At 37.3% G+C, this 144179-nt stretch overlaps 1 protein-coding gene and 2 long non-coding RNA genes across 3 annotated transcripts; 1 reads left to right on the plus strand and 2 right to left on the minus strand.

Annotated features, from left to right (window-relative positions):
• The first annotated feature begins 3887 nt into the window (after positions 1-3887).
• Positions 3888-7656, plus strand: LOC131044760 (uncharacterized). Its single transcript, XR_009372048.1, has 2 exons — positions 3888-4108; positions 4380-7656. It is a non-coding gene; the product is annotated as an uncharacterized LOC131044760 (long non-coding RNA).
• Positions 7657-13189: 5533 nt separating this feature from the next.
• LOC131067458 (uncharacterized) lies at positions 13190-13831 on the minus strand. The gene is made up of 2 exons (XR_009111813.2): positions 13747-13831; positions 13190-13501 (listed from the first exon to the last, which is right to left on the minus strand). It is a non-coding gene; the product is annotated as an uncharacterized LOC131067458 (long non-coding RNA).
• A 21684-nt stretch (positions 13832-35515) lies between these two features.
• Positions 35516-103339, minus strand: LOC131067466 (E3 ubiquitin-protein ligase UPL3). The gene is made up of 17 exons (XM_058002491.2): positions 102117-103339; positions 101364-101474; positions 100567-100683; positions 100281-100451; positions 100035-100196; positions 79976-80224; positions 79764-79885; positions 78242-79631; positions 43319-43411; positions 41579-43153; positions 41203-41433; positions 40959-41063; positions 40322-40402; positions 40171-40239; positions 36737-36865; positions 36539-36655; positions 35516-36449 (listed from the first exon to the last, which is right to left on the minus strand). The coding sequence occupies exons 1-17, from the start codon at positions 102981-102983 to the stop codon at positions 36384-36386; spliced, it is 5655 nt and encodes a 1884-aa protein (XP_057858474.2). The 5' UTR covers positions 102984-103339; the 3' UTR covers positions 35516-36383.
• Positions 103340-144179: the final 40840 nt, after the last annotated feature.

Consider the following 144179-nt stretch of genomic DNA (forward strand, 5'->3'; position numbering starts at 1 on the left):
TGAATTGCAAATCATTTCCCTTATCAACCATCTATCCAACACTAAAATGAGTATTCTTTATACCTTGAACATACAAGACATCATCAGTGTTATGCTTACCATCAAGAGAAATAGAACCTCTACCATGGATTATACCAGCTTTGTCATCTCCAAATCTTACTACACCACCATAATACTTTTCCATACTCACAAACTTACTCTTATCACCTATCATATGATGAGAGAAACCACTATCAATAACCCATTCGTCTTTCTCTTCAACTTTAGCAACCAAAGCTTTCTCCTCACTAATGCACCTAGTAGAATCAACAGTCACCGGATCATCTTCCTTGATACCAATGAACACCCATTCATCTCATTAATTTCCCTTATCAAATTCATCATCTGTCACACCTTCATCAATAGCAAAATAACACTTCTTCTGATATTTAGGCTTATAACACTTTAATGGCTTCTTAGAAACTCTTTTCGAACACCTTGAGACAAAATGTCCTATCTTATTGCATGAAAAATATTTAAGAGACAACTTTCCTTCATACTTACTAGCTCCCTTAGGCAATCTCCTGGCAATCAGGGCTTCAATCTCTTCAAGATCTCTTTCTTCTTCTTCAATCTCTCTCATCTCCTTCTCATTTTTGGATAACCCTGTAGAACTTTCTCCCGGATCATATTTTTGCTTCCCAAAAATAGTAGCTTTGATTGCAGATTCAATCTTAGGAAGAGATTCGCCAAATTCACTCAACTCGAAAGTAGCAAACTTTCCAATCAGCATATCTCTAGTCACATATGTCACAGTATGGATCTCCTATATAGAAACAACCTTGTTCTTGTAAGTAGGAGGCAAGGATCTCGACACTTTAGCAACAATCTCTGATTCTTCCAATACTCTACCGACACATCTAATGTTCAATACAAGCTCATTCACTTTCTGCATAAAAGAGGTAATGTTCTCATCTTCACCCATCTTTAGCATCTCATACTTTCCCTTCAAGCTCTGCAACTTAGAAACTTTCACATGGTTGTCACCTTCATACAAAATTTGTATCTTCTTTCAGATCTCATGAGCAGTCTACAAATCCATCACATTAGTCATCTCAAAATCAGACAAGGCACTCAACAATGCTTCCTTAGCTCTAATATCAAATTCAAGTTCCTTTATCTCATCCGGAGTTGTAGGACCATTCGGAGGAACATTATACACATTCTTAGTAATCCTTCAATAATCTTCACCGATGCATCTCAAGTCACATTCCATTCGGTTCTTCCAAATATTGTAATTCGTTCCATCAAATCTCGGACTATTCTTCTTCAAAGAAAAGGTTGCCATTCTGGATCACCTCAAGTCGTCAAACTTCTTCTGGAGGATCTAGCTCTGATACCAATTATTGGCAACAATGCAGCAAACTGAGAGGGGAGAGGTGAGTCAGTTTGCTCACAAACTCTACACAACTCAAACTTAAATTTAGATCTAATAATTAACAATGAAAGCATAAATCAACGCAACATCAATAACACACATAACACCAAGATTTTTTATGTGGAAAACCCGGTTAAGGGAAAAACCATGGTGGGAACCTACCCATAATAAGATAATACCATGTTATGAGTAGATGAAATATTACAATGGGGAATGCACATGCATTCAGGCACACTACCTAGAGCTCACTTCTCAAAACACATAACAAGAAGGGCTACAACCCTTGAGAAGGCTCACTGCCTTACAAAAAATTGGGATTACTTCCGGAGTATCATGAAATGATAAAATAGCATCTCCTCATGCCTAGTTACATTTCTGGTTAAGCACACAACACAAACTCTTCTCTTTCACACTTCTTTGCACTTCTTATTTGCTACCAAAAGATCCAACATTATTCACACATGCAGACACATCTCTCACATGATTATTACATTTATTTATACAGATCATCAACCTATATTTCAAGGTCGTCTCAACAATCATCACACATTACAAAGAATATAACCATACATGCTACAATAATACATGTGGAACAAAATAATTTTGGCTAAGACATAGTCTAGACCCAAATCAATACCTCGAACAAGAAACACCTCCAAGAATTACGCCATGCAAATCTGCTACACACTACAATCATCTAGTCGGTTAAAAACACTTCATAACATGAACATACCGAAGAAATAATCAATAACACACACAACGATCAATGTGGACCATCAACATGGATAGGACACTATCTAGAAACATCCATAGGCATCATGAATTACACCAACAACAACCACAACTTCACCACTTACTATAATCTTCATCATCATTATATCGAACCTCAAGAACACCAACTATACTAACTGTCAAACTGAAAGATTCACTTGTGGACGTCCAAATCATGAACCATCTAAATTAAGGACACGTATGAACATACCAAACACTCTGCCAAATCCATAAACCAAGATATTACAATTCTGGAGCAATATGGAGCAAGATCCAGAACACTGATCAACACAAACTACTGAAAAATAAACCATAATATTGAATCTCATAACTCGATCTAAACACCATGCGGACCACTGAAACTTTCGCTAAATCAACTAGAGATACTTAGCTCAAAACCCTTTAATCCACAACAACTCAACTACAACACACTAGCCAAACCAACTCATCCAATCTAACTACAACATAGGAACACAAGAATATGTTGACATCACTGACAACACATCATTCCAACAAACTTCTCAGCAATATCCAACAATTTTAAATACCCAACTGTGGCCGCCCCTGCATCATTTTTACCCACAAGTTTGGCACTTTAGAGCAATCTTATATCTGCTAAAATCATATATCTGATCCTCAAGCAAATTTTCATCAAATCTAGGCATCATGTATGAATTTTTTTTATTTCCTTGTCTTTTTATCATTTTTGTATTTTTTGATTTGTTTTTTGATTTTTTAGTTATAAATTAGGTTTTTTATTTCAAATACAATGTGAGCTAAACATAGTGAGCTAAGCATAGCATGAAGAACATCTCCTTCAAAAACATAGTTAGTTATTGTAATAGAGTTATTTTATTCAGTTTGCAATACAGAGTTAGTTTCCTTATCAGTATTTTCTTGCTTTTTCATTGTCGGGTGAGCGATATGATAGTTATTGTGATTCTTGCAATCCTTTGCTTCGTCTCATTTTTGAAACTAACTATATTACAATAATTGTGAGCTAAAAAGAAGGATAATAGAAGAATATATAGATATCAAGCTCCTAAACATAGTGAGCTAAACATAACATGAAGAACATCTCCTTCAAAAACCCTAAAAAAATCTGCATGAGAAAAGCCTTGGGAAAATTTGCGCAAAATAGCATAAAAATTTCATGCGTAACACTGCCAAAAATAGCCTCTGCTACTGAAAATAGGTCTCCAACTCAAACTCCATGAAAAGACACCCTCCCGTCAAATATAGAACTATCCAACTGCCAAATATAGTCTTAGAAAAAGTACCACCTCTGTCTAAAAAATATGCATGTTCTGATGTCCATAAATAGTACTGAGAAAAAGAAAACCCCTTCTTGCATACACTATATGACCAAATATATCCCTTTCTGAACTTTGCATGAAGGAATATACTTTTGCTTTTAGTCCTTAAACTAATTTTAATTTAACACTTAATTTAAACAATTCGTTTTAATTAAATATTAAATTAATATATTAATTTTCTTTTGCTATTGCCTTTTTAATAATTTAATCCTTTTTTAATATTTTTTAATTAAGATTTATAAATTATAAATCTTTAATTAAAATATATTAAAATATGTTTAATTTAAAGCAAAGAAATAAAAGAAACCTTAAAAAGCTTTCTCCACTTTATTTTAGGGGTCATTACAAAAGTTCAAATGACTTTTAGTCATTGATTACGGGGCCTTATAATACATGCAAATAAAAGAAATCCCAATATAAGAAACTAGGGCATATAATAAAACATCTCGAACCCTAAATATTTTCCATTATTTTCATTTTGCAACTCTGTGAAGAATTTTATGTGGCGGCTTATGAACACCTCCATGTACTCTCTACGTGTTTGAACTGGAGCAAAAGGACTTGGGTTTTATATATAGGTTCTCTTCTACATGATAATGACACGGTATGCAGCTCTTTCTCTTAAATTTTATCATGCCTTTGATATAAAAAGAAACATTGAATCTTTGTTTTAAACCATGCATCTTTTATATTTAGGGTCGTTTGAAACCCTAGCTTTATGAAATTAAGCCGTAATCTTTTGTGATCTTAGTGCACGGTTGTATGAAGAGAACATAAATCCCTAATACTATGCATCTTTGTGCTTCGAGGGTTTATAATTGTGTTGTGCATTCTTTAATATGGTTGTTCTCTATGTCTTTGAATCTCTTTAGCAGCAATTGATGACTATCTTACTTGGCGAGTCTTTTATGATAAATGATTATCACCATGATAAAGGTTACTGCATTTTAATTATACAGATGCTAAATCTGCATTTTGATGACATTAAAAAGTGGTTGTGCAAAAATCTAAAAATATGATCATTGAATTCTCACTGTCATATAATTGATATACTTATGATTCTTGGGGAATAATCCTTATCACTTTTGTCCTAGACCTGTGCTTCTAAAAATAAATGTCTTTGTCTTTTGAAATTATATTCACTGTTTATTTGATGATCTGAGACAACCCTGAGTAACCTTTGAAATCTGATTTGTTGTGACTTTGACCTATCAAGACATCTCGAACTGCATTCTAAGTTTACAATACATGCTGCTCTTGGGTGGCTATTATTACAAAATATACCTTAATGCTTCAAATGATTTCAACTTTTCTTGTCACGGATGCATACTAAGATAGTATATTCAAATATTGTGCTTTGTAAATCTTTTAGTAATGTGACAATATATAGAATGGCAACTTGTTTTATTCTAACAATCCCCTACTCCTGAAAACATTGTGATGTGATCCTTGAACACTATCAAATGAGCTTTGAATGTATTTATTGATGAGTGATGTCTTCTTATGTGATTCATCTTTAAGTATTATTTCATTGTTTGTAGCTGTGAGTTTTCTGTGATCTGTATTTGATGATCACATAGTTACTCTTCATAAAGGCTTCCAGTTGTTAAAAGGTTGTTACATACAAGGTTTGTTGTCTTATTGCAATAATTGTTATACTACTGTTGGTATACTATCACCATGCTTCATGACTTCTCTCACTGCTAGCATCTTGACAAATTGTGGCTCTCTAACTATATTTTGAATCATTGTTGTAGGTCTGCTATAATATTGTACTTTCTATAGGTGGCAGTGTTATCTTTGAAGCTTTGACTGTTTAAGATTGTGTATGGAATTTATTGTGCAATGTATTTGTATCTTTATTGAAGATTTTTTTATTTATTACTCACTATCTTTTGTGGCTCTTTACTATTATGCTCATTTCTCCTTTCATGTACAGTCACAAGGTCTTATAACTTTGTTTGATATTCCTTGCCTTGACATTCTGCTCTTTGATAGTAAAGAATGCTTTGTCTTTTCTTGAATGTAATATTAATATGAAGAGCTTCTATGATTGGTTGGATCCTATGTATGTTGATCTCATTAGGCATCCCTTATAACTGTCACAAACCTATAATTGACTGCTAAAACCCTTTTGTATTGGTTGTGACAATGATCTTCCATCAAATAGTTGTTGCTATGTGATCTTTATCTCTTGTCTTTGGTCTATATTGTGACTGCAATGATGCTTGAAACTTGGTACTATCTTTATGGTTTGAGACCAATATGTTGCTCACTGTTATTTCTTAGCTTATAAACAGTGACTTCATATCCTTACTGTGCCCTTCATTCATTGTTATGGACTATCAATGATCTGACTGGTCATCCTTTTCTATTTCTCACTGCCTTGACTGCATGCTCCATGAAATGATGATGGATAGGACTTTATATCTCTTAATTACCCTCTAAACCACTGTTACTATTGTGTATGACTGTTTTTTGGCTTTATGGATTGTATCCTGAAGGTTTTCACTGTATGACTGAGATTTTGGTAATTCCAAGATGCTTTAGTTGGACCATGGTGGTAACCTACCATGCTTCTATAGTCTTCTATGTGGTTGCATTTATGTTGTTGATATATTGATCTTCATGAAAGATGGCTTGAAATTATTCTCTAACATGAAGCACTTTCTCTCTTTAATACCACATGATTGATCAGTTCTTGTGCCATGGAATGACTCTGTCTTTGATACTGTATGGTTGTACTTATACTCAATTTGTGGATGTATATGAATATCATAAGACTTATCTTTTGAATAACAGTGATCTTCTATAACTGCATTTCAACTCTATCACTGTAGCTCTTGATAATCTTTATGTCTTGATATATTCATATTTGCATTATCTATCATTGTTTGAGGAATCTGATGATCATATCTGATAACCTTATAGTTTATGACTTACTCTACCATTGAACAATTGTATCTTTGTGTGTATCATTGTATCACTATCCTTTAATGAATAGTTTTGTCTTCTTGGCAGTGAATATATAAATGTATCATTAATATGTTCCTTATCTATCAATGATGATTGTCCTTGTTAACTCTTGGCATGACTGTGTATACACTCTGAGATAAATGTTTCACTATTTCTAATCTGTCATTAAGGGTTGCAACTGTCATTTACATGCTTTGAACAAATTGATCTGAGTTTATGCCTTCTCATATCTATGTCAATATGGAGTATGAACTAGAGCATGATGAAGCTATGTTTTGCAATAAAACCATTTGTGCCTTATGTGACTCTCATAGGCTTTGAATTGGTACTTGGATGCTTTATGAGACTGCAATCAACTTTATTATGACTCTGATATCTCTATTATTTGTCTTATGAAGTTGTACATGTTATATTTTTTCTCATTTTGATCACTCTTTCTTTCACAGTCACTTATGTGATGTCTCTAGTCATATGTTGACTATTGAGTGCAGTTTTATTCATTGTTGCATGTGTTGTCATTGGATGGCAGTTTATACTATCATTGAGTGACAATATACGGGACTCTGGATACTGTTGTATTCTTTGTTTAACAAGATAATTATTGTCACCTCGTGAGTGATGACTAGTATGTTGAGCTCAACCCTTGTGGGAGACCATTTTAACCCACATACTTGATAGATATGAAATGGAAACATGTATTATACCTGCACAGTGAACAAAAAAGCTAGATAAAACATGATACTTGTTTCTATCTCATGGCACCATCTCTGCATTGATTCCTTTTCTTCTGAATCCGATATCCTGATAGTCGTAGACATATATTTATGTATTCTTATGCAGATAAACTATGTATTGTGATTGATAAACAATGTGAAAGTGTGGCTATCCTCATTGCTCTAACATATTTTTCAAATCTCTTGCAAGTACTGATGGGATGGAAGCGAAAGAAATCAAAGATGGACAAGTAGATGAAGATCCAACCACTCCTTCAATCTCAGGCTCGTCATTCCAGGAAATGACGAGCCACCCTACTGTCATTCTCATTCTTTCATTTGTTTATATAATTTAGTTGTGTAACCGTATGAGAATGTATGTCTATAGCTTAGTCAGCTATTCCAACGGCTTGTGTGGGACACCTTACACATTTCTTGTAATACAAAAGCTATTTCTATGCAATCTTTTGGTGTTATTTGCTTCAAATACTTGCATATGTGAAATAAACTTCAACTTTTAAAACATGATGTGCACAATGAAGAAACTTTAGAAAACAAATTGTGTACCTTTCTTCAAATGCAATGTGTAAGGCATGTAACAGACCACCAAATTTAGCTGTAGCGAAATTTGGTAGCAATAACAATGAGAATCCACAACCACTAAACCCTCCATTATCAAACCCCCACTCAATTGATGAGTTAATTAGGAAAATTTTGAACCAATTCAGGGCTATTGTTGATGTCTATAGCACAACCCCTTGTCTGTCTCCCATGTTAGCTACACTAAAGGCAATAATCTCCAATATAGACACTGTCATCACTTAGAAAATGAGATTCTTTTGTTGCGAGAGGCCATGATGGAAAAATATGTGAATGGCTTGTCCTATGACAAGGTGAAGAATCTCGAGATATCTACAGTCGAAATTGTTGCCCTATTTGTTAAATCCCTGCATCAGACAACTCGTAAATGTGATAAAACTAAAACTTTCCATAAAATGATGTCAAAATGATGCTATGTGAAATAACTTTTGGGATCATTGGTGGGTGGTTTTTGATATACCACCCAACAACAATCTCAATGTTCCATTTTACTTAATCAAGAAATTATATATCAAATTTGTTTTAGGAAAGCATGTCAACGACTTTGACATCAAGCATTTTCAAGGTATGGGGGGAGGCATTCCATAGGATAGACTTGGGGCAGTTGAGTAGTACAAGGCCCATATGTTCCCCCTCCCCGCATTGCTCACCCACCTCCAGTATAACCTCCAGATATTATTGTTGAGGTAGCATCATGGACTATATCGGCTATCTCTTTGAGTAGCCTTTTGGTTTCTTAGGTCGCTACACTAGCTCAACCACATTAGGGTGATGCTAGTGGTGGATCGAGTGGTGCTGACACATCCTCCTCGCGTCCACATATTTGTGTGTCGCATACTTGCACTATGTTTCATCATGTTTGTTTAGGTCCTTTTGGACAGCCTATTGATCATCTCATTAACATATCTGATTACGAGGTGCATGATATGATCGGTGCACCAAATGAGTTGACAAGGAATAGAGAACACCCTAGGGAGCCCTTGCATGCTAGAGATGAGGAGGTACCTTGGTCGTATACTGACAATGTAAGACTTAACTTGTAATCTCACGATGCATTTTAATTTAAATGAATATTTATAAGATAGGCTTAAGTACTAATGTTTATATACATGGTCTATTTAACAGTTGATGTTTGAGGAGTTATCACAGGTCCATGACGCCACCCTCTCAGCCATTTCATTTGGTCTTGACAGCTATCTGGTATATATTTTTGCATCTAGTAGTGTTGGAATTATTGTCATTGATGTCAAAAGGATGTCAAGGGAGGTTGTAGTGATGTAGGTAGCAGTCGCGCATAACATGCAGGTTATGTTGTGCTATTGCGCATAACACGTTGTGTTATGCAGTAGGGGTTCCGACTAGATTCATCGTCTCCACAATTAGGCAACAATAACTATGTCCCAAGTTGGGGTTGAGAGTCATGATTTCCGTGTGGCCGAAATTGTTTGGTTCACGTGTGTCGCTAGGTCCCGCGGTGTGTTTGAATAAGGAAAGAGGTCATGTGGGATAAAAATATCATAAAAAATTGAAGACCCCCCGCTATCCCACGACATGTTTGTTGAGCCTTGGTTGGCAATGCGGGACAAGAAAATTCAAAGGGAAATGTGTTCCCCCGCTATCCTGCGACATGATGGACGTGTGAAAGGTGACAATGTAGGGTTAAGAGATAAAAGGCGGGAATTGGGCTTCCTGCTATCTCGCATCATATTAGCCGATAGTGAAAAGTCACGCGGGATAAGAAACCGAATGGAAGATTACTTGAAGTCACTTATCTCGCATGAGACAAGGATGATGTCGATGGGCCTGCGGGATAAGAAAATAAAAAGAAATGCTTGTCTACTTATCCCGCATGACCAAACTGGGATATGAAGATGCCCATGGAATAAGGAAAAGTGAAGAGAAGAGAGTGAGAGAACTTATCCCGCATGGATTAAGAGGCACACAAAATTTTGTGCGGTCTAACATAGAAGAAGATGCTTGTCAAGGTAAGACAAAGCTTATCACGTGTGTTCTCATGGGGATAAGGAGAAGGTCGCAGGATAAGAAAGTAATAAGGCAAAAGACAAAGACTTATCCCGCGTAGGTTAAGAAGCTACAATATGTGACGTGGGCTAACACAGAAAAGGGGAGGCTTCTTGAGATCAAACAAAAGCTTATCCCACATGGGTAGAACAGGAAGGCATACATGCGATGCGCATAACACGAAGGTTAGTCACAGTATGAAGTTCAAATTATCTGTGTTTTTTATGGTCCACGTGGCGGTTGACTATGGTTGACCAAGTGACTTGCAAGTCGATTATGAAGACTTTTGATGACACCTATGCATGTTGATTGGCACAAGGGGTTTACATGGAGGCCAATCGACCTTGACTGAATAATCTGGATGAAGAATATGAAGACTTGTGGTTTCTTGGTGGACAAAGAATGAATCAGATATATGCAGAAGTCGGTGACGGTGGATTTCAGTATGGTAGTTGTCGATCTTGTCTGGGTAGGTCGACAAAGGATGGAGAATGCATTAATGGCAACTGAGTTGCAAATGGTTGATGGGCTCGAGGAAATCGACAAAGGGAAAATCAAAATCTGTTAGGCAGATTGGGGTTGCTAAAAATAGAAACTCAATACAAAGAACTTTTAGAAAAACAAAGAAGAGTCATTTAATGTAGATGGTCGATCCAAGAAAGAAATCCAATCTGCTGCAGACCATATCCCAAAAAGGAAAATGAATTAATTGCAATATTAAAGGGAAAAACATTCCTCGATGCAGAGCTGATGGTGCAAGACTGTAAATGAGATTTGTCATTGGTTGGTGTGGTTGTCGAGATAGAGATTGGAGTGAAATTATAGATATCTCAACAAGTCGACTGAAAGTTGTTGTTGAGAGTGAGATAGAGCGTTGTTGCCTAGAGAAAATAGAGCAAAATATAGAAGTAGAGAGAGTTAGCACAAAGCAAGAACAAAGCATTCTAGAGAGTAATATTGTAGTAGAGAGAAGAAGATAACCAAAAAGAGGAAGGAGAAGAAACAAAAGAAAAACTTCAGCAGGCAGAGAAAGTCAGTGTCAAGATATGAGAAATTTGTAAGTGTTACAAAACCCATTTGTAACAAGGCTTTGTCAATGCATTGTAAACTTGAACAATCACTATAAATCTTTGAGTGGGTGCTCAGAGCAGAGGTAGGTACTCCTTTGAGTAGGTGCTGATAAAATCAGGGGTTGGTGCTCCTTGGGTTGGTGCCCTAAACATTGTAAATTGTTATTTACAGTGAGGCTGGATTGGAGCAGTAGACTCCAACAGCTATTCTCACAGAGGTTTTTTCTCACATTGGGTTTTCCTCATATATTCTGTGTTGTAGTTTGATTTGTGTTTGTGTGTGTGTGTTCTTAATTAATTTGTAGTTTCAGTACTTGCACACATTTTGGGATACATACATGTTTATTTGGAATGTATATATTATATATGAACATGCACTTACATATATGGACATACATTTTGTTTGAGTTGGCATTTATGTCAGTTTTGTCTATGAACATACACTTGTAATTATTCGACAATTTGATAGATAGAAGTTGAGATTCGATATAATTTGTTCCTCGTATGCATGGCTTCATTCTTTGAAACTTTAATCTTGAATGTAACAATGAACAATGGTTAAATAATGAATAATAGCATGTTATTTGTATAATCTTGAGATTCAATATAATTTGTTCCAATTAAATCTTCAGTGTTAAATTTGGTTGCCTTGGGCAACTTCACCAAATTTAATGACCATATTGGTATTTCTATTAATCATAACACGGATTCTTAGTAATGACAAATAACAAGTAAACAAAATTGAATTGAATAGACTTTCTCAAATATTCAAGATTAAGCAGTTTTCGTAGGGCAACGATTTTTTAGTTGACGCAAAAATCATTTGAGGGATTCAACGAAAAGTTGCAATGAAGCCTAGTTCTCGTTTTGTTCGTTGTGAGCATAAATATTCAGTCCCAACACATCCAATTAGGCAGTTTTACCATAGGGCATGCTCATTGTTTTGCCTCCCAGCTCGGTTGAATGCTTAGTGCCATACAATAGCAGCATCGTCTCTTAAGCGTCCTAAGTGCAAAAAATTGTCAAACTTTGACAAGTTGTTTCTCAAAATTTGTGCCACTTTCAAATGATCCATCTGAACCTACAAGATCATGTAAGGCCCCTCGACAATAGCATGTCTTGTATTTTCAAGATTCGAAACAATATCCATAGGGCAATGATTTTTCAATTGACACAAAAATAATCAAAGGCATTCAATGAAAAGTTGCAACAGAGCCTAATTCTTGTTATGTTCATCATGGGTGCAAACTGTTAGTTCCAACACGTCTAGTTAGGTGGTTTTACCATAAGCATGCTCCTACTTTTCCTCCCAACTCAATCGAAAGCTCGGTGCCATAGCATAGCAGCATTGTCCCTTGAGCGCCCTTAGTGCAAAAAATTATCAAACTTTGACAGGCTATTTCTCAGAATATGTGGCACTTTTGAATGATCTATCTGAACCTACAGGGTCACGTGCGGCCCCTCTACAATAGCCTATCTCTAATTTTCAAGATTCAAAGTGATTTTCGTAGGGTAGCGATTTTTTAGTTGAAGCAAAAATCGTCAAAGGCATTCAATGAAATGCTCCTATTTCGCCTCCCAACTCGATCGAACACTCAGTACCATACCGTAGTAGCATTGTCTATTGAGCGCCCTAAGCATGAATATTTATCAAACTTTGTCAAGTTTTTTCTCCGAATCTGTGGCACTTTTGAATTATATGTATGAACCTACAAGGTTATGTGAGGCCTCTCTGCAATAGCCTATCTCTGATTTTAAAGATTCGGGGCAGTTTTCATAGGGAAGCAATTTTTTAGTTGACGCAAAAAATCATCAATCATTCAATGACAAGTTGCAACAGAGCCTAATTATCATTATGTTCGTCGTGGGCATGAACCATTGGTTCCAACATGTTCACTTAGGTGGTTTTACGCTAGGCATGCTCCTAATATGCCCCCCAACTCAGTCAAACGCTCAGTGCCATATCGTAGCAACGCCATCCCTTAAGCGCCCTAAGTGCGAAAATTTGTCAAATGAGGATCAAAGGATAAATATACACTAACAAGCATATATTAAGTTGTAATGAACCTAGGAGAACCCTAATGAATTTAGGGAAGCCATAATGATCATGATAATTATTTTTCATTTGTTAGTTTATGCGTCTTTTTCATCATAATCATCATTATTTGCATATATTCTAGACACATAATTACCATTACACTTACATGTGACATCCATAAGCATACATAAGTGGGTCATACACATAAGATTTGTTAGTCTATGCATCTTTTTCATCATAATTTACATCTACATTTTGAAACATAATCACTATTACAACTACATGTCCTTTTGATTACCCATGTACTCATGTACAAATACATTGTATATCATCAATACAACTACATCGACGTACTCATGTACAAAGAAATTGTATATCGTCAATACAACTACAATAATGTACTCATGTACAACTATATTGTAAATCGTCAATGCAATTACATCAATGTACTCATGTACAAATATATCGTATATCATCAATACAAAGTTGCATCAATGTACTCATATACAAATACAACATCATACTCCATGTGCCTATGATATCCTCGCGTCCTACTCCAAGCATGTATAGACCAATGCCTGCATATAAATGAAGACCAACATAAGCAACATGAACAACATAGTATTATGATCATTCTTTGAAATGAAAACAGGGTACAACCATCATAACCTCATGTCCTACTCCAAGCTTGTACTCACAATATTGAACAAAATGTTGACGCAATAGTATTGTCAATCAAAAAGACCTACATTTCTTAAGAATTATTAACAAACATAAACAATGCATGTAGGATTATAATAAATAAAGAGGTGGGATTATATACCATGAAGATACCTCCTTGTGAATTACATTGAATGTACCCACAAAGTTGAAGCAAAATAATGATGCAATAGTATTGTCCATCAAAAAGTCCTACACTTTTTAAGAATTGTTAAGAAACATAAACAAAGTGAACAACAAAATTTTATGATCATTCTTTGAAATGAAATATGTGAAAATAAATGAAGAGATTGGATTATAAACCATGAAAATACCTCCTTATGAATTGCATCGAATGTACCCACAATGTTGAAGCAAAATGGTGATGCAATAGTATTGTGCATCAAAAAGTCCTACATTTTTTAAGAATTGTTAAGAAACATAAACAATGTGAACAAAAAAGTTTTATGATCATTCTTTGAAATGAAATGCATGATAATAAATGAAGAGATAATATTTTAAACCATGAAAATACCTCCTTATGAATTACATCGAATGTAACCGCAATGTTGAAGCAAAATGGTGATGCAATAATATTTATTATCCATCAAAAAGACTTACATTTTTTAAGAATTGTTAAGAAACATAAACAACGTGAACAAAAAAGTTTTACGATCATTCTTTGAAATTAAATCCATGATAATAAATGAAGAGATAAGTTTGTATACTTTCCCCATTTGGTATGAGCCAGTATTGCTTCATGATCAACACTACTAGCTATCCATAGTTTTTTTGTCTTAGGTCTTGCATGGTACTTCAACAACTTAACATTTGTAGCTATAACAAGGTGCGAATACATGAGAATAGTTTTGTGTCTCTCGTAGTCTTCAAATGCAGGTATGCCACTATTTCTAATTATGTTTGTTTGCATCCAAGTTCTTGCAACAACAATTGAACTTGTAGGATACTGTGAGGCCTCACCTCGACTCAGTTTGACATTCAGTGGATTTTATATTTTAGACTACTATGGATACTTTGTTTTGATGCATTTTGAGACTTAGAAATTATATGATTTCAGGATATTGGATAACATTGCTATGAATTGATGTTTTACTTACATGCTTTATGTGATAGAACACTACATGATTATTAGATAGAATGATATTGCAATGATAGATGTCGTTAATGAATTTGCAGGACTTTACTTTGAATATAGAACTATGATGTATGTTTAGTTTATGTGAATTGGGATGAAAATTGCTTATGTGAATTTGCTTGACAAAAGATGTATTCAATCTGTGCAGATGGAAATTGTATGCAAGTAATGATGTGCATTGTTATATTATTGAATTATATTTTATATGAATATTTGGGAGTACTAATGTGTAAATTGAGATGCGCAGGAAATTTACCATGTGACCATGGAAAATTACGGAGAATCAAACCTAGACTTATGTATGTTCGTAAAGCCAGGGTTTGTCTATTTGGAGAGACAACACCCCGTTTGTGTTGTATTTTATTCGTATCAGTATATGCTGCATGTGTGTTATGTGTTATTTAAATTTATTGTGTAAAAACCTCAAGAGACAATTTCATGTTTATTTTTGTAAAAGTATTTTATTAGTGTCACTTGACACATGTGAGGATTTAAATTTTAATATTTTATCTTGTCTCTTGATGGGAAAGTGTTAATTATTATTAATTTTAAATAAAATAATGTGTTGTCAAAAGATATTTTGAGAATATAATATTTGGTGTGGTCAACTTATGTTTGACCCGAAAATAAACTTCAGAGGGGTTTAAGATGGGTTAAATGAACACCTAGGGGTAGTTTATTAGGGTTTCCTGAAGCCCATAAGGTATACCTAGGGGTTAGGGGTAATTTTAGGCAAGTTTCTACTTTATTATGATCTTTTTAACGCTTTAAAAATTGGCTTTTTTGAGTTGAGCGAAAATTGAAAATTGAAGGAAAATCAAATCCAGATTTTCCCTCTTGGAAGGAAAGTCTTTTTTTTTGCATTTTTGCTTTCTTCCTTCTTTTTGTTGATTTTTCTTAGAATCCTGTGAGAACTCAGTGAGTGAGCTTCTTAAGGAGGATTTTTGGGAATAGCTGGTTAATCACCCACTCTCCATTTTTGGAGACAGAAGAAAAAATTTGGAAGAAAAATAATGGGATAAAGAAATTGATCTAAGGAAAATAAAGGATTGTGGATTGGGCAGCTCTTCTTCAGATATCTTTATAACCTTTGGGCAGATTAAGGTTGGTTTCATTTTTACTTTTAATGACTTGTTTTTGTTTATTTCTGAAAGTTGTTGAATAAGAAAATCTGTATTCTTGAAAACGAATGTTTGAAAATCTTTTGGTTTTGAATGAATGTGTTTTGGGAGTTTTCTCAAGATCTCTCTTTCTCTTGGGAGAGAAGAGGATCTTGAGGGTGGTAGCAGTGACAGCCCTTGAGTGAGAGACTCTCTTTAGAGAGCGATCACAAGGGATCTTTGTGTGACCCTTGCTGCATGGCCTGTTTGTGCAATGGGGGTCATAAGGAGGGTTATAAGGCTAGAATGCCTTTGGGGGGCATAAGGAATTTATGGGGTTGAGATTTTGATATGTTATTTGTGCCATGAGGTGGCTTCTTGTTATTACATACTTGCAGATTCTCCTCAGGGTATTTGGTCCACTACCACCCTTTGAAAATGTTCACCACCAGAGTGTGGTGCTGTGAAAGCCAGGTTGGGAATGTGTCTGGAATATTTGTATGTTTTGGGTTTCTTTGTGTTTGCCTGTTTGTTACCCGTCTAGGAATTGGTTCTCCGAGCTCGGGGGTGGCTACCAGTTAGCCTAGGCTGGGAGGTGAGCACTCCGTGGTCAATTTTGTGTTTTCTATTATGCAGGAAATTCAGAAGAAAGAGGATAGGATTCATGAAAGATATTCAGAAGATTGTATTTGAAGATATTTGAATTCAGTTGCAGATGTATGTTTAAAGTTGTTGTAAATAAATGCCTCAATTCAAAAGAAAGGAGAAGCAAGTTGAAATTTGTAATAGTAGACTTGAAATCTTAATGTTGTGACTGTTCAGAGAAATCATTCTGTAAATTTGGTAGAATATTTTAGAGATGTATAAAAAGAAGAAAAGCTTGTTATTTCTACTTCTGGTTTATAAAAAAAAAGGGGTTTAAATTGTGTTGCATGCAAAAAGCTTCTTGTATTATGGAAAGAAATAAAAGATTTGTTTTTTCATTTTGACTTTAATTATATTTCACTTGTGGCAAATAAAAGATTATTGTTGTTGAAAGATTTCTATGTATTTTTTTTATAAAAAAAAAGTTGTTTTAAGTGAATATTCTATTTTAAAAAAAAGAATATATAAATGGATTTCTTTATTTCCAGAAAAAGTATAATGTAGCTTTATAAAATACCTTGAATTGTATTTTTGTTAACATTGATTTAAAAGCTAGCTTTATAAATGAATATATATATATATATATATATATATATATATATATATATATATATATATATATATATATATATAATTCTATTTTTTTATTAAACTTAATGTTATCTTTCTTCTTTATTATATTAGTTTAGAATTTTGTATGTAAAATTCTCTTCGAAAAAAAAAAAAAAACCTTATATAAATTTATATTGAAATAAATTTCATCTTTTTATTTTTACTATGCTTATTTAAGTTATTTATAAATATATATATATATATATATATATATATATATATATATATATATATATATATATATATATATATATATAGTATGTATTTTATTTTAAAAAAAAATTTAATTTTTAAAAAAAAAATCTAAAACGAAGTTTAGGGGTCCCCGCGGGCTCCTCTGTGCGTACGCACAGTGGACGTCCGCGCGGCGCCCACTGTGTGCACGCACAGTGGAGCCGCTTGCGGCTTCCACTGTGTGGGCACACAGTGGACGGCCGCGGCCGCCACTGTGTGGCCACACAGTGGTGCCGCCAGCGGCGCCCACTGTGTGGGCACACAGTGGAGCCGCGGCACCCACTGTGCGCTCACACAGTGGCGCGCACGCGGCCGGATCTTTTTTTTCTCCCCCGTGACCTGCATTAAAATATTAATGGAATTCATGGTCGCCAAGGGCTTCGGCCCGGCCATGAAGTTTAACAGTTTTAAAAAAATATATATATAATAATATAAAGGGTTTAAAACCCTAACCGAGTAGAGGTTAGGGCAGGTTAATGTTAATTAGAATAATAATTAAATTATTTACCAGTTTAGTTAAATATACATATATATATGTTTCCATAAATACATATGGAAATTATATATATATATGTACATAAATGTATGAATTTGAGCTTTTTTTGTATAAGTAATAAAATTTTAAATATATAAATATATGCATAATCAATTAGGTATATATGTATATATTTATTTAATCCTGATTTTAACTTTGGTTAAATTATAAAGAGAAATTTAAAAGAATTAAAAAGACTATAAAGTCATATTGGAGGATAAATTAAAATATCTCTCCTAATACTTTTAGTGTGAATAATTTAATAAAACTATTAATTAAATATCTTTTGGAGATAAAATTTAAACCAGTAGGTTATTCCGCGATTAGAATATAACCGATTGTCGATGCTTCGTTCGTTTCAGAATGAGCTCGAATTTATTAATGGAATTTCCGTTAACGCTTGTCACAAGAGTGTGCTTGTTAATTAAATCAGTATCTTTTAAAAAAAAATTTGTTCCGTTTTTGCCCTAAATTTTGGGCATGACATTTTGGTATCAGAGCAGGGTTTCCACACTAGGAGCCTTACTCACTTACGTTTCGCCTTAGAATATTTTAAATTGTTTTGTTAATGGAAATTTGAATTTAAATAAATTTAATTCTAAAAGAAATAAATTAATTGTTTTGTATTATTTTCCTCTTAGGATGCCTCCGTTGACGCGACAAGCTCGCAAGCGCGGACGGGGTCCTAGACGTGAGCGCCTAGCTCGCGATGAGGAAGAGAGGGAGGCATCGGTTCCAGAGGAGAACCCAGGAGCACCTCCCGAACAGCCAAATGAACCTAACCGTGACCTTCTAGCAGCCATTCAGAATCTTATTGGCATAGTTCAGGAAAGGATTCCTGCAGAGAACCCTCCGGTTAGGAGTCATGACTCTAGGAGTCATAGATCTGTTGATAGAGAACGGAGCAGGAGCCCAGCTCCGATTCCTGTAGAGAGCCAGGGTGGTAATGAGTCAGAGTCAGTGCATATGCCAGGACCACCTCCTGCAGTGGAACCAGTTTATTTTGAGAGAGGTCGTCGAGATCCAGGAGATCTCATCAGAGAGGTCATGCGCCTCCAACCACCATCCTTCGGAGGTTCTACAGATGGAGTAGAGGCCGAGGCATGGCTTCTGAGTCTTGAGAGGTGCTTTGCGTTGCGTTCTTATGAGAGCAACCTGAAAGCACGTGTTGCAGTTCATCTTCTGAGAGGGACAGCCTCCACCTGGTGGAGACAGGAAGAGTACAAATGCGGATTAGTACCTGATACACTCACTTGGGAGATATTCACCGAGAGGTTCCGTGAGAGGTACCTATCAGAGCACTTCAGGCAGCGTCGTATAGACGAATTTCATGATCTCCAACAAAAAGGCTTGTCAGTAACCCAGTATGAGAGTAAATTCTTTGAGTTGTTGCCATATGTAGATTATCTAAAGGATGAGAAACTTCTTGTAAACCGCTTCATCAGGGGATTGAATGCCGGTATAGCCGGGCCTGTTAGGATGTCCGCTCCAGAGAGCCTTCGGGTTGCTGTAGAGAAGGCACTGATTGCCGAGGAAATTCAGGTTAGACCACAGGACAATAGGGATCGGTATCAGAACCGAAATCCCGCACCTCAGACTTATGGATTCCAGAAACCACATTGGAAGGGGAACAACCGAAATTCTCAGGGGTTCTCCAAACCCCCTCCTCCACAACAGACACCACAGAACCAGAGGCAGAAGCCTCCACAGTATCCGCAGGGCTCCAAGCCCAAGCAATGGCAGACTCAGGGACAGAAACGTGATCAGAGAGCACAGGGGCAGTACACACAGCCGGCGGGGACTCAGCAGTCCTCCAGGGGTGGGTACAGCGGATCCAATAGGACAGGAGGTCAGGGATTTTCTAGGCCTCAGGGTGCCCAGTTCCAGGCACGGGGTGCTTGCTTTACTTGTGGAGCCATGGGGCACTTGGCGAGGGATTGCCCTCAGGGACAGGTAGTAGGGAGTCAGCGGATGGCCGCTTCAGAGCCGACAGTTGGTGATATGGGCAGGTCCCATAGAGTATTTGCAGCGGTTGACAACCGCCAGGCCGATCATCAAGCCACGGTTATCGAATCTTCAGGTATAATCAGAGGTAACAATGTATCTATTTTGTTTGATTCAGGAGCTACTGACTCCTTTATATCTCCATTGGTTGTGGAGCGTTGCGGGCTAGTGGCAACTAGGCAGGGTGTCAGTTGGGAAGTGGAATTAGCTTCAGGGGCTAGAGTGTCAGTGGAATCAGAAGTTAGGGCATGTCAGTTGCAGATTGGCAAGACCACCACTGTAGTAGACCTTAGAGTGACTCCACTTGGATCTTATGGAATCGTACTTGGCATGGATTGGCTTTATGCCCACAGAGCCAAGATGGATTGCCGCCTGAAAAAGATCGAGTGTGAGGATGATCATGGTTCGCCCATAGTTATCACCGGGATTCAGAGGCCCGTGTCTCTTCGGATGATCTCCGCAATGCAGCTCAAGCGGAGCATGCGGAAGGGATGTCAGCTTTTTGCTATCACTATCAGTGACAGAGGAGAAGAGGAGGAAAAGGAAACATCGCTCGATGACCATCCTATCCTTCAGGGATATTCAGATGTATTTCCTTCAGAGTTACCGGGAATGCCTCCCCACAGAGAGATTGATTTTCATATAGACCTAGTACCAGGAGCCGAGCCAGTTTCCAGAGCACCTTATAGAATGACCACAAATGAGCTTAATGAACTTAAAATTCAGCTTGAGGAACTTCTTGAGAAGGGTCATATCCGTCCTAGCGTATCCCCGTGGGGTGCACCAGTTATCTTCGTTAAGAAGAAGGATGGATCTCTCCGATTGTGTATGGATTATCGGCAGCTAAATAAAGTAACCATCAAGAACCGATATCCTTTGCCTAGAATTGATGATTTATTTGACCAGCTTCAGGGTGCCAAAGTCTTTTCCAAAATAGATCTGAAGTCAGGATACCACCAGTTGAGAATAGTGGAAAGTGATATCCACAAGACCGCTTTTCGCACTAGATATGGTCACTATGAGTTTACCGTAGTCCCCTTTGGACTTACGAATGCCCCAGCAGTTTTTATGAGTCTCATGAATGGGGTGTTCCGTACCTTTCTGGACCGTTTTGTTATTGTGTTCCTCGATGATATATTGATATATTCTCGGAATGAGAAGGAGCATGAGGAGCACCTGAAACAGGTATTGTTGTGTTTGCGAGATAACCAGTTGTTTGGCAGCCTATCGAAGTGTGCTTTCTTTCGATCTGAGGTCAAGTACCTTGGACATGTTATTTCCGGTGATGGGATCTCAGTGGACCCATCAAAGATTAGGGCTATTATGGATTGGCCAGCGCCTACCAGTGTGACAGAGGTCAGGAGTTTCATGGGTTTAGCAGGATATTACCGACGTTTTGTCGAAGGTTTCTCCAGAGTCGCACACCCTATTACCTCTCTTCAGCGTAAAGGGAAGAAATTTGAGTGGACAGAGAAGTGCGAGAAGGCCTTTCAGGAACTCAAGAAGGCACTTACTAGCGCTCCTATCCTTGTTGTACCAGATCCTTCAGCTGATTTCATGGTTTGTACCGATGCTTCCTTAGAGGGTTTAGGGGCAGTTCTTATGCAAGGTGGTAGGGCCATAGCTTTCGAGTCTAGGAAACTTAAGACTCATGAACTTAATTATCCCACTCACGACCTTGAGCTCGCGGCAGTAGTGCATGCACTTGTGAGGTGGAGACACTTCCTTTTAGGACATCACTTTGAGTTGCATTCAGATCACCAGAGTCTTCAGTATATCTTCACTCAGCCGAACCTTAATGCACGTCAGAGGAGATGGATGGAGTTTTTGTGCGAATATGACTTTGACGTTCACTACATCAAGGGAAAGGAAAATGTAGTTGCAGATGCCTTGAGTAGGAGACGTCATGAGATTTGCACCATATCCATGGGCACAGACTTGAGGGACCGTATACTTCGGCACTTATCTGAGGATGGATGTTATGCAGAGGTTTGTCAGGTATTACGTTCTCAGGTCACTCTAGAAGGGAAATATGTGGATTATTCTTTGGAGTCCGATGGACTATTACGCCATAGAGGGCGCATTTATGTACCTTCCTCCGGAGGGTTGCGAGAGTTTATTGTCTCGGAAGCTCATAGAGCTCCTTATGCTGCACATCCCGGGGTTAAGAAGTTGCATGCAGACTTGAGGCAGTTGTATCATTGGCCGGGAATGCGGCAGCTCATTGCTGAGATAGTAGCTCGGTGTCTCGAGTGTCAGAGGGTAAAGGCGGAGCACCGCCATCCAGGTGGGTTGCTTCAGTCTCATGCTATACCAGAGTGGAAGTGGGATACTATATCCATGGATTTCATCATTGGTCTCCCTATGTCTTCTCGTCGCCATGATGCTATCTTGGTGACAGTTGACAAGTTGACCAAAGTAGCTCACTTTTCACCAGTTCGTACTACATTCTCAGCACCTGCTGTAGCACAGGTGTTCTTGCGAGATATTGTTAGACTACATGGCGTACCCCGCAAGATTATTTCTGACAGGGATTCTCTTTTCACTTCTACCTTTTGGAAGTCATTACAGGCAGCTATGGGCACAAAGCTCAATTTCAGTACAGCTTATCACCCGGAGACAGATGGTCAGACAGAGAGAGTCAATCAGGTGTTAGAGGATATGCTTCGTATGTACGTCATGGATCATCAGACCCGGTGGGAGGAGTATCTTCCCTTAGTGGAGTTTGCCTATAACAATGGGCATCACACTTCTTTGGGAATGCCACCCTACCAGGCATTATACGGCAGGCCTTGCAGGACACCCTTGAGTTGGGATCGCATAGAGGATAGAGTTGCTATTGGTCCGGAGTTAGTTCGAGATATGGAACAGCAGGTGGATTTGATTAGGCAGTGTCTCAGAGAGGCTCAGGATAGACAGAAGAAGTATGCCGATGCAAAGAGGATTGACCGTAGTTACTTGGTTGGAGACAGAGTTTTCTTGAGAGTGCGACCGCATAAGAGTCCGATCCGCTACGGAAAGGGTTCTAAGCTCGCACCTCGCTTTGTAGGACCTTTTGAGATTCTGGAGAGGATAGGCCCAGTTGCCTACCGTTTAGCTTTGCCACCTAGCCTGTCACGCATCCACGATGTGTTTCATGTTTCAGTTTTGAGAAAATATATCTATGATGAGTCTCACCTTTTAGATTGGGATGCCTTGCAGGTGGAGTCGGACGGGCAGCTAGCTTTGGAGCCCATTCGCATTTTGGCACGCCGGACATTGGCCCTTCGAGGTCGAGAGCTGGACCAGGTTAGGGTCCAGTGGGATTGTTATGATGAGGTTACGGCTTCATGGGAGGACGCAGCACGTATGAGATCAGAGTACCCTCACCTCTTTGATGAACTCCAGGAGGAAGTTCATGCCTAGAGGGGGAGGATGTGAGGCCTCACCTCGACTCAGTTTGACATTCAGTGGATTTTATATTTTAGACTACTATGGATACTTTGTTTTGATGCATTTTGAGACTTAGAAATTATATGATTTCAGGATATTGGATAACATTGCTATGAATTGATGTTTTACTTACATGCTTTATGTGATAGAACACTACATGATTATTAGATAGAATGATATTGCAATGATAGATGTCGTTAATGAATTTGCAGGACTTTACTTTGAATATAGAACTATGATGTATGTTTAGTTTATGTGAATTGGGATGAAAATTGCTTATGTGAATTTGCTTGACAAAAGATGTATTCAATCTGTGCAGATGGAAATTGTATGCAAGTAATGATGTGCATTGTTATATTATTGAATTATATTTTATATGAATATTTGGGAGTACTAATGTGTAAATTGAGATGCGCAGGAAATTTACCATGTGACCATGGAAAATTACGGAGAATCAAACCTAGACTTATGTATGTTCGTAAAGCCAGGGTTTGTCTATTTGGAGAGACAACACCCCGTTTGTGTTGTATTTTATTCGTATCAGTATATGCTGCATGTGTGTTATGTGTTATTTAAATTTATTGTGTAAAAACCTCAAGAGACAATTTCATGTTTATTTTTGTAAAAGTATTTTATTAGTGTCACTTGACACATGTGAGGATTTAAATTTTAATATTTTATCTTGTCTCTTGATGGGAAAGTGTTAATTATTATTAATTTTAAATAAAATAATGTGTTGTCAAAAGATATTTTGAGAATATAATATTTGGTGTGGTCAACTTATGTTTGACCCGAAAATAAACTTCAGAGGGGTTTAAGATGGGTTAAATGAACACCTAGGGGTAGTTTATTAGGGTTTCCTGAAGCCCATAAGGTATACCTAGGGGTTAGGGGTAATTTTAGGCAAGTTTCTACTTTATTATGATCTTTTTAACGCTTTAAAAATTGGCTTTTTTGAGTTGAGCGAAAATTGAAAATTGAAGGAAAATCAAATCCAGATTTTCCCTCTTGGAAGGAAAGTCTTTTTTTTTGCATTTTTGCTTTCTTCCTTCTTTTTGTTGATTTTTCTTAGAATCCTGTGAGAACTCAGTGAGTGAGCTTCTTAAGGAGGATTTTTGGGAATAGCTGGTTAATCACCCACTCTCCATTTTTGGAGACAGAAGAAAAAATTTGGAAGAAAAATAATGGGATAAAGAAATTGATCTAAGGAAAATAAAGGATTGTGGATTGGGCAGCTCTTCTTCAGATATCTTTATAACCTTTGGGCAGATTAAGGTTGGTTTCATTTTTACTTTTAATGACTTGTTTTTGTTTATTTCTGAAAGTTGTTGAATAAGAAAATCTGTATTCTTGAAAACGAATGTTTGAAAATCTTTTGGTTTTGAATGAATGTGTTTTGGGAGTTTTCTCAAGATCTCTCTTTCTCTTGGGAGAGAAGAGGATCTTGAGGGTGGTAGCAGTGACAGCCCTTGAGTGAGAGACTCTCTTTAGAGAGCGATCACAAGGGATCTTTGTGTGACCCTTGCTGCATGGCCTGTTTGTGCAATGGGGGTCATAAGGAGGGTTATAAGGCTAGAATGCCTTTGGGGGGCATAAGGAATTTATGGGGTTGAGATTTTGATATGTTATTTGTGCCATGAGGTGGCTTCTTGTTATTACATACTTGCAGATTCTCCTCAGGGTATTTGGTCCACTACCACCCTTTGAAAATGTTCACCACCAGAGTGTGGTGCTGTGAAAGCCAGGTTGGGAATGTGTCTGGAATATTTGTATGTTTTGGGTTTCTTTGTGTTTGCCTGTTTGTTACCCGTCTAGGAATTGGTTCTCCGAGCTCGGGGGTGGCTACCAGTTAGCCTAGGCTGGGAGGTGAGCACTCCGTGGTCAATTTTGTGTTTTCTATTATGCAGGAAATTCAGAAGAAAGAGGATAGGATTCATGAAAGATATTCAGAAGATTGTATTTGAAGATATTTGAATTCAATTGCAGATGTATGTTTAAAGTTGTTGTAAATAAATGCCTCAATTCAAAAGAAAGGAGAAGCAAGTTGAAATTTGTAATAGTAGACTTGAAATCTTAATGTTGTGACTGTTCAGAGAAATCATTCTGTAAATTTGGTAGAATATTTTAGAGATGTATAAAAAGAAGAAAAGCTTGTTATTTCTACTTCTGGTTTATAAAAAAAAAGGGGTTTAAATTGTGTTGCATGCAAAAAGCTTCTTGTATTATGGAAAGAAATAAAAGATTTGTTTTTTCATTTTGACTTTAATTATATTTCACTTGTGGCAAATAAAAGATTATTGTTGTTGAAAGATTTCTATGTATTTTTTTTATAAAAAAAAAGTTGTTTTAAGTGAATATTCTATTTTAAAAAAAAGAATATATAAATGGATTTCTTTATTTCCAGAAAAAGTATAATGTAGCTTTATAAAATACCTTGAATTGTATTTTTGTTAACATTGATTTAAAAGCTAGCTTTATAAATGAATATATATATATATATATATATATATATATATATATATATATATATATATATATATATATATATATATATATATATATATATATATATATATATATATATTCTATTTTTTTATTAAACTTAATGTTATCTTTCTTCTTTATTATATTAGTTTAGAATTTTGTATGTAAAATTCTCTTCGAAAAAAAAAAAAAACCTTATATAAATTTATATTGAAATAAATTTCATCTTTTTATTTTTACTATGCTTATTTAAGTTATTTATAAATATATATATATATATATATATATATATATATATATATTTATATATATATATATACATATAAATAATAGTATGTATTTTATTTTAAAAAAAAATTTAATTTTTTTAAAAAAAATCTAAAACGAAGTTTAGGGGTCCCCGCGGGCTCCTCTGTGCGTACGCACAGTGGACGTCCGCGCGGCGCCCACTGTGTGCACGCACAGTGGAGCCGCTTGCGGCTTCCACTGTGTGGGCACACAGTGGACGGCCGCGGCCGCCACTGTGTGGCCACACAGTGGTGCCGCCAGCGGCGCCCACTGTGTGGGCACACAGTGGAGCCGCGGCGCCCACTGTGCGCTCACACAGTGGCGCGCACGCGGCCGGATCTTTTTTTTCTCCCCCGTGACCTGCATTAAAATATTAATGGAATTCATGGTCGCCAAGGGCTTCGGCCTGGCCATGAAGTTTAACAGTTTTAAAAAAATATATATATAATAATATAAAGGGTTTAAAACCCTAACCGAGTAGAGGTTAGGGCAGGTTAATGTTAATTAGAATAATAATTAAATTATTTACCAGTTTAGTTAAATATACATATATATATGTTTCCATAAATACATATGGAAATTATATATATATGTACATAAATGTATGAATTTGAGCTTTTTTTGTATAAGTAATAAAATTTTAAATATATAAATATATGCATAATCAATTAGGTATATATGTATATATTTATTTAATCCTGATTTTAACTTTGGTTAAATTATAAAGAGAAATTTAAAAGAATTAAAAAGACTATAAAGTCATATTGGAGGATAAATTAAAATATCTCTCCTAATACTTTTAGTATGAATAATTTAATAAAACTATTAATTAAATATCTTTTGGAGATAAAATTTAAACCAGTAGGTTATTCCGCGATTAGAATATAACCGATTGTCGATGCTTCGTTCGTTTCAGAATGAGCTCGAATTTATTAATGGAATTTCCGTTAACGCTTGTCGCAAGAGTGTGCTTGTTAATTAAATCAGTATCTTTTAAAAAAAATTTGTTCCGTTTTTGCCCTAAATTTTGGGCATGACAGATACATGAACCCATCATCATCTATCATCGGCTATGTTTTCTTTTTCTTTCCCTGTACACATCATGACAACCAGTAGGCCGATCTCTCTTCATTCCCCTATAGTGCAGCAAATGCAAAAACATGTTTAACATGGATATTGTTTGAGATGTGTAGTGTCCTAAATTGCACCCGGTGTATTTATGACACTTACGTATGGCGCCTAGTGCATTTATGACAAATCTAGGATCAAAATTATAATATTTTGACATCTTGGGCTCGAAAGACAAAGTGCCTCGAAATGCTTGGAAACCCCCTTTGGGCTTACTTTTAAAATGAACGTAAGTGTGACGTAGGGACATCCACGCTTCGCACTCACGTCCCGAAAAGTTGACGGAATCTCGAATCTAACAAAGAGCTGGACATTGACCGACATGTGTCCTTTGGCTCGCATTTCATCATAACGGCTCTCCACGTCTCTTCCAAGTTTAAGAACCCTTCCTAGCTCATTTTGAAGGGTTTCCATCTTGGTTTCTTGGCTTTTGGCTCTTATTGCAGTCTTGAGATCATACTTCTCTCTTCATGTTCTTGGACACACACTCTACCAATATCAAGCTACAACCATCTTGTGGCTCTTACAAACACACACTATCACGGGCTTTGTCAAGCTCATATCTTCAACAAGGGGTTTGGATTCACACCTTGTCTTCTCTTTTATCTATTTTATTTACATGCAATGATTCCTTTAAATTGTTGTTTGTATCTATAATCTAGGTGCATTCATTATTTCTCAAATTTTCAATATTTAATGCATGCAATAGGGGTTTGCTTCCATTAAGCATAGCATAGTTTCTATTTGCATCTTTCCAATTTTCCAATTTATTTTTCCATTGGTTGTCTGTGGCAGTAGAAACACCTAAATGGGGGTCTGACTAAGGCAAGCCCCTATACAACCTCAACAATTTTCCTCGTTCTAATGTGCAGGTGACAGACAGATTTTGTGTGCAGGGAACCACACGCAGACCTATTCCTGGGACTTTCTCTGTCTGCGGATCGTACAGACGACAACACGTCGTGCTGGTGTCTGAAACCCGAGGGCTTCCAGACTGGAAAATATTGGTTGAACAAAGAGATGACATTGCTCATTCAATGTCTTATTGCTAAAATATTGGTTGAAAAGTTGTGTAGGCCACTATCGAACGGTTTGTGTTGACCTCGTCTTCAAAATTGTTTATAATATTCTCATCAATTTCAAGTAACCATTTAAGGGTTCTTGAAGGTCTTGAATTTGGAATTTGTCTTTCTTCCATGAAAGGGTCTTCAATTCTCATGTAATTTAGTGTTACATAATGTTCACTTGGTTCAACATTTTCACCTTCAATGTCATTCTCACATTTTCACTTTCAATTCCTACATTTTCATTTTCAAATTCAATATCATGTTGAACATTTTGAATATTACTTTCAACATTTTCATTCCCAATTTGAACATCATGTTCAACATTTCTAATATCAATATCTACATTTTCATTTTCATTTTCAATATCTTGCTCAACATTTGCATATTTAATTTCCTTTTCACTTGAAATAACATTTGTAGAGGCTTCACCAATATTTGACATACCTTGTCTTCTCTTCATATGAATTTTTCTATCTTTTTGTCTATATGCTTATATTCTCTTTTGAAAGCTTTCTTTTACGTTTTTGCTTTCAATGATTGTTACCTCCACAAAGATGATTGAAAATGACAAATTTGCCTAAAAGATTCTAAAAAAAGGTAGAATTTTGTTGTTGCATCTTTGAAATCCTATGATTGTCTTCTGCAAAAAAAATGTAGGGACCGTTGGAATGCTCAAAATGGCTCACTGCCCTATTTTGTGTGGCCTAGGTATCAAATATTTGATATTTAAATATAATTTTCATTTGGGTGCCAACAAAAATGGAAAGATGTCAGATATCGGATATATCCAATACCTTGTCGTATCTCACACTCTCCCCCCCTTGCCCTACCCCTCTTCCTCTCCCCTTCTCTCTCTCGCTCTCCCCATCCATTTCTCTCCCTTGCCCACACCCTTGAGCCCTTTCCCATATTGGACTCCACTCTCCCCCATCACTTACCCAACCCAAGTGTCCCTTCCCCATTCTCCCTCTTTTTTGATACTTTCATCTCCCCATCTCTCTCTCTCTCTCATCTCTCTCTCCTAAACAAGGTATCAGATATCGGATATTATCCAGTATTAGTCTGGCCATATCAGATATCAAATACTATCTGATATGTAGTATATTTTATTATTTTATTATTAATATATTAATAACATATGGTAATATAAAAAAAAATTATTAATAAAGGGCCTAAGCCGAAAGTGGAAGTTTCATGTTCCATTAGTCAGAGAATTTCCTAGATTGCTTCTTCTAAGTCCAAAATGAGTTTCTGCAAGAATAGTTGTTAGCTTCTAAAATTTTCTAATAGATTTCATAATTCAAAAATTAGTAAGAGTTACATGCCTCATTCATCAGCAGGTTACCTGTTACCATTCCTTTAAGTCTGGAAATCTCTCTGAAAGATTGTTAGTAGATTCTAAACATTTTGCTATTAAAATGATCATCCACTTATTCCTTCCAGATTGCATGGCTTTCTAAATTAAACAAGACCTTAAAAAGCAAACATAAAATGAAGTAGAGATTGCATTCCATGAAATAATATACAAGCCAGAATGTTTCCCATAATATTCTTTTGTATTATATTTATCAGTCTTTAAATCCCTTAAAAACTTAGATATCGCTTATACTAAGAAGATTCAAAATCGGTGTTTTAACACCCTTCTAAAATAACACAGCAAAATGAAGCCCTTTCAGGACAACTATGCCCTAACCAGATAATAAAAGTCTATATGAAAAGCTAACTTATAAAACCGATATTGATATGCCCCTGTAATATACTGTGGAAACAATGAAAATTCCACAAGAAGGTGACTAAAACATCTAGATTTATCTGTATATTCAGCTATATCTAACTAAACAGTAGAGGGCCTTAAACATAATCGTCCTTAACTAGGGAAGTACTATTTCATCATACTCTGGTCCAGGTAGACGCAAACACCATGAGGAGGGTTCCTCCTAGCAGCTTCATTAGATGTTTTTGCTCTTTCCATATAAGTCGTTGGCTTTCTTTTTGAGGTTTTCTCAGTATTCTCAAACTTGCCTCTGAGATCACGAGCCCTGATGATCACAAGTGGTAAAAATTGGAACCTTTCCACCTCTATATCCAAAAAATATTGGGGAGGTTCAAAACCTTTCGCCTTCATGTAATCCTTCCACCATTTGGTGCCCATGGCTAGCTTCAGGTTCAACCAATTTTTGAAGGAAATCGATGTTTATGGCAATAGCAGGCTTCCTCTCTTGGAAGGCCAACGAATCCTTTAAAATCAAAATTGGGCGCTTGACAACCTCCTTCTCTAGGGTGCAGCCTTCCTCAAGAGTATTTTTCTCATAATCTTCCAGGAGGGGATCATAAGGTCTCTATCGACACTTTGCAACGCCAATTCTAAACCCTTTAGCAAATCTCCTTTAAAGACTACTTAGCAAACCTGAATTGCGTCCTCTTTTGGGAGCTTCATAACCAAAAGCATAGAAACAAAGGTTGCATCGATATCGCAATTTACCCTAAACCTAAAATCGTAGTTGATTGAATCTTCCCCCATAATCTCTTTTACAGCATGAAGAGCCAGGTCATCTAGTTCATTTAGAATTTTGCTCCATCTTTGATTCTTAACCCTTCCCCTAAAGGCCATCATCCTACTATACTCTTATGGGAGCAGACATATATTCGACTCCATAGCTCTGTTTTAGCAGAACCTACTCACAAACACCCCCGAAATGCGAAAATAACCAAATGGTTAAGTTTCTACATTATTCTTCTATTAATAGCAATCAATGTCTAGGAATGATTGCATATAATCCTGCACCTTGCTACCTCATCATTAAGTACTTCGGCATCTGTAGAGGGGTCTTTCAAAGGGTGATAGGAGTTTGCACTTAACTTATCATATTAACTTCCAACTAGCCCAGATGAAGCTAGTATTCCGCCTTACCTTAGGTGTGTTATCAGAGATGTATGCCAGCTCCTCAACTGCTAAACGCATCCCCTTCTAAGCCTGACGGCCCCTACTCATATGACCAACTGCTCGCCATGCTATAAATAATAATGTTTATAATTGTAAACTCCTATCTTAATATCTTATAACCTAAACAAGTACAATCAAGTTAAGACATGTCTAGTTAGGCCTACATTCCTCTCACATGTAATTGGTAATTTTTCAACCAATTCCCCATTAGCTCCCTGATTTGCCAATCTATCTGCTTTCTCATTACCTTTTCTGTAGATGTGGTTCGTGGAGTATTCTTCAAAACATTTTAATAAAGTTCTCTCTAATTGGCCATTCAGTTTCCAATTTGGGGTAGTTCCCATTCTTAGAGCATTTATTGTTATGGTTGAGTCTCCTTCTATCTTTGATTTCCTAATATTTAACTTCTTAGCTAAAAACAAGCCTTATGTTAGGGCTAGGATCTTGTTGGATTCTACCCCTATGGGCTTGTTTAGGCTAGCTATCTCCTCTCCATTCCAATTGTGAATTATACATCTGATACCTGACACTCCCGAGTTGCCCCTTGAGGCTCCATCAAAGTTTAGCTTATACCATCCATTTCTAGGGGGAATCCATCTAGCTTGATCCCTTTTATCAGGCTTTTTCTCATTGCCATTTTCAATGAAAGGTGGGATTTTTAATCCTTGCCATTTGTTTCTGGTTATTTCGTCCCATTTTGTTAAGACTACTTGCTTCTTTTACAACCTGCTATTTGTGACTTCCATTATGGTTAAACCTACTTTATTAATCAATTGATCCTCATTCAAAAAATTTACTTTGAAGATTCTCCTATTCATTTCCTTCCAAATTTCCCATATCAGGATGGATGGGGCTATAGTCCATATTATATTGTATATTCCTTTGTTATCCAGTATTGGTCGCCTTTGAAACCAGCCTAGTAGATCATTATGGATAGTTGTTGACTATCCTTTGTTACATAACCAATTCCAGCATTTGTTGTTATATTGGCAATTAATCAGCAGATGGTTGACAAATTCTCCCTCATTTTCACATAAAGGGAATCTTGTGGGGCCCTCAAAACCTAGTTTAGTGAACCAATCTGCTATTAGAATCCTCTTTTGGAGAGTTACCCAAGTGAAAATAGCCACTTTGAGCAAGCATTGGTCACTCCAACAGAGTTTAACCGATATATTGGTTTCAGGGTGCTTTAATTTCATATTTAATGAGTAATACCCTTCCTTAACACTATAAGATCTTGTTTTGGACACAGTCTTTCAAAGCCTTCCACTTCCATCCCAGGGTGGGGTCCCCTTTTGGGAATATCACATAATCCTTGACATATTTTCCCCATAGGGTAGTTAACCTTTCCTTAATTAGATTATTGTCTATTAGAGCATCCAAAGCTGGGTAGCCTCCCTAGGAATCTTCCCAAACTAAGGCTTTATCACCTTTTCCTATGTCCCAAGTTAACTTTTCCAAAATAATGTCTCTACATTCTAGAAGGAAATTCCAAACCCTCGATCCTTTAGGAGGGGATACACTCCTAAAAAGGTACCATAGTATCACCCTCACCCCAACCATAACCCAAAACTTATCCTTATCTCTAAGCCCTAAGCCTAACCATAAACTTAACCCTAACCCTAACCCTTTAACCCTAACTCCAACCATGATGTAAATCCTAATCTTATCAATGATTTAAACACTAGCTCTAACCCTAGCCCTAGGGCCCTATATATATATATATATATATAGAGAGAGAGAGAGAGAGAGAGAGACTTCTTGAGACATCTATTTTAATCAATTTTGAGAAGGATATCTCGACGTATTTTATATATATATATATATATATATATATATATATATATAAGCTAGTTACAAAAGTACTTGATAATGTAACAGAGTTGATAATGTAACAGTTTTGAATGTGAGAATATTGAGTGAATTGGTTCAATAATTAAAAATCTAGGAGAGAATCATCTTTCACCATCTCATTAATTAGGTGATAAAATATTAGAATTATTATCAAAACTTGTAAAAAGCATTAGAGCAACTTTACCGATCTATTGGTCGATCTGCAACCTAGGATTCTAGCAAATGGCTATTATAATATATAGTATATTTATAATGTATTCTTGATGGATCACAACTGTTCATTTTAAGGTTGTGACTAATAGAAATGTAACCGCATTTATGAGAAAATAAGACTCGAGATCCTGTCTAACCCTGTTTTATGGATTATTACAACAGTCGGATGCTTTCGTCTCCTCAATAGAACGGGCAATATAACTCACTAGAGCTTTACCTTTTCCTTTCCTCGTAATAAAATAGGGTGCGACTGCTTGGAATCTTCTAACATGACGCAACAACGGATTGTGCTCTATTCACATGTTCAGTGTAATCACTTTGGGTTCGTGGGGCGCTCCATTCTGGAGTATTACAATTGTCGATAGATTGAACGGTTGAGATGTTACATCAAGAGTTAAGCGGGGAAGGAGGATCATGATCCTAATAAGTCTCGTAAATTTCGAAAAAAAAATTCATGTTCTGTATATTCATATTTGTGGGCTATACACCTCCTGTGCTTGTTAAAAGACGGAATCTAACCCTATGAAAATGTAATGTGAAGGTCGTTCTACACAGCACAAACTGTGATGCCACGCTCCGTTTCAACCATTTTCCCGGATTTTTCCTGCATGGCAATTAAAGCATATTGATGCTATCCTCTTTTTGGAACTTGCTATTATAAATTTGTGAGCAAGAACCTTGCCCTTCTCCTTTCACAATGGTGTCGATAAAATGGATGAATGTGGCAGAGGAATGTATAGCTTGCATATGTTGGGCACGCTGCAGAAATAGGCATTTGTTCCAATGTCGACTAGCATTCTTGTTATAGCATCTGTATCTTAAGGTATCTCCAACCAACAGGGGGTTTATAGGGTGCTTCTTTTTCCAGTGCGTTATATGATATGAACATCTCATCGAGCTACCCAACATTACTATATACTCTTGTTCTGTAGAGGGAATACTAGATTGCTGCTACTTCAAAATGAAACTATCTATCTAAAGTAGAATTTCGAAAACCGCTATCCAACCTCTAGAATGCACCAAGACATCATTATCTTTTTATACATTATAAATATAATGCACCAAAGCATCATGATCTTTTATACATTATAATAGATATTTAGTACATAAGAAATATATACCCAAAAAAAGGAAAAAGAATCCTTCTGAATTTGAAAAAAAAAAATTATATATGATCTATCAAAATTTTTTTAAAAAAAATTGATGTATATTTCATTAATTTGAAGATAATAAAAGGAATGTTTCATAGGTAATTGATTGATTTGACGTCGATATGCTATATAAGATATAAACTTAGATACATGTATCATGATCATAGGTTGGACTATGGGTGGATTGAAATGAGGATCATAATTTATAGCTCCAAAAAAATGATACTCAAATAAAGGTACTCAAATTGCAAAGCAGATACCTCAATCGTGTTTTCTCAAGTGAAATAGTGTTCCCACTTGTAGTTTTGTCCTACCTACCTTGCATTAAATATAGTTGATGATTACAAATGACTAAAACCAAAACGTTAATGACTACATGTAGCTCCAAAAGAATTTGAAGGCTAAGGAATTCCCAAACAGGATAAAAAGAAAATACAATAGACGGGAAAAAACAAAAATAAAATTTAATGACATAAAAACCCTTAGTGACCGAACTTCTCTGACTAGAATAATGCAGCTAATAGAGCCTCCAAAAAGAAAAAACGGTTAAGTTTAGCAAATAGAATGTGACTTCTACAGTCTTCCGACTGATCTCAAAATATGAACAATCCTGAGGCATTTTACAAATTGAACACAAGTAATTTAAATGAAGAATCATACTGATCAATCAGAATCCATTTTCAGGCAGTTTTATGATCTATTCATATTGCAGGATGTAAAAAGGTGAGCTTAAACTTCGGTGCTCTTATTATGGTTTGAAGATAGCATGATAGCTTCCTACTATCAATTTATGGAAGACCTTACAATGCAAACATATATTGCTGATCTAGTTAAAACTTTCTGCAGCACTTTGATATACTATTTTTGAGATAACGTAACATGAAAAACAATGCCCATTTAGATTCTATAAATTTTATCATAATGATGCAGCATACACAGACAAGGCATCAACTAAGAGATGCTTTAACCTTAAATGTGTTGGAGACAACTGTTTTTGTCAGACGCCTAAAGGTCCATGTACCATTGCTTAAAAGACATAATTTCCATGAAAGGGTAAACTAGTAGTTTTATATCATGTTGATGCTCTGGAACAAAACTATCACCCATGCAGCATATGTTACTTCAGATGGGTGAATAACTTAAAAGTCCATTTGCTCCAAGTTATTATGTCATTTAGACTATACTTGCCCTTGCAATGCAAAGGTCTTCATGCCTCTAAAAAAATCATGGCTAAGGCTGCACAAATAAATACTTCAACATCATCCCTTGGCCCTGATTGAAATAACTGAAATAACATGAAACAGATTAAAATATCTTAAAGCATACACCAGAAAATGCAGCTTCTAGTACATAAAGAGAGCTGGATAATCTTTAAATTGCACGAGGAAATTCCTCCGCCTCAAACAATCTTGTCAGAAAACTTACAGGAAAAGGAGACAACTTAAGCACCTTCCCTAGTAAGTTACAGCCTAGAGAATTATACACAACGCATAAGCCATAGCAGCAGCAGAATTTTTCCAGTTTCCAGCTGCAACATTGTAGAGACAGGATGTACACATACTTCAAAATTATGCAAATGAGTAGCAGCCTCAAGTGCCCTTCTGGTATGAATTTGTACCTTGATTTATAACGTAGCCTGTGCAAATGAAAACTGGTTTTGTGAAAGGGTGCAAGACCCAGAACCAATCTTCTTCAGGAAAAGCTCACCAACATTGCCCTGTAAATTTCATATTTGTCAGCTTTATTCTGTTTAAGGACAAAAAAATATATCCTCGAAATGCAATTCCCAGGAGGTGTCACCAGCATGTGACATTGGGCTGACTTTATACAGAGTCATTGCATGCGTTGCTGTTTGGTGAAATTAACATGCAACATGTGCGATAAAATAACTTCAGGATGTGCAATAAAATAAACTCAGGATAGGTCAAAAGATCCTTGTCCCTCCTGTATTGCATAAAGTAATCTATCCCGCATCACTTCCTGCAGTGGTAGAGACAATGTTTCATACATATTCTATGATGATCTGAAAAACTATACAACCACATGAATGCACACAAAATAGGACTAACCTTGCTTGAGTAGGGAGGAAGTTTAAGGTAGTTAGCACAAGTCATAACACTCGGCAAGTCTCCATCAGCTGCTTCTACAGATGCATTTCCATTTGCCACTCCATTTGCCATTGAATGCTGTAATCAAATGATCAGAACCCCACTGAAACAAATATTCATCCAAAATAGCATAACCACCCGATATAACCAATAACATACCTTCCTAACTATTGTCAACTTTGGTTTCAGTACAGCTAGGCCTCCAGGAGGAAGTCTCGGAGCCCCAGTCACAAACTGGCAGAATGCTCGTTGCTGTTCAGGAGTAAACTCTCCCATTATTTGAAGAAGCTGCAGGCCCAGCAAGTCAACAATTAATAACCTAAAATGTTAATGCTAAGTTGCCAGATTCTTCTGAGAAATCGCTGGGTCCAGGTTTGATTCGCTGTGAATTCTGGTCCATTGGAAATTCGCCAGAAATTCGCCCAGGGTTTGATTTTTGCCCTGTGGGTTCGCTCAGCAGGACCCAGGCAGAATTTTGATCCATTTTGGGCGAATTTTGATGCCTGTGGCAGAACCCGAGAGAATTTGGGTGGACTCGACACTTAAAAAAAATTGTTTTTTTTTTCCTATTTTGGTCAATTCAACCCTCCAACCCTAAATTAGACCACTAAAAAGGCCAAAAAGAAAAAACCTATCTCATTTGTGCATTTGTGAAAGAAAAAGAAAACTTCTTGGCTCCATTTCTAAACTTTCTCATTTGTGCATTTGTGTTGAAGGGTGATTGTTGCATGCTCTAAGCTGGGTTGTGAGCTATTTCTACGTGGTTGCAAGTGTTGAGAACTCCTCAAAGACATTGAAGAGGAAGATTTCAACAAAAAAGGTAGGTTTTTGTTGATTTTTTTGTTTTTTTAATTTTTCTTTGCATTTGTTTCACAAAATGAAATGATTTATCTAGTTTTACTTTTATTTTATTTTTTCATTTTGGTTTGTGGCTTTGTATGTTGTTTAATGTTTATAGATTCAACATTAATAGAATGGCAAGTGCTTCTAGCACTAACTCCCCCAAGCTCTCCACTATGGAAATATGTGGAAATGGTTCAGCAACTACCTTGTCCAGGCAAGCCAAGAGTTCCAAGGCAGCCTGCACCTAAAACCTTTCTTGCAAAAGTCTACAATACTAAAATATATTAAAGAGCAAAGACAAGCAGATGAACAACAAAGGCCTCTATGGCTTCAACTTCCAATGAACTATCCGTAAAGGGCCATCCATTCTTGCATCTTCCTGAAGAACCGGTGACAAATAAAAGAGCATAGGGGACCTTGGAAATGTCATTTCACAATGAGGCTAGAGACGTTGCTGAGCAAGACATAGGTAAATGCATCTATGCAAATTGATTGGCATTTAATGTTGTTCGCTCACCGTATTGGCAAAAAATGGTGAGATCAATTAATGAGGCTCCAAGGGCCCAGGTTATGACAAGGTGCGCATCACTTTATTGGACAAAGAGGTGAAACATGTAGAGGATTCCTTGAAGCCCATTAGGGATTCATGGATCAAAACAAGTGTGTCCATAGTATCAGATGGATGGAAAGACGCAAGAAATCGCCCTTTGGTCAATGTTCTTGCAGTGTCACTATTTTTGAAAGCAGTGGATTGTGAAGGGCAAGTTAAGGACGGTCCATTCATTGCAAACATTCTTTTCCAAGCCATTGAACTAGTTGGCCCTCAAAATGTTGTTCAGCCTTCAGGTGATAACAAACAATGCAAAGAATTGTAGGGCTGCCGGGTTATTGGTTGAGGAGCGCTATAAACACATTTTTTGGACACCTTGTGCTGTCCACTCACTCAACCTAATGCTGCAAAAAATTGGCAATAAAGTTGAGTGGAACAAACAAATTTATGCCGATGCCCAGGAGATCCAAATGTTCATCATGAACCACCAAATGTCGCAAGCCATTTTTAGACAATTCTCAAGATTGGAGCTCTTGAAGGTAAGTTAAATTATTTAAAATTTAAATATGTTTTAGACTTTATTTTAGTATTTACTATTTAGTAAACTTTCTAAGTTTTTAATTTTGGTTTTGATTTTTAATTTATTATTGTTTTGATTTTGAAATAGGTTGTTGAGACCCGTTTTGCCTCCAACACTATTGTTTTGAGACGTCTTGTGAAGGTTAAAGAGTCATTGTCTAGAATGGTAACCAGTGCTAATTGGAGCATATGGAGGCAATCTTGTGGTACAAGGGCAGCTGCCATTAAGGCAATGATACTAGATGACCCTTGGTGGGATTGTGCGGAGTACCTCTAAGATCTACTAAGCCCATATTGAGCATGATCCAATACACTGACATGGATAGGCCTTGCTTGGGTGAGGTATATGATGGCATTGACTCCATGATTGAGGATATGAAAAAAATCATAAATGAGAAAGAGCAAGATCCCAAAGAAACATTCTTCAAGGAATTACAAAAAATCATGGTGGAGAGATCGAACAAAATGACTACCCATTTGCATCTCCTTGCCTTTGCACTGAGCCCCAAATACTATAGTCAAGAGATCCTTAATAAGAGTAGCACTAGAGTTGCCCCATATAGAGATCGTGTGGGTACAAGGCAGCCCTTTATAGACTCTTTCCAAATTCATTACGGGCTGTGGTGAGGGCTGAAGTCATGAGTTTCGCAAGCACGGATGATTGTGGTATTGAGGCTCTTGAAGACAAGAATGTTGATGCTCATAAATGGTGGTACTTCCATGGAGAAATATACCAGCACCTACAACCCATTGCCATCAAAATTTTGTCACAAGTAAGATCTTAACTCTTAAGATTCTAATTTCTAATTTCTTCATTCTTAAAATTTGTATTCATAACTCTTAACTCTCTAATTTCAAAATTGAAAATATTGATAGGTTGCTAGTTCATCATCATCCGAGAGTAATTGGAGCACATACTCCTTCATCCACTCAATAAAACGCAATAGACTACATTCCAAGTAGGCGGAAGACTTGGTCTATGTGCATTCAAACTTGAGGCTGCTAACACACAAAGACAATACCTACAAACAAGGGGAGGCAAAGCATTGGGATGTTGAACCAGAGCATGCAGAGTTGGATGATTCAATTGCCCGCCTTGATGCACTTGGAGTTGATGATGATGATGATGAGCTACCAAGTGATCATGAGGCTGCTCCCGAGGATGAGATTGCTAGTACCACTGCCAGTGGCACTGTTTGTGCTTCTAATTTGCCACAGGAGGATGATGCTAATATGTTTGATGACTTTTGATGATATTTGATCAGTGATGGCTGATTGTTAATGTTGACATTATTATTTTTGAACTTAAACATTGATATGGTGGTTTATTTTGGCATTTTGCTATGTTATTTGCCATTTGGACTAAAAGTCTACAACATTAATATATATGGTGGTGTATTTTGCTATTTATTTGCTGCTGCATATATGTATATATATATTTTTTTTTTATTTTTTGTACGGACGAACCCAAAGCGAACCCGAACCCACCCCCCCAAAAAATGAAGGAATTTGCAAACCTGAATCTCGAACCAAAATCCAATTCCGAACCAGGACTGGCAACTTAGCATTAATGCCCTCAAAGATACACAGACACAATCAGAACAGTACAAATAAAACTTACATTGATAATGGGAGGGCTCTTAGCTGTATATCCATGATCAAATTTGATGTGATCAACAAGTGTTTCTGCCTGCAAAAATTGCAATACTTGTCAATTTCAAGAAATCATTTGTGCATGAACAAAAAAGAAAATAAAGCAACAAAATGCATACCACCCATAGCTCACGCCGACCACAAAGAAGATAATCTAGCTCACTTGCAGTAAATATCTGCAAAAATGAAAGAGGGAAGACCTGCAAAAAAAAACAAGATGTTATAAAAGCAAAGACTAAGAAAATTACAAAAAACAACTGAAAATTCTCATCAACCTTAGGAAAGCATTTATATGTCATAAAAACACCATATTTGCATGGAAGACACAAAGTTCATCCGAGACTGACCATTAGTCAAAAGAAGGCACATAAGAGAAGAAATGGAGATAAAAAAGCACCCAAACAACCTAAACAAGGATGATGAACGCAACCTTATCCATGCTTGGAGTCCCGAAATCCAAACCTTAAAAATACATTGAAAGAATTTTGTTTCCCAATCATCTTTGTTTTCAATAAAATTCATAGTCTAACTATGGTAATCCAAGACACTCTTAATCATCATGATGAGGGGATAAAAAGTATGACCCAAGACATCAATTAAAAAAGTGATGTGGTTATTCCAGAAAACACTTACTAAACAAACTCTAGAAACAGAACAAAACTTCAATATTCAGCTGCACCCATTGTAATGACACAATATGGATAAAATTTGTGAGTACAGTGCAAAAGTGCAATAAAAGTCCTGAATGGATCTTGCCTGGTTGAATCCAGCACGAAATGCCTCCATTTGTGGCACAATGCCCGTTTTAACAAATGCATCTACCACCAACTCAACATACTCTTTCAAATTATCCATATCTACCTGCAGCAAATGGAACACTGTATCAAAACTATACTTGTAAATATGATCTGCATCGAACAAACACATAAAGGTAAATCCAAATGGCACAAATGTGAGGAATCTAGGCACAAATGTGAAGAATCTAGCGCAGAAAAGGTACCATAGTATCACTCTCCCCTGTTTTAAGACGATATTCAGGATATCCGGGAAGTGTAAAATCAAGGCAGAGGTCTTCAATTTTAGCACCACCAAAACGTAGTTCAGATACTTCTTTGCTATTATCACCTGCCATCGATTCCAAGAACTGCTTCCTGTATACAAGTGCTTGCATTTCTTGCAATGTTCTTCCAAGCTCGGTATCGAAAGACATAATATCATATAAATCAAGTTCCTATATGAGACAAAAAACATAATTATCAACTTTTTTGAGAAATATAAAAATCAATAGGTAACTAGTCACTCCTAGTAATTTCTAGCAAGTAGTAGACCTGTTCAATATCTAGTTTATGGACCTATCATAGTTATATTATACTTACCTGTCCAAGGACTAGTTTATAGAAGGCTGGTGAGAGGGGTAAATCCAGTAGTCGACCATCCTGTAGAGCTTTTGCCATTACCCGTCCAAGTAAACGAAAATAATCTATCACTTTAGAAAACCGGGTTCCACTGGAAGAATCTGCATTAGATGGCCATGGACAAGGAAATAAACCAAGAGGTGCTTGGATAAACTCTCCATTTCCATCGTCACAATCATGGTTGATTTTCTTAACAGATGTAGATGAACCAGTTATTTCAACTGGCTTCTCAATGTCTCTGCTTTTAGTGGACCCAAAAGGAGAATTCCTCCACATGCCAAGTGCACTCCTTTGTAACTCATGGCTCAAAAGAGTGTAGAACTCTAAGGTCGGACCAAGACCTGTACCCACCTCACCAAAATATTCCACTTCAAGAACAGCCTTCTGACTAGAATACATTTCCATTACCTTTGCTGCAGAATCCAATATACGACTTCTTGAGACACGAACTTTTTGGCGCTGCAACCTGCCAACACGCAATTCTCTTTCACCAACTAGATTTGGATTATCAGCAGTCTGCTGCTGTTGTAAGCGCTGCAGAGCACGAGACAATCCAAAAGCAGTTGAATGAAAATACTGCCTTCTAGTCTCAAATGGAAAAAGGAAGGGGCAGGCTTTGGTCAGTTGGTGACACCATGAAGGCAGACTACCACTGCATAATGCCAGTGCATCTTGAATTTGACGTGATAATTTTGAAGTTAACTTGCTGCTTAAAAATTCTTCTTGTGGAACAATGGGGCCTACAACTCTTAATTCATCAAATGTAGATATTTTCCCTTCTGCAAAGGCATCTAATACTGCTCCAACCCTTAAACGAGGTGCCAAACAGTTAAGACCTTCCAAAACTCGTAGTAGCAACAAAATATTATAGGTGGAATTTGATTTTTCTAGATCACATGGAAGCTCTCCTTGCATAATGCTATCCAAGAGTGATGCCTGTTGCCACGAAGTCTCAGAGCTGGAACTGCTAGTAGTAGCATTCTTAGAAGTCTTAAATGAGGAAGAGCCTGTGAAATCTCTCTCAAATTGGAAATCTGCCCTTTTATATGTAATAGTGTAAATCTCATCCCAAAGCCTTCGACCCTCACCAGGGGCATTATCTAATCCAGTATATCTTTCATCATCATCTTCATCTGCTACTGCTTGGCGTTGGATCGCTTGATATATTGTTAAAGACCTCTTAAGTTGCTTCCCACATGACAAGAAGCTCAGTCTGGGAGGATCATTTGTACAGTTAACCATAGATAAAGAGCCATAGTCTCTACTCCCCATTCCACCTCTACCACCGGAAGAAGCAGGTCCAGCCATGGTAGCTGCCGTAAAAGATGATGCTTTTGTGCATAAAGAGTTACCAGTTTTGAGATCAGTAGATTCATTTCTCATTAAATTGGTTGATCTGCTCCCAGATCCAGTACATACATGTGATTGAATTTTTCCTCTTGAAGATGTTTGAGAATCCTCTTCCACGGCATCTCCAAGTTTCACATCATGAACTCTCTCTGGCACACAAACAGGAACTGGCTCTTCTCCATATACCTATGCATGAAGTGTATTAAGCAAAATTTGCAACGCCCAATGCCACAAATAGAGGTAACACATGAATGAGCCTACATGTTTTCCTTCCTATTATTTAACGTTTTCTATCCATATATGCCTATTATGTGCTACACCATAAACATGATGGTTTACAAACGTACACACCTCATGTTGTTCATCTCCATCATCAGAAATGTCATCATCTTCTATAACTAATGCCTCATCGATGTCAATAGGGGAGACATCAAGGTCCTCATCCTGCAGAAAACAAAAATAAAACAGATATCATTTCAAGTACATTATCCTTGAGAACATTCAGCAAATTCTTCAGATTCTTGATTTCCACTGTTACCCCAATCAAAACTAAATAATTATAAATAGGCATTACTTCACTTGGAAGCAAATACCCCCTGAAGTTGATATGTGATGAGTTTTAGTTTTATGCCTTTATTTGCAGTCATTTTACCATGCTTAGGACTCTTATATGCTTACTGATGGGACTTTATATTATGTTTTGACTGACTTTTAGAACCTATTTGATGATCATGTTGTCTATAGTTTGAAACCTTTATTTTGACAAAAAGGTGAACCTTATGAATGCAAATATAAATATTTACTGTCTTCGTATGTTGATGAATGTGCTGCGATGAATGATCATGAAATGTGGATGGGAGTGCTTGTTCTAACCTTGGTGTTGCAGCTGCGTGGAAGACTTTTTGTGATGAAACGGGGCTTTATTGATAGCAGAATGGCAATGTTGACAGGACTGAACAGCAAGGCGTGAAAAGGTCAAAGGTTCTTACAACTCGGGCACTAGCTGTTCGAGCTCATTAAGGAATCTTCAAAAGCAGTCATGATCTATTAATAACTCTGTTAATAGCCATGTTGGATGTTGGAGCATATCTAGGAAAGATTTACAAATGTTCAAAGATGGAGCAGAGTCTTGTTTTCTTAGTTCTCTTAGATTTCATATTCTAAATAAAAGCCTCTTGTGGAAAACTGTTTTAAGGATGAATGTTATAAATCCTTCTCGAGTTTCCTAGTTAGTTAGTTGTTGTTTTTAATATCAAACCAAGTTATGCTTTTGAACTGATTTTAAATAAAAAAAGCATATCTACTTTCTTGAACAAGTTCATGATGTTGTGATCTGACTATGCGAGCTCTATACTTCTGTTGTAACTTATAATCCAGAAGACTCACTCAAGGGGGCCCACTTGGTGAGGATTCTATCTGATTGTTTTTATGCACTTTATCTGTAATGTCCCCTTTTCTTCAATGACCACACGAGAGTTGATTAGCCTATTTCACGTCATCCCGATAGGCTAATTAGGAGATATAAGGGATGATATGCTGGTCACGTCATTAATTTCTATTGGTGGAGAAATAAAAAGTAGAATATTATTTTATGGGATATTATATTATTATTTGGTGAGAAAAGTTACTTTATGTTATAAAATAAAATTATAAAAGTAAAGTGACTTTATAAAAAGTAAATAAAATAAAGTGATTTTTAATCCCACGTTGAGAGTGGAAGCTTACCATTGATTTGGAAAGTCTTTATAAAGGAGCCTCATCCTTCTCCAAGGGATATTATGTGATTGTTTGATACTTGATATTTCTCCTTAGTTGCTCGTGTGACAGTGACAGTCATTTCTGAGGACGAAACCCCTTGGATATTTGTAGGTTGGACGGAAACCCAACTCTACATGTTAAATTTGGACAGATTTATATAAGCAGGTAATTTTTAATTTTATTTATACCTTGATTATAATCTGAAATCAATGAATGATATCAATTAATTTCCTCAAATATGATGTGTGTTCGAATATTACAAATCAGTTGTTGTTGAATTCGATTTGCGTGTGGTATTCTTCCCTTCGAATTCGCTGTGTGTCTCAGTCACCAATCTGCAGTGTTGTATTTCTGAATTCACAGATTGTATTTACCTTCGAATTTGCTGAAGATAATGTTATTTGTATTCACCGATTATTACGACCTGCCAAATGTTATATCTCTGACTTCCTTCGAATTACTAATAATTACAGGCTACTATATTTTCCCACGAATTGTGTGTGATCCTATATGTTCAATCTATGTGAATGTGAATTACAGTGTTTATGTGTCCACGAACTATCTGTTCACGAACTGCTGAATTTATATTGCCACGATCTATATATGTTTGCAGATGTTGTGTTATTCGCTTTACCAAATTTATGTGTCTATGTATTCTCAAAATAACTTTGATCTGCCTATAATATGTTAATAATGTTTGTGTGTAATGCAAGGTAACCCTCCAAAGGAAACATATACTGCTAATATATGATATTCGATGGTTCCCTATAGAGTCATGATTCTCCACGATTAGACCCGATGACCATTCACAACTTAAATCGGTTACAAACCGATTCAAATATAATCGGTATTATATACACACCGATTCAAATACAATCAGTTTATGTAAAACTGATAATAAACAAAAACCTAACTGTTATTAACAAATCATAATTAATTGAACCGATTAAACATAATCAGTTACAATACTTTGTCTAATAATCATTAATAACCCGATGTAGATGAAATACGACAAAGCATAAAAATAATAGAAAATCCGATAGAGTATGATTAATACGGATTAACAGGTTTAGTGAGTTTGATTGACTGATCAAATGTGTAAGGCTGATAGGCCACTTACACATTTGATCTGCAGAGTCGGTATCTAGGATTCCGACTAAAGCTACAGCTTCAACACTCCCTCTTAGCTAGGGAGGAATCCTTCTTAACCTTTACAAGTTATATCACTTCACTGTGATGATTGACCACAATGGCTGCACCCATATGTGGAAAGGAAAGATATCACCTCACTGTGATATCAACCATTATGCCATATCCATAGAATCACCTCACGTGATATCAACCATTATGGCATATCCATTGATATCACCTCACGTGATATCAACCATTATGGTTTTATCCATAGATATCACCTCACGTGATATCAACCATTATGGCATATCCATAGATATCACCTCACGTGATATCCACCAATATGGTTTATCCAACCATTATTGTGAGATCGTCGCCTCACAATGATGGTGAGATGTACAAGTGTTCATCATTGTCAGATCGTCACCTTACAATGATATTCAACATGGCTCATCCAAAGGGTACACACAAAAGTACAAGAAAATCATCACGAACTCTCTCACGTGATGATGTCATGGCATCACACACATGACATCCACCATGAACCATATCAGAGGGTGGAGATAAGGGCTTTCACCTCAGGTTTCTCTCAAGGAGAAATGCATCAACAAGAGTTTACACATTAAACATCTTTTCTCAAATATAAGAATACATTATTATGACATATAAACAAATCAATGATGCTGAGACTCAATCTCAGCTAGGGCTTCATTCTCCACCATACCAAGCTTACCTTGAAAGTATACAAACTTTATTTTGAAGAGAGGCTTGGTGAGAATGTCCGATGTCTGCTCATCAGTACTAATGTATCTTAACTGAATAGCATACCTTTCCACAATGTCTCTAACATAGTGATACTTGATCTCCACATGCTTTGACCTCTAATGTAATACAAGGTTGGAGTGTGCATCACTCTTGGTATAATCCAAGCTCACCAAGTATTCTTCTATCCAAGATTATCATGACCTAGAAGTCAGCATAAAGGCCTTCCAGCCTACATAAATGGGACTCCATCTCATGAATCATAGCCCTTTGACTGATCACTAGAGAAACCATCTTGACATGGTCCACTCCCTCTGAACCAATATAACGAAGATCCTTGGATATCAATAGAAGCACATTATCTTTAGTTGCTCCCTCTGTCACGGAAGCATCCCCTACTCACATGGTCCCAATCATGGAAGATATCTTGCTTTAGGAGACTCTCATCATCTGGTATGATCCTCATACGGTTGGAAGTGCTAGATCCAAAATCACCATGGATCTATTGTCATAAGATCGAGCCCTAGGCAGGAATATGATCATCCTAAGATTCAAAACAAAATCCCCTTTCAGTATGCTCCCTCTCACTAAGAAAGCCCTCTTGTCTCAACTTGGCTTTGAAACCCTAGATGCTATCATCACCAGCACAAGTGCCTCTATGGCTTTCACAAGTGAACTGTTGCACCTCTACAGGTAGATGTTTGTTTTATAAAAAAATGGAAATGCAAAATCTCAGAATCTCCACTAAAGTCCTCTGCATTTTCCTCCTAAATTTCAATCTCTTCATCACAAATAGAACTTCAAAACTCTATAGCCTGAAAAACAACAGACTGTGATTCTAAAGATGTCCTAAATGTAAGGGACAAATTTCTCATAGTAAATTGAAGAAATTTAAAAACAAGAGATATCCAAATGCAGCTTTTCGTAAGCGAACATCTACTGACAAAGTTGTTTCACAAATAACACGCATAATGTAATTGCATGAATTAAAAAAAACTACATATTAAATTCATGAACATTATTCAACCATTAAAAAAAACTTCTCTTTCAAATCAAAATATGAATCCATCTAAATCCTTTTGTGGAATAGTCTCACCAACATCCTGTTGGTGTTTGTTTTATCATCTACCAAACATTAGAATAAGATACCCAAAGGTATTCTATCCTCTCCTGAAAAATCATTGCTGATTCCAAGGTCTATATGTGCGAACAAGCGACTTTAGTGGGATAGCTACTTGGGTAGTAGTATATGCTGAAAATCTCAAGGGGGACTTACGTTTACAAATGTCTTTCAAGCTTCTCGACCTAGATAGATTTATCAATTTCAGGCTTTTTCTCTTTTTTTTTTGGATTTTCCGAGATTTAGACTTTCAAAAAAGGAAAAAGGGGATAGAGTTAAGAAAGCTGATCTAAACCTATGAACTCTGGAGATGGTATTAACTAGGTGTTCTCAAGAAACCTCACTTTGCTTCGCCACACTAAGGACAACTACACAAAGCAGGTGCAATCTTCAATGGGTTGTGCTTATTATCAGAGTGTTGGCATACACAGGGGATAGGCTCAGACTAACTTTGCACAATGAAATGGAAATCATCCATTCACCAAAAGTATGAGCAAAGATACACCGCTAATTAATACTTATCAAATCCTTCATTCAATTCTAACAACTTTGAAAGCAAATCTAAATTAACTTCTAATTAATGTGTTGAGGAAATTGAAACCATGCTAATTTCTCAAACAACGGAGATTACAAAGTCTTAAGAGAAAGCGCACATGCAATATATTATTTGAAAAAAATGACCTTCACGCAACAATATATCAAAAACCTCACTCTCCAAATGAGAGGATGTAACCTTATATAGTTTCTCAGAGAATAATGAACGACCAAGATCAAACAGTGATCAAAGGCCCAGACTGAAAGCTACAAACCCTAATTAGGGTTTTTCCAAAACTAACTACCCCTCAACCAATGAGAAAATTACATTGTGACACTTGTCCTTCTTGCTAAATATGAACCGACAATAACAATAGAAGGTTGTTGCATTGTGAAGTGTGCCCTTCTAGAAGCTTTTGGATAAGTCAGGTTCATTGAACCTGGACACGCTGTCTTGGAACAATCTAATTGGTCAGAAGATGACGAGGCGCCACCTCAGTGTGTTGGATGTCTTCTTTGAATTCTCTAATTTGTGTCAAGAATTTGTCTTATGGAAATTTGTTTGTCATCATCTGATTCTGATTAGGAGCTTAATTCTTCAAGAGATGAAATCCTTCAAGAAGTTGTAAATTCTTTTCAATATTTTCACCAAGTCTGAGAACTTTTCTTTCTTGATGCCTTGAGATGCTCGGATAACCTTGCTCGTGAACCTGTCTTCAACAATGAATTTGGCTCAAAACTCCATTTGTGTTTTCATTGATGGTCCCGCCTTCAGCTGCCAATTTATGTTATGCAGGAGGGTAAAAACAAAACTCTGGATAACCCCTTGCAAATATGAATTCATGTTCTCAAATTGATAACTCTTTCAAGTGCCTTGAATTTGGAGAAGAATTTCTCCATGCCTTGGAATATTTTCCATGATAGATTATGCTGTCATCATCTTCTTGTCTTCCATATTAGCTTAATACCTCATCTTCAAACCTGATCTTACCATGATTTGATCATTTTCAAGGCATACTTTGGAGTTTGTTTGATCTTTCATCAGTGGGGTGGACTTCAACCAATTCATGACACCACACTTGTTCATCTTTTAGGGCAGAGTTTAGAGAGTTTGTGGCACCACACAATCATCTTCATTAATACTTCCAAGGGCGGACCTTATGAAGTTCATGGAACAGCTCCTTCAAACATAGGGCGGAGTTTTTGAAACTCATGGAACAGCTCCTTCAAACATAGGGCGCAGTTTTTTGAAACTCATGGAACAACACTTGGAACCAAACTATTCACCTTGGGCGGAGTTTCTTGAGCACATGGAACAAGTCTTAGCACTTCATCAAGTAGGGCAAAGATTTTCAAACCTTTGGAACCTTTCATCTGCAGCAGGGCAGACTTTGACGAAGTTAAGCACTATAGATCTGCAGGTTAGGCAGACTTTCTTGATGTCATGCACCATATGTTTTACTTCTTGAACAGACTTGATCTGATTCGTGGCACCACTTCATACACTTTGCCATATCCCTTATCCTCAAGGTAAACTTCTCAATACCTCCAAGGCGGACTTTACTAACTGCATGTACCTTACTCATGGCGGACTTTATGATGTTTAGGAACTTTATGCAGGTTAGGCGGACTTTATTAACTCCAAGAACCAACAAGGGCGGACTTTGTAATGTTTCAAAAGCCAAGGTGGGGCGGACTTGGTGAATTTGATGCTCATATCTTAGGCAGATTTCATCATTTCCCTGCACCTTTCACAAGTTGCTTCTTACATTGTTGGGCGGACTTTTTGACTTACTTCAACCTTCATCAAAGATAGGGCGGACTTTTTGAATATTGAGCACCTTTCGCTTGCAACCTAGGCGGACTTTCTCACTTCTTCACACCTTAACTCTCCATTCATGGCGGACTTTGAATGACTTGTGCTCCTTGAGGGCAGACTTTGAATGAATTGTGCACCTTGGGTGGAGTTTTAATAGTCTCCATCATTCATGGGGCCGAGTTTTGGAGAACCATGGATGGACTTTGGAAGTCTTCATAGGGTGGACTCTTTCAAACTTGTTCCAATGCAATCAAGAATAGGGCGGAGTTTTGGAGTCTTGTGCACCTTCACCTTGGGCGGGGTTTTGAGACTTAGGCACCTTTTACTTCATCCATAGGGCGGACTTTCTTGGTCTTCCTGTCATAACATTCATCATCAAACATTGATTAGCCAAACTTAAAGAAAAACTTGAAAAACTTCAAAATTTAATAATTTCATCAATTTTAGTCAGATTGACATGATATTTGAAATCCATACTCAGTAATCCATCTGAAGCGTCACGACCCCTAAAATGTAGGAACTTAGCTTTTTGGTACCAGTGTAAACCCTAGGTCCCCACTCCGAAAAGCAAAAGCAAACATCCCTAAAAAATAGGGAAAACTTTCTAAAAATAGCCATCTCAGGGATCGAGCTAAAAGTGCCAAAAACGAAACTTCCTAAAAAAATAGGAAAAAGCAAAAAAGCAAACTTTCCAAAAATAGAAAGTTGTTTGAATTCGTTAAAATCAATTGCGTTCTTCGTCCTTTGGCCTTTCTAGGCACTTTGACGGTGTCTAGACTCTGTTATCACTTGGTTTGCAAAAACTGACTTTCAATCCTTAAGACTCAAACAGTTCAAAATTGACACACTTGGCAAAACTAAAGAAGGCGGCCACGAGACACTAACAAAAACCCTAGAAAGCAGGAAAGGGGGAGGGTCCCCATTTGCAATGGGGCGATGTGTAAAAAAAAGGTCACAACAAATCCGCAATGGAAGCTTGAGGCATAGTCCTGGTTGGACATTTCATTGCGTAGTGACCATATTTGTCACATCTAAAGCATTGGATTTGTGAAATATGTTAATTTAGCACTCAAATTAAACAATAAACAGCAGAAATCAGAATGCAATGAAGAACAAACACAAAACACATAGATACCCTGGGAAAACCTCCCTCTTGGAGGTGAAAACCCCAGCCACTAATCTCAGATCTTTATTGGGCAACACCAATTTAATTTACAATGAGCTTCACTCTTTAACAGCAACCTAATCACAATTATACTTCTAACCTAGGGCATGCTGAAATGATGAACTTATCTGCAATACAAAAGTTGTTGTCCCAGGGATGAAGTTTGCTGATCCAAGAATGGTGTTCACAGCCTTCAAGAATAGTTCGTTGATCTTCAAATGATGACTGTTGCCACTTGAAACCAATTCGCAATCACTCAATGGTGTTCATTGTCTTCTAGATGATGGTTGTTGCCTTCAAAAAGAATTCGCTGATCTCTTAGAAGGATTCATCGAATACTTAGATGACTTGCAGATTAGAGAAGTAATTCACTTGAGTGTGTTGTGTCATACAATGATTGATAGCCTTGTATATATAGGAGACTTAGCCTTTTAATTCTCCCAAGTCGGCTTGCATGAGAATCATATTTAATTACAATTCAATGCTTTAAAGTTGGCGCCAAAACTGAAATAGCCCTCACGTTACAAGTGATTTTAATATAGGTCAGCTCCAACACATTTTAAAACAAGTTAAATTCAATAGGTCTTGTCCTATCCACAAGTTACATTATGTAGGTCTTGCCCTATCCACAAGTTACACAATATAGGTCTTGCCCAATATTCATAGCAAGCTATAATTACATGTAATCTGAACTTAGCTATAATTTCAACACATTTCATTGCGTAGTCACCATATTTGTCACATCTAAAGCATTGGATTTCTAAAATATCCTTCCTTCTTTTGAATGTAGGAGCACCATTGGATTCCTTATCTTTCTTCCTTTTGAAATGTCCTTTCTTACCTTTCTTCTTTGATGAGTGCGAGGCAAGAACGTGAATATCTTCATGTGTGGAGCTTTGGCCAATACCTCTTGTAGCCAATCTTGCCTCTTCTTGAATGCAATCTGTCTTCAATCGATCAAACTTAGGGAGTTTTGATCTTGCGCTTATCCCTTGAATAAATGACTCCCATGATGAAGAAAGAGCCAACCTGGTTAATTCTTTGCTATTTATGGTGTGTCCAATGGTAGAGAGTTGATCTCTCAATTCGGTAATCCTCATGAAGAAAGACGTGATGGATTCTCCTTTCGTCATCTTGATGTGGTGAAGTTGTTGTTTCAATGCGAGAGCTCAACTCGTGTTGTTGATCTCATAAATCTCCTCTAATGTTTTGAACATGTCACATGCCTTCATCATCTTGGAGATGATTGGCACAATGTGATCTTTCACGGAGTCAACCAACATTTTCATTGCTTTGTTGTTCTTTCTCTTCCATTGAAGCTTCTCATCCTCTTCCTTTGGTTTTGGTACCGCATCCTTCACGAATTCGTCTAATTCGTTTTCCCCCAAAGCAAGCATGATTCTAAACTTCCAAGATACGAAGTTTGATGCTCCCTCAAGTCTGTCTTCAATTCTAATTTCGTTCACCATCTTGACATTGGTAGCCGAAGTCAATCTTGAGGACAATACTGGAGTATAACCCTGCCTCTATGAATCTGATCTGATCTTTCCTTAAACCTGCTCTGATACCATGTTAAATTTGGATCAGATTTATATAAGCAAGTAATTTTAAATTTTATTTATACCTTGATTATAATTTGATATCAATTAATTTCCTCGAATATGATGTGTGTTCGAATATTACAAATCAGTTGTCGAATTCGATTTGCTTGTGGTATTCTTCCCTTCGAATTCGTTGTGTGTCTCAGTCACCAATCTGCAGTGTTGTATTTTTGAATTCACAGATTATATTTACCTTCGAATTTGTTGAAGATAATGTTCTTTGTATTCACCGATTATTACAACCCACCAAATGTCATATCTCCGACTTCCTTCGAATTACTAATAATTACAGGCTACTATATTGTCCCACAAATTGTGTGTGATCCTATATGTGAATGTGAATTACAGTGTTTATGTGTCCATGAACTATCTGTTCACGGACTGCTGAATTTATATTGCCACGATCTATATATGTTTGCAGATGTTGTGTTATTCGCTTTACCAAATTTATGTGTCTATGTATTCTCAGAATAACTTTGATCTGCCTGTAATATATTAATAATGTTTTTGTGTAATGCAACGTAACCCTCCAAAGGAAACGTATATTGCTACTATATGATATTCGATGGTTTCCTATAAAGTCATGATTCTCCACGATAAGACCTGATGACCATTCACAACTTACATCGGTTACAAACCGATTCAAATATAATCGGTATTATATACACACCGATTCAAATACAATCGGTTTATGTAAAACCGATAATAAACAAAAACCTAACCGTTATTAACAAATCATAATTAATTGAACCGATTAAACATAATCGGTTACAATACTTTCTCTAATAATCATTAATAACCCGATGTAGATGAAATATGACAAAGTACAATAATAATAGAAAATCCGATAAGAATATGATTAATACGGATTAACAGGTTTAGTGAGTTTGATTGACTGATCAAATGTGTAAGGCCAATAGGCCACTTACACATTTGATCTGCAGAGTCCGTATCTAGGATTCCGACTGAAGCTACAGCTTCAACACTACTTGTGAGGTGGATTCATTCAAAGTTCATCATTGAGCTTATTTGCAGAATTTTGAGCAGATTTGTGGAAGTTCCAGCTATGGTTTGGACACAATAATGGAGCCGTGTTGTAGGTTGAAGGTTACATGAATTTATATGATAATTCTAGCTTGAGCAACCCCTTGTAGGCCATGTTTGGAAATGGTTGCAAAATTGGGTATGTGTTGGATGTATTGTTTGTAAATTTCTGAGTAATTGCAGCATCAAATGCTATTGTAATAAGTGCCAAAATTCACCATTCCGATAGTAATATACAAAGGTTTACCATTCCATTGTGAAAATTCTGTTATTTATATTTATTGCACATTCTTCTCGTTGCATGCACAAGAATATTCAAGATATGAAATAAACACCAAGCATATATCTAAACAAATTCATAAATTCTATCAAAATTCACACAATAGGATATTTCATTATCTTTCGCAGTTGTTTAATCCTGTTCTATTAGATTGCTCACCGTTTGTTCCTACAACCACTAGACTGTAACTCTGTGTCTGTTCCTGCAGCCACGACAGAACAGACCAATCATTTCTGCATAAGTTAGAAGAACTTACATTTTGTTGGTAGAAGTTAGCATAGTTTCTCTAAGTTATAACTCCGAAGCAAAGTTCCTTCCTTAGGAATATTTATTCAGTATTTCCAACTACTTAGAATAGGATAGATTTGTTCCTTGACACTCTTGATGCATATATTTTGCTGTCCCATATCAAGTTATACGTCCTCGGATTGATAAGATAAATGAGCTAGGATAGTGGGGTTTTGGATAGCTGCTCAATTAGAAACTTGTGTCTCTAAGCTAAGTATTATGTTGTGTTTAAACATCCATTGTTTTACACCAACAATATGTTTAAAATACCTTCCACTTATTAGAATATTAAAATATTGTTAATTTTAGTATTAATGCTCAATAGTGTATATTCTTTTTTAGTAAGATCTTCTACGATCTTATCAACAGTTTCTTATTAGAAACTTGCTATTCTTGTAAATACTCCTGTACTATTTATGAGCATCTTGCTCATTCTGTTATTTAATCAATTCTTTGAAATCCATTGTGTGTCTCGCACTGTTTAATGGTATCAGAGCTATAGGAGAAATTTTTTCGAAAATTTTTTAATTCTAATTTCCAATTAGTGGAAATTTTCGAAATTATTCCAATTACTTTCAAAAATCCATCTAGGGTTTTTCAGTTTCCTAGCTCCTGTGACTACTTCGTGGGTTTGTACAGTCGCATTTTTTTGCGACTCGTGATCATTCCGCAGTGCTATCTGCCAGCAACATGGGGTGCAGGTGACGCGATTTGTTTTCTCGCCTTGTACCTGCAGACTCGTCGCGACCTGCAGATTCGTCGTGACCTGTGTTCGGCGGCGTTCGTGGCTTGGTGTGGGACCTGCAGACTCGTCGCGACCTTTGTTCGGCGGCATCCGTGGCTCTGTGCGCGACCTACAGACTCGTCGCACTGTTTTATGCTCGTTACTGTGGGTTCTAAAACCCGTGTGGACATCTCTACCGGTGGCGCAACTCCCATTTTTCTTCCCTGTGCCAAGTTTCTTCTGTCTGCAAATTTTCTGGGCATATCATGGCTTCCACGACCCTCTAATTTTTTCGATTAAGGTGTTTATCTTCAAGTTTCCATCGAAAATAAATTTTTCTTGCAGATTCTTGGTGGGTTTTTCGAAACCTAATCTGGGTAGTTGCCCGATTTTTTTGGGTGCATCGTTTTTCGTGCCTCGATTTTCGAGCCAACGGATTTGAATTTGGTTTTCAGATTCCTTCTGGGTTTTCCCTCATCTTTCAGGCACCTGTCCATTTTTCTGCATCGATCGGGACTCATCTTGAAATCCGTGCCTATTGTTGTTGTACCTATCTCTTCCTGTCATCTTTCAGTACATTGGGAAACATGCAAATGGCTTTTCTCACCAATCTGATGTTAGAAGGCAGTCAACGCTTTAATGGCAACAATTACAACATCTGGAAACAACGTATGTTGACCATTTTTGAATATAGGCGTCTTGACCAGCTTGTTTTGGGAAAAAAGCTCAGTCCTGGTACACCTAGTACAGATCAAGATAAGTTTGATGAACGCAATCGGGAGGCAGTTATGCTTCTCAAACTCTCCGTGACTGATGATCAGTTACCGCAGATTCCTTCCGGCAAGACAGCTTCCGACATCTGGAAGCATCTGAAGGAATTGCATGAGACATCCGACAAGAGCCGAGCATTCTTTCTAAAGAATCAGTTGTTCTCCATTATGATGGACGAACGTATGTCCTTACAGGAACACCTCACGAGGATTAAGGACATTCGAGATCAGCTCGAAGCTATTGGTCGGACTATGGAGGAAGAAGACATGGTAGTAATCACTCTGAAAAGTCTTCTGAAATCGTATGAACACTTCATTGAGACCCTCAATATTACTTAACTAATGTTGACCTGAAGTTTTCAGAATTGTGCACCAAACTTCTACAGCAGGATCGCTGGAAACAACAGTTTGGTAGTGGTACTACGTCAGCCTCCTCGGAAAATGCCTTCACAGCCCAATCCTTTCACAAGGATAAAGGAAAATTTCAGTCCTCTCAGTCTTTTCAGCAGAAAGGCTCTTCTCAGACACAGGATGGTGCTAAGAAGAAGAATGTGCAGTGTAATTACTGTCACAAGTATGGCCATATGAAGAAAGATTGCCGTCAGAGGCTCGCTTCTAAACAAAAGAAGCAGGGAGGGTCACACCAAAAGGCGCATGTTGCTAAACATTCCGAGCAAAAGGAGTCTGCCTTTTATGCCTTTATGGCTAAGAGGTCTTCAGATCATGCCAGGTCTTCTGCTTGGTACATCGACTCTGGTGCGTCACGTCACTTTTCTCATCGGCGTGACTAGTTTACAGACTTCTCATCTTTCAGTGATTTCGTTGTATTTGGCGGAGGTGAGGAGTATACAGTTGTTGGCAGAGGCACTGTTCAGATATAGTCTGGTGGCAGGAATCTCATCTTCCTGAATGTGTACTATGTTCCTGGTATGGAACTTAATCTGCTCTCTGTCAGTCAAATTATGAGGAATTCTCCTCAGCTAGATGTGGTGTTCAGTGCTCACAAGTGTTCCATCATTGATCGGGAGACTCATCTTACTGTTGCTGTTGGTCTAGAGGATCATGGCCTATACAGGCTTCTTGACACTGGTGATTCTCCTGAAGTGGCTCTGGCAGCTCGTGTTTCTCCTCTCAGCACTTTGTGGCATCAGAGATATGGACATCTCAACATTCAGTATCTCTCTCAGTTATCTCGGGAGGGACTTGTTTCAGGGTTACCTGATATTCAGACTCAGCATCTTGGAGTATGTGGCGCCTGTCAAGCTAGCAAACAGCATCGGACTTCATTCACACATGGAAAGTCTTGGCGCGTATCTAAGGTACTTCAATTACTTCATGCTGATATTTGTGGTCCTATGAATACATCTTTTGTTACTCGTTGCAAATACTTTTTGCTTATTGTAGATGATTTTAGTAGAAAGATGTGGGTGTACTTTCTTAAACACAAATCAGATGTATTTAGTATCTTTCAGAAGTTTAAGTCCTTCGTTGAAAAAGAGTCTGGATGTAGCATCATTACTCTTAGGACAGATAACGGGGGGGAATTTTGTTCTTTTGCATTCTCCAACTTCTGTGATACCCATGGCATCAAACGCCAATTGACTACACCCTACACTCAGCAAAACAGTGTTGTCGAGCGTCGCAATCGTACGGTTGTTGAGATGGCTCGCTCTATGTTACAACACAGGAGTGTTCCGAATAAGTATTGGGCTGAAGCAGTGTTTACTACTGTCTACCTCCTTAACCGTTCCCCTACTCAGGTTGTTAAGGGGAAGACTCCAGAAGAGGTTTGGTCTGGTCGGAAGCCTAAGATCAACCACCTGAAAGTTTTTGGCTATGTTGCCTATGTTTGGATTCCAGATGCTAAGCGCTCCAAGTTGGATTCCAAAAGTCAGAAACTCATGATGACAGGATATAGTGATCACCATAAGGCCTACAGACTGATCGATATAGACACTGAACGTCTTATCTTCAGTCGTGATGTTGTATTTGATGAAGACAGAGGATTCTTTCAGTCCCCTTCTTCTGAGCAGTGTTCTGAGGATCAGCCTCACAGTGTTCTTATTCCATTAGGTTCGCCTGATGGGAGGGATGATGCAGAATCTATTTTCGATGATGCACTACTTGAGTTCCCTCCGGAGAATAATCCTCCTCCTGCTGCTCCTGTTCCTGCTCCTGAGCCTCTTCCAGCTCCTCCAGATGTTAGCACTTCTACTCTCCGGCCTAAATGGTGGGCCAAGACCACTGGTGATCTCAAGGATACTGAGCTCATTGAGGGTAGAACCTCCCGTAATAAGAGCAAACAGCAGCATACAGTCAATTTTGCTCTCATGGCTAACATACACACTGTTTTTGAGCCTCAAACATATTCAGAGGCTAAAGGTATACCTGAGTGGGAACAGGCTATGGAAGCCAAGTTCCAGAGTCTTCAGAAGAATCACACTTGGGCCCTTTCTGATCTTCCTTCAGGGAAGAAGCCCATTAGCTGCAAATGGGTGTACAAAGTAAAATACAAAGCTGATGGAACCCTAGACAAGTATAAGGCTCGTCTTGTAGCTCGTGGGTTCTCACAGAAAGAAGGCATTGACTACGAGGAGACTTTTGCTCCTACAGCCAAAATGAGTACCATACGGCTCGTTCTTGCCTTGGCAGCCCAGTTCAGTTGGAAAGTCCATCAGATGGACATCAAGAGTGCCTTTTTGAATGGTGACTTACAGGAAGAAGTCTACATGACGCAACCCCTAGGATTCAAGGTTGCTGGTCAAGAACAGAAGGTCTGTAGACTAGTCAAAGCACTCTATGGTCTGAAACAAGCTCCTCGGGCTTGGTACATGAAAATTGATAAGTACCTGACAGATCATGGTTTTCAGCGGAGTCCATCTGATGCAAACCTGTATATCAAGCATACTAGTAATGATGTTCTGTTTGTGGTTGTCTATGTGGATGACTTAATCATTACTGGTAGTTCAGCACATTTGATCACTGGGATCAAACAGGATTTGTGCCGCACCTTTGATATGACAGATTAGGGACTTCTACATTACTGCTTAGGAGTTGAAGTTTGGCAGACTGAGAACAGTATCTTTCTCTCTCAGTCCAAGTATGCCAGAAGTCTTGTGGACAGGTTCAGAATGCAGGATTGCAAACCTGCCTCTACTCCTATGGAACCCGGGCTCAAACTTTCAGCTCAGTCATCTTCACCAGTTGTGGATGAATCTTTGTTCAGGCAACTAGTGGGCAGTCTCATCTATCTTACTGCCACTAGACCTGACATCAGTTTTGCAGTGAGCTACATTTCACGCTTCATGACAGCTCCCAAGGCTGATCATTGGATAGCAGAGAAGCGTGTGTTGCGTTATGTGAGTGGCACTCCTGATTATGGACTTCTGTACACTCGGAGTTCTGATCCTACACTCAGTGGCTACACAGATTCTGACTGGGCAGGTTCGGTTGATGACCGTAAATCTACAGCAGGGTATGTGTTTAGTTTGGGATCTGGTGCTGTTACATGGACGAGTAAGAAGCAGCAAGTAGTGGCTCTCTCCTCGACAGAAGCAGAGTATCAGGGAGCAGTTAAGGCATCTTGTGAGGCGGTTTGGCTTCGACGAATGCTTGCGGATATGCATGTCTCCCAAGCAGGTCCAACTCCATTGTTCTGTGATAATCAGGGAGTGCTCAAACTCGCCAAGAATCCAGTCTTCCATGAAAGAACCAAGCATGTGGAAACTCATTGTCACTATATTCGACAGCTGGTTGAAGACGGATCCATCCAGTTGCTGTATGTTCCTACCTCGGAGCAGCCAGCAGACATCTTCACCAATTTACCACTAAATCTCCACAAATTCACATTGGTAGAACATGCATCAATTTTTACTTGCCCAATAGGGATTTGGTTGGAAAGGTGCACCTTCAATATGGATGCACAGATATAAACAAATAAAACTCATATAGTTTGTGACCCCTATTAGATTGGCACACAATCCCTGCACAAAGGATCCCTACAATATTGTACGACTGATCCCTTAAATTAGATGTCTTAGAACACTATTTTATGCCCCAAAACCTTTGGGCATTAACAGACATTGAGAGTTGGGCCCAACCACAGTTACCAGGCCCTTCTTGGCTATTACAAAAATCAATTAATTTATTTAGATCTCTTAAAAAAACAAGAAAATCATAGTTAAACTCATACCACCCTTGGCACCTGTCTCCCATATTGGAATCCCCAACTGAGATACCCAAATGAAGATGTCTCCAGACACTAGGAGACTTCAGGTAAAGTTTCTTTGCCTCTTTATATGTCCCCTGGAGCATTCCTTGAAAAATTGAAATTATCCTAATACAAGCTAATAAAATTGTATTAGGAAAATTAGATTGTCTATATCTTGATGAAAGTTATCAAATATTAATAATTTAACATAATTGATCTTTGCTTCAGTTGAAATCTATTTCAATAGTATAAGATGTTTGATTGTTTTTTATTTTATGCATTTAATATATTACATTCTTTAAAAATGCATATTAATTTTATTATTTCTGTCTCCTAGTGCCAACCTCCAATTTAAAAATAGTGTACTGCTCATCAGAAGAAGGATATATCAAAGCTAATTCTGACGGTGCGTCAAAAGGGAATCCGGGTGATTCTAGTGCAAGGGTGGTGTTTCGGGATTGGAAGGTGTTGTGACCTTTTCAAACATCGCCCCATTGCTAACGGGGACCCCCTCTTTGTCGGCTTTCCGCATTGTTAGGTTAGGGTTTTGGCTGCTTAGTGGGCAATTTTGTGTTTCCCATGCCCGAGTCTCGGAGTTTTGATCATGCCTAGTGTCATCTAGGGTTTTTGAAGTTATAGGATCAAGTTGCAAAAGTTGATATTTTAATGATCCTAAGTTTTGTCTAAGTGTAGACCATTTGAGCATTAACGTGTTTTTAAACACACGCATCAGTGATTTTAAAGTGCCAAGGTATTCCAAGACCTTTTGGAGTTGTTTTCTCACTCCTAAGGTATTATTTAAATTGATTTCGCACTTGATTCCAATATTTTCCTAGCGTTTTGCTCATATTTGGGGAAAATTAGCCTAAGTCCAGTTTAAATTTAATGTTTCTAAGTGATTTTGAATGGTTAAAATGATAAAATCCTAAGGGGAATTCATATTCCAAGGGTTAAAGGGTCAAATTTCATGCTAGAGGTGCTTTCCCCCTCACATTCCAGACTACCCAACCCATTCCCCCACTCAAAATCTACACTACACATGGGTTTCCCCTGGAATCCACATTGGCTACTATTTTCCCCCACTATTTATCCATACCCAAGTCAAATTTCCCCTGGAAGTGCTAAAATTTGGCTTAGTGTCATGATTTATCCAAACTGCCATCGATTTTCCACCAGGAGTGCGGACTGGAGTGCGAACTAAAGTGCGGACAACGTTGAGGATGATTCCATGCCTGGGTCGATTTTCCACCAAGATTTTTGTGACAACTAAGTGCGGATTTTGTCCGGATTTTCATCCAGACAGAGGTCGATTTTCCCCTGAGAGCATTTGTAAGGATTTTTGTCCGGATTTCATCCAAACAAGTATCAATTTTCCACTGGGAATATTTTGAAGAGTTTTGGGTCCGGATTTTCAAAATTCCACCAGGGAGGTTTTTTCCAAGTTAAGTGAGTTTGGAGTGTGGATTTTTAAATCCAAACTGCCATCGAATTTCCCCTGGGGGTGATTTTTTGCGAGTGCATTTGTCTGGATTTTGTCCAAGCTCATATCGATTTTCCCCTGGGAGGTTTTTGTCTGCAATTTTGATGAATTTATGCATGTATTTTTATCCAAGCTAAGGTTGATTTTCTCTTAAGGGGCAAATTTTGACATTTTAATGATTTTTAAAGGGATTTTTCAATCCCAACCCAAGTCGATTTTCCCCTGGAGGCTTATTTTGGATTTAATTTGCAATATTTTAATAAATAAGCCCCATTTAATTGCTTTTAAATAATGATTAACGATTATTTAATATTTTAAAAGCAAAGATTTAAATAACTTGCAATAATCATTTAATATTTTAACCTTCTAGAAGCAAGTTAGGTTTTCACCAAGCAAGTATATATACAAGTGTTTTATCCCACATTACTTGTGTGGTGAAAGTGAGAGGTGAAAGCAAATATAAGCGAGGAGACTTAGCATTATTTTATTATTAAATCTGCCAGGTGTCTCCATGAAAGCAATTTTTCTCCAAGTTGGGCGAATTTTTAGCAAGGCGTTTTGGTGAAGTGTGGGATTGAGGATTTATTTTCCTCCATTTTTTCCAGCTTGCTGATCTATTCCTCTTGGCTGCCATTAAAGACCAGTTTCAGAATTTTGATTTTGCTAAGTTTGGCGATTTTTCCAAATTTGGCATTTTTTGGTGAAAGTTGGCGATTTTATGTTTGGAGGCTTAAGTGATTTTTTCCTCCATCATTTACTTGTTGTTCAAACCTTCATTGTTGCAGATCAAGGCTGCCATTAATAACATTTTTCAGAATTTCACCTTGGCGCCATAGCTGGAAAAATTCGATTTTTGCTAAAGAAGGCGATTTTTTGTGTTTGGGGTATCCAATCCCAACTTGGGCGATTTTCCAGATTGCTGCCATCCTTGGCACTGCAGATCTAAGTTGTCATTGACAACATTTTCAGAATTCCATTTTGGCACCATAGTTGGGAAAATTTCGATTTTGCTTGGAGAGTGATTTGGTGCCACATTTTGGTGGATTTTCATGCATTCTTGGTGGCTGTCATCATCTCCAGTTTGCTGATTCGCTTCAAATCTGAGGTTTGCTTCAGATTTTGACCTCCATTAATGGCTGCCATTAATTTTCAGACTTAAATTTTTTATTGCCCAGCCAATTCCAACTTGGGCATTTTGCATTTGGAGGTGTTTTACGGAGTTTTCTGTGCATTTTTTTAAACCATTTTATCGTTGTTGCAGGTCTGAAAACTTCATTGTTAGGCGGTTGTCCTCAGAAATTTTCATTTCTAGCCACCTAACCATTTTGGTGATTTTGCTTGGAGCTGATTCCTTAGCCATTTTTCATCATTTTCAGGGATTTTTAACTACCTTGCAAGGTGCTAGTAAGTCTGAAGTATTCAATTTTCAGACTTGTCCTCAGAAATTAAATTTTTACCAGCCACACTTACATTCCTGTATACGATTATTTTCATCATTTAAACTGATTTTTATCGAGTTTATGCACATTTTTGAAGATTACATGTTTTAAAAGTCTGATTTTCAGGTTGTCTTCAGAATTCTTGACCTCCATCGTTGACTGCAGAAGGTGTCTTCAGACATTCATTGTGTGAAAACACAACCTTTCACACCTTTCCTTAGTCGTCATCTATCCGGTATACTCCTTTGCATTTTAGCTTGCATATTTTCTAAGCATAAGGAGGTATTAATGAATTTTATGGAAGGCTTCCATGCCTTAGTGTTGTCACACTTTGAACTTAATTGCTAAAATTTACCAAGTGTATGGATTATTTTCCTGACTCCGTGCTCTAAATTAGCTAAATATTTAGAAAGTCGGGAATTTTATTAAAAGAACATTATTTATTTTCCTAAGTCTAACTTCGAGCTTCATACAAGTGCGATGTCAAAGTCGGGATATAAGGAAAGGAAAGAACTATTGAAGATGCTGGAGACTGGATTTTATCCAAAACTTAAGATTTCATCCAGATGGAAGGAGATCACTGATACAAACATGCATTTCCTAGACTTCGACCAGATGCAGAGTCGGATGTTCGGAGTCGGAGATCAGGTTCCTTCCCCAACATATGTGAATATTATGAAGAGTGGCATTTTCCATGCCGCTGGATTTCCACAATCCATACAGTGCAGTGAGCTTATCCTGGAGTGTGCACGATCTTACGATCCACTCACAAGAATGATCAAGACTCCTAAGGGCGTTGTCATCGCCTACCTTGTTGAGGATGCTATTGCGGAGGTGTTCGAAATTCCACGTGGAACAGACATGAAGGATGTGACCAAGGAGGATTATGCAAAAAGATAAACGAAGAAGATGGGTGTATGCAAGAATTTAGTTAACAAAGAGTGGATGATTGAGCCTAGGTCTCATCATTCCAAGACTCCCAAGACACTCATGTGCATAGATTTCAAGGAGTATAGTGATTTGATATTCCTACTCAACAGAGTGATGGGGATGCCGCAGGAAGCAATATTTGATGGATGGATGTTCTACTTCATCCAGGATTGTCTTAGAGGAACACTAGTGAATTGGTCCAAAATTATAAGTGACAACCTGGATTTAGAGGAACACTAGTGAATTGGTCCAAGTCATTCGCCATGACTTCTTACCTGGTGTACCTGCTTGCACGGTTTGTTTCATACAGAGGATTAATATGCAAAGGTGAAGTCGGAATGGGCAAGGAAAATTCAAGAGTCATGAATGCTACCCCCAACTGAGCATGTATAGAATTGAAGACTATAAGAGAGTGAATGATGCATTCACTATGTCCATCACACGGATGCTGCAAGGTGGAATCCACAAAAGATTGTCCAAGGAGGCAACAGAGTTAATAGAAAAATATGGATCGTGGTATATACAGTTTCCCACTTTCACATAACTCAGGATTCATGGGTTTCAATCTGAACCCTACAAACAAGAAGGTCGTAGGATCAGAGGAGAGAAGTTCACTCACAAGATTGACATAGAAGATTATTGGGCTAACCTGATGGACGAGCAGGCAGTGAAGAGAAGAATGTGGTCCAGAACGTCAGTGGATTTCATGAGGAAGTGTGGACTTTTCCTCATTCCCGATCAAGTATTAGATGATAGAGATTATACACATCCACAGTATGAGAGTGAAATGAAGAAGGCAATCCTATTGCGTAATTGGTCAGAGTCAAAAGAGATTGACCTGAATATATTTATGAGAGAGGTCTTGAATTTCTCCCACATATGGGTAGATATACAGATGAATAAGTTAGTTGACATGGATGTTCCCTTCACTTATGAAAGGATGAAACCGGAAGAGTCTACTTCCAAGGATGATCAGAGGACTATCAGTGATGTCAGGATTCATGCAGACGAAGAGAGTCAAGCTCCCAAGAGAAGGAAGAACACGCCAGAAGAAGTCAAGGCCAGAGGGAAGAAGATTGATGAGATGAAGAAGAAACAGAAGACTATCATTCCTCCACTTATCATTCCTTCACCCCCTCCCAGTGTCTCATCAATCGAAGTGATTGAAGTACCAGAACAGAATAAGGAGACCCGACAGTGTTCCAACACAGTGATACTACCAGAGAATATTCAGGAGTTCCATGCCACAGCGACATCTGCACCTCCTGATGAGAATAATGATCAACCGGAATCCCCTACTGTCCTTTTGGAAGTTAGTTTGGGAAATGAGGTATATGATTGGACCAAGAATAATCCTGATGATGATGATGATGTTATCTCGGCATTGAAAAAGCTTGATCAAGAAATATGCCTCGATGATGGTATGGAGATGGCCGCTATTCCTGAATGGCTGATGAGAAGTATAGAGAAAAGTAAACAAATGATAGAGGTGCAGCCTATTGATGATATTGATGACTACCTAGCTAGGAGTGCTAAGGGGAAGGAGCCCAAGAGAGCGGAGATTTTGTCACACATAGCTAGAGATGAGACAGGAATGCAGATTGCGCAGATTGTTGTTCCTATTGCAGGCGTGACAGCAGACATGGCTACTCCTATGGATTTCCAGATCACTTCAGTTGCCCTTGGTCGTACATCCAGAAAGTAGGAATTCCAGGAGATTGGTGAAAACCTCCAAGCAATCGATGCGAGGTTAGGCAGAGCGATTGCGGAGAAAGAAAGGTACAGAGAAGAGAGTATTAGACTCAGAGAGTATATTGCAGGGAGAAGGCGTGAAAATCCCACCCTTATTTCCCCTATTGCAGTTGACCATGGAATACATTCACACTGTGAGGTAGCAAGAGGTACACACTCGGAGGTGGAAAAATGGATTGAGAGCACAAGAAAGCAGGCAGACGATTTCCTTACTCAATTTGTTCATGCATATGATAGGACAACGGGGCTTGTATTCAGAATCCAGTATTTGGAGGGAGTTTGGGAAGAATTCCGGCCTATCCAAGAGATGACTATTCCACGCCTCCAGGCTTTGAAGAAGATTCTTAATTCCACCTTGGTTAGCAAGAACATTGTGCACAGTGGAGACAGATATAATTTCCATGGCTGGTATTGTTCATTAGCCGTCGAGTTGTATGGAGATGGAAGGATTAACTCAAGACATTCAGATGAAGATCCTTGCCTCGATTGAGGAATTATTGGGTGTTGATGTTAGTGATGCTAGTGGTTTACACTTAGCCGAATTAAGAGACAAGATGAAATTTATGTATTTTTGCCAGTTGGACCTTTTTGAAGAAGAGTCAGATAGATGACTTGGTCTCTTTGTTGATTCATGTTCATAGTTCGCAGAAGCTCATGCCAGAATGGAAGAACACTTTGAATGTTTGCTCGGACTCACTAGACGTGATTGATTTACAGCAGGATACCTTGCCTAGCATTTCCATGGAGGAGTTAGATTCAGTATTGGCTAGATTCTTGGAGTATGCTAGGAGAGAGAGAGAGAGATGCAGGGAGGAATCTTCTAGAAGATTACCTATTTGATGACTAGGTATCTTTTCATTGGGCCATATGTTGGTGGCGCCATTTTTTATGTAACCCTAATTAGGGCAATTCTAGGGTTTTGTTGGCATGATCTCGACCGTTGATCTTGGCCATCCATTTTGTAAGAGACTATATATGCCTCCTTGTCTCTCATTTGTAAGAGAGTTTTTGTAGAATTGTTGGTATATGCTACAGCTATTTGAATCCTAATCATTGTTCAATTGTTGGTGATTTTGCTCTTCAAGTGTTGTATTTGCATTCATGGTTCTCAATTCCTCCAAGTTAGATTAGAATTTAGATTAGAATTTATTTTCATGTATGTTAAGATTGAGTGGAAAATTTGTTGAATTCATTTGCGTGGAATCCTTAATCCATACCACTAGCCTCTTGCCGCTGGTAAGTGCGCCTTGTGTGGTCAACTGGAATTTTAAGTAAGCTAAACTTCAACTATTACACGTCCCTTGACAAGCATCAACTTGGATGATGTCAACGTTTGATGGTGATAGCCTGAAAATCTTTAAGTGTACCTTAGATGATTGCACTAAGCTTGTGTCAATACCTGATTGTGAGACCTTGCCTGGTTTGATTCCATTAAATCCATTCATCATTTCCTACATTCCTAGGCTTAGAACAGATTTCCTGAACCCTATTCCTTTTGCCCATTTTTTAGTAAGAAGTAAATCCAAAGCCATATTGATAAATCTTAAGTTGTCGGCACACCTATTCCGCATCATTCATGATAATCCAAACATTTGCGTAAGTGCCCAAGTGAAACACAGCAATTCACATCAACCATTGAGTTACCCACTCGTCAAGACTTGACATGTAGAAACCTTGGAATCATTTTAGTTGATCTCATTCTTAGCATCTGAGGTGATTTTGTTCAAGAGAGGGTAAATTACCTTGGTACTTTATTCTGAAATGTTTTGTGCATAAAAAACACATCAATAGAAGGGCAATATAATTGCATGGGGTGCTAAACATTTGGAGAAGGGTATGAACAATGAGGCTGAAGCGCAAGCAGCGTTCATGGCGATTGATTGGGGATTAAAGTTAGGCTTCAAAAGATTACATCTGGAAGGTGATTCTTTGATCATTGTAAATACAATAATAAAAAGGGAAATACAAGCTTGGCTTTTAAATAAATACGTCCAAAAATTAAAAGTGACTTAAATTGTTTTAGTGACTTCAAAGTCACTCCTATGTGCAGAGCAGCGAACGATGTGGCTGATGTGTTGTCCAAATGGGCCACATCGTTTGGAGAGGTACAAGACTATCAATTGGAAGAAGATCTTCGCAGTTTGCCTATTGGTGACATGGAAGATGATAACATTCCTATGGCAAACCTGAGAATGTTGGTAGGATGAAATAATGGAAAGTACACAAGTTAGTTGGCACGAATTAGAGGTGGAGTTAATGTCAAATCGTGCGGACAGAGTGGAGAATAAAGCTCGGATAGTGTACTCATGGCACTGCATTGATGAAACTGGCTTATGACGGCGGAGTAGGACGTTGATGTTGGGTATGATGTTAGACGAATTGATTGTTTTATTGATATTTGGTGGCTCTGCATGTTATTTCCATTAGCTCGGCTATCTTTGAGAGTGAATTGTAGAGAGTGGAGAATAAGATTGTAGAGGTGACGGCATTGTAGCAATGGGAAGATGGAAGCTAGCTTCACCTTTAAGACAAACAAGAAATTAGTGCCTTTCGTGGGCAAGGTGTCGGATAGGCGATTACAAAGCCTATTTCTATACAATGATGATAGATTAAGAGATGCAGTAAAATTAATGTTAGGGGAGGACATTGCGTACATAAGCCATAGATATAGTACTAATATGGAGATTTACTCTTTAATTGGAGCCTGGGGCTTAGAATTTGATGATGCAGTGGATAAGGTGAAGTAGGTTTTGCATGAGTTAATAGCAGTGAATATTTGGGAGGCATAAAATCAATCTTTGAATAGGCAATTCCGAGAGAGTGAATTGACATTTCAGAAGGGATGGCGGAAACAGTGAATCTCTTTCCCTTTGTTCGCTGGCAAGAGGACGAGTTGAAGGCAAGGTGGAGAGCTCTAGCAAGACGCGGCTGGGAGGCGTTCAAGACATTTGCAGAATTAATGCGAGTTGAGGAGGCTCTTAGAGCGACACATAAGTGGCACGAGTGGAGATGAGCCGAGAGCTGAGACAAAGAGTGCGCACAGAGGAAGCTATGAAAATCCTGGCCAAGTTCATAGATGAACCTGAGAATCTTTAATTGCTTAGTTTAGTATAGTTGGTGTTTGCTTAGTAATTTTAATGACAGCAAAACAATTTTAATATACGCTGTATAGTGATAACTGTTGGGCTGTTTGTATGTGCTTTATACTGTTTCTGCAAACTCTTTCATTTTGGAGTGACTGTAGAGGGTTAAAAGGATTATTTTCAGATTTAGAGATTATGGGTGGTATGTTGTGCAGTTAATACTGCTGGAGGTTTTTTGAAGTATGTACTCCTTTTGATGAATTTTATTAATAAAATAATATATTACTGACCAAAAAAAAAAATAGTGTACTGCTGAACACTCCTGTACCCCCTGCCCCATACCGGTTCTGATCCCTGTTTCCTAGTAACTATGAGAAAAATAGCATGCACCTGTGTTTTCCTAGCAAAATATTTTCTAGGTTAAATAGCAAAATTTACATACATCTACAAAAAATAAGAACCAACAATCAAATTAAAACGCAATTATACTTCAAATAATATTTAGAATACAATATCAGACCAATGAACCTATAGAAGAGGTCATATGTGTGTAATTTGTTTAACTCAGAAGATCACAAGTCTCGTGGGAGGTTTCAGAAACTCCAGCGAGTTCAAGAGTAATAAGCAAATTTATAAAAAAATCGCATATCGATGACAAATTTGAAGATGAGAAGCTTGTGCAAATGTACTCCTGATAATCTATTCAAAAAATCACTGGATTCTCCCACATTATTTCAGGTATATCGATGTGGTTCTAATTTGCTGCTCCTATCAAAATTACACGGCATCAGAAAAAATATCAAACAATGAAAGGATTTTGGAGAGCTATCATCAAGAAGAGTCAATTGAGGAGATCTAAAAAACAAAATGGATGATGCGACAGTTATGTTCTGGACAAACATAAGGTTGGAATTCCTTCAAGAATTTTTACCTTGAGTTGTTACTGTACTATTATGGTAGCGATAGCACAACTAATCCTCTAGTCAGGTTAGTTGACCATCTGAGACAAGAGCGAGATGTTGATGTGACTTAGTTTCAACTGCCTTGATTAGGAGTTGTCAAATGTTAGACCAGGTTGATTTATTAGTCAGAATAAATAACTAATTAGTCAAACTGAGTCACTCCAATGAGTTGTACGTTTAAATTGGAGCTTTACTTGACTCCTCATCTAGTTTCTCTTTCTTAGATTCTTGGTGTACTCAAAAGTATATTCTCTAATTTTAATATTTAGAAATTCTTCTGCATCTAGTCTATTCTCTAAGAATTCATTCCAATTTTGAGCTAGTACGGTTTTATTTTTCAGTTTCAATGAGAAGACAAATGCACATTTGAGAGTTCAATATTGTGTTCAGCTCAAATTTCAGCAGTTTGTGAATTAGCATATTCAAAGATTATTGTTTTGATTAAAGTTTTCAAATGTTAAGCTACCTCCTTTTAGGATTAAATATTTTGCGTGCAGAATCTGCTTACATGGACTAAAAATTTAACATGGTCTTAATTCATGCAATCTGAGATCTTTTAAATCCATGTATAGTACAGACCACTACCTATAAGAGTCTGTATGGTCAGATGATACCATAACTACTCCAGTGATCAAAGTGTCACTCTGCACCTATGATAGGCCACTGATCTGAGTTTTTCTAGCTGTTGTGTGTTTTTAATGTGTTCTATGAACACAAAGATGACTTGTTAAGGAATTTAGATCAGAGATAGAGAATACAATAGTCTGATAATATGTAGTGAGGATAGACTTTAATAAGATCACTGCAGTGAATATGTTTTACCTCCGATTTGTGTGTGTGTATATATATATATATATATATATATATAACTCTAACTATTAATCTTCTATGATAATATCAACAGCTTGCTGGTTCGTGAAACTGCCACAGTTATTCGGTTCGGTTCACAGCAAGTGTCGATGCCTATAAATAAAAGGATGAAGAGTCATGTCCACGTAGGGGCATGACTTCTACCTGGCTTATGCCACATAGAGTCATGACACTACGGCGACATGACCCTTCATTCAATGTCGTTATATATTACCTGCTTCAATCCGAATGAAGCTATATCCTTAACACTCCATCTTATCAAAAGAGGATTGAATTTCATAATTAAGTTTTACGGAACAACATTCTAGATATACACATTCATTTGACATGATCATTCACGTAGTAACACTTACTAGTGAAATACTTCATATCTCAAAGAGATATGGATTATCTGATATCCAGCACTCTGGGACAACAACTACTTGAAGTCTTATCAGATTGCAACCTTGATTCTAGTGACAATTGTAACATTGTCATTATCACAGTTGAAATAATTTTAGTATCATGATATCCGGCACATTCCGGGACAGCAAATTAATGTAGTCAATCATAATGTGATTGTTATGAATATTTCCAACATATTTCAGAACAATCATTTAATGATAACAATTCAATAACTCATCATAGCAAATTTAGTATCAAGATTTCCGGCACATTCCAGGACAGCAACTTAATGTAGTCAATCTTGATAAGAGATCAGGCTATTGTGAAAGTCGTCACCTTACAATAGAGATCTTACACTTACATCACATGAAAGATCGTCACCTTCCATGACATAAGACATACATGCAATATTGCATTCAAGATATTCATGAATATATCAATTACATATGATTAAGATTAATATCAGAAATTTCCATTATAATTTAGTCATACTAAGTTTACCTCTAGAGTACTCCACTTTCAACTTTGCAAGAGGTTTGGTGAATATGTCGGCACTTTGCTCTTCAGTGCTGATGTAGGTCAATTTGATGACATCTTTGTCTACCATATATCTTATGTAATGCTATGGGATTTCTATATGCTTGGATCGATTATGAAAAACTGGATTTACAGAAAGTTTGATGCAGCTTTGATTATCACAGTGAATCACAGTGGGGTTTAGGGGCTTCCCAAATAGTCCAACTAGCAATTTCCTTAACCATACTGCCTCACGTGCTCCCATGGAGGCAGCCATATATTCGGCTTCAGTGGAACTCTGAGCAATTGCTGATTGTTTTCTGCTAAACCAGGATATCATAGCTGATACAAGACTAAAGCAACACCCCATTGTACTTTTACGATCAATGGAACTTCCTGCCCAGTCGGAATCAGAATACCCTTGGAGTTGTATCTCAACATTTTTATACTTCAGGCCAAGTCCAATAGTGCCACGCAAGTATCTCAGAATATGCTTAGCAGCCATTAGGTGAATCTTCTTAGGTTTGCACATGAAATGACTTAACACATTGGTAGCGTAACAAATATCAGGGCACGTGTTTACCAGGTACATAAAAAATCCAATAATGTGTCTATAGTATGTAGGATTTGTAGGCTCCGAATCTACTGCTTCACTTTTGAGCTTATGAAAATTTGTTTCCATTGGAATGGATAGAGGCTTACAATCTATCATACCAAATCTGGTCAGGATATCAGTGGTGTATTCTCCTTGATTTAGGAAAATATAATTCTCTTTTTGCCATACTTCTAGGCCCAGAAAATAGTGCAGTAGACCTAGATCCTTCATATTGAATTCAGCCACAAGATCTTGTTTGCATTTTGCAATGAGGTGATCTTCTCTTGTTATCAACAAGTCATCAACATAGAGAACAAGTATTAAGATGTCACCATCCGATATTTTGAAGTATATGTTAGAGTCTGCTTCATTTTTGGAATATCCTAGTTTGGAGAGAGACCTATCTATCCTTGCGTACCATGCCCTAGGATCTTGCTTAAGGCCGTAGAGAGTTTGTTTTAGTCTACACACATAGAGATTTCTATCATGTGTAGCAAAGCCTTCAGGTCGTTCTATATATATACTTCTTCCCCAATAACACCATTCAAAAATGCGATCTTCACGTCCATTTGGTGTATCTTCCACCCTTTGGAAGCTGCAATGGCAATGATGGTTCTTACAGAAGTATATCGGGCAACTGGAGCAAATGTCTCTTCATAATCAATTCCAACCTTTTGAGAGAACCCCCTGGCAACGAATATGGCTTTGTGTTTTTTAATACTACCATCTGGTGCATATTTGATTTTGAATAACCACTTTGATGAGACAACTGATTTGTCTTTTGGTCTAGGTACAATGTCCCAGACATCATTTTGATTGGTATTCCTCAATCATTGCATCTTTCCAAGCTTGACATGTTAAAGCCTCTTCAACATTTGATGGTTCAGATTTTGTAAGTTCGGTCATGAGGGCAACATAGCATGATTGACTTCTTGTTTTCTTATTCTCTTTGAAGATTTCATCGGGTTCCACATTATTTTATTCAATCATCTTTCTTGCCCATAGTGGTCTTTTCTTCTTGTTAGGATTTTCAACATTCTCAAAATTAGGTGATTGAAGTTCATGATTTTCTATGCTATAAATCCTCAACATTCTCAAAATTAGGTGATTGAAGTTCATGATTTTCTATGCTATTCTCCCTCTGATTTTCAATTGTAGGATTTTCATCTGATTCTGCGGTTAGATCATCTTCTGTACTTAGAGATAGTTTATAAACAGCATCTTCTTCAAATTTGACATCTCTACTGATTTCAATGGATCTTTGTCCTGGAATATAGACTCTGTATCCTTTAGTGGTTTCACTGTAGCCAACCAATATGCCTTTCTTCCCGAAGGGTTCTAGTTTGGTCCTCTTTTCTTTAGGAACATGAATATACACGTGACAACCAAAGATTCTTAGATGGCTTAAATCTGGTTTATTTCTTGTAAAGGCTTCTTCAAGTGTTATATTCTCTAGGATTGAATGAGGGCATCTATTTTGAATGTACACAGTTGTATTTGAGGCTTCAACCCAAAATGAGATATGTAGATTTTGATCATGCATCATGGCTTTAGCAGCTTCGATGATGGTTCTATTTTTTCTTTCTTCAACTCCATTTTGTTGAGGATTATAAGGTACAATACACTCCCTCTTAATCCCAACAGAAATGTAGAATTCTTTAAAATTTTCAGAGATATATTCACCTCCATTATCTGATCTTAGAGTCTTTATTTTCTTCCCAGTTTGATTTTCCACTAGGGCCTTAAATTCTTTAAATTTCATTAACACTTCATTTGATTCTTTGAGTTTTATGAAATAGATCCAAGTTTTCCTAGAGTAATCATCAACAAATATCACGTAATACAAGAATCCCCTTAGTGATGGTAATGACATTGGACCACACAAATCAATGTGGACAAGTTCTAGTACAACTTTTGATTTGTGTTCACTTGAGGGAAAGAACCCTTTTGAGTTCTTCCCTAGAGCACATCCTTTACAAGTTCCAACATGATCAGATTTTAGATTGGGTAATCCTGTGGTAATTTTTCCTATAGAAGGTAGGGCACTAAATGGAAGATGTCCTAATCTTCTATGCCAAATTTCATTAGAGTTTGATACTTCATGATTTAGTGCTTGTTTTTGAGTATAACATAATTTGTATAAACTACCATCTCTAGATCCTATAGGAATAGCATTCTTTATGTTAGAGTATTTAGGCCAGAGTAGAACTTTATCTTCATGGAAGGTGACACGATATCCTTGATCAGCTAGTCATGAAATAGAGACCAAATTCCTTTTGATACCTGGTACAAAGAGAACATCTTTCAATTGTAATGTAACTCTTGTTCTTAATTGAATTGAGCAGGTCCCAATTCCTTTCACTGGATAGGTAGAATTGTCTCCTATTGTAACTTCTTCAGTTGAGTGGCCTTCAAAGGTTTCGAATTGATCTCTAAAACCGGTTATGTGTCGAGATGTTCCACTATCGATCATCCACATATGTTTGTTTGAGTTTAGTTCGCTTGATAAGGCTAAGAAAAATAGAGGACTCTCTACTTCCTTGACTTCAGCTATGGTTGCTTGAGCTTTCTTTCTTTCTGGGCAGAACCTGTGAGTGTGTCCAAATTTATCACACTTGTAGCATTGAATCTTGGAGAAGTCTTTGCTTTTGTGATTATTTCCTCTCTTTTGTTTGAACTTCCTTTTCTTCCCTTGGTTGCTTGTGTTAGCATGTAGTGCTTGAATTTCTCCCCCTTTGTTTGGACCCAACCCTCTTGTGATTAGTCGAGATTCTTCTTGAGTACAATCATTCTTGAGTTGATCGAATTTTGGTAGTGTCAGACGAGCACTAATGCCTTGAATAAAGGATTCCCAACTGGATGGTAATCCCTTAAGTTCTATTAGAGATAGCTCCATATCATCTATATTATTCCCAATAGTTGACAATTGGTCTTTTAATTCTGAAATCCTCATGAAATAGGATGTGATTGTTTCTCCTTTGTTCATGTAGATATGCATTAATTGCTGTTTTAAAGTGAGCAATCTGCTTGCATTATTTATTTCATATGAGTTTTGAATGGTCTTGAACATATCATAAGCTGAAGTTAGTTTTGAGATGGTTGGAAGAATGTGATCTTTAACAGCATCAATTATGATTTTCTTAGGCTTGTTGTTGTGTCTTTTCCAGGTTGTTTTCTCTGGCTCGTCTTTGGGCATCTTAGTATCTTCTTCTATGTATGCATCTAGTTCGAGTTCTTGAAGAATTGCTATTATTCAAATTCTCCATGAGACGAAGTTGGATGCGCCTTCGAGTCTATCCTCCACTCTAACACTGTTCACCATGATTGATTTTCCTTTGATTCTGAGTGCAAGTCTGAATTTTTTTTAGAAAAGAGGTGTCACTATTTTATTATTTCTCGACCAACGTGGCTCTGATACCATGTTAAGGAATTTAGATCAGAGATAGAGAATACAATAGTCTAGTAATATGTAGTGAGGATAGACTTTAATAAGATCACTGCAATGAATATGTTTTACCTCCGATGTGTATATACATATATAACTCTAACTATTAATCTTCTATGATAATATCGACAGCTTGCTGGTTCGTGAAACTGCCATAGTTATTGGTTTCAGTTCACAGCAAGTGTCAATGCCTATAAATAAAAGGATGAAGAGTCATGTCCACGTAGGGGCATGACCTACGCCACTTAGAGTCATGACCCTACAGGGACATGACCGTTCATTCAATGGCGTTATATATTACTTGCTTCAATCCAAATGAAGCTATATCCTTAACATGACTAACCTTGGTCTCAAAGAGTGGCCCTTTAAAGGGCACTTCCAACTTTATAGGTTGGATGTACAGTTCAAAGAGTTTGAACCTCTTGCGGAAAATCAAACCAATAACCTCTTGTGGAAAATCAAACCGATAGGAAGAATAAAGTTTTGAGGTCTAACAATGGTGGCAGGTATACCTCAAAGGACTCTGATGTAGAAGGTTATGTCTGTACTTACAACCTCATCAGAATGGGGTAGTAAAGAGAGAGAACAAGTCCATTACAGTGACAACAAAGGCCATGATCCATCACCTAGATTTGCCCTTGTTTTTGGGCAAAAGCATAAAGTTATGTTGTTTACATTATGAATGGGGTCCTCATAGTCCATACAGTGATGAAGGATTTGTCTACAGAGGAAGTTTTCACATTACAGAAATTTTCATTTCAGGTGTTTGGAAGCCCTGTCTACATTCATCTGCCATCAAAGAAGAGGATGGAGGCTGAACCCTTCATCTAGAACGGTGTGTTTGTGGGGTACAGTGAGTCCTCCCAGACTTACAAGGTCTATGTTCCATCATATCAAAAGATAGCAATGATCTAGGACATGAAGTTTTATGAGGATGCATGGTCCTCTTAAGTATCAGGAGCCTCTCATAGAAGTTTGGAAAATTGAACAATTTCTTATTCAAGTGCTGAGCTACAAAGTACAGCAAAACAAGATGCAGTTCAGCCAGGTTCCAGTCCAGAAGCAGAAACACCATTACCTTCAGTATGGCAAGGAATCCTAGAGATGGCTTCTTGTACATTGCAGGAGACGCAAGAACAAGGAGCATCAAGGACTTCTTTCCTTGGTGACTTGTCTCCCTAAGTAGTTCTCTCTCAAGATTATCTTATCCTTCAAGGAATCTGCTTGCTTATGTTTCGGTTCTTTTGGTAGCCTTTTCCCTTGTGGCTATCAGAACCTTTGCCAGTACCATCTTCTTTTGAGACCAATCATATTAAACATACCTGAATTAGACTCATCTATATATGTTAACAATGAATTGAACATACTTAATGTAGTAGTCTTGCATCATTGGGGTCAACAAAATCAGCTTTTGATGATGAAATAGGCATTAAAAATTAGTCAAATTACGTATATTTTAATTTAACATACTCAGTTAATTTTTTATTGGCACTCTTATCATGCAAGACTCATCAATGAATTAATTTCTTTAAGCATATGTCGTGCATGTGCCAAGATCAAGGTGGCTCGACTTCAGTAATTTGTGAGAAATCTGTCATCACCATCATATCAACATATTTGTCCCTCCAGCTCCCTGATTCACCCTTTGACCCTCTTTTTCCTTCTAATGTTTTAGGGGCTTGTTTCTAATTTTATATTAGTTGCAATACACTAGATCAATACTCAAAGAATTTTGCAGATATGGATAGCATTATAGAACAGAACCACCCCATGCAGTTTATGAGGACTATCATAAAGCCAGATACAGTCATTGAGAGGAGATTCAATCTGCAGACATCAATCCATTTCCTTTATGATGCTGCTTATCCGGTCCTCACACACCACAGATCATGGCTACCAGAAAAACTCATTCAAATTTAGCATCTCCTTACATCACCATTGACCTACTTGTACATATATACGAGTCTCCAAGATCAAATTTGTAAGGCATGAACAAACAAATCTGCCTCAACTAAAACACAAAATTTAATCTGAGGACAAGATATCTTAAAAAATTTAGTCATAGAGTTAGCTTGGGACCATATTTTTTTCTTTGACAGTTTCAAATAAATGGCATCTATAACACTGTTGTGATAACTCATATCTTTGTATTTTCATTTGGTTGAAGTCTTCCTATATTCAACAGATAAAGTTGGCCGGTTGATGTGGTAATTTAGAGAGTACATAAATAAAACAAAGCATCAAACAAGATAATATATACAATTCTACAACTATATGGAACAACAATATTTTTTAATATAGGTAGAGAAATGGATAGCAGAGATACCATATTCAGCATATACTCTAAATGATTATAAATATATCTTATTTGACAAAAAAAACCTTCATAAGCATTTATATACAGCAAATTCAAAAAGCTGTCTTGATGTCAAGCTAACTATGTGGAACTCTCTCATTAAACATAACTTAAATCCTAGATTTATGGCATACAAAGATTGTGTTACAAATATAGATTCAACGAAAGTAGCAAACAAGTAAATTCAGATAACTCATGGGTAAGCATCTAAGGATCCTAAATTCAATCCTCATACAAACACTCTTTATTAACATACCTCAGATCCTGAATTACCCAGTGTTTGCTTCATTTGTGGCTCCCTATCAGAAGCTACTTTTCTATGCGTAGTAATTCTTGTCTGTGAACACCTTGACTCACTCGGTACACATTTCAATACAGCTTTTCCCTTTCCTTTTGATAAGCTAGCATGGGCATCATCCAATTCTTTGCCAGCAGCAGTACCAACTCCCACCAAAGACCTAGACCTTGTTGTTGGACGGCGATCAGATGCAGCTGAAGCTAATTTAGATGGGCACGATGTTCCTTCTGTGCCAGGCATACCTGCAACACTATCAAAAGTGCCAATTGCTGATGAAGATTTCTGCAAAGACTCACTTCGCTGAATTCTAGGCCAAAGAAATTCTTCAACAGCAGCCAAATTAGCTAAAGGATCAATGAGAATAACATTGGATGAATAATCACGAAGACACTTTTCGCCTTGTGCTCTACAAAGCCGCAGTTTGAAAGGCTGAGATAATGCACTAAGTCCTGCTGCAACACTAGCATTTCCACTAGCTGATCTTGGAGCATGGCTTAAGATAACAGGAAAACGTTCTAAGGAAGCTAATGCATCTTGTAGTTTGTTTACTAAGAATTTCATAGGAGCTTCTTTTCCTTCATTATTTAAAGGAAGAGCCACTTCAACAAACAATGTGAATCTTCTTAATGCCTGCTGATGAAGCTTCATAAAATCTGCCTCTAGCATGCCTTCTCTAGATAATGTAGTACATGAAAAATAGTTCAGTAACGACTCTACAACCCCACTACCGATAAATTCAAAAGTTGATACACCGTCACCTTTGCTAAGTTGCTCAAGTATGTCAACTATAACATTCAAACATTGCTCATCATTAGAAGCTGAAATATGCCCAACAGCTTTACCCTTGCCTTTTGACTTCCTCTTTGAATCCAGCAAATTGCCATTTAACTTCATGCATAGGGTTTTTAAAATACACAGTCTCTCTGTAACTCCTGCATCAGCAGGACCTGAAACAGCAGGGAAATATTTATCTTTGAAACGTTTAGCATGAGCACTAACAGCTGCACGGAGACCGGTATTAAAGGTTGGAATTGATGCATCCCCAGCAGTTGCTGAAACTTTCGGCTCTTCAATTCCATTCATCTCACTGTTTGATCCACCACTTGGCCGCTTGTTACGTCTATGCTTTGCCATTGCCCCTGTTAAACGATCTTGATCCTTCCCTGTATGCATTGAAATTGTACTGGGTTGATTTGATAGTATTAGTGTATCTACAGCATGAACAACACCTTCTCTAACAAACATTTTGGAAAATGTATCAGGCAGTTTTTGCATGAGAACCTCTGCCATCTGCAAAGCAGGTACCAAGACCTGTGGATCTTTCCAAGCAAGAATTCCAGCTAGAAAGCTGCATTTAAAATCAATAATATCATGTCACAGAATTTATATTTAAATCAATAATCTCTTGTGATGAAATTTAAAGCATAAGATTGTATATAATCTTGGAAACTAACATTTATAAACAAAATGTGCTTAATACCTTGAAATATTTGTCACTCGAAGCAAAGACTGCAGCATGTCAGAAGTACTAAAATACATCAATTTACTGATAACAGAGAGACACATGTGCCGAACAGGGGCATTCACACTCGAGCCATAGACCTGCTTTTAAAAGAAGGTCATGTGTTGCCAAACTAGTAAGATTGAAAAAGTTGAAGTTAACAGTTCTACAGATGTGCTCATTGGGCTCACCTGTACTAGAACAGGAAATAGATCCATTCCAAACTGTTGCAGAAGCTCTGGTTGATCATGGAATAGTTTTTCCCGAGAAGATATCTCCGGAATGTTTCCATTTATATCTTCTTGTTTTGTAGAATTGCTTCCAAAAGTCTGCTTTCCCAATGAAACTTTTGATTTTATTCCACAACTAGTGGGGAGAGAGATGGTTCCTTGGGGCAAAAGTGGAAGAAGTTCGTTCACTAAGGAAACAATTTCATACATCTGCTTAAAACAGAAAAAAATTCATGCACTTAATTAGCTGCATAGTTCCGAGCATCTACGACACAAGCAGGCCTATGACTACTATTAATTATAATATAAAAACTTATGAGTTGAACGGTAACATTGAAGAATTGTTTTAAACATAGATAACCAGGTAAGATCTGCACAGCATGAGAAATTGAGTCAACATTGGCAATAATGAAAAATAAATTAGATTCATAAATCATCAATATGTGATCAGAAAGCTCATCTCGGAAGCAAACATATGTAATTTCTTAAAAGTAATGGTCCTCAATTCTCAGAAGCATTCCAACTATAAGCATCAATGATTTCCAACCTTATTGGGAACAATTATATTTCTGCAAAGACAAAACTTTAATGTTGCATCATCCAATCTAAAAAAGGATTCTGTCAGATTTTATGTAATTCAACTCTGCTAACTTTCCATGATGGCTAAAATGTTTCACCTTGGACAAGTAAACATACCCTACTACCAGGAAATGGCAAATAGATTTCTCACTGATTACTCATCACATATCCTTGAGGTCATACAAAACAAATCTAAATTTGATTTTGAGCTGGGAAGATTCATGTGTGTCAAAGTTCAAACAGAAGTCCTCACTTACCAAACAATATAAATGACAATTACTCTTGAGTGTTGGATACAATGAAAAAGCCAAGTCCACAATAAACATTGAAACGGGTAAATTTCATTTTGATTAGCCATCTTAACCCACGCATCTTGAAGCACTAAACCAAAACTACAGTTAGTTTTATGTCATAGTAAAAAATCATTTTTTTTACTTTCATTACCACTAAAGCTGGTAAATTGGTAAATAAATCTGTTATGATACTGGAACAAAATTTAATAAATTCGGCAGTAAAATTGATAGTAACCAATCGGTAATGCCCAAATACCATTACTTGCAAGGACTCTTGCACTTCAATCATCTTCAAGAGAATGAATTATGAGGAGCTAAAAGTTCAAACACAAGCCCTCACTGATCTAAACAATAAATAAGTTACAATTACTCTGAGTGCCTATGCTGAAGTAATTGGGATACATTATCTAGTTATTTAACTAATTAGGTCCTTTAATTACTTTAAGTTATTCAATTTAGCTAAACTTAGATATTTTTTTGCTTTGATTAAATTAGGCTAATAATAGCTTAAGTTGTCTCATTCATTATCAAGTTGTGTTGAGCAAATTATCCTTGCTTGATCTTTCTATTTGACAGGTGTCCTTGCAGAGGATTCTTGGCTTGTGAGGCTGAATCATCAACTTCTACATAGTAACAGAGCAGATCTGCTAAATTTCTGCACATATTCTTGAGGGATCTAGCCTTGAGAGAATTTTTTGTGGACTTTGGGCTCAAACAGATATTGCCATCACGTTTGCAGCATCCCAAAACCTATATATCAATTGCCGTTTCATCAAATTTCAAGTAGTTGAAGTTTTGGGTCAATTTTGTTGAGGGCACAAAAATCAAGGCAAAATCCGAGAGTTGACGAAAAATCTGGGCACAATGAAACAAACTTGACCTCACCATCGCGCTCGAAGTAGTCAAAAACCCAAAGTCGCGTATCTAAACGATGAAATCCAAGGTCCAAAATTTATTTGGGCAAAATTTTGGAAGGTACACATTTATGTATGGATCTATACAACCAGGTCATACCTAAGTCCACAATGAACATTGAAATAGGTAAATTTCCTTTAGATTAGCCAACTTAACCCATGCATCTTGAAGAACTAAACCACAACTACAGTAAATTATATGCCATGGTTAAAAATCACTTTGCTACTTTCATTACCACTAGAGCTGGTAAATTGGTACATCAATCTGTTATGATACTGGAACAAAATTTAACACATTGGGCAGTAAAATTGATATTTAACAAATAGATAACACCCAAATACCATTAGTTGCAAGGACTCTTGCATTTCAATCATCATCTTCAAGAGAATGAATTATGAGGCATATTTAGTGTCACCAAACTTGAGAAATTCCCCCTTGTAGATGGCTCACAATAGTGCATGTGATGTGCGATGAATGAAGATAAACATTTGCACATCTCTCACATCAAATACTACTTGTTTGATCCAATCTACAATTCTCATGTCCTTGAGTACATTGTTCATGGCATGCACACATGGGGACTATTGGTACCATAGAAGACTTTGCCTATAGTCAATTCTTTCTACTCATGTTGACAATGTTAACTGATTTTCTTCAACCTTGACAAATTGCAAAATGTTTGCATCAATATAGTTTGTCAACTAGCATCCTTGTGAATTGTTTGAGGGACATTGTGCCAAGTGGAAGACAAAGAAACTCCGAACTAAGGGAGATGCAAGTAAAAATAGGAGGTAAAATAGTTCTTGATACCTGATTGACAAAATGGCTAAATAAACTCAATTCAAGTGATACATAAGCTCAAAGCAAATTTGAAAGGCAAACTCAATTAAAAATGGTGATAAGGAGAAAAACCATTCAACTTAAGGAAAAGTCACTCTATATGTTGGCAATGCAAACCTAGAATTCCAATCAAAAGGCGATGAGACAAGGAAATGGAAAAAGAGAGCAAGACAGTGAAGATGGCATCTTTCAAAAGTGGCAAAGCCCAAAGAAATTCATGCCAAGATGCTCAACACTTATCTCTATCACAACAAGTAAAGAGATGAGTTAAAAACATAAGCAAACGCACTTTTTCAATGGTGATGGTGTAATGCCCCTTCTGTTGTTTGTAACTAGGGGTATAGGGGTTCGGATTGCCTTAAGGCAACATCCGAACCACCTTTTAGGACCGGGTCCTACCCTAAATAACGTGACCCCATCCTTATGCATCACACCACACTAAATTCTCCCAAAATAACATTGGCGCCAAAATCAATAAGGAAGCCGACTTACAAGGAGGCCGACCTACAAAAGAATAAATATGCATATAAATAAATGACAATTTGTAAGTCATTTCAATAAAAAAAAAAATCATATCAAAGGTGATTTAGCTCTGCTGTGCGAACTTAAGGAAGAGGGCGAATTTATTCTGCTTGGTGTGAAATTGTCCAAAGGGACATAGTAGATTTGATGCAAGTCATTGAAGCATACAAGGACAGATCTGATATGTGAAGATCAGATTCGAGCTAAGTATTGTACTTATATTTTAGAGGAGAATATATAATCTGACCTGTGGGTCTTTCATGCTGGGTTTTTCCTCCTTGGAGGTTTTCCCAGGGTATGCTTGTTTGTCTTCTGCTCTATTTCTGATTTATGTTGACTTACTAAATACTGCAAATCTGATTACAATCTAGGGCACAATTTAATATATATTGGTTTCCTAAAACACTACAAATCTGATTACAATCTAGAGCACAATTTAATCTATGTTGGTTCACTAAATCTGAATACAACCTAGGGCATAATCAATTAAATAGATCTGGTTAATATACCTAGTGTTTAAAATAACATGGTATCAAAGCTCTAGGTGTCACTAACTTCTGATTTAGCAGATCGATTGTTGCATATAGCTGTTGTGTGTGTTCAGATTAAAGATGTCAGGTTTGAAGGCTGAAGATAGGCTTGAGGGAGCCATTGATTTTGCTGCTTGGAAAGTTCGTATTCTGTTGATCCTTGAAGAAAATGACCTACTGAAATTTGTAGAAGAAGAAAGGCTGTCTCCTCCAGAAGATGCTGAAGAACTAAAACTATTCAAGAAAGATTCCCTCAAGGCTCGAAGGATCATAATTGAGTCAATCAAGAACCATCTTGTCACTGTCATATCAAAGTTTACATCTGCCAAAGAAATGATCAAACACTTGGAAGGGATCTATGAAGTCAACAATCTCAGCAGGGCTCTTGCCCTAAGACAGCAACTTCTTCACATAAAAATGAAAGAAGAAGACTCAATCATAGCCTACTTCATGAAGATCAATGAACTAAAGGACAAGCTAAGCACTCTTGATTGCCAAATCTCAGATAAAGACCTTGTTATGATTGCATTAAATGGTCTACCAGATGAATGGGAACCATTCATTCGTAGCATTGGTGGAAGAGCCGATCGTCCCAACTTTGAGCGTCTTCAATCTGATTGCATCGAAGAGGAATCTCGAATTGAGGTAAGAGGAAAATTCAAGAACTCTCACAAAGATAATCATGTTCTCTTATCTAAATCTAAGAAAGGTGGTCATTGGAAGAAAGAAAAGAGAAGCAAAGATTTTAGATCCTCCTCCTATGATCCAAGGAAAAAGTCAAGAGATTCCTCTCACATTCGTTGCTTCAGATGTGATAAGTATGGTCACTATGCCAGAGATTGTCAAAATGACCCAAAGGAAAGGGAAGCTAACTTAAATGAAGTTGCCGAACAAAGTGAAGACTACCTCCTTATCTCTGCTCTTTCCAGCAATGTTCCTATGGACAGCAATACGTGGATACTTGACAGTGGTGCCTCCAGACACATCTCAGGATTTCGTGAGCATCTCTCAGATCTGATTGAAAAAGACACCAATCTTCATGTAATAATCGGTGATGATGCTCGATACTCGGTAAAAGGCTCTGGCACTACCTCTTTAAAACTAGATTCTGGTATTTCCCTACAACTCTGTGATATTCTATTTGTACCTGGTATTAAAAGAAATCTTATTTCCATTTCTGCCTTAGAAGATAAGGGTTTGCAAATAGCATTTTCTGAAGGGAAAGTAATCGCTTGGTCTAAGAAATCTAACTTCAAATCTGCTCGCATTATTGGAAATAGATGTGATAGTTTATATAAGCTTGCAGCTAATCCAATTCAAGCTATCATTCATGAGACCCCTGAATCATGCGAGCTATGGCATAGAAGATTGGGTCATCTTCACTTTCAAGCTCTTCCCACTCTCGGTAAAATGGTCAAAGGTATGCCTAATCTCAGTTTATCTCATGATGATGCTTGTAAAGGTTGTGCAATGGGTAATAATGTAAAGAATCCCTTTCATAAAAGCGATAGTAGGGCTAAAGAAAGGTTAGAGCTTATTCATTCAGATTTATGTGGTCCTATGTCAGTAGCATCTCCTAGCGGTTTCCTATACTATGTTATCTTCATAGATGATTTCTCCAGGAAAACATGGATCTATTTTCTTAAAACTAAAGAGTCTGAAGAAGTCCTAAACAGATTTAAAGAATTCAAAGCCTTAGTTGAAAATACTACAGAAAATCGAATTAAATGTTTGAGGTCTGACAATGGAGGTGAATACACCTCAAGTAGTTTCTATGACTTTTGTATTAAAGCAGGAATTAAGAGGGAGTTCTGTGTTCCCTACAACCCTCAGCAAAATGGAATTGCTGAAAGAAAGAACAGGACCATTGTTGAAGCTGCAAGAGCCATGATACATGATCAGGACTTGCAACCTTTCTTATGGGCAGAAGCATCCAAAACTACAGTTTATATTCAGAATAGATGTCCTCATCAAGTCCTAAAGAATGTGACACCTGAAGAAGCTTTTTCAGGAATCAAACCAGACATCAATCACCTAAGGATATTTGGAAGCCCTGTGTATGTTCATGTACCTAAAGAAAAACGAACCAAGCTGGATCCATCTGGAAAGAAAGGCATCCTAGTAGGATACAGCAAATCTTCCAAAGCCTTCAGGATCTACATTTCAGGTCAAAGGTATGTTGAGGTAAGTAGAGATGTAACTTTTGAAGAAGATATTGCTTTCAAAAGATCTAAAGGTTCATTAATCAACAATGATGATATGGTGATGGAAAAACAAGATTCAATTGTTGATGCTAACCCTGAGTTACAGGAAGAGTCTACTGATCTTCCAGATCAGGAAGTTCAGAATGACTCATCAGAACCCATGCAATCTACCGATATACCTCAAGATATTGTGGTCTGCAAGAAGAGACCGCTTTGGGTTAGAAATACAAAGCAAGATGCTGAAGGGTTTGCTGCTCCCAGAGGAACCTTCAGAAATAGCAAGAGTATCCAAAATCACGCCAACTACATTTCTGTGATGTGCAATATAATTGAGTCTGAACCCCACAATATGAAAGAAGCTATGTCACATCATGCTTGGAAATTAGCCATGGATGAAGAGTATGGGTCTATCATCAAGAATGATGTAAGTCTGTCGTTTCCTCTAAATGGTTGTTTAAAATTAAACATAATGTTGATGGTAGTATTGAAAAATATAAAGCTAGGTTTGTAGCTCGTGGTTTTTCTCAAAAGGAAGGAATAGATTATGAAGAAACCTTTGCCCCTGTTGCTAGATATACCTCTATTAGGTCTATAATAGCTATTGCTGCAGCCAAAGGTTGGGAGCTGCATCAAATGGACGTTAAGACAGCCTTCCTTAATGGTGTCATTGAGGAGGAAGTCTATATTGAGCAACCAGAAGGTTATGTAATCCATAAAAGAGATTCTCATGTTTGCAGGTTGAAGAAAGCTTTATATGGGCTCAAACAGGCTCCTCGCGCTTGGTATGAAAGAATTGATAAGTACTTACTAAGTTTAGGGTTTTCCAAGAATGATGCTGATGCTAACATTTACTTGAAAATTTATAATAATGAGATGCTTATTTTAGTTTTGTATGTAGATGATTTATTTCTCACGGTTGAAAATAAATTAATCATAAGATGTAAATAGGAATTAGCCTCAGAATTTGAAATGAAAGATTTAGGTCTAATGCACTATTTCCTAGGGTTAAAAGTATGGCAAAGAGCTAATGAAATCTTTCTAAGTCAGGGAAAATACACTATTGACATTTTGAAAAGATTTAGAATGATAAATTGTAAACCTATGCGTACTCCTATGGAATCTAACTTAAAGAAGTTAAGTGTTTCTGCTGCTAACTCGGATTTTGCAGATCCTTCTGAGTACAGGCAGTTGATTGGCTCTCTAATGTACCTAGTCAATACTAGGCTAGATATCTGTTATGCAATGAATGCTCTCAGTCAGTTCATGAGTTCACCTAAACATGTTCACCTGGTTGTTGCCAAGCACATTCTAAGATACCTACGTGGCACGATTGGTTATGGGCTGAAGTATTCACTTAATACCCCAATCCTCCTAAAAGGCTACTCAGATTCAGATTGGGCAAGAAGTGTCAAGGACAGGAAAAGCACTTCAGGCATCTGCTTCAACTTGAGCTCCGCAATGATCTCTTGGGCATGCAGAAAGCAATCTTCGGTAGCATTAAGCACTGCAGAAGCTGAGTACATTGCCGCATCTATTGCATCCAGAGAAGCAGTGTGGCTTCGTAAGCTCCTTGTTGGATTATTTGGTCAAGTCAATGATCCTACCACCATTCATTGTGATAATCAAAGCTATATAAAGATGTTAGTAAATCCAATATTTCATGATCGGTCCAAACATGTGGAAACACGCTATCATTACATTCGGGATATGGTGCAGAGAGGCGCCATTCATCTAAAGTACATTAGCACAAATGAACAGATTGCTGACATCATCACCAAACCCTTATCCAGAGTGAAGTTCGAGTACTTCAGAGATAGACTTGGTGTCATGGAAAACGGAACCCTGATTGAGAGGGAGCTTCAATCTCAATGACTATTGGTAGCACTTTGAATCATTCTTTGCTTGTGTGCAAGAATGAATTTCATCCAATCTATGCTTGTGTGCTAGATGGATAGTTGTAATAATGTAAAGACCCACTGGTGTATTACACTTTCTATGCTTGTGTGCTAGAACCATCCTATGCTTGTGTGCTAGGTGGAAGATGTAATTCTATGCTTGTGTGCTAGATCCATTCTATGCTTGTGTGCTAGATGGAACTTAAAAGCTTCAGATTATGTATTCTCCTCCTCCCTAGTTAAGAGGGAGTGTTGTTTGTAACTAGGGGTATAGGGGTTCGGATTGCCTTAAGGCAACATCCGAACCACCTCTTAGGACCGGGTCCTACCCTAAATAACGTGACCCCATCCTTATGCATCACGCCACACTAAATTCTCCCAAAATAACATTGGCGCCAAAATCAATAAGGAGGCCGACCTACGAAAGAATAAATATGCATATAAATAAATGACAATTTGTAAGTCATTTCAATCAAAAAAAAAAATCATATCAAAGGTGATTTAGCTCTGCTGTACGAACTTAAGGAAGAGGGCAAATATATTCTGCTTGGTGTGAAATTGTCCAAAGGGGCATAGTAGATTTGATGCAAGTCATTGAAGCATACAAGGACAGATCTGATATGTGAAGATCATATTCGAGCTAAGTATTGTACTTATATTTTAGAGGAGAATATATAATCTGACCTGTGGGTCTTTCATGCTGGGTTTTTCCTCCTTGGAGGTTTTCCCAAGGTATGCTTGTTTGTCTTCTACTCTATTTCTGATTTATGTTGACTTACTAAATACTGCAAATCTGATTACAATCTACGGCACAATTTAATATATATTGGTTTCCTAAAACACTACAAATCTGATTACAATCTAGAGCACAATTTAATCTATGTTGGTTCACTAAATCTGAATACAACCTAGGGCATAATCAATTAAATAGATCTGGTTAATATACCTAGTGTTTAAAATAACACCTTCTTGGGATCTTCCTGAGTTTTGCCCTAGAATAACAATTTACACAGAAGTCTAAGAATGTAATTCATTTATAAGCATAAAACTTTAATAAAAATATTATCAAATGTAATACATCATTTAAGATTAACCTGGTTTATGTCCTACAACACTATTAATAATCCTTAAGAAATAAGAACATATGATAACGTCTAAAGCATTAACATGAATATCAAAATTTCATTGTAACATATGCATCCATATAAACGTCATTCGTATTTAATTTCAAAATACATTAATAGCATTAATAATTATTCCAAGGCATATTCCTCTAGTAACAGTATTAGGAATTTGCTAGAAATGTTTGCAAACTGCAATCTCAAGAGTAGTTTTCCTTGTATTGCCAGAGCATAGATGGATCTTTGTCCATCCATCTCGAGGTGGTGTGTTTGAAAGTCTCTCAAGCCCAAGAGCTCTCATTCGCCTTCAAGCCCACAAACATGACCGGATCTCGGTTCACTCCATCCCTCAATCCACCTTGGAGGGGCACCATCCTCCTCAATCAAGCCCAGGAGCACTCATTCGCCTCCACCCCACAAGCATGACAAGATCTTCAATCCATCCATCTCAGAGCAGCGTGCTTTTTAAGAAGCATAAAGATTGCCCTCCTCACCAAGCCTTCGAGCACTCATACGCCTCCCGGCCCACGAGAGTTGCATCTTGGGGTGGCGTGCTTGATAAGAAGCATGAAGATTGCCTTCCTCACCAAGCCTTAGAGCACTCATAAGCCTCCCGACCCATGAGCATTGCATCTCAGGATGGCCTACTTGATGAAGGAATGGTTAGTACTTCACCTCTCGTGAACTCAAATGCTTAGTTATCATTCCCATTTGCAAGCCATTTCTAATAAATTCAAACTCAATTAGCCATTAAGCTACTTACTATGAGCAATTTACCTCACAATAATTTATTGCTGATGATATTATTTATTTCTGCCACTGTATCTTAATTTTCCTTTTTCATTTTCAGATTTCACTTTATGCTTTCTCCCATGGAAATGTTGTAATGTCCACTTTATTTGGACCTTGGAATATAACTAAATGATTAAAATTATGTTGTCAAAAATAAGCAAACTTAATGACAACTAATTTTAATTGTTTAATAAGATCATAAAGTAATTAATTCCTTAGTTTTTAAGTGACCTCTTTTATATCAATGGGAAATTATAAGAGGGCCACTTTATTATTTCACAAGTTGAAGTTTGAAATTTTAAAATAAAAATAGAGGGAAATGTAAAAGGAAAATTTAAAGAGTGTCTCCAAAGGGTTATAAAAGAGCGGTGAGAGGGTCATTTGACACATGTTGAATTTATTCTTTTCCTTGCTTGGAACACTTGGGGATCTGTAGTTTGAATTCCTTCCATCTCAGCCTCTTGAGGATGCAAACCCTCTGGGGAAGATTGTTTTGGGGGTGAAAGATTCCTCATCAGCTGGTGTTTGGTGAAGTCAATCAAATTTCACAGCTGGATTCAATGTTCGAGGATTTGGAAATCTGGTAAAGTCCCTTTTAGAGACAAATTTGCAGAATAAGAAGGTCTAACGTATCCTGGTATTCTTTTGCAATATTAAATTGGATGTCATCGTGAAGTAATTTTTGCAATCAATTGATTGTGTCAAGTTCATTTGAATAATGTTTGTTGCAGATTTTGTCATTGATGTCAAGGATGATTGTCATTATTCAATAAATGAGTTTTTGGAACGAAAATGTGTTGAGCTGCTTGAGCTCCTTGTCTTCTTGGTTGAGCTGCCTACTTGTCTGCTTGAGCTCCTTGCTAGTCAAATTGAGCTACTTGCTTGGTTGCTTGAGCTGCCTGTCTGCATAAGCAAGCTGCTTGTCTGATTGTTTGTGCAAGGTGTCAGATGATATGCCATGACATCTTTGAATTGTCAAAGGAGCTATTGATATGATTTTTGATATGATAACTATTTTATTCGATAAAGTTATATTATGTACCACAATGATTTACTTCAAAACGATGATTACTCTGCTATGTATACTGGAGTTGAGCTGAGATAAAAGAGGGCCTGTGTTGTATGTAACCAAAAAGTGTTAAATATATATGCTGCTTATGTGCCTGTGTATAGGGTGGCTGTGTAACATCTTATTTTCTACTTTGAGGAACCATCTCCTTCTTTGTCAGACTTTTAAATGAGTCGAGCTTGTATGCTGAGGGAGAGTTATCATGTAAAAAAGTATGGGCTCATAAGTGCATCGAAGGAATTTTTAGCATGTGCCGTTACTCAAATATTTAGTGGTATGATAAATTAAAATATATTGTCATCACTGTTGATGCTGGACGTGAATATGTTTGGGAATATATACCTTCCGTGGTGGTGAGTAGTCTTCTGTAGCATAAGTGACAGTAGCATGAAACAAAAGATCTGAAGGAGGACATTACAATAGAGGAGGCTATTAGCCTGTTCAAAGCATTAATTATTATTACTGGAGTATTTTTAAGTGTGAAGGTTACAGAGTAAGCTGTTGCAGCCATCGTGTAATTTGGAATGTAGCGGCTAACAAAGGAAAATACAAAATATGCTGTGTTGGAGGTCTTTGAAGATGAATACAGAAGCATTTATTTTTGAGGATTTGGGTGCTATATATATATGATGCGTTGATGATGTCTTTGAGCTGAGATAAAAGAGGGCATGCGTTGTATGTAACCAAAAAGTGTTAAATATATATGATGCTTATGTGCCTGTGTATAGGGTGGCTGTGTAACGTCTTATTCTCTACTTTAAGGAACCATTTCCTTCTTTGTCAGACTTTTAAATGAGTTGAGCTTGTATGCTGAGGGAGAGTAATTGTGTAAAAAAGTATGGGCTCATAAGTGCATAGAACGAATTTTTAGTACGTACGGTTACTCAAAATTTTAGTGGTATGATAAATTAAAATATATCGTCATCGCTGTTGATGCTGAACGTGAATATGTTTGGGAATATATACCTTCCGTGGTGGTGAGTAGTCTCCAATAGCATAAGTGATGTTAGCATGAAACGAAAGATCTGATGGAGGACGTTACAATAGAGGAGGCTCTTAGCTTGTTAGAAGCATTAATTATTATTACTGGAGTATTTTTAAGTGTGAAGGTTGCGGAGTAAGCTGTTGCAGCCATCGTGTAATTTGGAAAGTAGCGGCTAACAAAGGAAAATGCAGAATATGCTGCGTTGGAGGTCCTTGAAGATTATATATATATATAGTGTGTGTGTGTGTGTGTAACTGAAGGCATGGGGTTTTACGGAGTGATTGAAAGGTACTTATTAAAATTGTGAACATGTGAGCCCAAATATATGGTGCTGCTCATAATATATTTAAAATGATATAAAATGTGTGTCACATTTAAATATTAGTGATGCTGCATATAAAAAGTTTGATCTGAATGCCGTGTATGGACTGCCATGCTTTTTCAAAAAGGGGACATGAATTTCAAATATAAGGTGATGGAGTGTATTTAGTTAAGGAGGCAGATACAGGGATATTGTATCTTAAGGGGAAGTTCCTTTTGTTATTCTGAAGAAGTGTTTTCAGAATCCTCAGGTGTAGAGGCTGAATGGTTTAAAAATCTTGTTGCTGCAACTCAGAGAGAAGAGATCTTCATGCGAGTAAAAGAGGGGTTATCTGATATAGCTGGCTGTTGCTAATATTGCTGAGCTTGGAATGTGATTGAAGTGTATTTCTGAGTTGGTGCTCTAACTGAGGTTGGTGCCTCAGCTGTTGAAGTTGGTGCTTCTGAGGGAGTAAGTGCTCTCAAGGGTTAGTGCTCACTCTTGTACTTTAGGTTGGTGCCCATTTTGTTAATGAAAGCTATATGATGCCGTGGTTTTTTACCCGAAAGGGGTTTCCACATGAAATTTGATGTTTATGTTCTTATGATTGCCCTTTTTAAGTTTTTATATTGTTTCATGCTTTTAAAAGCTTAAAAGTTCTGAAATACTGATTCACCGACCTTGTCTAGCTGGACAATCGTTCCTTTCCTCCGTTGAAGTTCAACAGTTCATGAAGTATGTCGGTGTTGTTTGGCCTTCCACCTTCCGTATTCTTCTTGGATGCTATCAGGTCTTTGTGTGGGCTATATATACATATGCCGAGGATCAAATAGTGTGTGATTTACATTCTGTTTCGATGATCTCTTGATTAAATTCTCAGGAGAAGGATGCTGTAACTATGTATCTATTCTAATCTTCAGGGATTTTAATCTATGTTCAGCAGTGTTCTTTGCGGTGTGCAGATTCATTCTATTGGCATCATATTCTACATTATTCTGTAAGTGATTTTCTGACGGTCAGCTTCTATTTGGAGCATTATCAATCATTGTGAAAATGACTGTCTTCTAAGTGTGACAGATTTGTACTTATGTTGAGCTTTCAATAAAATCTAATTTGGTGTGGCTGGGTTTTTCACCCTCAAGTGGAGGGTTTTCCCAGGATAATTTGCTGTGTTCTTGTTCCCTTAAGTTTTCTTAAGTTCTCTTTTCTATGTTATAGCATTCTGATTTCAGTTTTGAACATGGTATCAGAGCCAGGTTAAAAAAATAAGATCCAAAATCAGATTGCTTAATTTTGAAATTTCCTTTATTTGAAGCCTTAGTCTGTTTATTTCAAGTTTTTCATCATGGTGAATGGACTCAAAGTTGAAGACAGACTGGATGGTGCAGCCAATTTCACTTCATGGAAATTTAGGATTCTTATTGTGTTAGAAGAGAATGATCTTCTTAACTATGTGAAATATGTTGTAGATGAAACTTCAGATGATACCGAGAAAGCTCAATGGAGGAAGAATAATCTCATGGCAAAAAAGATTCTAATTGATTCTGTTAAAGATCATCTAGTACCTGTTATATCCAAGTTGAATTCAGCTAAAGAAATGTTTGAGTGTCTTCAAAGCTTGTATGAATTCAACAGTACCAGTAGAGCAGCATTGAGACGTCAACTCTTTCATATCGAAATGGCTAGAGATGAAAATGTTGTTTCTTTCTTTATGAAGATTACTGAATTAAAGGATCAGCTCAATGCTATTGGTGATTCTATTGAGGATAAAGATCTTGTTATGCTGGCCATGAATGGTCTTCCTCACTCTTGGGAATCTTTCATTCAAGGTATTAGTGGAAGAAATGAATTACCCAAGTTTGATCGATTGAGGGCTGATTGCATTCAAGAGGAATGCAGATTGGAGGCAAGAGGAATTGGATGTAAATCTCATCATGACGAAGATCATGTTCTTGCTACCCATACGTCTAGAAGAAAAGGAAGGAGAGGAAACTTCAAAAGGAATAGAGAGAGAAATTCTGATTCAGCACTTGAATCTAAGAAAAGAAAGGATCTCTCTAGAGTACAATGCTTCAGATGTGACAAATTTAGCCATTTTGCTAGAGAATGTCCTTCAAGACCCAAGCCTCAAGCTGCTGCAACAAATGTTGAAAATGATTCTTCTTATAGAGAGTCTAGTGAAAATTCAGAAGGGTTCTTATTTATTTCTGCTCTCTCCAATAATATTCCTATTGAGAGTGATACTTGGCTTATTGATAGTGGAGCCTCCCGCCATATATGGTTATCGTGAACACTGTAATGAACCCTTGCTAGTTCAATTCTTCAACCTGCTGTAGTTTTGTAATTCTTTTTGTATGTTTGATTATTAAAGATGGTCTTTCAGAAATAGACAGAAGTTGCATAAGGGGTTTCTTAATTTTCAACACATATTGAAAATAATACAAGAAATAATCAGCTGAAACAATAAATTGGAGATTTTAGAAGCATACCCGTAGGTCCTTGGCCAATTTATTGAAATGAAAAGATTAAATCAGCAACTTACAAAGTTCTGATTTTTAATCTGGAAACAATTCAGATCTGCTTTTATTTTAATAATAAGACGCCCAAATAGTAGAAGATGGCGCCAATTTAATGAGCAAGCTGTGTGTTTGGGAAAGGAGGCCTCCAAACCACAGAAAATTAACAGCAATAACAGTAAATAAGAAAACTTACAACAGATCTGCCCTGTAAGAAGCCAAATCTGCCTGCAATCATCACCAATTTGACTTCTGAATGAAGCCAACCACAGCAGCAACAATTCAACTAATCTTTCATAGTCTCACCATTACCATGCACTGAAGAATAGACGTTCCCAATGAAGAATCCAGTCTGAAACCCTTGAAACCCTCAAGCTCCAAAACCCAGAGAGGAAGAGATATCAAATGATCAACAAATTAAAGAGTTTGATTTCTCAAGGGGGATCAACAAATTAATGAGTTTGATTTCTCAAGGGGGCGGCTTTATGCAAAAACCCACGATTTTTAATTAGGGTTGCTTCTAGGGTTTGAAAAATATCATTAAGTGTTAAAACACTTTTAATATGGGCGCCCAACTATGGAGAAAAATAATAAGTCACTTAAAGAAATTTAAGTGAAATATTTTATTAAAAAGTCAATGTGACTTTATAATAAACGTCATTAATTAAATATTGCATGTAATTCATTGAAAAATTAATCTCTCACAATATGACTCCAAAAGATGAACCGTCAGAAGCTGGAGATAAAGCTCCCAAAACCCATGTGACCAAGGGGCTGTCTAAAAATAACCAACTTCCCATCTATAAATAGCAAATCCCTCAAATGGAGTCAGAAACTGCTCAAACGAAGCCTGAACTGAACCCAACCCTAAACTAAAGAACATCATCCTCCATCCACTGTCCTCATGACCCTCTATCCATACCCTGTTAGCCTCCGAGGGTCCAAAAAATAAGCTAACTCATCAACTCTAAAACCCTGACTAGGATGGGGACATCACAAACACCTCTCCAACTTGAAGGAAAAAGATTCACATCTTCAAGTTATCATTGGTGATGATGCATGTTATTCTGTGAAGGGTGCCGGTTCTACTTCTTTTCAGTTGGATTCTGGTATTCCTCTTCTTCTGAGTGATATTCTCTTTGTTCCTGGTATTAAGAGGAATCTGATTTCTATTTCAGCATTAGAAGACAAGGGTTATCATGTTGCTTTTGTTGATGGAAAAGTTCTTGCGTGGAAGAAAAACACCAGCATTCAGTCTCCAAAGTTCTTGCATGGAAGAAAAACTTTTCTATAGTTTAAATTTTTTTAAAACATATATTTTATATTTGAATAATTTACATTTATTAAAAAATTAATATTATTTTATTTATATTAACATTAAAAATATTTAAACTTAATATTATTTTACTTGTTTATTTTTATATTTTAATATTAATATTTAATATAATTAAACATATTTAAATATCTAAATTTAATATTATTTTAAACTAGTATTAATAAATTATAATTTTGTGAATATATTACTTATATTTTAAAAAATTAAAATTATATAAAGGCGAATTTAATGTCGAATTTATTTCCGAATTTTTACCCTTGCCGAACTTCATCCAAATTTTATGTTTGCCAAACTCGAATTCGAATTCGAACCTGGTAACTTAGTGTGTATATATATATATATATTAACTTTCTTTTATTACACACATATTATTAAGTTATATATAGAGAGAGAGAGAGAGCCAGCATGTGTGTATATATATATATATATATATATACATACACACACACACACACGTGTGTGTGTGTGTGTGTGTGTATTTCCCATTAATTCTCAACAACAAAACCAAGAGTTGGTAACTGGCAAAATTCGTAATTTAGCAAATTTTCTCTCATCCTCAAAGAGAAGAAACAATAAGACATCTTGCAGTCCTGCAATTCTTCCTCCCATCTCCACTTAAAAATCGAACAAAAGACCATTTTCAATCATTTTCTCTTGTAATTCCTTATTTATATTCAATAAACTAACTTCCCTCTTCTGTATGGACTTACATGCACTAGTGTTAGTTTTGTGGAGGAACATTACAAACGTTCCATCCAATGAATGCAGCAATAAGAAGATGGGAAATACTATGTCATGGCCATTTCCCATAGCAGCTAGGGAACTTTCACAAGTTATACCTTGCTTACAAAAATCCATGCTTATGCACCATGCTCTCTCACGTGGTTGTGCTAGGTGTTTGTTATGAAAAAATATGCTATGCTTAACCAAAGTATTATAAAAATCCCACTCCATATATATAGCTTTAGATTTTGGCCTTAAAAAGGGACGAGAAAGATTGGCTTGATCATATTGAATGAAATCATTCATTGTAATGATCTTCTGCTTTCTCATTTCATTTTCGCCAAATTCAGGGCAGTGAATACAAACTCTTGATTGTCATTGCTGACATCCAAAATGATAGAAAATGTTGCATCATCCGCCATGATGAATTATGAGAGTGTTGTGAATATTTGGGTCCCACTCTTTTGTGCAAAACCAATTTTGTATTTGAGTAAAGGGATAGGTGTTCTCTATTGCAGGTTATTTGACTCCAATTAGGATCAAACTTCCTAGGGTGACTATATCTATTTTCTCTTCAATTGTTGTGGGATGGCAACATTGTGAATGCATTCATTATTCTTCAATGTCCATGTTGGTTTTTCCAAGAGGTAAACCAAAAGTCTCCTCATGACTACAAACTGTTGTAACACATCAACAAGCCCATCGGTCTTGGAAATAGGAAGTTTAAATCTCCCTTGGTTAACTTCCATGTAGTAGGTATATATCAACATGGACTTTTCTTGATAAACATGCAATTCCTCCTCATGGGGGTCAATCTTAGACAAATCATTCCTTATGATAAAATGACTAATATTTTGCACATCATCATTATATGGATCAATTACAACCATACCTGAAAATTGCATGGATGTTTCTTGGACATTGTTTGCAATTATTGACACTTCTTCAACACACAATATTGAATCTTCTTATTCTTCTTTGGTTTTAAAAGCTTATTGTGATTCTAATTCTAGCTTCTCTTCTGCTGTAATTAATCATTCTCTTGGATCTTGCTCCTTGATGATTCTAATTCTAGCTTCTCTTCTGCTGTAATTAATCATTCTCTTGGATCTTGCTCCTTGATCTCCTCCTTGGACATTTTTCTTATGTATTCATATAGACCTCTTTTCTTGGGAAATTGGTACCCAAGTGTTCCAAGTACTCATCAAAGGAAACACAAGCTTTTGCATCATCTGACAAACTTTGACATTGTTAATAATTTTAGGGACATCAAATTTGTACAACAATTCTTGCACAAGATCCATGTTTTCTTCATTTTGTAGACCTTCAAGTCTTTGACTAGAATGTATCCAACATTTTAGCTTTATCCTGCAGGCTGGCAAGATCAAATGCTTTGATACCATTTGTAATGTCCCTTTCTAGAACATTTCTTATGTTTTGCCTTAACACGGTATTTCTATTTCAAAAATGATAATTGCATTTATATTTATAAATATAACCTAACTTAAAATCAAAATCATGAATTTTATTATAATATTATTTTTTCTTGATTTTCTCTATGTCTCTTCTTCCAATTTGCAGCTATTTTTCTTAAATGTCTGTCCTTGATATCTAGACAAGTTGTGGGTTTTTGTCCAAATACTTGATAGGAGAAATTAAGGGTTTTCGTCCTTTAATCTCTTAATTTTCTTGGAGGGTTTTTGTCCTCTTTGGCTGTAATATTTATTTGCAAAGTCACATAATATTTATTCCAAATTGATTGATCCTTCCTCTTCTTGTTTAATCTTCCTTTTACACCTTTTTTCCTTCCAAAAGTCATAACTATTTAAAATTTTTCTTTGATAAACTTTAATCCAATACAAGACTTATAACCCTTCGGATACCTCTTAACTTTTAGCTGATAATAGACTGCAGTTAAAGAATTACTTTATTATAACTACTAATTATGGATCACTGTTCTCTTAACTGCTGCCTAATATATTTATTAAACTTGATGCGCATATTATTTAATGGAAATGATTAGGAAGGGGATGACATTGTTGCCCTACAAAAAATTTCAACGCATGTCTTCAATATTCCTCTTTGACAATAAGGATTGGAAAATCTACTTCAGTAGTTAATTACAAAAACATTCAAATCTATGCAATATGTTCATTAATGTTGTCACCTCAGTGTGAGACATTTGTCATATTTTATTTTTGTACAAAATGCTCCCTTAACAGAAAATGTACCCAAGTGTGCTTGTGGTAATTTAAGATAGACACACAATCTATTACACCATGGCATTTCTTGTTTCATTTGACACAAATAGAGGGTGTGGGTGGCAATAGAATATCTAAGTGTTCTTAATCTTGCCAACTATGTTTAAGATTCAGATAGTATAGGATAACTTCCTTTATACCTTTCCACATTTTGATCCTTTATGTATCTTTGAATTCATGCACATCTATTACTGCAAATTGGGAATATTTTGCAACATTCTCTCAAACCTGCCCCTACAGTTTCGTCAATTAGCTCTAACAAGAACTGTTGCATTTTTCTTTGCAAGAAATTAAACTGTTTATCAATTAGAAACATAGCGAGTAATCTTTGCTGAGATCTGACAAAGAAACAAAGTACGCTAAGAGTTGCATTTGCTTCCCAATTGAATGGTTGGAGATTGCAATTATTCTAAGCAATTCCCTCAAACTGTTTCCATGATTTTTCCAATTGGCCTCACCAGGACACTTGCATTTTTCTATGGAAGAGACTACAATTGTTCAGTTATTATGTAAGATTATAAATTATAAATCTGACAAGTAATCTTGTCTGGGATCCAAAGAAGAAACTAAGAGGACTGAGGCAAATCAAAGTTACAAACTGAGAGAGGTTTTATAATGGTCAAATACAAACTGGTCAAGTGATTCATTTCCCCTAAAGCTGTTATTCTTATCATCAAACTATCAAGCACCCATTATACTGGAGTTTTTTCCTGGTCTCTGACAATGCTCACAAAGTGGCATTTGTAAAACATACTCATAATTCTAAATATCATATCATGCACTATTCAGAGCAATTAGATTCCTATTGCTGTTCATTGGACATGAATTTAGTTACATGTATTGAATTTAGGACAATTCCCCGTCTGTAGCCAGCATGACTAGTGCCCTTTACAGCAGCTAATTCCATGTCAAAGGAGCATGCAAGTACTTAGTTTGAGCATTATACATCTCCAGACTCCAGGGAATGGAACAGACCAACATGACTATATTTTCCATCGCTTGTTTCTCATATGACCTTATGATAATTAAGCAATATTTTAGCAAGTAAAGCTCAATTGAAGGCAGGATATGGTGAACTGCCCTTATGATAATTAAGCAAAAAACCCTACCCATATCAGAATTAAAGCAGTTTAAATACCTGTTCAGGGGGCCTGTTTAGAGCTGGAGAAACAGAAATGCTGGAAATACTACCAGAACCAGCAAGGATATCTTTAAGAATACTACTGATGCCAAGGACTAGAAGGGTTTTTGTTGCTAACGTTGAACCACTAGCACATGTTGAAAGAAGTCTAATCAGACCCTGCATACTCCACCCCATTGAAGAAGTAAGAATTCACATTAAACATATTAGTTTTAACTGTTCAATATTGAATTGAAAGCCTACCGTATAAGTTGGAGTGCTAAGTGATGCCTGAGCACCACCTGAACTACTGACTGATACAAGCCTTGTAGTCTGTGCAACTAAGCCATGATTGCAAAGCTCATCCAGTTTCTCAGGAGAAGATGCAAAGGATTCTGCAATTCGAGTCAAGCAAACAGATGCATGTTCTAACACCTGTAAAACATAGCATTAGGATGCAACCAATAACTGACTAAGAACAAATTCCAATATTTCAGAGTAGGAAAGAAGAAAAGGTCAAATGCAAATTCATCGATCAGTAAAACTTTACCTTGGAATCATGATAATGAAGAAGATTTGTAAGCAAGGGGACAGCTTCCATCACAAAATCGGCTGCATCTGATGGTAGTTTCTTGCACATGTTGGCTGCCGTTGACAATGCTACCCTCTGATGAGTTTCAAGTTTCAACAATTATTGCATCATTAGCATATGGATTTAAAAAAACATCCTGAAAAAGGAGCACAAAAATAACAAAAACTGAAAGTAACCATTGAACATCTAACTATTACAAACGTATCACATCTAACTATTAAGTAGATAACAAACTTACAACATCTTTCTATAACTGTCATATAACTATGCAGCCAATAAAAAATGACTAGAATCTGCAGAATGAGTAAATATCTCCCTTTCAAAACAGTCCACGCTCACTCACTGACAATCCAAATAATTAAAAAAAATAAGGAAGCTGCCACAGCAAGGACATCTATGGATTGCCGGCATTAGTATTTGGGTAACAAACATGAGAAATATTTGTACAGGACAAGAGTGTATCTCCTTTTTTAAAAGGTCATCACTTACTAACATAACATTATTACAATGCATTTCTCGCAAGCAAAGACACTCAGGACCCTGATTCTGATCTGCACCACTGACATACACATGGTGGCTTATATTAGCCATTTAGGGCCCCATAAACTTATGAATAGAATTTTGACCCCTTTCTTATGACAAGCTAGAATATCCCTAGTGATTTTTCTAATGCTCAGGTACAGCCAACTAGAGTGAGTGTAATTTATTATTTGCTCACTTGCTGATTTAACATTTAGAAAACTTTCATAGATTACCTGAACACCAGTAGAGAAGAAATCAAGGTATGACAGCACTGCCATAAGGGCCCCTGCGCGGAGACAAGCAGTTGGGTGTTCATGAGAAATCTTCTCCAGCGCTTGCAAGGACTGAAACAGAGATCACGTTAGTTAAAAATGAAATGACTCCTTATCTGATTAGAAAATCAATGGAAAGACTACAAATATAGCATTTCAAATATCTCCAAAAGATAAATCGTATTCATCCAGAGCAGGTCAGATAACAAAAATAACTTCAGGACATACCAACTTTTTATAAATGCAGATTTCTTTGTTAGAAAATCAATTTCATAAATTAACATAATAAGAACAAAGAAACACCAAGCTAGTCTAGTAAATGTTAGCAATTATGCTAACTTTAGTGAATTTTTAAATGAAAATACTAATATTGCGGCAAATGTTTCTAATTTGATAAAAGAGTCATTTTCGAAAAAAACAAAAAAATTCTTATCAATTAACAAATAGCTGAGTTTAGCCCTTAAAATTTGAAGCTCAAATCAGCAGATGTATCGAATAACATAAAATTGGCCCCAATTGAAAACGGGAAGGACGGTTTGATTCCAAGAAAAAATAAAATAAAGATAGAGGTTTTGAAAATATATAGGAAGAGAAAGGGAACTGATTAAGAAAAGCTGTTCATTATATTATGATTTATAATGAACTTGCAGTGGAATCCCAATGAATGATCACACACCAATTGTAATGAGACGACAATTATGTTAACTTAACTACCTGTTCTGCCAGATCCATGTACTCGATGGTGAGCAAGCGGGCACAAAAAGAGGGAACAGCTCCATAATGCACTACCGCAGCGCATGAGGAAGGTAGTACATCACAGAGATGAGTCAAAGCCCTTGCGGCAAGTAACATTATGTCTGCGTTGGTCTCATGGTTGACCAAGCCCACCAGCACAGGCACGAATGCATCCACCGCCAGGCTACTGAGCGACTCCTCCGTACCTATCGACACCATCTCACATAGCTGGCTGAGAGCCTCCACCTGCCGCCCCTCTTCCCCGTCAGCCCGTAGTCCCGACAGAATCCTCTTCACGCGGCCATGAGAGCCTGAGCCTCCCCCGCTTCCTCCATGTGAACCTCCAGGCAACAGATCATCCAGCCCCGCCCCCAACTTCCTCAGCAAGCCCTGCAACGCACTGCTTGCTGACGTCAGATTCTGATGCAGTATGCTGTTGCTGTTATTACTCCCGCCACCGTTCTCCTCCTCCTCCTCATTCTCCTCTTCCTCCATTGCCTCCCTTACCCTCTCCCTCTCCCTCTCTCTCTCCCTCTCCCTTTCCCTCTCCCTCTCCTTTTCTTTGCCCTTGTCGCCTGAATCCCTCTCTCGCTTACTGTCGCCGTAATTCCAATTCTTTCCGCCCGAGTCCCGACGGGAGGCAGAAGCAGACGCCGAAGATGAATCCATGCCTTCCTGCCTACGAGAATTTGTTCGAAACTGCGATTGAGATCGAGATTGAGGGTGAGATGGCGTAGTCGTTGATATTGAAGAAGAAACGCAGAGGCGAGCTCGTTTGGAAGCGCGGCGAGAGGAAGAGTGAGGAGGGGCTGAGGCCTCCGCCCGCTTGCGGCTGCGCGTTTCCATACACAATTATTTCACACAAAGAAAACCCCACCTCACCCCCTTCCACATTTAACCTCTTAATCCATCCATCTCAATTCTGTAAAAGCGATTGCTTCAAACCCTGTCGAGGATCAAGAATGGATTCTATCCCTGCCTGCTCAGATGAAGGAATCCTACACCATATAGAATGGAAGGCAGGACCTTCCTTTATTATTCAGAATGCTTTTTTCAGAGGAAAGGCGATTGCCAGAAATGCTGTTTCTTCGAATCTGCTTAACTACTTATCATCATGCTTTGCCAAAGCTGTTTTGCTGATATTTCTTGTTCTTGTTTTATTTTATTTTATATAGCTATAGCTTGGCATAAACCAACAACAACGGCTCCGTCATGGGTGGCGTGTGTGAAACGAGGGGAAGTGGCTTCGCATATAATCAACATTTCCTACCCTCTTAGGCTGGGTGGGGTCTTATGGAGGGAGCTTCCTAAAAAATAGAGCAGGTGTTATAGAGATTTTTTATGAATTTTTTAAAGCTGGTGGTTCCATGAAATTTGTAGTGTATTTCTGTTTAAAAATTTAAACTTTTAAATTGAAGGAAGTTGTGGTCTGATGAACAGTGTAATTCAGCTTTAAAATATATACATAAATTTTGATTTCCCTCTAAATTTTTTGTTGGCGGGGTTCATTAAATATTTTTTGGTGGGAAACAAATTATAATTGACAAGTGGCATAAATTATCCCTAAGTTGTAGGGGCTAATTCTAGCCCCACCCTATTTTCACCTGCTCAAAAATAAAAATCTAAAAAGGAGGAGATTCTATTTTTTAAGGGAAGATTCCAAATGATTTTGTCGCCCAAAAAAAAAAAATCATGAGACTGCTTTTTCCTAAATGTAAGGATTAATTGTGTCTATTTTTGTAGTGTGCAATTTTAACAATAATTTTTTATTTCAAATTATAATTGACAAGTGGCATAAATTATCCCTAAGTTGTAGGGGTTGATTCCAGCCCCAACCCATTTGCACCCACTCAAAAATGAAAATCTAAAAAGTAGGAGCTTCTACTTTTTAGGAAAAGATTATAAATAATCTTGTAGCCAAAAAAAAAAAAAAATTCCATGGGAGCGCCTTTTCCAATAAAAAATAGAGCCCAAACCCCTCCCATGGGACCCTAGGCCTTAAGGGCAAGTCCCCATGCTGCTCCTTGGCAGTAGCAGCTCAACTTGCACAGTGGTTCAACTTTTTCAGGAGCAATTTGTAGACAAAATTGCAGGCAAATAAAAAGAAGAGGAAAAAAAAATGATGAAGCCACATATCAACTTTTTCAATAAGCAGTTACTTCTTATTTCCACCCCCCCCCCCCCCTTTCGAAAGCTTATTTTCAATTTTTAAGGAGCTACTACTCCACTAAAATAGGAGAAGATTTTAATATATCTTTTTTTCCTAATTAAAATTTTACATGGGGACACTCCAACTACTTAAATTTAAACATAAAATGTCCATAAGCAATCGCATGAGGACATGGAGTAAAACCTATTCATCTTACTTTACCGCTAAATACCCTAATTCAAAAAAATATCTAGCAGAGTTTAACAAGTACATATTGAATTTGTTGGCATGTTTGGCATAACTGATGAAGATGAGATGATGATGGATGACTGTACCGGTAGAGGAAAGATAACACGATCAGTTATTTGTGTTGTCATTGATGGCAACCAGGGTCAACTGATGTTTAATGATGTTTACAGTTGGTTTTCGATGATTGTCTTGTTGGCTAAGTGAATTGGTCTACCGGAGTAAGAGTTTGACAGAGTTTACCGACAAGACTGCGAATTAGGACCTTAATCAGTAAAGCAGATAAGTTTTGATGGAATTGGGTGATTGACGATGTTTGGTGACTTGTGGTTTGAAACATAAGCTCTTATGATGGATTTGAGTATGTAACCAAAACCGTATCCTACAATGGTTACTGGAAGGCATGTTTTGAATTTGTGATGAAGCTTTGCCAGGGTTTAAGGACCGGTAATGATTTTTGGTTTGGCGGTGATCTACATCAAGTTCACGTGTTGATGATAACGCGACACAAACCGCATGATGTGTTTGAAATATGTTTTGGCGCGTTTGAACAAAGAATTTATTGGGAATGTGCAAATTGCTTAGCAAAATGTGCTAAGGGTTTGACTTTGTACCAGATCAACTTGTTGTGACGATTTATGATCATTCAACAGTCGATATTGATTTGTAATTGACTGTAATGGTCCCTATGATGATTTGTAATGAGTTGTAAAGATATGTGATGATCTGCGTAGTAAGTCTTAAGGTTTTGATGTCGACCTAGTTGTAAAAGTTATTTATGTCGATAAGGTTGATGTTTTGAAGTGTCGGTGATTTTGAGAAGTGTGTGAAGTTGAATCAGTGTGTGTGAGAAGATCTGCCAGTGAGATGCACACTTAGAACTTAATTGGATCTAATCAAGCAAGCAGTTGAGTGCTATACACAGATCATTCACTGTTGTTCTCTAACAATTACAGCAACTAAAATCCTTTAACCGGGTAGGTCCTAACAAGCCTCATATTATAAAATCCCCTAACAGGGTGACTCAATATTTGAGTTCTAAATCCTCTTGCGAGGTTGATCCTAATAGATCAAAGCTTCTAACAAGGTTGAGGTAAATCCCTTAACCGGGTGACTCCTAACAGGGTGTGCTCCTAACGGGGTGTGCTTGTAAGCTTCTAACCGAGCTTGGCTCCTAATAGGGCGCATTCTGAAAGAGTGCAAAATATTTGTGGGTACCAATTCCCACCATGGTTTTTCCCTATTTGGGTTTCCATGTGAAAATCATGATGTTCATGTGTGGAATGTTTTTCTTGTGATGTTAATGTTTTATTTCTGATAACCGATTAAGACAATTTATGTTTTTTTATCAGAGATCTTAAAGTGGTTACCGGTATTGATGATTATATGATTAATGAAGCATTCTAATCGATTAAATAAGTTAGTTTAAGTGTTGAATGTTTTTTGGATCTGAGAAGTCTATTTTGGTGTTGAAAGTTTCATTTTTTGTTAATACTAATTCACCCCCTTCTTAGTATTAACCGGATCCTCTAGGATTAACAGAATTTAGATATTGGCAATGTGGAATTAAAATAAATTTAATTGAGTTGAATTTTTACAAGTTATGCAAATGAATGTTTGAGAATTTATCAATTGCTTATGTATAATTTTGATTTAGATTTTGATTGCAAAGGGAAGTCATTTTTTGGACATGCTTTGTTCAAGTCTCTGAAATCAATAAAAATTCTAATGCCCCTAGCAGGTTTGCTCATTGGAACCAGGTTAGAAATCCACTTTGCATAATCAATAGGTCTGATGAAACCCACATCTAACAATTTCTCGAGCTCAACCTTCACTAGTAAGGCAATTTGTGGATGCATTTTTCTTAGTTTATGTTTGATTGGTTTAGCTTCTGACTAAAATGGCAAACGATGAAGAACCAATTCTGAATCTAGTCGTGGCATATATTTGCATAAGACCATGCAAATTTTGTTAGTTTTTTCAGGAAGAATGTGATGAAGTCTGTCTTTTCTTACTCTGACAATGAGACTACAAAGTGAATGACCTTAGCATTGTCTGGTGTACCCAAGTTGATTTCTTTTGTCGTCTCCACCAAGAGAGGATATTTTACATGTTATACCTAGGGTTTGTCCAATCTTCAATCCTCGAGCACCTCATAAAGGTTTTCACCCTTAGATATGTCATTTATTTTTACTTTTTTAATGTCTAAAGGTGCTTTGCGGTTTTCATCAAGAGACTCGTTGTTTCTATATTTTTCATTTTCATTTTTGTGACTAGGAGTTGATTACCCAAATTGTTCTAATATTTCTTCATGAGGGTCAAGGAATGCTACTATGGCCTTATCACTCTCAAAATGGTCTAAACTCAATGGTCCTTGTTGGTCCCAATCGATAAGCCTGGGATGAGCTAAGGGCATGCTATCATCGATGTTATACAAGTCTTGCATGGCAAAGGTTAAGGTCGTGATATGGATATCAGTAATATCATTATCGTCATTACTTTCAATATGGTATTCTTCTGAAGAGTACCTAGGATCCCAAAAGTCTATAATCTAGGGCCTATGACATGTCTATTCAGGAAGAGGAGTATTTACATGTTTTTCTTCAATGGGTAAGTCATTAGGATCAATGAAAATATCGTCTAAGGCATAAGAGCTAGAGGAATAGGAATCCCATTCCCACTCATTGGAATCAATTTCTTTAAGGTATTCCTCAGGTGTCTTTTCATTGTTAGGAATGTGTCCCTTCTCACATAAGGATAACTTGGCATTGGAGGGACCAATTTGTAATGGTTTAAATCCAATTCCTCTAGTGTGATGTCACTCTTTTGGTTAAACAGGCTTTATAATTCCTTACTTGTTTTTCCAAGACCACTATGTCAATCATAGCCTTTCTTTTGCATGACGGTGAATCCTTTTCCATAATTTTCAATAGGTAATTATATAGGTGGAACATCTTTTTCATCCCTATAAAGCCATTTTAATACTTCTTCAATTTTTTCTTCATTGTGGTCTCCCTATTTTGTGAAAGTAGTAGGAAGTTGGTACTGAATTATAACCTTAGGTTCTTTTTGCACAAGATGTGGCTTTCCATGGGACTTAAGAGAAGTAGACAGTTTGTCAATGTGAAATGACCACAACATAGTGTATTCTCCACATCTCTGACCTTCAACTTTGAGTTTTCCTTTTGACAATTTAGCCGGTGTTTGAGGATCTATGTTTCAAGAAGTGTCATTAGATGATGGAGCTTCTCTGTTTGTTGGTACTTGTTGCTTAAATGTTCCTTTCAAGTTAGCACAAAATTTGAAGGGATCTAGATCTCCAAGGATAGTGATTTTTGTTCCATTACAAGGAAGTTTTAGGCACTAATGATAAGTAGACATAACTGCTTTCATGGCATGTATCTAGGGATGGCCAAGAATCATATTATAGGGTAGTTTAGGTCGAAGACTTGCAGTGTTATACTTTTTGTGGTGAGTCAAACTTGGATGGGTAGCATAATAACACCCTTTGAAAGGTGCTCTGCATCATCATAAGCTTTGATAGTGATTTTCTTTGAAGGATCAATGTCACTTTCAGAGTAGCTCAGAGCTACGATAACTCTTAATATACAAATGTTCAATCTTGCTCCACCATTTATCAAGACTCATCTTATTTTGGTGTTGTGGACAAATATTTCTAAATGCAATGAATCATTTTGTTTAGGCTTGTTATGCAAGAAATCATTTTTAGTAAAGGTAATTGGGCGTGAGGGAGCAATATGTCATGTCTTGGCCTAAAATTGGTCGATATTTATGTTGGTAAGAATTGTGGATTATTGTAATGCTTTGTCAAGGACTACTTTATGGGTAGGGGATATATTAAACAAATTAAGGATAGAGATTTATGCTGGTGTATTTCCTAAATGGTCAAGGATAATACTAGCTAGTAACTTGTGGCGTAGAAGGAGCTCCTTGCAAAACAACCTTAGATCATCAGGTAGTTATTGTCGTGCCTATGAAGTGTATACATGTTCCTGCAACACAAAACACTCAATAGATCATTACAAGCATGGTTAATGAATTTAAAGCAAAGAAAGATAAAACCATAGCTAAGCGATCTATCGCCTCCCAGTAAATGTGAGTATGAATTTTGCTCTCAGATCTAGTTATGCAAATTCCAGTGACTTGACTACACTTAAATGAAGGATTTAAATGATAAATGATGCATTTAAGCTAGCAATGATAATAATTAAGCTACATGATTCCATGATTATGCTAGAAAGTAAGCTAGATTTAAGCTCAAATGTTAAACTAAGATTTCATATGTCTATAGTAACAATGCTTGAATGCAAATGAGATGGGATCCTTATTGCTCCAAAGTGGGGTCTATTTATAGGATTTCCAAGGCTAGGGGTGAGGTGGCAGGAATCAACGGTCAAGATTAAGTCTGAAGATATCAATGGTGAAATTGGAGGAGGTTGGAAAAGATGTTGGATGAAAGGGAACATTTGCCATCTCTATGGTGACAAGTGTCAAGAAGTTTCTAGAAAGGTTGGATGAAAGGGAACAATTGGAGGTTGGTAGGAGAAGGGGTTGGATGAAAGGGGACATTGTCATCTCCATGGTGACAAGTGTCAAGAAGCTTTGCTCACGAGAGGGAAAAGTGTCCAAGGAAAGGGGACATGGTGGTTAGGATGTGCAAGCTAGGATGGTTAATTAAACCCGGGGTTAGATGGAAGAGGTTAGGTTTAGAAGGGGTTAGGTTAGGTGGTTAGAAGTTAGGAGAATTTAAATTTAAAAATTCAAATAATAGGAAAAGACTAATTAATCTCAACAACTCATAGATTGATTTGTTTTGATTAATTAGGGAATTTAGAAGAAATAAATTTGATGGGGAGAATTAATTAATTTGAATTAATTAATCAAAGGGGATTATTGAAATGAACCTATTAAATAAATCCTTAGATTTATTAATAAGTAGCTGAAAGAGGGATTTTAATCAAATTGCTTAGTGAATTCAATTAAATTAGGAAGGGGAACTAATTAAATAATTTCTTATTTAATTAATTATCTTCAGACCATTTTTAGGTGTATACATTTTGCCCCTCTTTGAAGCGAGGTGTGATGACGCGTTGATTCAAAGAATAATCTCATTTTGATGGTGATATTGGTTCGATAGGATGCCCCAGCTCTTAGTTGATAAATTGTGATATGATGATGCCCCCTCGGGAGATCAAGTGAGATAATTGATATGTGGAGTTTTTCAAATTTTTGCGAAATTGATATCCCGATTAGAAATGATTTGATGTCTGCAACTATGGTTGATAAAAATGCGAGTTCTTTGATCACGATGATTGATAGAGTTTGATAAATTTCGATAGGTTCGATTAGTTTGATAAGATCTAGATTTAGTCTGGTTTTAGGAATGATACCTCCTGTATAAGACAAAGATGATCAGAAGCGTCTGGTTTCAGGAATGATATATCCTGTATAAGACTTGATCAAAAGCATCTGGTTTCAGGAAAGATACATCCTGTATAAGACATGATAAAATAGATCAGATGCGATCGATTGATAAGGTTGATGTGGATAAAGAACTTGGTGGTTTGTTGATATCAAGTTGTAGAAAGATTTAGATACTCTGATGTTGGTTCTGGTGAGAGGGTAGCATAAGATTTTCGCTAGGTCGACAATATCTGGAGAGATATGAGTCATCGTTTTGATTGCGTATACACTTGTGATGATACCTCGATGATTCATGCGATAGATTTAACCTTGGATAAAAGGAGCATGCAGGATCCCATGCAAGAATGAAATGCAAGCTAAATGCAATGCAAAGCTACGAGCGGACCAGTCACTGGATTATTGCGTTTTTGTCATCATTGAGCTTTTTAAATGTGGGAAGTGAGTGCAAACATCGATGGTATAATTAACCATGATGACCTGAGCACTACTTTCCTCGATTTTGATATGGCAAGTTAGTACAAGCATCGAGGTATAATTGAACTGAAATGACCTGAGTGTTGCTTGCGTAAAACAAGCAGTATTAATCATTTCAATACAAAAATCGGAAATGTCTTCGATGATACTTCGATGATCATGTCCCGAGACAAATTTGAACATATTAATGATTAATTTTCAGACAACAAACAAGAAAAATATCATGTTTCTTCCTTGTTCCTCTAGTCAAAGACATCTTGGAGTCACTCAGAAATCATGATAGCGAAAATCAATATAGAAAAGTTGAACAATCATGTTAAAATTATGATCCAAAAGATATCATCCATGCATTTAGACTGACTTTCTGATAATGTGATGGTTGATAATTTGATCTCGTGTTCCATGTTGGATATGTCTCAGTTTTCACTTATTAAGAGTTGTCTAACCGTTTGTTCTACCTGTTTGATTAAGCTCATAATTGATCCAAATTTTTGCCCCCAACTAAGTGTAGGATTTTGCCCTAAGCCTAGAAACAAATTCAGTATGATATACCCAATGATCCAAACCATGGTGAGAGAGCAGCTGTGATGCCTGCGTATGTATAAGGCTTTATTATGGATATGAACAACGCTGATGGAAAATTAATGCAAGTGGAAAGATGCATGAACTAATAGATGGAAGAGCTAGCTGACAAATAGCGCCTGTTTGCCAAGTTTTCACCGTCTGTTTTTATTGCATTTTTTCTCATATTTGATTTTTTTGAATTTTCTTTGCTTTTTCATTGTTTTTGGATTTTTCTACTTTTTCACTGTTTTTGATTTTTGTTGTTTTTTCAGACATAAAACTTCTTCAGATGCATGCTATTGATGGGTTCCTTGAGTTGATCTTCGTCTTGTGTTGATAGTTGATATGCTCCTGATCCGAATACTGTTGTGATCACAAATGGATCTAACCAGTTTGGTTCAAATTTTCCTTTCTTTTCTCGATTTTCCTGGTTGCATGGATTTTCTTTTAGTACTAGTTCCCCTACTTGAAAGATTTGTGGTTTTACCCTGTGATTATAGCTCCGACACATTCTTTGTTGTTATACCTTTAGATGATCAAAGACATTTTGTTTTCGTTCATAGATCAATTCTAACTCTTGTAATCTAGATACTCGTTGTTCTTCATCTGGGATGAGACCTTTTAATGATACGCGTAGAGAAGGTATCTCTACTTCTATTGGCAGTATTGCTTCTGATCCATAAACAAGAGAGAAAGGTGTGGCACATGTTGGTGTGCGAATACTAGTATGGTAAGCCCATAGAGCAGGGTTTAATTGAATATGCCAATCTTTGCCAACATCATTCACTGTCTTTTTGAGGATTTTCAGAATAGTTTTGTTTGATGCTTCTACTTGCCCATTCCCTTGTGGATAGTAGGGTGTGGAGAATTTGTGTTGGATCTTGAATTTCTCACATAGCTCTTGTACATCTTGATTCTTGAATGGTCATCCATTATCAGTGATAATGGTCATTGGTATTCTGTAGCGACAGATGATATAGTTCAAGATAAATGCAACAATTTGTTTTCCTGTGATATTTATGAGAGGTATTGCCTCAATCCATTTTGTGAAATATTTTGTAGCTACAAGGATGAATTTGTGACCATTAGATGAAGAAGGATTTATTTTTCCTACTAGATCAAGACCCCATTGACAAAAAGGCCAAGATGTTGCCAAAGCATGAAGTTCTTGTGCTGGTGCATGAATCAAATTCCCATGGATCTGACATTGTTTGCATGTTCTAGCTATCTGAAAAGAATCCCGTTCCGTAGTCAGCCAATAATAGCCCAAGCCTATGAGTTTTTTCGAAAGGGTAAGACCACTCGAATGAGTGCCACAAATGTCGTTATGGACTTCATGTAAGGCCTTCTCAGATTCTTCTTGTTCAAGACATCTTAAAAGAGTATTGTCTAGACCTCGTTTAAACAGGGTATTCGTGACGAGAGTATAATGGGAGGATTGGTGAATAAAGTTTCTCTTTTGGTTTTTCGATAAGTCGGGGGGTAGGGTGTTATCTTTCAGGTATGTGTAAGTTTGGCCATAGCGTGAGGAATAATGCCCAACAAGGTGACAAATAGTTTGGGAATCAGGACAATTATAAGCAGGGTAAAACAACTCTTCCACCAGGAATTCATAACGTTGTTGATTTTCCCGTGTTTGAAGGAGAGAAGCAAGTGTAGCCATGGCATCTGTTGCTTTGTTGTCATTTCTTGGAATCTGCTGGAAATTTATTTCTACAAAGTATTTCTTGATATCATCAACCATTTTTTTATAAGGCATTAATTTTTTGTCCTTTGTTTGATAGTCATCATTGATTTGATTGATGACGAGCTGAGAGTCTCTAAAGACTTGAAGTTGTTTAATGTTCCATTCTATAGCCATTTTGATACCTGTAACCAAAGCTTCATATTTTGTTGTATTGTTGGTACATGGAAAGCTTAATTTGTATGCTTTTGGGATTGTATGACCTTGTGGTGTGATAAATAGAATGCCTTCTCCTAATCCATGTTGTGTATATGAACCATCAAAGTATAATTGCCATATTTTTGTGGTGACTGTTAGGATATCAACATCAGGAAATTCAATCTGTAAAGGATGATCATCTTGAAGTGGTGCCTCTGCTAGTTGGTGACTTGTCCTTTTATAGTTTTTCTGTCAATATACTCAATATCAAACTCACTCAAGATCATGATCCATTTTGCTAGTCATCCTGTTAAAGTTGCTTTGCTGAGTAAATATTTCAGAGGATCAATTTTAGCTATTAACTTGATGGAGTGAGATAGTAAATAGTGTCGTAATTTTTTAGAAGCAAAAACTACTGCCAAGCACGCTTTTTCTGTTGGTGAATAGTTGATCTCATATCATACTAGTGTTCTGTTGATGTAGTAGATAGCTTGTTCTTTTCCTTCATTATCCTAGTGTGCAAGCAAAACTCCTAAGGATGCTTCGGTGGTTGATACATAAAGTAACAACGACTTTCCTAGAATTGGTGACATTAGGATGAGTGGTTGTATGAGATAAGCCTTGATCTTGTTGAATGCGTCCTCACATTAGTGGTCCCACTTGAAATGAACATTTTTGTGCAATAGATGAGTAAATGGTTGATATTTATCTGCTAGTTGAGCAACAAATCTTCTGATTGACTGGAGTCTTCCTTGGAGTGATCTTAGTTGACTTATATTATTGGGAGATGTCATTTCCATGATTGCTTTAACCTTAGCTGGATCCACTTCGATACCTCTGGCTGAAACAATGTATCCCAATAGCTTGCCTGAAGTGACACCAAAGGCACATTTCTTAGGGTTTAGCCTTAGCTTGTATTGTTCTAACCTGTCAAAGATCTTTTCCAATATCTCTTTATGTTCTTCTCTATTGTATGATTTAGCCAATATGTCATCCATATAGTCTTCCATGAATGTATGCATCATGTCATGAAATATAGTTGTCATAGCTCTTTGATATGTACCACCTGCGCTCTTTAATCCAAAAGGCATGATGTTCCAGCAGAAAGTACCCCATGGACAAGTGAAAGTTGTCTTTTCTTGGTCTTCAGGTGCTATTTTGATCTAATTGTATCCGGAGAAACCATCCATTAGAGAAAACATGGAGTGTCCAGCAGTTAAATCTACAATGATGTCGATGTTAGGCAAAGGAAAATCATCCTTTAGACATGCGTTATTAAGATCTTTGAAGTATGTGCATATTAAGATGCTTTTATCTGGTTTTGAAACAAGAACAATGTTGGATACCCATTGAGGATAAGCTACAGGTTTGATGAATCCTACATCCAATAATCTCTTTAGTTCTGCTTTGACTAGAAGAGCGATATGCAGATACATTTTCCTTAAGACTGGTTTGGCTCCTGGGCTAACATTTAAGTGATGCATAATAAGCTCTGGATCTAACCCTGGCATGTCTGCATATGACCAGGCAAAATTGATTTGTTGTCGTTTGAAGAACTCTATATATTGTTGCATTTCTTGCTCAGATAGAGAAGTCGTTGGATGAAGAATCCTTGGTTGCTCCGTTGTGCCAATGTTAACTGCCTCTGTTGGTTCGATCAAAATGGATGACCTTTCTCGATAGTGCTCAGGTAAAGTGTCAAATCTCCCATCTTCCGATGCCTCAAGGAAATTTTCACTGTTAGATGCGTCCTTTCTTTTTACTTTTTCCCGATCTAATGTTGCCAAGAAATGGCTTCCAGCATTAGACTTGATATTGTTTTCTTTATTTTCACTTTTGTGACTAGGAGATTTGGCACCCACATGAATAGAAGATGCGTTGTTGAAATTCCTGGTGAGAGTTGTTACGGGATCTATTGTGTTAAGATATGCAGATATGGCATGGTCATTTGGAAAGGTGTCAATGGCGGTATGTCCTTCGTTTTCCCAATCAATAAGCTCGGGGTGGATTAGAGGTAGGGGATCTTCATGTTGGGATGTTTCAAGGGTTTCAAGGGTCATGATAGATGTATCAAAGTTTTAAATATGTATGTCGATGTCTAGAAGGTACTCTCATCAGAATGACCTCGTATAAGAAATTCCTGATCATCCTTGGTTAAGTCCAAGTCAGTCGAATGTGATTCTAATTCAAGTGAACTAGTTCCTGACATTTGTCCTGCATACGTGTGAACTACATCGACTCCTACATCTCCTTCAAAGCAATTTTCCTCAGTTGATTCTTCACAGTGATAGGAATCCCATTCCCATTCATTAGAATCTGTATCACTTGCAGCCAACAATCTACAGATTTGGTCATATAGTATTTCTTCTGCTTTTCTGACTATATCTTTTCTTCTTTCATATTCAACTTCTTCAGGACTGAGATTGAGTTTTGTCAACTTTTATATGAGTTCTCCTGGATTTATATTAGCTTCTTTCTTGTTTTGATTGAGATTTAATGCTGCTTGAGGTGCCTTTAGTTTGTTGATTGGAAGCTTGTTTCTTTTCCCATTTCATGTTTGTTGGTGTTTGTTGCTTAGCTGATGTTTCTTCTCTTTCAATTTCCAGTTGTTCTTGTCTGTTTTCATATTCCTCTTGTTGTTGACTAAAAGATGTGTCTACTAGTAAAGTGACTTGTCCATACCCTAAGCCTGTTTTGTCTATAGTCTGCTGAGTGTGAGGCTGAATAAGTTCTGAGATACCTTCTTTTCTTTTTCCTATAGGACCTGTTCCAATGTATCCCATTCTTCTGAGAATGTTAAATCCTTTTCCATACTTTTCTGTAGGTATTCTGACATTGTTGATCTTTTGTTGACATTCTTCATCCTTGTATAGCCATTGTAGCACATCTTTGTCTTATGTTTCCTCTGATAAGGTTCTAGCACTAACAAATGCTCCATCAAATATCGGTAGATGTTTTACAATTGGTTGTTGTTTAGAGTTTTATGGTTTTCCAAAGGATTTAGGAGAAACTGGTAATTGTGATATTGAATATTCTTTGTTCCCTCGATCTCTCAGCTACATTTGTTTTTCCATACTTGATAAAATAGAGGCAAATGATTGTTCCTTGGATTGTGTGTTAAAAGATGATGCCTCCCTGTTATGAGGAACAATGACTTCTTGGGCCATTTTTAGATTGTTGCAGTATTGAAATGGATTTGAATTTGCAGATATTGTGATTTCCTACCCATTGTAGGGAAATTTTACACACTGATGATATGTTGACGGGACAACTTGCAAGTCATGTATCCATGGTCTCCCCAGGAGTACATTATATGATAAGTCCAAGTCTAGAACTTGGCATGTTGTGTCTTTCTGCAAAGGTCCCACTCTGATGGGTAGTATCACAATTCCCTTGGAGGAATGTTCTTCTTCATCATAGGCTTTTATGGTGATCCTTTTCCGGACATCAACTGCATTTTCTAAATATCCTAAGGCACGAACAAGACTCAACGAATAGATATTTAGGCCAACTCCACTGTCTATTAGAACATGTTTAACATGCATTTTTTGAATGAGGACTTCAATATGCAAAGGAGCATTGTGGGTATGTTATAAGGACGTGTCATCTTCTTCAGTGAATGATAAGCAGTGAGGGGTTGTGAGGTGTCCCACCATGGTTTGGAATTGATCGATATCAAGATCTTTGGATACCGTTGTATCGATTAATGCTTTTTCTAGAATTTCTTTGTGTGCAGGTGAAAGCTTTAATAATTCTAAGATGGATATTTGTGCGGGTGTTTTCTATAATTGCTCCACTAGGTTGTATTGTTTGGTAGTGGATGATGTGTTTGTTGTAGGACCCAACAAAACATCTTTGGCTTTGCTTCTTGTGACAACATGAGCTTGTTCTTGATTTTGTTTTTCTTTAACTACAATCACGTTCACCACATTATCATATGTATGAGCATAGTTTACCTTCGCTTTACCCTTACCATTGTTTGTTGTTGATGATTCACCTTTCTCATAGTTTGGAAGCGGAGTTTTAAAAAGTTGTATGAGATTCATTTGTTGTATGTCCATCCACTGTTATTACTCCATTATCAATCATATCTTGTATGATATGTTTCAACTTCTGACAACTATCTGTGTGATGTCCCTTGTTTCGATGGAAATCGCAATAATGGTTATCATTCCACCAAGGTGGTTTTATTTGAGGTTTGTAGTTCCTTTCTTCTGGTAAAGTGATCAATTTGTTTGCGAGAAGTGTCTTTAATGCTGACCCAAGGGGTTCACCAATGTTTGTAAATTGTCTTCGAAAGAAAGTTTTGATAGTTGCTTTTTGGTGATGGTTGTTTTGTTGAGCCGCTGCTGAGTGAGTGGATAAGTTAAAAATCAATTGTTTTGGTTTCACATTGTTGTTATCCACTATTCCATTGTTGACGATATTTCGATTTCTATTCCAAAACTTTGGTTTATCATTGTGGTTGTTGTTATTGTTGTTGTTAGGTGGATGGACTCCTTCTTTGTATATTTTCAATTCACCTTTCTTTATCAGGGTTTCCTCCATTCTGATTCCATTATCAATCATTTTTCCAAAACTTTGATTTCTTTGCATTTTTAAGTAATAACTCATTTGATCATTTAAGTTGTTAATGAATATGTCCATTTTTTCATACTCTGGCACTGTACGAGGATACCGTGAAGCTAACCGTCTTCATCATTGTAATAATGTCATGAAAGGTTCTCCACTCTTTTGTTTGGCATTGCATAGGTCTAGCATTGTTACTTCATGTTGTATATTGTAAGAGTATTGTGAAACAAACTTATCCACCAATTCTGAGAATGATTTGATTCCAGGTGGAAATTTTGGAGAACCATTCCATAGCTAGTCCAGTTAAGCTTTTCAAAAATAATCTCATTAAGTAGGTATCCTCATGTGCAAACTCCATACTCATTGTGCAAAATTCTCGTATATGATCTTGAGGGTCAATGCTTCCATCATATTTTTCGTATCTGGGAGTTTCAAAACCTATAGGAAATGGTATAATGTTTAGGTTTCTGTCGAATGGATAAGGACAGATTTCTTGAAGTGAGTATCTTCTAACATTTCCTCTCTGCATATCTTGAATTTGTGTTTGCATTGTTTGTAGTTGTTGTGTGAGAGTTGTGATAGGATTATCAACATGATTTGTTCTTGCATGACCATGATTTTGCATTCTAGGAGGATCTGGATCTCGTATGGTGTCATCTCTAGTCCTTCTTGTATCTTCATTGGATTGGATGTTATTCAGAATTTCTACTTCATCTCTTTTGGGTATGTACGTTTCTTCATTGGTTCTGGTATTATTGGGGATTGATGTGTCATTCATGTGGAGACCAAAAATATCCTCATATTGTTCTTTATTAGGGGGAGGATCATTTTTCTTTTGTGTAAATTTGTTCACATCAAAATCTTGGGGGAGTGTAGCACCAGATTTGGCTAACATTAGAAAATATTTTTCTTTTTCTCCCTCCAATAATTTCTGCATAAATTTGTCGAATTGAGGGAATTATATGCTCTTTAGTTGTTTCCAATGTTTCAATTTCCGTCTTTGCGATCCTTCATCTCTGAGCTCTAGTTAGAACAGGCATACACGTGTTGGGCATACACGTGTGTTATTTTGCTAGGATTCGATTGTCCAAAAGTTTGTTTTGATAAATGATCAATTGTCAAGGTAAATGTGATAGCACGATATGACACGAAAAGATGGTTCAAGTGTTTAAAGGTTTGCAAGTTTTTCGATCTTCAGTTTTGGAGTGCAATGATGATGATTTGATAAGAACCAAGTCTAGTAAGAACGATATATCCTACGATGTGGGACAAGATTATCCTGACCAAACGTTTCAGTTTCGTGATAGAGGATGATAGATCCTGATGAGAAACTATGTTTGAGTGATCAGTTTATCAAAGAGGGTGATAATGCACTTTGAGATGTTTAGATCTTGAACTTGTTGGGGCTGAGCACTTGAAAATCTTAAGGTGTTTATGTTCTAAAGTCTGATTTTGACGGATGATAACTTGACCAAGCAAACAAAGGAGACAATCCAAGCACAAAGCGATAGATAACAAATGTTTATGATTACTGCAAACTGATCAAGCAAAATGATAGACCTGAAAAAGTCATGCAAAGTGGCAGCTCTAGACTAATAAAAACTAAGACTCGTACGACAGATTATAGCCCCAAACAACAAGAGATATAAGACAAAATGACAAATCATAAATTTCATGTAAAAAGCTCAGTTTCGTACGTCATTTCTTTCTGAACCATACGACAAAAGATTAACCTCATATGACAAATCACCAGACAGTACGACAGAGAACCTGACTCGTATGACAAGTAACAGAGCAGAGATTAAAAAAAAATTGTTTGTTTTGTCGAATTTGGAGTAGTGAATTTTGGTGTTTTGCTTATGTTTTCCGGTTTTAGATGTCTGATTTTTAGGGATGAATACACAACAAACACATGAGGTGATAGGTGACTCCAAGCATGCTAAACCCTAAGGAAATTGGCTAAGGAGAGAAAACCTTTGCTTGCAAACTTAGGTACACACCCAATAGCTAATTAGAATACGGTCGTTGAGTCTCACGCAATGGATTCTCAATGTCGTATTATCTGACTCCAAACGCTAATGGGGGCATGATATGGCAAGTATCTTGGGAGAGTTACTATCTCTCTTGCACAAAGATTATCACCCTTTTGGAGGTGAATCAGGTAGCTTCTAATTTAACCGGAACTAGTAAGGGATCCGTTTGGCGCGTCGGGGTATAATACTCAATTAAGAGGTCTCCCAGCCTTGAAAATCAAGGTTTGCTATACCTGAAGGTACGGAGGAGAGATATTCCTGAGCACCGTCGTTGACTTGATTTTAATCAAATCACATTTATTTTATAGTGGGTTGGATTACTTGGTGTTAGCCATTCCCACTTATGTCGTTCCCCTCTCACCGTCTGTAATGGCTTTAAGAGTTATTAACTCCTCAGGAGGGCAGGCCTACTAAAGAAATGCACTAATGAAAGTAAAAGATGATTCTAGCTTTCTGATCACCTAAGAAAGGTGAGAGCATACTCGCCTATCATCAAAGACACAAAATACATGATTGTTCATTCCTTTAGCAAAAGATAAGTGTGCCTAAAAAAGCTTTAAGGAATACACAAAGTTTTGTTGACTTCTTTTAGGCAACCTGCAAAATAGATCCATAAGTAGTCATTGATGTGTTTTAAATTATGTCTTTGACTAGCATATCTTTGACAATCGTCCTGCAGAAAAGAGTTAGGTTGCCAAAAATCTCATAAACATAACAGAGTTAGCATTAGTCATAGTCAAACTGAAGCATGAAACCTGAAAAGCAATTTGCTCTAAGAACACAGAATCAAAATTTCATACGACAAACTTTACCTAATTGTACGAGTACCTTTCTATGACTGTACGAGTCAGGATGGGAGCTCATACGACACTGAAATTTTCCTAAAGGCTTGTATGATAGAGGATCTCTAGTCGTTCCAACTCACAAAGCATGTCGTATTAGGCCAGAAATGAGTTCGTACAACATTCTGATTCAGACCTGGTAGAGATGAATGTTGATGAAGCTTGAGAGGCCAAAAATGATAATTCCGGCCCCACGGTGGGCGCCAAAATGTTGTGCCTGTGAAGTGTATACCTGTTCCTTCAACACAAAACACTCAATAGATCATTACAAGCATGGTTAATGAATTTAAAGCAAAGAAAGATAAAACCATAGCTAAGCGATCTATTGCCTCCTAGTAAATGCGAGTATGAATTTCTCTCTTAGATCAGGTTATGCAAATTCTAGTGACTTGACTACACTTAAATGAAGGATTTAAATGATAAATGATGCATTTAAACTAGCAATGATAATGATTAAGCTACATGATTCCATGATTGTGCTAGAAAGTAAGCTAGATTTAAGCTAAAATTGAACATGATAACAATTCTCAAATGATAAACTAAGATTGCATATGTCTATAGTAATAATGCTTGAATGCAAATGAGATGGGATCCTTATTGCTCCAAAATGGGGTCTATTTATAGGATTTCCAAGGCCAGGGGTGAGGTGGCAGGAATCAACGGTCAAGATTAATTTTGAAGATACCAATGGTGAAATTGGAGGAGGTTGGAAAAGAGGTTGAATTGAAGGGAACATTTGCCATCTCTATGGTGACAAGTGTCAAGAAGCTTCTAGAAAGGTTGGATGAAAGGGAACAATTGGAGGTTGGTAGGAGAAGGGGTTGGATGAAAGGGGACATTGTCATCTCCATGGTGACAAGTGTCAAGAAGCTTTGCTCATGAGAGGGCAAAGTGTCCAAGGAAAGGGGACATGGTGGTTAGGATGTGCAAGCTAGGATGGTTAATTAAACCCGGGGTTAGATGGAAGAGGTTAGGGTTAGAAGGGGTTAGGTTAGGTGGTTAGAAGTTAGGAGAATTTGAATTTAAAAATTTAAATAATAGGAAAAGACTAATTAATCTCAACAACTCATAAATTGATTTGTTTTAATTAATTAGGGGATTTAGAAGAAATGAATTTGATGAGGGGAATTAATTAATCAAAGGGGATTATTGAAATGAACCTATTAAATAAATCCTTAGATTTATTAATAAGTAGCTGAAAGGGGAATTTTAATCAAATTGCTTAGTGAATTCAATTAAATTAGGAAGGGGGATTAATTAAATAATTTCTTATTTAATTAATTATCTTTAGACCATTTTTAGGTGTATACAGTTATCGCACATTGGGAACTTGCATCCTTGATTCTTATGGTAGATACATGACTATCTGACATTTGGAGACAATTAGTTGTATATTGATAGGAAGCATTGGTGTAATTAACATTGCCTTTGGAGAGGATTATACGTAGAGGCCTTTCATTTATCATGATCAAGTAATAGAGTCTTAAATAAGGTGTGATCTATGTTTGAGGAAGTTGTCGAAGAATCTATCTCAACCAAACATTGGTCAATCAAGCCTTGTATCAGATGTTTTAATTGGAAACAAGAAGGAGTTTTGGGTCCCTTTGTTTGGTGATATTTACAATAATGGTTGTCATTCCACAACCCGGGTTTTACTGTTGGTTCATTCCTGATCTCGAGTAGTTGTACAAGGTTTTATTGAAGTAACTATTTTAATATTGACTCAATGGGTTCCCTCAATGGTGTGAACTATCGAGGAAGCGTGTCTCTATTTCGAGGAGGTCTACGTTATTGGTTTTGTTGCATGGTATTGGTTGCTCAATCTTGTTGTTGAGTCAGTAAATTGTTTTGAGTTTGTTGTTGAGTTTTATTGTTTGTTTGTGTACTTGGTGGTATGGCCCCTCTGAGGATGAGTTTTGTTTGTGCATTGTTTACTGTCTTTGCATCTACAACTCCATCGTTGGTAACATTCTTGTTTCTAGACCAAAATTTTCTCTTATCATTGGAGGTGCTAGGGTTGTTGTTCTCTATAAAGTTTTTGATAACTCCTTTTGTATAAGACCTCTCTCGATGTTTGTCCTTTTCTTGACAAGTTTGTCGATAGTGCTAAAACTTTTGATCTTTAACTTGTACATTAATTCTGGTACTAGATTTTTGATAAATAGGTTGACTTCTTGTTCTTCAAGGATGTCAAATGGATATCGATTGATTAAGTTTTGCCATCTTTGTAAAAATGTCATGAAGGATTCTCCTATTTTTTGTTTAGTAGTACAGAGGTCACTCATGGTGATTTCATTATTATTATTGAAGGCAAAGTGACAAATGAATTTCTCGTCTAATTCTTTCCATGACTTAATGTTACTAGGTAGTTGGGCATACCAATCCATCACTTGTCTTGATAGACTTTGTGGGAATAGACGCATGAGATATGTATCATCATAGTGAATTTCCATATAAGATGCATATAATTCTCTGATATGATCTTTTGGGTCTCATTTTCCTCTATATTTGTCAAATTTGGGTACACTGAAGTTTTTGGGGAAATCAAGAATGTAGAGACTTGTAAGGATCCCTGTCCTTTCTACACTGAAATTTTTAGTTTTGTGTGGTATGTCATTTTGTCAAACACTTGGCATATATTCATCTTTCGGTCTGATTTTTTGAGTTTTTTTTTGTTTAAAAAGTTTAGAGTTTGTGTTTGATATTTGATCTCAATGACAAATCATAGATAAATACATATAAATGATAAACAATAACATGGGAAACAAATGATGAAGGAACACACCATAAATTTATGATTTCTCCTTGAACAACAACGAAAAATATAATGATATCAAGTCTAATATAGGTATGATATTACTACAATAACGAATGAGTTCCTTCATATATGAGGGTTATAATTAATCAAAAAGATTTCGCACATACCCGAATGCATAAATAGAAGCTCATTATCAAGTGGAAAGCACAACTGCCTCAAATGGTGACCAAATATGAAGTAGCTGGCTAATATAGGCAGCAAAATGACCCTTGAAATTCTGATATATAAAGTTGACCTCCAAACCCTAGCTGAACAATGCCAAACTCTACCAAAATATGCCAAATCCTTCTTCAAAAATCTCCTCCAAACCCTATGCACAACTTAGCAATCAAATACAAACAAAACCTTGCTCAAAAAAATCAAAACCTATTGCTAACACTGTTCACGTCACTGTAGCAACACTATTCATGTTCTTGTTCATGCATTGTTCACGGTACTATTCATGGTACTATTCACGACATTGTTCACACACTGGGTAAAAGTACGGATGTGTGTTGCACCTAGAGCTAATTTGTGGGATCCGTCGGAAGCGTTTCGGCTAGAAGGGTTCCGACTGGACCAATGTGGCAGTCACGTGGCAAAGGCATTCCGATCGAAAACCTTCCGATCGTAATCCCTTTGCTATATAAACTGCAAAAAAGGGTTTTTGCCTCATTTTGCACTAATCGACTTAGAGTTTAGCGGTCGAGGAGAAGAAGGGGGCAAAGAAATTAGTGTTAATATATTAGTGTTTTAGTTTTTTTTTCATAATTTTGTATAGTTTATTATTTTTTTAGTTTTTAAATGCTTAATAATATATTAATTTTTTAAAAAATTAATGCTTAATAATATATTAGTTTAAAAAAAAATTAATGCTTAAAATCTTTTAATGCTTAATTATTTATAAATGTTGTACACATATACAATTAGATGTTAATATGTTATCCTACGACCTCTTAGCACATACTAGGACCTCTTAAGACACTTATGAGAACTTAGTGCATCCTAGGACCTTTTAAGACATCATGCAACCCCTAAGTACATCCTAGGAGCTATTAAGACATGAAAGACCCCTTAATACATCGTAAAACATCTTTTAACCCCTTTCAGCATCCTAACATGTATAACAAAAGACCCCATATGACACCATAAGACCCCTTATGTCTGTAACAACTCCTTATGACCTTTAATGACTCCTTAAGACCCCTTATGACACCTAATGACCCCTACTGACCCCTACTGACCCCATAGGATCATCCAGTGTCATAAGGGGTCATATGGTATTTTTAGGGTTCATATAGGGTCCTAAGGGGCCACACATGTGTTAACACATGTGTGGCCCCTTAGGACCCCATATAACACATGTGTGGCCCCTTAGGACCACATATGAACCCTAACGACACCGTATGACTCCTTAGGTTACCATAGTGTCCTAAGGGGTCACACGTGTGACCCCTTAGGACCCCCTATGATCCCTTTTAACGTCCTATTAGGTGCAACATAACTTTTAGGACATAAGGTCATATGGTGTCATAAGGGGTCATATGGGGTCCTAAGGGGTCACACATGTGTTATGACGACTTTTAAAGCACTAGTAGGTACAACATACCTCTTAGGACACCAAATGACCCCATAGGATCATATAATATTGTACGGGGTCATATGGGGTCATACATGTGTGACCCCTTAAGAGCCCATATGACCCTTTTAAAGTCTTAGTAGGTACAACATACCCCTTAGGAAACCATATGACCCCATAACTATAGTGTCCCAAGGGGTCATATGGGGTCCTAAGGGGCCACACACGTGTTCTAACACATGTGTGACCCCTTAGGACCCCATATAACCCCTTAGGACACCATAGAGTCATATGGTGTCCTAAGGGGTCATATGGGGCCCTGAGAGCATGTGTGACCCCCCCCATATGACCCCTTAGGAAACCATAGGGTCATATGGTGTTCTAAGGGGTCATGTATGGGGTCCTAAGGGACCACACATATGTTCTAACACGAGTGACCCCTTGGGGCCCCATACGACCTCTTTTAAAGTCATAGTCAGTATAACATACCCCCTAGTACATGGACGACCGCTTAATACATGCTAGGACATCTTTTGACCCCTTTTAACATCTTAGCATGTATAACATAAGACCCCATAGAACACCATAAGACCCCTTAAGACCCCTTAGGACTGTAATGACCCCTTATGACCTCTAATGACCCCTTGAGACCACTTATGACTCCTAATGACCCCTACTAACGCCATTTGACCCCATAGCATCATAAGGGATCATATGGTGTTGTTAGGGGTCATATGGGGTCCTTAGGGGCCACACGTGTGTGACCCCTTAGGACCACATATGGCCACTTGTAACTTCCTAATTTATATAACATACCCCTTATGACCTAATAGTATGCACAACGTACACACTAGGATGCTATAAGGGGTCATATGTGGTCCTAAGCGGTCACACATGTGTGACCCCTTAGGAGCACATATGACCCCTTGTAACATCCTAGTTTATATAACATACCCCTTATGACCCAATAACAGGCACAACATACACACTAGGATGCTATAAGGGGTCATATGTGCTCTTAAGGGGTCACTCATGTGTTAGAACACATGCGTGACTACTTAGGACCACATATGACCCCTTATAGCATACTAGTGTGTATGATGTACCTCTTAGGACCCAATTTGACCCCGTAGGACCCAATAGTGTCCTAAGGGGGCATATGTGGTTCCAAGGGGTCACACATGTGTTCTAACACATGTGTGACCCCTTAGGAGCACATATGACCCATTGTAGCATCCTAGTTTATATAGCATACCCCTTATGACCCAACAACATGCACAACGTACACATTAGGATGCTATAAGGGGTCATATGTAGTGCTAAGGGGACATGCATGTGTTGTAACATGTGTGACCCCTTAGGACCACATATGACCCCTTATAGCATTATAGTGTGTATAATGTATCCCTTAAGACCCAATAGTGTCCTAAGGGGTCATATAGGGTCCTAAGGGGTCACACATGTGTTCTAACACATGCGTTACCCCTTAGGACCACATATGACCTCTTGTAACATCCTAATTTATATAACATACCCCTTATGTCCTAATAGAGTGTAATGTACATACTAGGATGCTATAAGGGGTCATATGTGGTCCTAAGGGGTCACGCATGTGTTCTAACACGTGTGACCCATTGTAGCATCCTAGTTTATCATGCATAATCTAGACAATATGATGCTATAAGGGGTCATATGTGGTCCTAAGTGGTCACACATGTGTTCTAACACATGTGTAGCCACTTAGCACCACATATGACTCCTTATAGCATCCTAATGTGTACAATGTACCCCTTAGGACCCAATTTGACCCCATAGGACCCAATAGTGTCCTAAGGGGTCATATGTGGTCCTAAGGGGTGATGCATGTGTTAGAACACATTCGTGACCTCTTAGGAGCACATATGACCCCTTATAGCATCCTAGTGTGTATAATGTACCCCTTAGGACCCAATTTGATCCCGTAGGACCCAATAGTGTCCTAAGGGGTCATATGTGGTCCTAAGGGGTCGTGACCCCTTAGGAGCACATATGACCCATTGTAGCATCCTAGTTTATATAACATACCCCTTATGACCCTAATATCATGCACAACGTATACACTAGGATTCTATAAGGGGTCATATGTGGTGCTAAGGGGTTGAACGCATATGACCCCTTATAGCATCCTAGTGTGTATAATATACCCCTTAAGACCCAATTTGACCCCATAGGATCCAATAGTGTTCTAAGGGGTCATATAGGGTCCTAAGGGGTCACACATGTGTTCTAACACATGCGTGACCCCTTAGGCCCACATATGACTTGTTATAGCATCCTAGTGTGTATAATGTACCTCTTAAGACCTAATTTGACCCCTTAGGACCCAATAGTGTCCTAAGAGGTCATATAGGGTCCTAAGGGGTCACACCTGTGTGATCTCAAAGTGCAGATGGGGCCACCCTAAGAAGGTGGGACAGGGGTGCCACGCCCCTGTCCTGCCCTATATTGGGGCCCGTACAGGGTCCTAAGACTATCTCAGGGCTCAAACATGAAGGGGTCAAGGGGTGAAAATGCAAAAATAGGTCTCGGTTGGGGAAGAAGATGTCGTCGATGAGGTGAGGTCCTAAAATGTGGTTAAAATTGGAGAAGGCACAATTTTATGACAATACATTTAGCCCCCACTTTAGTGGGAGTATGGATTACGCCACTACTGCCGATAAAGTAGAAGAAAGAGAGAGAGATGAAGATTAGAGATGCAGAGCAAGATCACAAGGAGTATAAGATATCACTAATCTTGAGGGACCAAGCCCCCAATCTTAGGATCTTAACTCACTCAGATATATGCAAGAGCACATAAAATAAAAAGGAACAAGATGCATAAAACAAAACACAAGACCACACATCAATTAGTCATAAAGACCTTGATACAAATGTCTCAAACAAATAATTGAAACACAAAGACCAGTGCCATCACATAAACACAAGCGATCACATAAAAGAGAAAAGTTGACATCATCCATGAATCATCAATAGGAAAACTATGGGTTCATGAGAGGAAGAAGAGAGAGAGAACATGAATACACTTTGGTGATCCATGAGAAGAAAGGCGAAGAAGGAAGAAACCATGGATTTCTCGTCCCTAAAACTAGGTGATACATGGAGAGAAGGACATGGAAAATCTCGCCCCTGGAGCCTGTCTAGGTGATCCATTTAAGGGAGGAGAGTGGGAACACCATTAGTTCCACCCAACCGCAAGCGCATGTGTGTGCAAGTGAGGTTCAAAGCGCCTCATAAGGAGTCTATGTCTGAATATGGTACAACCTATATAGTACATGTGTCAAGGAAAGGTGTGATATCTCACTCTAAGAGTCTGTGCTCTGGTTTTGAGAATAATCACCCTGCAAAAAGTGGCGTCATCTTTCTCTAAGAGTCTGTGCTCTGGTTCTGAGAATGACCCACTATACAAGAGAAAGTGATGACATATTGCTCTAAGAGGCTTCCCTTTGGTTCCAAGAATGTCCCACCATACAAGAAAAAAGTGACAACATCTTTCTCTAAGAGGCTTCCCTCTGGTTCCAAGAATGTCCCACTGTACAAGAAAAGTGATGACACCTTTCTCTAAGAGGCCACCTTCTGGTTCCAAGAATGTCCCACTGTACAATGCATGAGAGAAGTATAGTAAAAAGGAGCAGTGTGGGTGCCCCCCCTTAAGATGTCAACATAGGTTGATGTTGATATCTTAAGGAAAGTAGAATAAGGATACCTACCTTCATCACAAAGAAGATATCTGTTATGCAACAATGTCATAAATCCAAGCAAGAGATGGAATACTCTTCAAGCAAGGATAAGATAGTTGAAAAGAGATATCTTGTTGTAAGTGTAAAGGTGATCCTTGGAGGAGAAGAGATCTTTGTTCAAAAGACATCGACCCCCAAGAGGATTTGTCTTAGACAAATATAACATCTTCTAGAACGAAGCGCAAAAGAGAACAAGAATGCAATCCTTCCTCCTATTGCTAGGTGAAAGGGATTCTTGATGAAGGATGACTCACGTTTAGCCCCAAGAGGGATGGGTGAATTTATCATAGATGTACATTACCAAGTGGAAAAGAGGTTGTAATCAAGGACTTACACCTCTTGTACAAGAGAGAATCCTTGAGAAAACAACCAACAATTTCACACAAGGAATGACATCAAGTAATAAAGCTCACATCATCCACACAATAGGGAAAAGTGGATCCTTAGAGAAAGAGAGAGGGAGAGAGATTATTGCCCCCCAAGTGTAGGACAATGAGAATAATTAAATAACTTCTAGAGAGATATTACTCATAAAAGACATACCATTTTAAGCAAGGAATACATCCTAACCAAGGAACAAACATGCGCTCGCATGAAGGATAAATCCATTCAAGAAAGGACATCAAGTTATGAATAACACAATAGAATAGGTAACTTTAAAAGAGAGAGAAAGAAGAAGAAGAAGGTTCACAAAGGTTCTCTAAATATAGATTATTCATTATAGACGTACCATTTCAAGCAAGGAGAAGACCCCACTCACAGAATGGATATGCACTTGCATGAAGGAAGACTCCATGCCAAAAAGTACAGCAAGTTTATGAATAACACAATATAAGAGGTAATTTTCAAAGAGAGATAAAGAAGAAGAAGGTTCACAAAGGTTCTCTAAATAGAGATTATTCATAATAGACGTACCGTTTCAAGCAAGGAGAAGATCCCACTCATGGAACAGACATGCGCTCGCATGAAGGAATACTCTATGACAAAAAGGACATCAAGTTTATGAATAATGTACTCCATGAAGAAAACAATGAAACCTTAGAAACAGGAAAAGGAATATTCTTGCCCCCCAAGCATAGAGGCAAGAATAAATAGACTATTATGTTTCTCACTAAGTATGATTGCACCTAAAATTGTACCACCACGAATGACAAAGAGCCCCCAATAAGTAGACTAACTATGTCACATAATGAGGAGCAACATAATAGGAACTTGAATGCTATTTTAAATGTTCGTGATGAGTAGGCCATTCATTGTCAGATGTTATTTTTAAAATGCTTGAATCAATGCAATGTTGTATTTGTGTTTTCAAAGCTTGACACTCATTAGTAGAATGGCCATGGGTTTAATGATATTTACAAAAAGAAGAATTTTGAGAATGTTGTTTATGTTTTCTTCTTTGTTTGGGACAAAGCGAAAATATTAAGTTGGAATTTAGAAGATTGGTCAACACATTTTCTTGTTGTAACTCAAAATTAGAATGAGAAGGTGTGGATTTACAAGACAATGAAGAAGAAAATGTGGACACTAGAAAGTGTGCTTTCTTCTGACTTTGTCGCTCACATTCAAACATTTGGCCATTGCATCCATGTGTATGTTCAAAATAGGGTTCACTCTTAGGGTGAATTGGATTGAAGTTTGAAGAGGCCCAATCAATTTCAAGATTTGTGTGAGGAGAAAATGTGGAATATGAAATTTAGGAATCTTAGACTTTCTAGAAAAGGTAGGAGTGAAATATAAGAATCCCAATCATCCTTTAAGAGTTCTTCTATAGGAACTTCTTTGGCAGGAGATGATGTATTTGAGTGAATTGAAGAGAGGATTGTAAGAACTAAGAAAGCATATGATGCTTCACTTATGTTCTCATCAACTACCTCATTACTATATGTGTAAGGCACAACATGATAATCACGAAGAATTTTTTGTTTCCTAGGAACATGAATGGAATTGATTTGATTTTTGTCAGGCTCTTGATTTTTGGGAGAGAGAGCATTATGATGAGAAATAATATCATCCTCTTGGTCTAAGGTATCTTTATGTTTAAGACACTCATTAGAAAAAGGACTATCATATGTAGTTAATGCTTCATCTTTAGAGGGAAGATCATGAAAATAAGGTATGGTATCACTAGAATAAGTAGCCATGACATCATCCTCTTGCACCAAATAATCCTTATGAGGGAGGTACTTTTTAGGTGAAGAAGGAACACAAATCTACAAAGATTCATCTTTAGAAGGGAGATCTTTGAAAGAAGTCTCCATATTTCCTTTTTGCACCAATGTGCCCTCATTAATGAGATTAATTTTGGGAGAAGGTAAATCATAGCTATGAATGAAAGGGAGAACTAAATTATCATCATATGCATGAAAGGGAACATCATGAACATCTTTAATGTAACTCGAAATTGAATTAGCAAAATAAGATAAGAACTCCATATGCACTGATGATCAAACAAGAATAATGTTCGCCCCATACATGTATAGAAAATTTAATAAATGAGGGAAAATGGAATTTGAACTGCAAATTTGAAATTTGAATTTGTGTTCGACCTTAGAGGGTGTTAAAATTGATAAAGTACGCCAATTTTCTAGATTTAAGCAAAAAAACACAGGCAATTCCGTCTCCTAAAATTTTGGGAAAAAAGTCACAGACCGTGGCGAAAGCGCACACGGTTCAACCAACTTTTTTAAAAAAATTCAGGGATGATAGGTATTATGATATTATTGTGGAATCCAAAAAATAGCTGATTTGGAGATGTAAAGATCGGTCAAATTTGCAGTCAAAGGTCGAAAATAAAAAGATCTAAAAAATTAGGGTTTTATGATTTAACCACTGAATTTTCTAAATAAAGACACAGATTTGAATTGCAATTTTGAAATAGAAATCAGATCTAAAACAAGTAATTAAAATTTTACACTTGACAAGCTTAATTTTCTCAAAATGAAAAATTAGGGTTTTTATGCAATTAACCTCGAAAATTTTCAAAAAGATCAAACTTGGAAATGAAAATTTGAAATTCAAATTGCAATTATTCGGATCTACCAAATAAGAAATCAGAATTAAGATGTAGGACGTCGAGTTCACCAAAATGTGAAGTGGAAAATTGGATCCTAGTGACTCCCCACCTAGGAGAGAGAAAGGAAGCCATTAGGATGATTTTCACTTGGAGGAACTTTACATTCAAAAGAGGGGCTTGAATCCACTAGATCCAAATCCAAGGGAAACAAGGATGTGAATTCCAAGTGGATTGCAAGGGTTGAAGTGTGATTTACCCTCTTTTGTAAATGCAAAAGTTGACTTGTTGACTATGTGGAAAAGAGAGAGAAAATGAGTGAAATGAGGAGCTACCGATTCGGGATCGCGGTGTAACTACAGATCAGAGCTAATTAGACTGATACGGATTTGCGCTGCAAATTTGGAGAAAATTCATCGGGATCATGGCGGGAATGTACATGGTCCTCCACAAAATCCATGAAATGAAAATGGTTCTTTTGTCTCTGCAAATGAATCCCAAACCTGCAATTACAGTTGCGCACTTGCAACCTACACACAAAAAAGAGAGGAAAAGGGGTTGTGGATATGGTTTTGCCTAAGTCAAACCTTGGTTGAGGAATCGACCTTGAAAGAAAGTAATTGCAAATGCTTGAATGTAAATAATGGATATGTATACCTTGTAGATCTGCAATTTGTCGATGATGTTTGCTTTGCTTCTTGAATGTAATCACAAGTGTTGCATGGAATGACATGTAACATGACAAAACCCTATCACACACACATACTTGCAAATGAATGTTGAAATATTGCTCCAATGGATGAATGAAGAAGACTTGAATGCTTGAATGCTTGATGATGTATATCTTCGCCTATGCTTGCTTATCTCCTTCTTGCTTGAATTTTGCCTCACATTCCTCCTTTTGCAAATGAGAAAACCAAATCCCTTTTATACATGCCTCTGAAGATTAATTCATCCCGCCAAAGGTTGACATCAGGGATATTTGGGATTCCGAAGTGCAGATGGGGCTGGGGGGACCTATCTTGGGGCCACCCTAAGAGGGTGGGATAGGGGCACCACGCCCCTATCCTGCCCTATCTTGGGGCCCAGATAGGGTCCTGAGGCTATCTCAGGGCTCAAACATGAAGGGGTCAAGGGCTAAAAATGCAGAAATAGGTCTTGGTTGGGGAAGAAGATGTCGTCATAGAGGTGAGGACCTAAAATGTGGTTAAAATTGCAGGAGGCACAATTTTATGACACTACAGTTGTGTAGGAGGGTTTATAGGGACACAAATTCCTTGTTCAAATTTCCCAAGTCATTGTCCTCTAAAACCTTATTTTGTTATTATATTAAAGCCACGACTATATGAATGTTACAAATTACTAGATGGTGGAATAAGATCATGAATTTCTTTGAAATTTGATGTGTAAGGGGGAATAAAAGGACTTGTGGATGAAGAAGGAACATCATGTGAAAGGATAATCTTCTTTTCTTTATCAAGATTATCCTTTTTGGGAGATCGGGGATGAACATCTTCATCATCTAAAGGCTCATCTCTACTCATTTCTATGCGAGGGGAAAGATCATGAATAAAATGCACAACATCATCCTCTCTACATATACTTTGGTGTTAAAGATAGGTCCTAGGAGAATAAGGAGGGTCTAAAGAGGTAAGAATATTAATAGTTTGATGTTGCCCCTCGTTCTCAAGGATATGTGTATGAGAAGAAGATGGGTCTATTGATGAATACTAAGAAGGGGGGGGGGGGTGAATTAGTATACCAAAAATTACTGTACTCAAACAGTTTATCAGTCTAGCGGTAAACCGATATAACAGTTTAACTAACAAACCGGTTAACATAAATGCAAACCAAACAACAAGTAAGGCATTCAACCAGAGACACACAATCACCATAACATAAGAGATTTTGACATGGAAACCCAAATGGGAAAAACCATGGTGAGAAGAAACTCACAAGTAACTATCTGCAGAATAGTAACCAAACCGGTTAAGGTCATACAATGTTCTTTACCAGAACAGATCCTGTTAGGAATCTCAATCTCTATTAGGAGACAAGTCCGATTAAAGACTACCTTGTGAGAGGATTTTAGATCCACAGATGTGAATCACCTTGTTATAGGATTTACAAAGGCTTTTCTGGGCCTACCCGGTTAAGGGTTTCTAACTTGTCAAAGATGTGAATAATCAACAGGTGAATGATCTAGCAAATAGCATAGTCTACTTGGTTAGATCCATGATAGCTTATTGCTAATGCATTTCAACATTACTTCAGTCTTCAGTAAATCCACACTCTATTACAGTACACATACTTGATCTTTTTTGTTAAGATTGCACATATAAGAACTCATCAACCACTTCAAACCCTAACAACTACACACATATTAAAACCCTAGACATGATGTCCTTAAAAGGAATCTGATTTCATGTCGGTCCAATAGGATTACATTGCAAGTTCCTAGGTTCATTGTATCTAGACACATTTGGTAACACGACACAAAATCACCGTCAAAGTGTCGGTGGATGGTAACTCATCACAAAGATATACCGGTTGGTAACTCATCACAGAGTATTACTGGTTTGTACAACTTTACTGATTATCGGTTGGTAACTCAGAGTAATACCGGTTTAGCAGATTATCGGTTGACAGAAATGAAGACTAGGAAAATGATAACTGCTGCTTCTAGTTCCTTTGCTCCATTCCGCTTGAGATCCTTGAACCGCTTGAGGTCCTCATGCCGCTTGAGATCAGGAAACACTTTCTACAAGACACCGATAGTCTAAAGACTATAACATAATACCGGTTTGAAACACATACCGGTTGAGCATAACTCATACATACAAAAAGTGATCTCATAGCAAGTGTGTGTCCATCAATGACAATCACAACATAATCATAAAAAATGCCAACATCTATATCACTGTCCAATGCTTTCTCTTTTTTAAAGAGATAATTGGTTAGAGTATTAGCTCTCATTTTATTCACACAAGATACCGTAGGAGAGGTATAAGGATTAGAGTCTCTAGGGTTGGGATCTACAAAAGCCTTAAGGTGATTAATATATGAAATGCATTTAGTTAATATCTTCACTATAATGAAACAAAAATGATACATGAAAGCTTTGAGACCAAATTGGAAAGGAAATGACTTTGAAATCCTAGCAACACAATATGACCAAGTGCTATGAATGAATTAAGCAACATAAAATGAAGGAAGCCATTATCCAACATATGATTGTAATAAATATATGTTAAAAACAATGTAATCATATGTGAAATAGAAAATAAATCCAATACATTGATTGCCATTGAAAGTCACTTAATTAAAATCTTAATTTACTTGAAAAGAAGATCTAAAATTAGGACCTTTTTATGAAAATTAATTTTAAATATAAGAGTGTGGAAATTTGAATTTGTATTCAACCTTAAGGGGTGCAAAAATTGATAAAGTACGCCAATTTTCTGGATTTAAGCAAAAAAAATACAGTCAATTCCAACTCCCGAAATTTCAGGAAAAAAGCTAGGGACCAAGTCCAAAGTGTACTTGGTCCGACCAACTATTGGCATTTTGGTATTAAGTTGTCATTGATGTCAACCAGATTGGCAAGGTGACTGGTATGATGACAATACACATGAGAGTGTGCAGACAGAAGAAAGGCTACCGATAAATGCGACTTGTGTCATCTATCTGAAAAGAAGGCTTATCGGTAAGGCATAAATCGGGATGAAGGTTGTTTGTGTGTTATGAAGGCACACTGACCGGTGAACATAACATAAAGGATGATTGATGGTCATACCGGTAAGATACGCTAAATCGGTAGTCAAGCTTGATCGATTAAGAATGTCAAACCAACATAGGAATCCAAGAAAAGGTGGGTGTCGACAAGTATGACAGCTAGATGCCAGGTGGAGGTATTGAGCAGGTCGATGGAGTGTGCATCGATGTAACAAATCTGCAAGCAAGTCGACTTTTATGAGGAACTCGCAAGTCACGGAGGATGCTAGAAGATTGCAGCTTGAGGAAGGCAAGTTGGAAAAGCAATCGCATTGATCTTGCAAGAAGATTTGATCTTCGTACCTATTAGGTGAAGGAAACAACAAAGCCATTAATGGCAAGTGACAAAGAAAAGCAGAAAAGCATGGTGCAGACCTCCAGATTTAGAAAACGCACATTGGAATGCAAAGTTCTGCTAGTGATTGATCATTGTCATAAAGATCATATCCCTTAAAAGAAAATCGAATCAAAGGGGATTCAAATTGAGTGGGAAAAGGAAAACCTAACACGATAGTGTTTGAATGCATTCTTGGTGGGAATCCATGATTATATATACATGAGCTCAAAAGAGAAGATGATGATGCTTGAAGAGGAGAAGCATAAAGAGATCTTGAGTGTAGATAAAAATAATCTTCCTTAGAATTTATTCTAAGAAAGTTATAGAGTGAGTCAACAAGAATATCGGTGAGAGGGTTTAGTCGGCAATGATAGAGTACCAGCATAATTGTAGTAGGTTCAACAGTTGAGAAAACCGGTGAGGAGTTGTTGAGAAAGGTGGTATTCAAGTATGACATAATGAGTTGTGAGACTGTGTGTGTGAGAGAGAAGAGAGGCCTAGAATTAGGGAAAGCGATCTCACAACTGACAGTTTGAGATCTAGTAAAGAAGAGAAGATTGTCAACCGACAGTAACATATTTGATTAAGAGTTGCAGAACTCATTTGCAACAAGAAGCCATAATTGTATCTAAATTGTATTTCATTATACATCACCAAGTTGGAGCTTGGTGCAAGGGTTGGTGATCCTTGGGTTGGTGCCCTAAATCAATAGGGGTTGGTGCCCTAAATCTTTGTATTTCAGTGTTTTACTTGTGAGGTTGGATTGGAGCAGTAGCCTCCATCAACATTTCTCACCGAGGTTTTTCCCATATTGGGTTTTCCTCGTAGATCTGGTGTTGTGAGTTGAATTTGTGTATTTGTCATTTTGGTTCCCTCATTTGCTTTACTAGTTGATTGTTTAGTGCTTAATATAATAACCAGTATTCGAAAGTTGCTTTAAAAGTAAAAAAGATCAGGAACCACCGATTCACCCCCCTCTTAGTGGTACTATGTGTTCAACAATTGGTATTAGAGCCTAGGTTTCTGGTTATTTATAAACCTTGGGTAGATTTTGGACTTAGAAGACAATGGCAAGAAATGAGTCTGCTTCCTCAAAAGCCCCCATGTTTAATGGATCCAACTATGCCTTTTGGAGCAAAAGAATGGAGACCTATATTTCCTCCCTTGGTTTTGATGCGTGGATGTCTGTCAAGAGTGGGTATGTTGTCCCTATTGTTCCTCCTACTAATCTAGATGCCAAGGAGTATGATAACAATGCAAAGGCCAAACATGCTATTTTGAGCGGGTTTTCTGATAATGAGTTTGTCAAGGTCATGCATTGTGCATCTACCAAGGAGACCTGAGATAAAATGCAGAGGTTATTTGAAGGAGATGTAAAATTCAAAGAGGCCAAGCTACAAGTACTAAGGGGCCAACTTGAAGGCATCAAGATGAAGGATGATGAAAAGATTGCAGACTACCTTCACAATTTGATGAAACTGTGAATACTATCAAAGGACTTGGAGAAGATATTACAGAAGAGATCCTTGTCAAGAAGGTACTTAGGTCTCTTACACCTAAGTATGATACAAAGGTGTCTTCCATAGAAGAAGCCAAGGATCTGAAGATCTTTTCAATTGATGAGCTATTTCGCTCACTAACAACCTATGAAATGAGAACAACTGGTGATGCTTCCTTAAGGAAAGAGGCAGCGTTCAACACCACTCATAAGGGCAAAGAAGTAGTAGCTCATAAAGGATCCAGTGAAGACTCTGATGCAGAGGTAGCAAACTTTGTCAGAAAGCTTGGAAGAAGATCCGGTAAGTATAAAGGAAAGCTACCACTAAAATGTTTTAACTGTGGTAAAGCTGGACACTTTGCTGCAAAATTTCCTTATTATGAAACCGGTGGAGATGAGTCAAGAGGTCTTATCAGATCTATTGGAAAAGATAAAGAAAGAAATGTCTATCGACAAGGAAGGAGAGGCTATCAGAAGCAGAACAACCTCTATACTATTGAAGATGATGCCACAGATGAAGAACGTGTATCAGAAGATGACTACCATGAGAGTGATAGAAAAGTTAATCTCTTTATGGCACTTGATGAACCGGTTGGTGAAGATGAGGAAGAGGAGGATATTGAGGCTGAAGTGTATTTGGAAGGAGAGATTATAAGTGCTCTTGAGGAACTGAGTAAAACAAAAAGATAACTTAAGAAGGTCAAGCATGATGCAGTAGATGAACAAGGTCTCTTGAAGCAATCCTTGGATGAGTCCAGTCAAGTCATATCTGACTTGAAACTGCAACTAGAAGAAACCAAGAGAATATGTGAAGTTACATCCTCTGATCTGATGAAGAAGGAAAAGGAGCTTCAAGTTCTGGAAGTTGAAATAGTGAAGGTCATAAAGGAGCTCGAAGAAAGTAACGAAGAAATAAAAGTGAGGAGCAAATATGAAGGCATCACCAAAGCCTTAGATAAGATGTTGAGCAAACAAAAGCAATCCAAAGAAATCGGTGGCTTAGGCTTTGAAGAAGGTCAAAGTTCAAGCAGCAAAGACACATCCAGTAAAGAAATAAAGTTCACCTCTTCAAATGAAGGTGAAGAAAATAAGACATTCACTGTAGGCAAGGATACCGGTAAAAAGACATATGCAGATGTTGTTGGAAATCACCACACAAACTGGTATACACAAGTAATGAACCAGAGGCCACACTCATTTTATCGACATACAGACTTGAGGAGAAATGCAAGAGTTGACCATGAAGGATTCACCAGAGTCAACAACATGAAGCAAAGACCTCCGATGAGGCAGTCCTTTGCAGAACCAAGGCAACCTAACTCGTATGTTTCTAACTTTCATGGTTACTGTTATTAATGTAACAAATTTGGGCATAAAATAGCCGACTATAGATTAAGCAATAAGCCCTCAATGACTTATGAAAGTAAAAATCCATTTAATGCACTTTGGGATATGAATATTATCTATTATCAGTGCAACGGATATGGTCATAGGAGTTTTGAATGCAGGAAGAACAAACCGGTGCCCTGCAATAATTTTAAGGATTTATCTTTAAAAGAAAATGTGAAATGCTATAACTATCAAGAGTTTGGACAAATAGAAAGGTTTTGTAAAAATAGGAAGATCAAGAAAAAGAAGACAAATCTTGATCAAGAACTGGTAGTTGAACCTAAGCACAAAATGGCAGCTGGCAACAACAAGGAAACCAAACCGGCATGGGTTGAGAAAGAAAAGGAAAAGGCAGAATCAAGTCTGATAGTGCAAATTGCCTTACATGTTGAAAGGAAAAATATGTGGGTTGTAGATAGTGGTTGTTCCACCACATGACTGGTGATAAAAGGAAATTTATCAAACTTGAAGACTGGAATGGTGGTTCAATAAGATTTGGAGACAACTCTTCCATCAAAATAAAGGGAAAAGGTACTCTAAGTATTGATGAAAATTTGAAGGCACATGATGTATATTATGTGGAAGGCCTAAAACACAATCTGCTGAGTGTGAGTCAGATGTGTGATAAAGGTTATAAATTCACCTTTGACTCAACTGGTTGCCAGATAAAGAAAGACAGTACCGGTCAGGTTGTGGTAGAAGGAAAGAGAATAGATGACAATATTTATAATTTGAAGGAATGAATGCTATGAGTCCCAATGCATGATAGGACAGGTTGATGAAAGCTGACTGTGGCACAGAAGATTAGACCACATAAACTTTGATAACTTAGTTGTAGTGAGCAGAAATGGGTGTGTGATGAATATTCCACCCATCATCAAACCGGTAAGCACATTTTGTGATGAATGTGTGAAAGGAAAGCAAACTAAGGCGAGTTTCAGGACAAAAGAGCACAACACCTCCAAACCACTTGAGATTGTACATACAAATCTGTGTGGTCCAACTAGGACAAGAGCTCTGGCCGGTGAAAGATATTTTATGCTCTTTATTGATGATTACTCAAGAATGGCATGGGTCACATTCCTGCAAGACAAGTCACAAGCATTTGACAGATTCAAGATATTTAAAAAGATGGTGGAGAAAGAAAGTGGGTGCAAGCTAAAATGCCTAAGATTAGACAGGGGTGGAGAGTTCACATCAAATGAATTTGAAGATTATTGTGAAATACATGGAATTAGAAGGCAATACTCAGCCCCTAGGACACCACAACAAAATGGTGTTGTGGAAATAAAGAACAAGACAGTTAAGGGGATGGCCAAAACCATGTTAAATGAGGCCAGTATGCCAGATACATATTGGGAGGAAGTTGTTCATATTGCAACATATACTTTGAACTGGGTTCAATTAAGAACAAACAACAGAATGACACCTTATGAGTTGTGGTATGACCGAAAGGCATCAGTCAAATACTTCAAAGTATTTGGAAGTAAATGCTTTATCAAGAGAGATATGGATGGTATAGGAAGATTTGACTCCAGGAGTGATGAAGGAATCTTCCTTGGTTACTCATCTAACAACAAGGCCTACAAATGCAACAATAAAAGACTAAGAAGAGTCATTGATAGTGTGCATGTAAAAGTTGATGAGGATGTGCACAAAGGAATTCAACCACAGGTGAACCGGTATGATGATTCTGGTGATGAAGGAAAGGAAGCTCAGTCAAACAATGAACCAGAAGAAGCATCCAAGAAGGCTCCCAACCGATATGTGTAGTTGAATCACCCGGAAGAGCAAATTTTGGGAAATAAGAGTAATGGTGTGTAGACTAGAAGAAGACTTGCCTGGAATGATGAACAAGTCAACTTCTACCTCATGACTGAAATAGAACCTAAAACATTTAATGAGGCTAGCAAAAGACAAGAATGGATGGATGCCATGGAAGAAGAACTGCAACAGATTGAGAAGAACAAGACTTGGGAATTAGTCCCTAGACTAGAAGACAAGAACATCATTGGCACTAAATGGGTCTACCGGAATAATATGAACGAAGAAGGTAAAATTGTTAGACACAAAGCTAGACTTGTGTGCAAAGGATACTCTAAGGTAGAGGGAATTGACTTTGAAGAAACATTTGCACCAGTAGCTAGATTAGAAGCAATTAGAATGTTTCTAGCCTTCTCTGCCTACAAGGGTTATAAAGTATATAAAATGGATGTAAAATCTTCCTTCCTAAATGGAAATTTGGAAGAAGAAGTGTACATGGAGCAATCAGAAGGGTTTTTTCTACATGATAATGAAACATTTATGTGCTGATTGAAAAAGGCCCTGTATGGTTTAAAGCAAGCTCCTAGAGCATGGTATTCAAGATTAGATTAGTAATTGAAGGAGAAGGAATTCAAAAAGAGGAGCGTTGATAGCAATTTGTACATAAAGAAAGATGGAAACCACATGATCATTATGGTTGTGTATGTAGATGGCATTATCTTTGGAGGCAACAACGACACCCTCTGCAAAGAATTTGCTGATCAGATGCAGGTAGAATTTGAGATGTCAATGCTTGGTGAATTGACACACTTCCTTGGTTTGTAGATACTACAACAAGATAACGGAATCTTTATCTCACAAATCAAGTATGTAAAGGAAATGTTGAAGAAATTTCAACTGGAGGATTGCAAAACTGTAAGTACCCCCATGGTGACCAAAAGTAAATTAAGCAAGGATGATGAATCACCGATGGTGGATTAGACTTTGTATAGATTCATGATAGGCAACCTATTGTATCTAACTACTTCTAGACCGGATATAGTCCAGGCAATGTGCATGGTGACCAGATTCCAAGCTGCACCTAAGCAGTCACATATGAATGTTGTAAGCAGAATCTTTAGGTACCTACAAGGGACACTCAGTTATGGATTGTGGTACCCTAAACGAGGGGAATTCATCTTGGAAGCATATACTGATGCTGATTGGGCAGGATGCATTGATGATCGGAAGAGCACAAGTGGTGGTGCATTCTTCTTAGGTGATCGGTTAGTCTCATGGCATAGCAAGAAGTAGGACTCAGTCTCTCTATCAACTGCTGAAGTAGAATATATTGTTGCTGCTCTCAAGTGCTTTGGATGAAGAAGACCCTGAAAGACATACAGGTGGACATCACATATCCTATACTCATTAGGCGTGATAATTCGAGTGCAATCAACATAGCAAAGAATTCAGTGATGCATTCTAGAACAAAGCACATTGCTATCAAGTATCATTTTCTCAGAGAGAAGGTTGAAGGATAGGAAGTAAGGATGGATTATGTTCCTACTGGGTAACAAGTAGCAGATATTTTCACTAAACCATTACCGATAAGCACCTTTGAGTATCTAAGACATAAGTTGGGAGTTGTGTCATCTGACTTATGCACTTGAGAAAAGAAGGATTTACGTGGTTCAGAGGGAGCTCGTAGTAGTCTAAGGGGGAGCTTCGTATGGATCTAATGGGGAGAGTATAGTACCCTTTGTCATTGTGTCAAAGGGGGAGAAATGTACCGTTATGAAGTGTCTTGTTGCAGTAAGTTGACATCAATGCCAAAGGGGGAGATTGTTGGCATTTTGGCATTAAGTTGTCATTGATGTCAACCGGGTTGGCAAGGTGTTCGGTATGATGACAATACATATGAGAGTGTGTAGATAGAAGAAAGGCTACCAGTAAATGTGACTTGTGTCATCTATCTGAAAAGGAATAAACTGGGATGAAGGTTGTTTGTGTGTTATGAAGGCACAACAACCGGTGAACAAAACAAAAAGGATGGTTGATGGTCATATCGGTAAGATAAGCTAAACCGGTAGTCAACCTTGAACGATAAAGAATGTCAAACCGACATAGGAATCCAAGAAAAGGTGGATGTCGACAAGCATGACAGCTAGATGCCAGGCGAAGGCATTGCACAGGTCGGTGGACTGTGCATCGATGTAACAAATCTGCAAGTAGGTCATCTTTTATGAGGAACCCGCAAGTCACAAAGTATGCCAAAAGATTGCGGCTCGAGGAAGGCAAGCTGGAAAAGCAATCACACTGATCTTGCAAGAAGATTTGATCTTCGTACCTATTAGGTGAAGGAAACAACAAAGCCATTAATGGTGAGTGATAGAGAAAAGCAGAAAAGCATGGTGTAGACCTCCAGATTTAGAAAAAGCACATTGGAATGTGAAGTTCTGTTAGTGATTGATTGTTGTCATAAAGATCATATCCCTAAAAAGTAGATCAAATCAAAGGGGATTCATATTGAGTGGGAAAAAGAAAACCTAACACAGTAGTGTTTGAGTGCATTCTTGGCAGGAATCCATGATTATATATACATGAGATCAAAACAGAAGATGATGATACTTGAGGAGGAGAAGAAGAGTGAAGAGAGCTTGAGTGCATATAAGAATCATCTTCCTTAGAATTTATTCTAAGAAAGTTGTAGAGTGAGTCAACAAGCATACCAGTGAGAGGGTTTAGCCGATAGTGATAGAGTACTGGTATAAATGTAGCAGGTTCAACAGTTGAGCAAAACGGTGAGGAGTGATAGAGTACCGGTATAAATGTAGCAGGTTCAACAGTTGAGCAAACCGGTGAGGAGTGGTTGAGCAAGGCGGTATCCAAGTGTGACACAGTGAGTTGTGAGACTGTGTGAGAGAGAGAGAAGAGAGGCCTAGAATCAGAGAAAGTGATCTCACAACCGACAATGTGAGATCCAATAAAGAAGAGAAGACTGTCAACTAACAGTAACATATTTGATCAAGAGTTGCAGAACTCATTTGCAACAAGAAGCCATAGCTATATCTCAATTATATTTCATTATACATCACCAAGTTGGAGCTTGGTGCAGGGGTTGGTACTCCTTGGGTCGATGCCCTAAATCAGTAGGGGTTGGTGCCCTAAATCTTTGTATTTCAGTGTTTTAATTGCGAGGCTGGATTGGAGCAGTAGCCTCCAGCAACATTTCTGACCAAGGTTTTTCCCATATTGGGTTTTCCTTGTACATCTGGTGTTGTGAGTTGCATTTGTGTGTTTGTCCTTTTGGTTTCCTCATTTGCTTTACTGGTTGATTGTTTAGTGCTTAAGGTAAACAATCGATATTCTGAAGTAGCTCTAAAAGTCAAAAAGATTAGGAACCACTGATTCACCCCCCTCTCAATGGTACTTTGTGTTCAACACCAACTTTTTCTAAAATTTTCAGGAATGATAGAAATTATTTTATTACAGAATCCACAAAAACAACTGGTTTGGAGATGTCTAGAATGGTCAAATTGGTAGTCAAAGGTCGAAATATGAGATTCTTAAAGATTAGGGTTTCACTTTTTAACCACTTAATTTTTCAAAATGAAAAGATAGATTTGAATTGCAATTTTGAAATAGAAATCAGATCTGAAACAAAAGAAACTAAAATGCTACACTTCACAAGCTCAATTTTGTCAAAATGAAAAATTAGGGTTTCTATGCAATTAACCTCTAAATTTTGTAAAAAGATCAAACTTGGAAATGAAATTGTGTAATTCATATTGCAATAATTTAGATCCAACAATAAGAAATCAGAATTAAAGTGTAAGACGTCAGGTTCACCAAAATGTAAAGTGGAAAATTGAACCCTAGTGACTCCCCACCTAGGAGAGAGAAAGGAAGTCACTAGGATGATTTTCACT

The sequence above is a fragment of the Cryptomeria japonica genome, chromosome 3 (genome assembly GCF_030272615.1).
Source record: "Cryptomeria japonica chromosome 3, Sugi_1.0, whole genome shotgun sequence".
In the NCBI taxonomy this organism is placed as follows: Eukaryota; Viridiplantae; Streptophyta; class Pinopsida; order Cupressales; family Cupressaceae; genus Cryptomeria; species Cryptomeria japonica.

Bases quoted from the DNA above. Each gene is read 5' to 3' on its own strand.
- LOC131067466 (XM_058002491.2), bottom strand. From the start codon at position 102,983: ATGGAAACGCGCAGCCGCAAGCGGGCGGAGGCCTCAGCCCCTCCTCAC. The intron at 43,412-78,241 runs GTATGTTAATAA...TGTTTTCTGCAG, and splicing joins TGGGTAATTCAGGATCTGAG to GATGAGGACCTTGATGTCTC. The intron at 36,450-36,538 runs GTTAGTCCTATT...CTACCACTGCAG, and splicing joins TTCCTCCCTACTCAAGCAAG to GAAGTGATGCGGGATAGATT.